Below are 144179 nucleotides of genomic sequence, written 5' to 3'. Positions count from 1 at the left end.
CATGCTGCAACTGTACAGGGTACTGGTGAGGCTGCACCTAGAGTACTGTGTACAATTTTGGTCCCCTTATTTAAGAAAGGATATATTGGCTTTGGAGAGGAAACTGCTTGACTTAGGGACTTTGCATTTACTAAATAAATGAATGGGCTTAATACATAACATCATGTCAAAGTGGTAATTGTTGATATGAGCTTAAGATACGCTTCCTAAAAGGCATAAGCCCAGCATATTAAAACATCCAAAACCATCTCTTCCACAATATTAGACGCCAGTTTTGCCTTAAAAACTAACAGCAAAAAGAAATGTGGAAAGATGGGTTTGCAGATTGTTGGATGTAGATTGACTTGAAGACTGCTCAGTGAGATGGAAGTTCTTAATAAGAAAAAAATTCAGCTTTGTAGTTACAGAACATCGACCTGGCAGGGAAAAGCCTAAAGGAAGAGGTGTATAATAGCAATGGCATCAGGTTAATGCAGCATGGCAGAGCTGTGTGCTCACTCAGTGCCCTCCTCGCGTATTTTGCAGTATGCCTAACAAATTATTACATTCTTATGTGTCTCTATACAGCCTCTGCCAGTATTTTATAGTTATAACTATATCTTATCTTATCAGAACTTCCATATTTTCTGAGTTTTTGGCACACTCCGCACTGAATGTACCACCATTGATATATTGGAGGAATATCCTTAAAAAATGAAACCAACTTTGTTACATATTGTAAACCAGCGCATCATCTCTGTGTAGTGTGTCACATGATTACATGGTGACAGCATCGGAGGCATTTGGGAGATTTCCCTCACTTCTAACCTGGACTGTAAGCTAGCAACACCTATCTAATAAAGCTCCACTAAATAGTTAAGTAACCCACTGTGTGGCAACCTTTTCATTTCTTTTGTTTTTACTGTTAAAATGAACTGACCACTTGAGTATAGAACATTAAAATACAAAACTGGCGACGAAGGTGGTTTTCCAGTACAAATAATCAGAAGAAACAATTCAGATCTGGACCTTGAGTCAAAAATTGATTTTCAGACGACCACTCCACCATTGATTGAAGTGCGGTAAATCTGGCTGTTGGAAATGGGCCTTTAGCCGTGTATTAATTTTAAAATTGATAATAAGCACTCTAGACCATTTCATAATGTTTTTACTTGACCGTGACCTCAGGAGTGCCAGCAGGCCTGGAGAATTCAGTCCCGGGCATGCTAATGAAATGTAAATGTCTGAAAGGTCAACATCTGACACTCAATGTTTGGAAATTCCTGAACCTATGATCATGGTTGAATCTACACCAGTTGAACCAGCAGCATCTGTAGAAGCTGAAGACGAACCAACTTTATCAGATGATATGCCTCAAAATAAGGTGGAGCAGATTTAGGATTGAGTTGAGGAGGAACTTCTTCGCACAAAGGGTTGTGAATCTGTGGAATTCCTTGCCCAGTATAGCAGTTGAGGCTACCTCATTGAATGTTTTTAAGGGATAGATAAATTTTTGAACAGTAAAGGAATTAAGGGTTATGGTGAGTGGGCGGGTAAGTGGAGTTGAGTCCACGAAAAGATCAGCCATGATCTTATTGAATGGTGGAGCAGGCTCGAGGAGCCAGATGGCCTACTCCTGCTCCTAGTTCTTATGTTCTTATGTTCTGAACAAAGTGGTGAACAGTCTACCAAGAGCATGATGCAAAGACTTCCAAATGACGGGTTCTGCCTAAATGGAACCAATGTCCTCCTAAAAGGATCTCGCACTGATTGTGCATAATATAAAACTGCACATAATGATATTTGGTGAGATAATTATTTTTCAAAGTGAGTAAGAGTTGAAGTTAATGTGAGTTGTCATACGACTGGAGTAAAGGGGGAGGGATGTTATGTATTGTAAACCAAGCATCTCTGTGTAATGTGTCACATGATTATGTGGTGACATTGTCAGAGGCATTTGGGAGATTTTCCATCCTGGACTGTAAGCAAGCAGCAAGTAGCCAATAAAACTCCACTAAATGGTTAAGTAACCCATTGCATGGCAACCCTTTAATTCTTTTATGTTTGCTGTGGAAGTAAGCTGAACATTTTAGTATGCAACAAACTTCATGGTAGATGCCATCAATATAGGTGGGGTCTCATCAGCAAAACTGTCTTCATAAATTTTCTGCTGAGCTTTTTCCTCAAATGACACATTTCACAGCTGGGCTGGTAATATTTCAACCAGAGAACCAGTTAAGTGGTTCATAGAATTCCTACAGTGCAGAAGCAGGCTGTTTGGCCCATCGAGTCTGCACCGACCACAATTCCATCTAGGCACTATCCCCGTAACCCCACATATTTACCCTATTAATTCCCGCTGACACCAAGGGGCAATTTACCATAGTCAATCCACCTAACCTGCACATCTTTCGGACTGTAGGAGGAAACCGGAGCATCTGGAGGAAACCCACGCAGACACAGGAAGAACGTGCAAACTCCACACAGACTGTGACCCGAGGCTGGAATCGAACCTGGAGCCCTGGCGCTGTGAGGCAGCAGTGCTAACCACTGTGCCACCGATCCTTTGCTGCTGAAGAAAAAATTAATTACGGTTATTATGGTTATAATTGGTTACCATTCTTTCCATAAATGTTAACAAAATCAAACTGCATGTTGCCAGATTTTAACTGGCAGGCCTAACATTTTTAGATAAGAGAGAATGTTCTAGCCCCCTTGTGTGGTTTCATAGGAATCCTCAGAAAGGATATTTTATGAAATCAACGGAAAGCTCAGTAAGTAGATAGCAGGCGGAGATTTTTTTAAAATATATGACAGAAAGCTATTTTGCCCTTTTCCATTCACCCTCCCAAATTTATAGTCAACTCAACACAAAAGGACATCTGTTTACTACAGGCGGATTGAAATGACTTTGAAGGAAATGGGTGGAATAAAAATAACAGAATTTTACTCTTATAGATGGCTAGAAAAATGGGGTGGGGGTGGATCTGGCTAAGGCTTCTATTATGTAACTCAACAGCAACCCTCTGATCCCTCGTACATTGCATGTAAAATCGTCCCCTTGCTATTCCATACAATTCACCTCGGCATTTCTAACCAGCCACAGGGTGAAGAATGATTTGTCTCGCCGTTTATTGTTTCAAGAAAAGTGGATTTGAAATATTAAAGCTTTTCCATTCCCCAAAATATTTAAGTGACTCTTTCCCCCATTGTGAATGGGGAACTGTGCTAACGCACATTACGCAGTAAGGTCCTTGCCTATTTAACGGAGTTCTGGCAGGAGATTCTATAGATTCCCCGCTGACTCTGAACAGTTGTTACTTCAGAATCGGTGTCAATATTGGCACGTTGTTTCAAGGACCAGACAAGGTGACAGCTTTACAAAGAGCAGGGTGAAGAGGTTCTTTCATGTCCTGAAATAGAGGAGGGGCATTGATGTAAAAACAGCAATTCGTCTAAACTGAGAGTTGTCCTTTCACAGATCCTGCTCAACTTCTCTGTCTTAGCACAGCCTGAAAAGGCGGATTTCCAGAAAAATTATCGAGACTTGTTTTGCTCTATTTAAAATCCTCACTCTAATTATTCAGTGATGCAGTTGAACAGTTTGCAGTGGTGAAAAGGTGGGTGATAAGTGGCTATTTGATATATTTCTGAGTGTAGTACAGAACTTGAGTATTGCTGAAAATAGACATTTTGTCCAAGCTTTTGTCCTATACTCATCTCAGAAAAATCTCAAGAATACCAATCACAGGGGAAACAACTTACGTGAGAAGGTGGTGCTGATTGGTTGGCAGTGGACTCAGATTGGTAGAGGTGTTGCCATGGACAATGCATCAGCTGATGGTGACTGACAGTTGACTGCCAAGCATTGTTTGAAATTTCAACCAGCCAGCTTTACTCAGATTGGTCAAGGCATTGCCCTGTGGAATGAACCAGCGAATGACTATCCCTTGTGCTGTTTAGCTAAAACAGGTGCAATTTATATATCTGCTCTTTCTGTCTGCAAATAACAGGGCCTTGTGCATTTGACATAGAAACATAGAAAATAGAAGCAGGAGTAGGCCATTCATCCATTCGAGCCCGCTCCACCATTCATCATGATCATGGCTGATCATCAAATTCAATATCCTGATCCTGCCTTCCCCATATATCCCTTCATCCCTTTAGCCCCAAAAGCTATATTCAGTTTCTTCTTGAAATCACACAACATTTTGGCCTCAAACACTTTCTGTGGTAGTAAATTCCACAGATTCACCACGCTTTGGCTGAAGAAATTTTTCCTCTCCTCAGTCCTAAAAGGTTTACCCCTTATCCTTAAACTATGACCCCTAGTTCTGGACACCCCCACCATTAGGAACATTCTTTCTGAATCTACCCTGTCTAATCCTGTTAGAATTTTATAAGTGTCTATGAGATGCCCTCTCTAAACTCCAATGAATACAATCCTCACTGATTTAGTCACTCCTCATATGACAGATCTGCCATCCAGGAATTAGCATGGTAAACCTGCGCTGCACTCCCTCTATAGCAAGGTCATCCTTCCTCAGATATAGACACCAAAACTGCACACAATTCTCCAGGTATGACTTCACCAATGCCCTACACAATTGCAGTAAAACATCTCTATTCCTATACTCAAATCCTATCACTATGAAGACCAGCATACCATTTGCCTTCTTTATAGCCTGTTTATTCTGCGTGCTTACTTTCAGCAACTGATGCACGAGGACACCAAGGTGTCGCTGAGTATCCACTTCTCTCAATTTACACCTATTCAAATTATAACTGCCTTCCTATTATTGCTACCAAAGTGGATTACCTCACATTTATTTACATTATACTGCATCTGCCTTGCTCACTCACTCAGCCTGTCCAAATCACACTGAAGCATCTTCTGCATCCTCCTCGCAACTCACCCTCCCACCCAGCTTTGTATCATCTGAAAATTTGGACAAAATACATTTAGTTCCCTCTTCCAAATCATTCATGTATAATGTGAACAGCTGTGAACCTAACACATATCCCTGCGGTATCCCACTAGTCATTGCCTGCCAATTGGAAAAAGACTCATTTATGCCAAATCTTTGCTTCTTATCTGTTAACCAGCTTTATATATGTAGCTTCCAGTACACACAAATGTGCCACACTGTGAGCCTGACAATCTTAAATTGGTTGTCAGCATTGTTTTTCTGAATTTTTTTTAGTGTTCGGACTGACTTAGCTTTCAAGCAGCAAGACTAATTCTCCAAGTATTTTTGATATAATGTTGATGTTTGCATTTGCTCATCGATCTTGCATTTAAATATTTTAATTTTCAATATACTTTTAGTTAGGTTAATATTTAAATTGGATCTAATTTCTATTATTGAAATGTATTTTAAATGGAAATTAGTGCTGTCAAATAATATAATAGGGAAAATGCCTTTAATGAGTATAACACAACGATAATTATAAAAATGTGTGACTTTAATACTGCAAGGAAATAAATATGAGTTTTAATTAATTAACATTATAACATCATAGTTCTTGTTGGGAATGAATGAGGATATTAACACGTTACTAGGAATGAGGATTTACAACAGAAACCTCAAATTAATACAAATTTGAGATACCTTATATAATGGTCATTACAAATTGGAAGGTTAACTACACCAACCAATGGAAACAAAGGAAGGCTGGAATGTTTCACCCCCTCACCTCATGTTGCCACTTCAATATCTCTCTAAACTCTGGTTAGTAGTCTGATGGAATATTGACCACTCATCTGAATGGTTTCAGTCACAGCAACACTGAAGACTCTTGACACCATCCCAGATGTTGTTTAATCAGCAGCCCTGCTAATGAGCACGGGAACCACCTACTCCACCACTCTGCACTCCAGCTACAGGATGCCCTATCACAACTCCACAATCTTATTTAGTCAGTATTTCTTAGCCTGGGACCTCTATCACTGAGAACATCAGCAATTTCAAGTCATGTACCATTGCCCCTTGAATATATTCCTTCAGTGTCACTGAGTTAAGATCCTGAAATTCCATAGCTAACATTGTTTTGAGACCTCTATTGGTACAAGGGCCACAGTAGTTCATGGAAAAGCCCCACTACCCTCTTCTCAGGGCAACAAGCGTTGGGCAATCAATGAAATCCAGTCAGTGTAATCCATGTTCTGAGAATAAAAACACAAAAGTGGGTTGAGTGTCAATTTTTAGAAGCTGACCTCTCCTCTCTCCCAAAAACATCAGTGATCAAAATACTGCTTTTGAATTGTGACTACTGCAGAATGCAATGGTTAACACAATTTTGCTAATGATATTAATGGGATAATATCACTCATTTCCCACCATCAGCCCTGTGCTCACTGAATTACATTAGCTCCTAGTTATTGTCAAGACTAAACTCACATCATTAGTTTTAAGTCCCTCCATGGCCTTGCCTCGCCTTTTCTCTGTATTGTTCCTCAGCCTTACAACCCTCCAAGATCTCTGCTTTCCCCCAAATATGGTCTCTTGTGCATTCCTGATTTTCATTAATCCAACATTGGTAACTGTTCCTCCTGAAAGAAAGAAAAACCTGCATTCATAGGGCAGCATGGTAGCACAGTGGTTAGCACTGCTGCTTCACAGCTCCAGGGTCCCGGGTTCGATTCCCGGCTTGGGTCACTGTCTGTGTGGAGTTTGCACATTCTCCTCGTGTCTGCGTGGGTTTCCTCCGGGTGCTCCGGTTTCCTCCCACAGTCCAAAGATGTGCGGGTTAGGTTGATTGGCCAGGTTAAAAATTGCCCCTTAGAGTCCTGAGATGCATAGGTTAGAGGGATTAGCAAGTAAATATGTGGGGGTAGGGCCTGGGTGGGATTGTGGTCGGTGCAGACTCGATGGGCCGAATGGCCTCCTTCCGCACTGTAGGGTTTCTATGATTCTATGTAGCATTTGTGCAACCACTGGATATTTCAACACAACTTGTAGCAATTTTTCTTTTGAAGTGTAGTTACTATTGCGATGTAGGAAACATGGCAGCCAATTTGCACAGCTGCTTCGGTCCTATCCTTTACAGTTCCTTCCCTTAACATCTCTACCACTCTCTCTTCCTTTACAGCATCCATTAAAACCTAACTTTTGATGAAACTTTGGCCCATCTGTCCTGATATTACCTATGTAGCTCCGTGTCAGGTTTTATTTGATAACACTCCTGTCTCACAGTGCCAAGGACCCAGGTTCGAATCCACTCTTGGGTCACTGTCTGGGTGGAGTTAGCACATTCTCCCTGTGTCTGCATGGGTTTCCTCTGGTTTCCTCCCACAGTCCAATAATGTGCAGGTTAGGTTGATTGGCCATGCTAAATTGTCCCTTAGTGTCCCAAGATGTGTAGATAAAGGGGGATTAACGGGGTAAATACGTGGGGTGATGGGGATAAGGGCTGAGTAAGATGTTCTGTCAAAGTGCCTTCTTCTGCACTGAAGGGATTCTAAGGTTTGTAGAATAAAATCAAAATCTTGTTAACTAGTTTACCATGAAATTATGCTAAAACATAGATATATAATAGTGTGTTTTATGACCTTTGCTTCTGTAAGACCATATAAGAAAATATTGGGAAAGTGAGATATTTTATTTGGGATAAAGGGAACAAGAACCATTGCCCAATAACACTTGATGCATTAAAGCGTTGTTGATATGGAATTAGGTGGAGATCAATTACAATAACTATTTTGATTCACCCAAAGGCTTTGGTCTGCATTAACTTATAGCTTCCATTTTATCTTTAATGATTAAGGCCTCATTGGTTTCTCTTGTAAACAAATGTCAATTTTGCTCCAGTCGTTTGGAAAGAAAGTGACAAAATTGACACACTGTTAAAACTAATTGCTGTCTGGGTCAATATGAAAGTTTCAAATCCTGGTCATAAAGAATAGAACCCCTAATGAGTCCTTCCCTCAGAGAAAACTTTTGCTGATGTTCTTTCAACATTTTAAATTAGTTGTCATAATTATCTATTAAAAAGTCAATCTCCTGTGGCATTACACAGAAGGCTAACGGGCAGGGGATAATTGGATCAGGACTAGCAGGCATAATTCAATCCCCACCTTAAAGTCATACATATTATATTTCCTTTATATATCCCTGTATTGATAATTGTCATCTTGACACACTGTAATTTCACCTTTCTGACATTGACAGGGCTGTAGCACTTGGCATGGAAAAGCTAACAAAAATGTGTGCAAATGTTAAATTTTTAATGTATTATTTTATGCATTTCATTTTCTAAAATGTGCAGGTAAGAGGAATATTAGGAAATATTATTTCATGCAGATTATGGACATTCTGCTGTAGGGTGGATTCCATAGTAGATGTTTTGCAAAATTTCTCCTGGCCCCAGGGGTAAATCCATTAAAACTCCAGAATATCCATCCAGTAGTATTATTTGTTTTTGTTTGCCTTGCATGCAATACAACTAAAGGTTCCACTACAATAAAGGCCAAAAACTAAAACAGACCATAAGGCTGTGTAAAGCTCACTTACTACACATTTTGTGTTGGTGCAAAGTGATTTTTAGCTTGACATTCAGGGAAATGTGACAAGTAACATTCATGCCACACAAGTGCCAAGCAAAGACTATCTCCAACAAGAGAGAGTCCAACCACCTTCCCTTGAAATTCTATGACAATTCCGTCGCTAGACAAGGGACAATTTAGCATGGCCAATCAACCTAATATTTCCTAATATTCCTATTACCTGCACATTTTAGAAAATGAAATGCATAAAATAATACATTAAAAATTTAACATTTGCACACATTTTTGTTAGCTTTTCCATGCCAAGTGCTACAGCCCCGTCAATGACAGAAAGGTGAAATTACAGTGTGTCAACATGACAATTATCAATACAGGGATATATAAAGGAAATATAATATGTATGGTTTTAAGGTGGGGATTGAATTATGCCTGCTAGTCCTGATCCAATTATCCCCTGCCCGTTAGCCTTGTGTGTAATGCCACGGGAGATTGACTTTTTAATAGATAATTATGACAAATAATTTAACTTCTTGGGGGATTACCATTTACCAGAACTGAACTGAACCAGTCATATAAATATTGTGGCTATTAGATCAGGTCAGAGGCTAGGCATTCTGTGGACAGTAACTCACCTCCTGACTTCCCAAAGCCTGTCCACCATCTACAAATCGTATCAAGAGTGTGATGGAATGGTCACCACTTTCTCAGATGAGTGCATGTTCCAACAGCACTCAAGAAGGTTGACATCATCGAGGACAAAGCAAACTGCTTGTTTGGCATCCCATCCACCACCTACAACATCCACTCCCTTCACCACCAACGTAGAGTAGTAGCAGTATGTTTCATCCACAAGATGCACTGAGGCAACTCACCAACGCTTCTTTGACAAAACGTTCCCAACATGTGACTTTGCAGGACAACTGTACAGGTACCTACATCACATGGACTGTAGCAGTTCAAGAAAGCGATTCATTTCTCAAGGCTAACTAGGGATGGGCAATAAAAATGTTGACCTAGCCAGCAAAACTTTCATCCTGTGAAATAATTTTTACAATGTGTAGTATACTTTAATCATTAAGTCCCAGATTCAAACTTAGCAATGTCGAAGACCAACTCAGGGAAGGTACTTTGACTTCACATGCTGCAGTATCATTCTCACGAGATGGGGAGATTTTATACTTTATGTTTAATAATTTCAATGTCAGCAGTGAGTTCACTATCCTGTGGACTATTTATTAATGTTCAACCAATGCCAATTTGAATGCCAATGAGAAGAACTCTTGTTTTTCCTGGTTGGAGAATAATTAAGATATCACAGTATAATTCAGGTCTGCATGAATTAAATCTAGCAGCTGCCAATCTCATATGTGTATCTGTAGTATAACTCTATCATGAATATATACTTTGAATCATGTGATAAAGTTCAAAGTATAACAAAATACATACAATTTTAAGATTAAAAATGGCAATGTGGAACAGAAATGCATTGAATGGAAGCTTTGCATTCTAACCTACTAAACCAACTCCTCTCCATGAGGGTATAATGATACTTAATCTACCAATTTCAGTCAATTATTTCATAGAATCCCTTCAGTGCAAAAGGAGGCCATTTGGCCCATTGAGCCTGCACCTGCAATCCCACCCAGGCCCTCGCCCTGTAACCCCACATAATAACCCTACTAGCCCCCCACCCCCCGGACTCTAAGGGACAATTTAACATGGCCAATCAACTGAACCCGCACATCTTTGGAATGTGGGTGGAAACCAGAGCATCTGAAGGAAACCTATGCGGACACGAGAAGAATGTCCGAACTCCACACCCAAGGCTGGAATTGAACCCGCTCCCTGGCAATGTGAGGCAGCAGCACTAACCACTGTGCTGACCAATGAGAAAGTTTTTTTAGTAATGTTTCCACCCGGAAGTGTGACGTGCAGGCATGTCGACCAGAGAGGTGGTGCCAATTGCAAATGACATAAAGGGCAGTTAAAAAAGAGATCTGGGAACGTATAATCTTAGTGCTTTATTCCATAGCAGTTGAAAGAGAGCAGGCATGGCTGTTCATTTACTCTGAACATAAAAACATTCAAAAAGAAATTCACAAATTAACCAAGTAATTCAGAAAGTTTTCTGAACAATTTTAAATGCAGTTTTGCTCAAATTGTTATTGAAACCAATGAGTAACAACCTCATGTAAAGAAATCTTCTGTTTCTTGATATTAGGAACTCAGCAAGCTGAAATCTGATATCAGTTGGAGAGTTGTGAGGTTGGAGGAGATTACATAAATGGGAAGGGTGAGGACATGGGAGGAATTTGAAATCAAGGATGAGAATTTTAAAACAAAGACATTGCTTGACTGGAACTAATGTAGGTTAGCGAGGTCAGGGATGAGAGGGGCATGGAACTTGCTGCAATTTAAGGCAGGGGCAGCAGGATTCTGGATGACCTTAAGTTTACAGAGTGTGGCAGACAAAGCAGCAATGTACTGGAATAATTAAAGTCTAGTGGTAATGAGGGTCAGGGCAGCAGATGAGACAGTGGCCAAGTCAGGTAATGTTACAGAGGTGGAAGTAAGTGATCTTCACGATGGCATGGACATGAGGTGTGCAACTCATCTTGGGATCAAACATGACACCAAGGTTGCAAACACAAACAGACTGGCATAATCTCAGACTTATGCCAGAGACAGGATGGAGTTGATTGCTAGGGAATTAACAATGGTGTTAGTCTTCCCAATACTTCATTGGGAGGAAATTTTTGCTAATCTAATACTCAATGTCAGGTAAGCAATCTGACTCTTCAGCAACAACGGAAGAGCTAAGTGAGGTGATCATGTCAATGCACATCCAAAACTTCTGCACAGAGGTGAAAGTAGCAATACTAGAGTATCCAGAAATACTGTGCACATCCATATGGATACTTTCTTATTCCCCGTGTCACCTAAATTATAGTTAATTTAACAAAAGGTTATTACAAATTACTAACAGCAGTGCTTATAGTAGTCCTATTATTTCACAATTTGGGCTCTGGTTTCTTTTAGATAGAGTGTTTGGTTTCTGAATAAGCTATTTGAGAAGTGCTAGTAAATCTTTCAGAACATAGCTATTTGATTATAATCATAGCTAGATTCTGTTTTATTTTGCATGTTTAGCAAATACCATTAGACTTGAACCCTTGTTGGAAAAATGTCTATTATAGTAAACAGGTGCAGACATATACATTTGGCACCTTACAGTAGTTTTAATTTGGTGCTTAGCTTGAGAACCATGGCAAATGCAAGCCTGTTTTCTAATAACAGATCTTGTACACTGTCAAGACTACATAATTACAGTGGTATAGAAACAAAGTGTATATTTATAGGTTAGCAATTAGTCATTCTTAAACAAGTGGTAAAAGTTTATTAAAATGACAAAACATAACAAAATTCCACTGTGTGACACACAAATAAAGAAACACTCAGGTTAATGTGCTAGCATAACATTTCAAATGTAACTGTGCTTGCAAACACAGGATCAGGTACACATGTTTCCTAAAGGCATTCCCCTAGAATTAATAAGAACATTTACATCTAACCTTTTTTCCCCCTTGCACAATTCTAATTCAGTCTGTCTTCCTTCACTGAAGGATGAAACTGTGGACCCTGTTACCAATATTCTAGCTCCAAATCAATCCCTTTAAGGGAATATTAAACTAGAAGTAGAATGTTTACATGTTCATTCATGTGTGCACGAGTATATTTCCACTCAAATGTAAAAAAAGGTTACATGTCGTGCTTTATCAAAGCGCTTTGCTTCACTTTGTTACTAAAGAAACCCGAATACCTCTTTACCTGGAGTCGCTAATGCCATTAGAAATGCATGCCAGTTTCTAAAATAGCTAAGCTTTAATATAGGATATCGGCCCATTGTTTTGTTATTCCCAGTGCTATTTTCGTTCAGTTTCTTTAACCGTATCTCCCCATTAAACATTACTGCATTTGTTATACACTCAATATTGTTCATTGAAGGTAGTGATGACTTGCTACTGGCTCTTAAAAATACGGAAGAACCAATGTCCGATTCAAACTAGGTAGCTTTGTAATTTCTCTTGGGTTCCAGTGAGTTACCACGGCCTCCAGACTGATTTTGAATACATTACAGGGGATGTACTCTCTGTCCTACAGTTATCAACTTTTTCTTGCAAGAGGGGACTCTGTCCCGCGGTCGGAGAATCCGCTTCCTCTAGGTCGGAGCACAGGTCATCGCTGGAAGCAGTGGACACAGGAGACAGTGCTGAGGGGCTGGCCTGGCTGCCACCTCCAGGGGACAACAATAAGTGGCACACATCGTCAGGCCCACGCCACATACCGGGGCCACTTTCAGCCATTAACTCTCCCAGTAAATCCTGAAAGTGGTCTTCGCTTAGGGGCATAGACTCCAAGAGGTGGTTGAGCAACTCGGCGGCCACTGCAGAGTCGATTCCCGGGCAGTTGGAGACGAAAGTGTGGACCTCATGCATGCACTGGATGTAGCCAGCTGCAAACCTCTCATTCGCTTCCTGGTTCAACCTGTCCGTTTCTGCCAAGAAGGAGAAAGGAGGAGGAAAGAGAGAGAAGAAAAGTCACTTTCCATCGCCACTTGCAGTATAATGGTCGCCTGGATAAGGCTGAGCAGCAGCATTGGCAGCGAGCAGGGGGATTTCACACTGTACTCACCCACATTTCTGCTGCGGAGTATGTTTTGAACACGTTTCACGGTCATCTCTAGCACCTCCGCATTCTCCATTTTCGACTGCAGCTGGGAATATTTAGCACATTTTTAGATTTTTCTCTACATCAGAGACTGAAATCTGAAGGACTTCTTTCCCCCCCACCCCATCAGTACAAGTTAAAAACTCACTTCCGTATCCGCCAGGATCAGCCTCAGTTCTTGCAAGCTTTCGTTGATTCGGGCTCGTCTCTTTTTCTCAATCAGTGGCTTGCGAGTCTGAAATGAAAGATGGGGAGGGAAGGGAGGGGTAGGCAGGAGGTTAGAAGGCTGCAAACTGTAACACCAAATGCAATGACAAGAGCCGGCGATTGAATGATGCCTCTCTCTCTCTCTCTCGCACCGAATTACCTTCCGATCTTCTTTGACTGTGTAATAGTCCCCTTCATCCCTGGCAGAACCGTGCTTGCTGGGTTTGCACGATGGAGCCATGTTGTTTAAGGCACCAACAAGCTTTTCTCCCCCCACCCCCTCAGGAAAAAAACCCACATACACACAGAAAATACCTCCCACCCGAAGCGCGTTTCGATAGCAGCTGTTGGGCGTACAGTTCCTCCTTTTTATTCACTCCAGCCTGCCGTTGGCAATCTCTCTATTTATACCCTGTCGTTTGCATTTGAATGAGTGGGGAGCGGAGACGCCTCCACGACCATTAGCTTACCCAATAGCACGGTGCTGCTTTGTGTGGAGCTCAACAAGGCTGCGCTCTGCCTGCTGTCAGCCTCTAGTTGGCCACGTGAGCAATGGGACTTTTAAAACTTATTTGTTATGCAATTGCACCCAAACAGAACTGTACATTTTAAAAATTGTACACACAAAAAAACTATAAATAACGCTGCGGTACCCTCACACCCCCAAACCGTTAACTATCAATGTCAGGCCAGTTCCACACAAGAAACAAAGGCTGAATTATTTACTGGATTAAAAAAGTAGCTCAACTTCAGACAGGAATTGCTTCTTATCTTTCTACACTTCAACACAGGAGTGTCGGGTGGAGAAAGCACCCCCATATATTAAACAGGTATAAGCACGCTTGTTACCAGAAGAAAGGACCATGACCAAATAGTAGGTGATGCCATAACTTAATCATTAATGTTGATATCTGAGGGCAAACGTTAACCACCAACTTTTTTTGAAATATAAGGGCTCAATATGAAATGCTAAAAGAGATTTATTTTTGTCCTGCCCTACACGGGGATAAAATTCTGGGTATTTAGGTGAAATGTAATATGATGCTGACAGTTAGCAGCTGCAGCCTTCTCGCCAGAATGAATCAAGAACATTAGTCCATCCCTAAAGAGCAAGCGACAGGTGTTAGCCCTTGCTTCATTTGTTTTCGTCTTTTACTGCTGGTAGCGTGTATCTGTTATATTTATTATATCCAAAGTACATCCATCCAACCCTTCCCCTGCACTGGGTTTCTGCAAAAAGTGAGGTTGCTAGATACACAATCAGCATAAGTCATTTATCCTCTATTTTGAAAATTACACTCTTGTCAGAACAATTATGTAAATCGCTCCCTTTTAACTAGCAGTTATCCCGTTTTATTAGAATAGTAAACACACACAATATTGTCCAGCATTCCCACTCTAAAGAAAACGCCTGAAAAGGAGAAAAACGTGTTTTGCATGCTTTAGAAATAGCCTCAAAGGTGACTGTTTGCCGTTTGTATGGGAATGTTTTACTGGAATACAATAGGAATGTCTTTGCATTCGCCTAGAGTCTGCTGCTCGTTCATTTTGTGCTTCCACCATACAGCCTCTTTAATATTGTAGTGAAATCCTCTGGTTAGTGAGAACCAGGGGGGGGGGGGAGCATATCAACTGGGAATGATTTAGCTCTATTTTAATGTATATACTATGTATATATGTATATATACACACACACACTGAGCTGAATGCTCTCAGCCATGTGACCTCTTGCCGATTTGAGTTCATGTTCACTTTACATGTGTAGTGTTGCGGTGAAAGACCTTGCATTGTTGGTGATATGTGTGCGCTTCTTAAACATTTCTGGTGTCCATAGAGAGGAAGGGGTAGCACAAAAAGGTGGTGCACAGACAATCATGGTATCTGCTTTGAAACGCTTAAAGATTCGATAAATTAATATTAGTACACCACCCATCCCCAGATAGGCCGATGTGACTAAAACCTTGGGGATAGTTTCCATTGAGTCCCTCTTTCTGAGATCTAACAAGTTGTGTACTGTTCAAAACAAAAGCATCTCTTCGATAGGTTGTAAAACGCCTCGAGTGGTAATTAGTTTTATGGACTTTTCAGTTGATGATTCGAGAAGTTGGTGATGAGATGAAATAAATTCCGCAACGGGCATGAAGGTTACAATTCAGAGTTTTAATTTTGGGGGAAAAAAAGCTTTGGCTGCTCGCCATGAACGTAATTGGGCTCAATCATTATGCAACCTGGTCAGCGAATCTTGCAGCTGTCGTTGCGAGTCTTTTGTTTCGGTCTAACAGGCGTCCCCGATTCTGGCTTTCAATATATTTCATCAGTATTCAAGAATGGTTGGCTCGAGAAATAATTCTGATAATAGAGGGGACTGTGTGCCTCCCACCAAATAAGTTACGGGGGCTGCCTGCGAAGCTGCATCTGCGAGGCTGCGCTTCTTTTCTGCTTTCAGACACTGGTTGGTAGAGATGGCAGTGGAATCATAACGGGACGATTCGCTAAGATCGGCCCATTTATATGTCTCATCTATGTTAGTGTCAGTTCCTTCCGGGAATGATCTGAATGTTTAAATTATGGTGATACAGTATTTGGGGAAGAGTTGTAATGTGACACTTACTGTGGACTGGGATTAGAATTTAATGATTGAGAAGAAAGCGGCGCACACACAAGTGCAGGAATATTTCAACAACCTATCAGTTAAAAGCGAAATCCCCGAAACATTAGGATAGAGAAGGAACCTTTTTCCCCGTTGTGTCGTTGACTGTTGGACGGATTCTAGTATTTTAGTAGAAGTAGTCACAGTGACGAGAGAGATCACGGTTTTTGGGTTGAGGGAAACTTTTCTGTCCTTCCCGACAAGGTACAATGTATAAGGAAAGCCAGCCGACATAACGGGAAGGGCGGGCCAAGGCCACTAATTCCACCCCCAACTTTCTATCACTCAACACAGGTCTTGTATGGAATCATTAGAGTGAAAAAAAAGCTCTGAGAGATTTAGCTCACCTCTGTAGAATTTTTTCTCATTCTCGTCATATCAGGGGATATTATATAACTCTTCACGAAAATAAACGCAGGACATTTGAAGGGAAATTCGGTGGAGATGGCAATGGGATTAATACGGGACGATTCGCTTCGATTATGTGCTGGAACCACCGAAGTGTTTCTTAAAGTGCTAAATGTACTCTCTATGAGATTAACCACGTTCAGTGAAAGGGTCTGACTTGTATGTACGCTACGTGATTTCAAACTTCCATTCAGGAGAACAATATCATCACAGAATACATGTCAGCCAATACAGTTTACACTTTGGTTTCATGGACTATATAACCAGGTCTTCCTTTGCTGCAATATTATTAAAAATCCGAAATGAACACCATTATCTCGCCAAGTGCCTGGTTCTCTTAATAATGTCGGTCATTTAATTTTTTACTCTGCCTTCAGGAATAAACTTGTTGCATGTCCTTTTATTTCAGAGATTGGAATCACAATCAACTTTCTAAAACAAACTTTAACTAAAAGTTACTCTCATTTCTTGGAATTGCAAACATATAATACGTTTCAGCATTTTCATTTTAAAGGGCAGGTCTGAAAAGCGATTTTAAAAGTCTTTCCAGACATCAAACGTGATTACAATTTGTAGGGGAATATTTCACTAGAGTAGATAAGAATGGGCGGTACGGTGGCACAGTGGTTAGCACTGCTGCCTCACAGCGCCAGGGACCCGGGTTCGATTCCCCTGTCACTGGCATTGGGTCACTGCCTGTGTGGAGTGTGCACGTTCTCCCCGTGTCTGCGTGGGTTTCCTCTGGGTGCTTCGGTTTCCTCCCACAGTCTGAAAGACGTGCTGGTTAGGTGCATTGACCCAAACAGGCGCCGGAGTGTGGCGACTAGGGGAATTTCACAGTAACTTCATTGCAAGTAAGCCTTACTTGTGACTAATAAATAAACTTTAACTTTACTTTTTTAAAGTGGGACATTACTTGCTTTTATGGCTCAACAAATGTGACTAATAAATCAACTTTATGTTTTGACATTCACTTATACTTTGCTATCCGTTCACTCCATGTTTCCTTTTAATATTGTATTGCAAATGTGATTATATTCCTGGAGTATTGGAGTTGGTATGTAGTATTAACAAAAGCATTTATTATTGTGCCTGATTTGGTATTTTTAATCAGCTAAATGTGATCAATTCTTCGATGTGGAGGTTTAATGCATCGATGTAGAAATCTCATAGGATCCAAACAAATGTTAGACAAATCTCCTTTTGATCCTGGCGTGTAGGGAGGATATGGGGAAGCCTCTTTTTTATTGCTAATTCACAATTTGGCTGTAGTGGTACACAAGACTTCTATTCCAGAAATACTCAGCAGGTCCGGCAGCATGGCTGGAGAGGGAAACATCGCCTATAGTTCAGGTCGTCCATAGATTGAGAAGTTCCAGCATTTTCTGTTTTTATTCCAGACTTCCAACATCCACTCGATTTTGCTTGTTCCATCTCTTGTTCTATTCTGTACGGCCAGGTGATAGATAGCATGTTAATAAGATTTCTAAATTAGTTCTCAGTATAATTTCTTTGAATTTGTTCATTTTGGTGTTTAGTTGCGCGCTGCACTCTTAGTGAAAACAAAGATAAGAAGTAAATAATAAGTAAAACCCAGAGTTTGAAAAATGCATTTAGGTTTTTAAGCTCCATTTTGTTTTCAAATAAAAGACCAGGCGTTTATGCATCTAAGTTCCATTCCTACATATTTCTCATTATTGTGCAATCTGAATGCTTAAAGATCCTCACCGAATCACGTTTGTAGTTGCATTTCTACCAGAAAACACGGTACCACTTTAATCAAACTTGCCATTCCCACATTAGCCCGCTGTTCCCATTGCTTTTTCTGCTTGAATGTGTTTAGATTTTGTAAGAAAGATTGTAGAAGGCTACACGGTGCCAAGCGGTTTCTGCCACTGGCCGCTATTGATGCACTTGGCACGGGGCAGGATGGGCACTCTGAAAATTAGGGGGGAAATGTTTTGTTTTAGCCAATGATGAGAGGGGTGGGGGGGTGGGGTGTTATACTTCCGAGCCTGATACACAAAGGAGGGTTACTGAAATGGTAGGCAAAACGGGACTTGCAATCTTAACTACATTCACAAATAAGTTGTTTTATGTCCTGCTTGTTTGCCATCTGAAGGCCGTGGGAAACTTCCCTCCCAAGTTTCCATGTTAAAAGCGACAGCTTTCACCCTCCAAAGATCACAGGAAAACAAAGCATTCACACGACGATTGGAGAATCGTCTGAAGTCTCTATTAGCACTTGTGTGATGTTTGTTTATGAGCAGCACCGCTGTTGTCTTTTTCCGCATTTTACCATTCACTAAACGCCTCGCTGCTTGAATTCAGTTGTTTTGGCGCCTCTCTCGTTTTTATGAACGGAATGAGGCCACATGTGTTAAGATAGTCCTCGCTATTATTGTTAAACTTTTTTAAACACGGCGCCTTTGAAGTCTCGCTTGATTGGGTTTACAGTTAGATTCAAATAGCCAATTAGAACCGTCTTGTTCCTTTCTGTCCTGAGATATTTGTAAACTCAGCTATTTTGAAACTTCTGTAAATATTTCTAAGTGCTATAAAATTAGATTACATTTTCTAACTTGTATATTGTTATTCTTAAATGTTCAGCCGCAATGAGGATATAGAGGAAACGTTGTTGTAAAACTACAGGGTGCGTTTCCGGCAATTTATAAGATTCCGTTATTATTCACCTAGGCATCAGGAGAGGGCAAAGTGTTTTCTAAAGGCAGGTAAAGGGTTAGTTAGCTCTGGATTTCGAACTGATGGAAACGAGGGACGGATAAAGTTTTAACACCTGTTACAGAATGAGACACAAACTCTTTTCAAAATTTATTAATAAGTCGTTAATTGCAATATAAACACAACATAGGGAAAAGTAAAAAGCCCACAAGCAACTCACTATCAAATAAATTAGATGTATTTCATTGAATACAACATTGTAAACGCCTTCTACAATACAGGCTACGGATAAGCACCCTTCAGCGTGAAGTACCCTGATTTTAGCACACATAAAGGGCACGATTTGCCCGGAAGTGTTTCGAGAAGCATATCTATGAGATACATAAGGAGAGTCTAAATATTTAGAGAGGTCATACAGTCCCTTCACCAGGGTCTCCACACGTCTGAGGATGCAACCGATGGATGGTGCATTAAGGACAAGTCTTCTTGGAGCTGTTGGGTGGGAGAGCTGGAAGGTTGCTGAAGGTTTGCGGTAGGAATTGGAAATTGTTCCATGCTTTTCCCGCACGCTTTAAATCCAGGACTGGAGATCTGGTCTGGAGAGGAGCGAGCGAATGAATCCACGGCTGCCGAGGAAGCGGCGTTGGCTGAAGGCTGAAGATTCCCCTGGGTCAGCGCCGAGAGTTGTGCCTGAGCAGGTTGGAGGTTAACTGTCGGTGTCTTCAGTCTGACCTGGCGGGAATCTTCGCTGGATCGAGGCAATGACTTGAGTAAGTGGTTCAACAAACGTGCCCCGACGGTTTTGTCCATCCAGTCGCAGGTTAAGAGCAGGTTGTGAACTTCGTGCATACACTGGATGTAGCCGGCGCTGTATCTCTGCTGAGCCTCCAGTCCAATTTTCGTATCGGCTAAAATAAGACAAGGAATAGTGATAAGCAATAGATCAACGAACTCAACTCTTTCCACTTCCCACGTGCACGGCTGCTCCAAACTCAACAGCATGAGCTAATGAAAAATCCCCCTCCTCCACTTTGTATTTATTGTATTTATATATTATATTTATTTATATCTAACACTTCCTACCCATCTTCGTTAAACTTTGGGTTGTGATACTTACTCCCAAATATTAGCTAAAGTAACAGATATTTAAGTAAAACTCACCAATCATCCTGCTGTTTTGAACATTCTGAAGGTGTTTTACTGTCATCTCCAGGATGTCTGCTTTTTCGAGTTTTGATTGCTGTAATGTAATGAAGAGGATGTTGTTATATTCCCTCTCCTCTCAGCTTAAATACATGTCAGCACGTATAGTTAAGGCAGAGCAAGTAAGAGGAGAGCAAATCCTGCACTTACATCCAAGCGAAAGGCACCGACTACTGTTTCTTTCAGCTGATCGAGGCAGTTGTTGATCCGTTCTCGTCTTTTTCTCTCGATGAGAGGTTTTCTTAACTGCGGAACAGAAGGAAACGGGATAAGCAAATGCCAAAGGCCAGATCTCAGTAAATCCCATTTTCCAGCTCCCCAGAAGCAAACTCAGTCGACAGCGCGACTTTTCTTACCTTCCGTTCCTCTTTGGCGTTGGAAAGTTTTTCCACGTTGTTGGTAAAGGTTGTGGCAGTCATTTTTTTTAATGTTCCACCGACCTGCAAGTCTGGGAGGAAGATTTGCCGCAAGATGCTAAGCGAGTTTCAGACTGTCTGAAGCTGTGATGTCTTCTCGCTCTCTGTTGAACTCCTATTTATATCCGCGAATTAGCATGTGAATGCGTGAGTTCCTGCGCTCAGCCACTTTCCCACACTTGGGGTCGCGGCCAGAGGCGAGTGTCCATCAATCAACAGTGACAGCTCACTGCTCACACTCAATGGCCAGCCTGCCCGCCCAAAGAGCGACAGATGGTTAAGGCCAGGAATCTCTTCCAGCCCAATCTTATCTCTCCTTCAGCACTCGGAGCAGTTCGCATGACTCTTCAAATCACCTCTCCCCACATTCCCATGGATTTGGCTTGCAGTGAGAAACGAGACGGTGTTACTCCTGTTACACCTGGGAATCCCGGCCCCTTTCACTCCAATGAATGGTGTCAATTTTGTAGCTGCAAAAACATGAAATGTATCCGCCCTTTCCATTGACAGCTGTTGGTTTGAGTTCTTATTTATGCTTGTATCGCTTTCCTGGTTGCATTGTCAGGGCTTTCTCTCTGTTCATTATGGAAGGGAGTACAGTGACCTGGTATCCTCTGCATTTTCTTGAACGTTACTGTATCATGCTTTTGAAACAGCTTATGTACTTTTAACAATGCTCCGGATAGAGCCATGCAGAAAACCAACCACCTCCATTTTTATAAATGTGAATGCATTTCCTATTGTCAGAGCGGCCCTTTAGAGTCAGCGCTTCAGTGGAGTTGATAATCACTCATTTGGTTCTAAAATGCGATCTATTCCATAGATGTCATTAAAAAAAACACACTTCGATATTTAGAATTTTCTACAAATTGCATTAACCCGATGAAATTTTGTCAGTAGCTTATTGGAGGACCGTTTGTAATGGACTCACATACCATGCCAACTGCGTGCTCAGAACTGGATATTAATGCTGTTTTAGAATGCAGTATTTTGCTGGTGCATACTTGTAGGTGGTCAGCGCTCCGGTTAAAGGACAGGCTGCATTGTGCATCGGTTAGTTTGCGTGGCTGCTTCTTGTGTGCAACGGCCTGTACCGAAAGGTCGCGCTCTCCCCATTACTCCCCCCCCCCCCCCCCCCGCCCCCACTCCCGCCTTTGCAAACCTTTCATCCCTGGATCTGCGATTCTCACAACAAGTTAGTTAAACCAAGGCAGGGGGTGAGACGTAAGGCAAGACGCCATGTAAATCCCAATTGGAGAACCATTTCGCTGACAAAACACCCACGTCTAATTCTGATCTGGTTTTGAATTGCCAGTTGGGTTGTTCTTATAATTTGTAACTTTGATGAGCACTGGAAAATATTTTCAGTTTGTGTGTCCGAGTGGAGGAATGACGCACAAACTGAAATGTTCTGTGTTTTGTAAGTTTTACTTTGACCCTGCATTTTAATTTACATTCCGTCGTTACAACGATTGGCTGTAGTATTCCTGTGGAGGCATTCTAATTTGCGTTCATTAATAAAGAATCGCCCCTGTCCCTTGCCGTCTCATCCATCTGTTGTATCTTGTTAAGAAGATTGAGTGAAACTGCACTATTTTTGCAAAAAAAAACATTAATATGCAGACATCCTAAATGATACAATTCTGCTCTAATTGGAAAGTACAATTTTAAGGGAGGGGGAGGGTAGAACTGAATAGGTCATACTGCAAAAACTGCATCTTAAAAACTTGACATTATTTTCACATTACACCTGTCAAATGCAGCACTTGGATTTTAAACTCTTAAGTGTATTAACATATTCAAAGTACTGTTTCTTTCCAGATTCTCGGTTTCATTTAACAGGCGCAGTTGCACAGGACAGAGGGTTTAATCTGACCATTATAAGGAGTGGCGAATCTCTCCCTGTCTGTAAGCATGCGCTTTAAAGAAAAACAAAACAGAACTTTTAAAAATGTCCATCAGACTGTCTGAAGCGGCTGGAAGTGTTTTGTGGAGGAGCCCGGGCTGTGAACCAGATACTGGGGCAGATGCCCATTCATTCCGTGCAATGTTTTTTTTTCTCTCCCTTTTTGAAATACTCCGCAGCGGTCCTGTTTGCCTTAAGACACGCGACTGCCAGGCGCATGAACGAACGTGGGAAATTCTTCAGAACAATAACCTCCTTTCACAATATTTCCTAACAACCGTCCAGATTAACTGCGGAGACAGTGCTGTTCAGCGTGTGGATGTGGTCCATAAGGTGCATCATTCCAGATGGCGTGACCCCAGTTTAAACACTATGGCAACCGGTGCACGCTTGCATCACTCTGGTGGCTTTCGACAATTACATGCTCCTATTTACTCAATCCACTCTACCTTTCTTTAAAAAAATGATATGTTTTAACTTTTAATAGGTTTTTAGCGCCTTTTGACTCCAGCGAGATCAGTAATATTACCCTTATATCACATGCTATGGACTATAGATACATTTCACCATTTACCTGGACGATGCCAAATTATACAAAACGACTTATTTCTTCCTGCCTTAACTGGAGTGGCCTTTCAGCCCATCGAGCACGCTCTGCCATTGAACAGCCCACTGAGCAACCAAAAGCAGCCAGTGTTAAAGGTATCCAGCTGTTCCAGTGATCTTAGCCTTGTGCAGCAAGGGTTCCAGATTTCCACTACCTGTGCTCTCTGTGTGGGGGAATAAAAGCTTCCTGCTTTCCCTCTTAAATGGCCTGGTTCCTCATTTTGAAACGCCGCCCTCCAACACACGTTAGTGTTGTTATTCATCAAATCTAATGTATGTGATACATCTGCAATAAAAATCATCCGTGAGACCCTTCTGAATCCTATTGCCCCCTCCCCAACACACACACACACCTCCTCCCATCCTCCAGTAGGTCGGTGCACCTTGGCCTCGTTTACTGGCGATGCATTCAAGCAATCCGCCCCTTTCCCATCTGTCGCATCAGATTCCCACGTCGGGCGCATAAAAGTGCTTTTAAAAGGCAGCGCAGAGAACATCCCGCAACATCCCATTTAGACGGTGGGATTGTGTGATCCGACACCTCCTGACCCGGCATTGTTCGAGCTCCTTCCCACGCCCAGAAGCTGAAGGTTACACTGCAGAGGTCTTTTCTAAACGCGTTAACGCTCGTTTTCCATGAATTGAACCTCATTTGGTTTTACCATAACGCCCCGCACAAGACTGAACACCGCGATTACAGACAAAAAGAACCCTGTCGCTTTTATGATGAATTCATCCATTCCATCTGATCAGATCAACACGTGCCCGGAGCCTTCATTCTCTCCCTTATGTGTAAAAACAACGTTTTCTTTTAGAAAATGACAGTGGATCATATTAACATGTGTAAATGAGCAAGACGAAAAGAAAACCAGGGGGTTTCTGTGTAATAATTACATGGGTTAAAAATGTTAATTGAATCTAACACTTTTAAATCAACCCAGTTGTTATGTTTTAGTCTATTGGCCCAGAACTGGGAAGAGTTGTTCTGGTCTATGTGTGGTCCAATGATAATCACTCTCTTTTTGGGAATCTTTAACTAGCGTCCTAGTTGCTGGGGAATAAAACACAGAATTCTGCAAATACACAGCAGGCTAGTCAGCATTTTTTAATGATCCTGGTATGCAATCCTTTCTGGTTCTTCCAAACCAGGTCTTGCTTCCCTCTTCTGAAGGCAGTTCCACCACCCACCCACTCCAGAAAAAACAAATAAATGTTATAATGATGGAGGTCAGGAGGGGTTTTTTTTTATTCATTCGTGGGACATGGGCGTCGCTGGCTGGCCAGCATTTATTGCCCATCCCTGGTTGCCCCTGATAAGGTGGTGGTGAGATGCCTGCTGTGGGTTGACCCATAATGCCTTTAGGGAGGGAATTCCAGGATTTTGACCCAGCGACTGCAAAGGAATGGCGATAGGTTTCCAAGTCAGGATGGTGAGTGGCTTGGAGGGGAACTTGAAGGTGGTGGCATTTCCATGTATCTGCTGCCCTTTACAACCACCCAGATATCACTTTCACACTGCAGTCCAAGCCCTGCTTAAGCGGAGCTGATTGGAAGAAGTGGCCGCATCTACTTTGTTTGCAATATGTACAATTCTTCAATAATTTTGCAGCTTGTTTTCATAAAACAGTAAATTGGCATGCCAGTGTTCTGTATTTTTTTTATTCATTCGTGGGGTATGAACATTGCTGGCTGGCCAACATTTAGTTACTCTTGAACTGAATGTCTCGCTCGGCCATTTCAGAGGGCAGTTGAGAGTCAACCTCATTGCTATAGATCTGGAGTTCCATGTAGGCCAGACCAGGCAAGGATGGTATATTTCCTTCCCTGACATTAGTGAACCAGATGGGGTTTTCCAACAATCGATGATTTCACGGTCATCAGTAGATTCTTAATTCCAGATTTCTTTTACTGAATTCAAATTCCACATCTGCCATGGAGGGTTTCCAACTGGGTCTCCAGAGCATTCGCTGAGTTTCTGGATTAAAAGCCAGGCGATAATATCACTAGATCATCGCAAATATTTAAAGACATCTGAGATTCACATATACCTCAGAATAAAGCTGAATTATGGACCTACAAAGCTGAATTATGGACCAATAACAACTTAAGTTTATACAGCACCTTTTACATAATGAAATGCCCTAAGCTGCTTCACAAGAACAAATAAACCTGTTGGACTTTAACCTGGTGTTGTTAAACTTCTTACTGTGTTCACAAGAACAAAACAAAGTATGACACTGAACAACATAAAGAGATAGTAGGGCAGTTGACAAACTCTTGTTCACAGAGATAAGTTTTAAGGAGTGTCTTAACAGAGAAAAGTGAGGTAGAGAGACGGAAAAGTATAGGAAGAGTATTCCAAAGTTCTGGGCCGAGGCAACTGAAGGTGTGTCCATTAATGGTGGAGCACAAGAAGTCTGAATTACAAGAGAATACATATCTCTGAAGGTTGTGGGGCTGAAGGAGATTACAGAGATAGAGAAGGGATAGGCCATACAAGGAGTTGAAAACCAGTTTTCCACCCATTACAAAAACTGTCCAATATCCACAGAATTGAAAACTGACAATTTTCTATAATGGGCTAGTCACAGTGTTAGCTCTACGGGTTACTATTGCTCCTATCAGGAGATTTGTTGTCATGGTATGTCACACTTATCTGCCTTGCACCAGCCTCACACATCCACTTCTATTTATCTGCAACCGCTCTGTGACATCCACCATCCACCGTGCTTTCTGCTGCCCTCCACTTTATCCTCTAGAAGAGATCTCTGTTACTTTTCAACCCTGATCAAATGGTCAAAGTACTAATATTTTCTTTCCAGATGTCACCTTTCAGAATTCAGTTTGCTCTTGCAATTCGAGCACCTCCTCATTGGCCTTATGGTGTTGATTATTTTTAAATTAGCAAATAACTTAGCATCCACATTTCAAAAACCTCCAGTTTATTCCACAGGTATTTATTTATGGTCCAGATTTCTGAGGTATACAGGAAAGTGGATAGAATGTGGCATCTTATGATTTTTTCTTGTTTATAAACTTGTGTTTGCTACTTCAGCAACAAGCAGAAAATCTACCTCCGCATCAGTTACCCAATTACTAAAAGAAGAAATCCATTCTATTGTTGCAGCAAATGTGTTTTATCAGTGGGGAAAAAACAAGTATATTGCACGATTAAGGCAACAAATACAGATTTCTAATGATAATTGAATTTAATTTTTTTATTACGAAATTATAAACATCTTTCATCCTTATTTTTTTGTCAGCTTTATACAGAAACCTAGATGCAAATTAAAAAATGAACAATAGCCACTTTCACCAGCTGAAGATGAACATTACCTCAGATTATTAGTGGCGGCACGTGGAACAGTGGTTGTTAGCACTGCTGCCTCACGGCGCTAGGGACCTGGCTTGAGTCACTGTCTGTGTGGAGTTTTCACATTCTCTCCATGTCTGCGTGGGTTCCCTCCCACAGTCTGAACGACATGCTAGTTAGGTGCATTGACCTAAACAGGCGCCGGGGTGGGGCGACTAGGGGAATTTCACAGTAACTTCACTGCAGTGTTAATGTAAGCCTTACTTGTGACTAATAAATAAACTTTAACTTTTTTACTTTAAAGATATATTGTCGATTTATCATTATAATTGATATCGACAGTGTGGGAGAGCTATAAATGAATGTTCATTGTGTCCTCAATTAAAAATAAGTCTTCCAAATTTCAAAATATGAACAAAGGTACACAAAGATTATAATAATAATGGGTGACAGAGAATTATTTCAAACCTGAAATCTAACTTTGGTAAGGTGTTCACAAACTTCCTAAACTTTCATCTTCTAATGTAACTGAAACTTATCATTTGCTGCTGATTATTTTATGTGCCCTGTTATTTTTAAACAGTCAAAATGAGAGCGTACCTATTTAACTAATTTGATTTTAACAAAGCTAGTTATTCCTTTTACAAAGCTAGCTGTTCAGAGTAAGTTGATGTAACAACTTATATATTAGAATACAATGACAGGCCAGCTCCATGAATTCTTCATTAAGAATGGAAATTATGATCAAAAGATATTATGTTATTCCTTCTGAAGTTATTTCTTATGGGGGCTTTCTAGTCTCCAATTGTAACATCAGAGGAAATCCTGAAGGAAAGGCATTGGTGGCCATTTTTAGCCATTACACATCTCTCTGCAGGGGAGGAAGGGGTGAGGGGTGGGGGCATGGGGAGAGTTGGGTTGGGTTCTGTCGATATAACAATGGAGAACCCCTGTGGGAACTCCAAGTGAATTTGTTTAAAATATGCAGCTTTTATCAATGTGAAGCAGTTTCAGCTTGTCATTGATGCAGATTGTGTAGTATAGTTTGGGTGTGAAATTACTAGAGGTGTACTTAGCTAAATGGTGCAAAACCACCTCCAGGAGGTAATCTCATACCGCAGTGGTTCACACCCAAAGCAGTTTAACTGCAGTCTGTGTGAAGCCAAGTTTAGAAGGTTCCCAGGCAGTGAATTGGACAGTCTGGGAACCTTCCTAGTGTTTTAAATGTTTTAAAATGTTAGCAGACAAGTCTCCTTGAAGTCTCCAATGCAAACAACATTGAGATGCTGGAAAATGTAGCTTTGAGTAGTTTGGTTAGCTGTGGGAAGAGGAGAAAACAATGCAAGAGCTAATATTATAACTGGAGTGTATGGTTCTATGTTGCTCCGAGCAGATATCAATAGGACACCTGTAATTGCAATATAACATCGCTTTAAAATATCCAGAAATATCCTGAATTTTTCAAATCAATAATTACAATAATTAAAACCATACAATCTAAAATATGTCTCATTTGCAATATTGGCATTACACCTATTGGCATTATATCCCACTCATGACATTGACTTTTGGGGTGGCACAGTGGTTAGCATTGCTGCCTCACAGTGCCAGGGACCCGGGTTCGAATCCCGGCTTGGATCACTGTCTGTGCGGAGTCTGCATGTTCTCCCCGTGTCTGTGTGGGTTTCCTCCAGGTGCTTTGGTTTCCTCCCACAGTCTGAAAGACGTGCTAGTTAGGTGCATTGACCCGAAAAGGCGACTAGGGGAATTTCACAGTAACTTCATTGAAGTGTTAATGTAAGCCTTACTTGTGACTAATAAATAAACTTGTTTTTAAACAAACATTATTATATGGTAAACTTGTTAGTAGTTTTATTTTATATTTGATGAGTATTAATGAACAATGTCAACCTTTTTCAATTCTGTTCACATTGTGGTATTTTTGGTTGCACCATTGCTTGTGATAAAAGGACAATAAATTAATTACAAAACTCAGAAGATGTTATAAACTTCAACAACTGTCCTTTGAAACCCCAATATTGGATTAATGCCATGAACTCACTCGAGTTGTCTGATTTATAAGATGCAACATAAGCATTATTATCATCAACTTGCCGTGTCATGATTACTATGGTGACTTTAATGAAGATTTCTCTTCTTTCCCATTGGGAGCCATCTAATTTCCACTTGGCATTTTCTCGCAGTTACATAACTGAGATTGTGATTCAGCTTTGTGTAATCTGATTCCTTCACTTATTAGCTATATTGCAACTCCATCGTGTTGTGCCATTTCTTTATTTTTATTTTGTGTTAGTTTAGTCTAAATAATAACCTTACACCATGATTAATTTCCATTGCCAAATACACCATCCAATGTGCCTGTGCGCTTCCTCAACCAAAAGAATCTCAGGTCTTCTGATCATTAATTTCCTACACAGCAATCTGAACATTACAATCTGATTTTTACAACAATTCTTTGTCGTAATGCTATCGGGCCAACTTTGCAATATTGGCATTACACCTATTACACTGTGACAGCTCTCTTCTGCTGCCTCACCTCCTGAAATCTTTGGTTCATCCATTTCTCTCTACTTATGGTCCATCTCAGCCTAGCCAGCGCCTATTCAGTTGTACCACCTGCCTCCCCTCCCCCTTACAGTAGAACAGTAGAAGAGACAGACAAACTTTCTAAGCATTCTTCTCACTGAGGATGGGCCACATCACCACAATGCCCAAGTGTAAAAGATCAGTTTCCATAGTTTCTTGACTGATTAATGATAAACGAGTCACATATACATGTGCCATTCTAAAATTTCCGTGTCAATTCAAAACTAGCACCGTCTCGCTTTACATATAATTTCCTCCATGGTTGACTAGCCTTCTGACTGTCAAGAAAAATACGAAAGTATGTTAGAAATATTCAACTGTAAAACAGCAAACATCTTGTCACCGGCATGGGATTTAAAAAATCTCATTTCTGAAAGAATTCGGATTGAAATGGCATATTTTACATTCTTAGCACATCCCAAAATGCTTCACTTAATGGGCATCCCCAAGCAACCAAGCCGGCGCAGAGGAATGGAAGACAGGGGCTGCTGAAATGTTGGAAGCAGACCTCCAAGAGGAGATATAATTGACAATGGGTGCGGGAAGGTAGTGGTTGGGAGAGGGATATCAGTTGACCTGGATCAGAAGCAGGGTGATGGGGGCTACCAAGATTGGAGAGGGCAGAGGTGCGGATGGGTTGAGGCGGTGGGGGTAACATTGTCCCACAATGGCCCAAGTACTTTGGACATGGAGTCAGGAAGGACACTCCCACTTCTCCCAGTTCCACATTCAATTTAGTATATATATATATCACCCTGCAGTAGTCCATTTAATGGCCACCTGTAGATCTGGTTTTACTGAGTAGAAGTGACATTAACAGTTTCCTGAGAGCTTGAAACCTGCATTAGGATACTTAATTGTAGGTAGGTAGGTTTAATGCCTGTTTCAGACATGGGCCCTAAACGTCACTCTGCTTGCGGTTTGTTAATATGGTGGGGAATAACTTTCGGTTCATAATGAGCGAATGCTTCCTGCCTGTCGTATTGAAAGCTTTACCTGAGAAATGGGCCAAATCTCCAGTTTTATGACAGATCATTTCGTGCTCCATAAATGTCACGGAAGAACTGTCCCCAAATATTGAGGGTTGAGTGCAAAGATTATTAAGTATTTTGAAAATCCTAGTCGCAGTCTAGTCTATCATGTAGTTTCTTTTTCTCTCTCTCTCCAGCTAACCAGTTTTACAATTTATCAAAGAAAGCTCTTTAGCACGAACAGATACAAATGTGTTTGTACTCAGCATCATTGCCCATTAAGGAGGATGCCGCCGATGGACACAGTAACAGAAACTGGTTGAAATTCACATAATTAAATATTACACCAGGCTGCTTGGTTGGACAAACTGTGTCTGGTGGAGGTATTTGATGTTTTTTGAGTACCGTTGAACCATCTGGACACGCGACTCAATTGCATCAACTGCAGCGTGGGAAACCTCCACAGACAATGGGCCTTTGATAAACAACCCATTCAACCCCTTTCTGCTCGCCAACCCTACTTCTAATTGAGGTGAATTTAGATTGGAATCTTAAACTCACTTTATCTCACCATCTGGGGTTTGTAAACAAAAGTTTCTACATTTTGACTATAATTCAATGTTATCCACGCCTATTTTAAACTCTGAAAGCATTTACAATCGGAGTGAAGTTTACACGGAAAAATAAATTGACATATTTTTGCTATCAATCTATACATTCCCATGCTATTACAGGATCGCTATCATCACAATTGATTATTCAGAACAGTACCAGTGCAATAGTAAAAGGGCATGTGGCACCAGACCTGTGGAAATAAAAATACTTTATTTTGGTGATCTAACGCCTTGACAGCATCCGACCATTTCTTCACCTTTTAAAAAGTTAGCGAGGGTTCACATCAACCATGGTTCCCGCTCCTTGTTACCCAATGCAATTGCATTTACGGAGCAATGGCCGAGGGAGGGATTGAAGTTGACGATAATGTCTTCTGTGCGAACAGTCACTGTATGTGGAAGCTATCACTAAGGATATGCATTTTTGACCATGGAGAGCTATTGCTCCTCATGTAACCATACCCCATCAAAAGTTCCCTCGTCAGAAATGAGCAGAGGAAAATTGGGGGAAGGGAGGTGAAGTGACGGTTGGAATGATAAAAAAAAGACATGGCAAAATATTTCCGTGTGGCTTAATGCATCAGGATCAATGATTTGATCTCTGCCGCTGTCATACATGTCATTACAGCAGACTGTCTCTGCACTCGGGAAATAGTGCTGTTCACTGCTGGGAGTGTGAGGGGGGAGATAGAGACAGCCACATTTGTCACTAATATATTTTGCAGTCAGCCTTATTCATAGAAATGTCATTTTTTTCTGTAAATGACCCGTGGGCTCAAAGGAGGTTTGGCAGAGAAAGCTGTTGCACATGAAGAGGGTGAATTGCTGGCTTTGTATAGCTGCCTTGGTGCCTTTGAATGATTATCGTTCTACACCCATGTACTGTTAATGCTCTGTTCCCATGTTGGTTCTTTGTTCCTAACTGGAGCAACCAGAAAACAGATAGGAGTTCCTCATTCATACAGACAAATGTGTCTTTGAGGTAGACAAACATAGTCACAGAATTTCTTGGGGGGCAGTAAGGATACTTGCTCTCACTTTCTCACTTTAAACGTCTAGCCGTAGGATCTTTAGGGTCAGAAATGGTACAGATATGGTTCTACTCTGTCCAAACATAAGAACATAAGAACATAAGAAATAGGAGCAGGAGTAGGCCATCTAGCCCCTCGAGCCTGCCCCACCATTCAATAAGATCATGGCTGATCTGAAGTGGATCAGTTCCACATACCCGCCTGATCCCTATAACCCCTAATTCCCTTACCGATCAGGAATCCATCTATCCGTGATTTAAACATATTCAACGAGGTAGCCTCCACCACTTCAGTGGGCAGAGAATTCCAGAGATTCACCACCCTCTGAGAGAAGAAGTTCCTCCTCAACTCTGTCCTAAACTGACCCCCCTTTATTTTGAGGCTGTGCCCTCTAGTTCTAGTTTCCTTTCCAAGTGGAAAAGAATCTCTCCATCTCTACCCTATCCAGCCCCTTCATTATCTTATAGGTCTCTATAAGATCCCCCCTCAGCCTTCTAAATTCCAACGAATACAAACCCAATCTACTCAGTCTCTCCTCATAATCAACACCCCTCATCTCTGGTATCAACCTGGTGAACCTTCTCTGCACTCCCTCCAAGGCCAATATATCCTTCCGTAAATAAGGGGACCAATACTGCACACAGTATTCCAGCTGCGGCCTCACCAATGCCCTGTACAGATGCAGCAAGACATCTCTGCTTTTATATTCTATCCCCCTTGCGATATAGGCCAACATCCCATTTGCCTTCTTGATCACCTGTTGCACCTGCAGACTGGGTTTTTGTGTCTCATGCACAAGGACCCCCAGGTCCCTTTGCACAGTAGCATGTTGTAATTTTTTTCCATTTAGATAATAATCCAATTTGCTATTATTTCTTCCAAAGTGAATAACCTCGCATTTGTTAACATTATACTCCATCTGCCAGATCCTCACCCACTCACTCAGCCTGTCCAAGTCTCTCTGCAGACCTTCTATGCCCTCCACACGATTCACTTTTCCACTTATCTTTGTGTCATCTGCAAACTTTGTTACCCTACACTCAGTCCCCTCCTCCAGATCGTTTATATAAATGGTAAATAGTTGAGGCCCCAGTACCGATCCCTGCGGCACGCCACTAGTTACCATCCGCCAACCAGAAAAGCACCCATTTATTCCGACTCTCTGCTTCCTATCGGATAGCCAATCCCCAATCCACGCTAACACCCTACCCCCAACTCCGTGTGACCCAATCTTCTTCAGCAACCTTTTGTGAGGCACCTTATCAAACAACGATGCTTAGACTTCAACGTAAATAAAACACCCTCAACTGTGTAAGTGTGACATTATTCTATTTCACACAAAGGCTATTCTATGACTTTTTTAACTGAAGCATGTGCGTTGACTGAAGGAAATAGTTTTTTTTCTGAAATCGTCCCAGGGTATAGAATTGGTTAGGAGATGGAAAGTAAGCATAAATGGGCCTGTACTTCGGTTGGCCTCTTTTTAGGTCAAACCAAATAAACAAACTCAGATTAAGTCAGGACAAAGTAAAACAGGACGTGTCCCGCAGGGCATGGTCCTCAAATTTTCACTATACTTATAAATGATTTAGACGAAGGAACAGAGAGCTAAGTATCCAAGGTTGATGATGGCACCAAGTTGGATCACAGTACAAAGAGTGGGGGGAGAAACATTAAAGGGCAGCATTATCGCATATTTTGTTCAATGTGGGGAAATATGGACCAGCCATTTGGTTTCTTTTTGTTTATTACAAATACGTTAATGCAAAACAGTTACAAATACACAAAGAACAAATGTGAAAAAATACATTACCAATGGCTAACGCCATCCATTTATCAGTTACTACCTTCCATTTCGGAAGGGTTCATCGTCAATTACAGTTTTCCAGGGCATTGCCCTCAAAATACACCTCCATTTACAAATCATAATCTACAAATCTACAAACATTAACACAACACAACTGTACACAACAAAAAAATAAACACTGAAGCATAAGGGCACCGTCCCCTGGGTTTTTCCCCTGCCGGGGGATGCAACCCTCCAGAGGTACTCAGGTCCGGGGGTTCCACCTGACGGATGTTCGACTGGAGGCGGGGGGACAGGAAAACCACCCCGAACCTACTCAATCCGGACTGCCTTCCGGATTTTCGGCTGGGGCGGTGGGAAAAGCTCTCCGGGATACTCAATTCGGCCTGCCTTCCCAATTTTTCTCCCGGAGAACAAAACCCCCCCGGTGTTACCCCTCTGGGTGCCCCGGACACTTTCCCCAACTGGATGTCACACCCCCCGGGGGTCACTCTATCCAGGGGGGGGGGGGGGGGGGGATACCCCCCAGGCCACAAACAATGCAAAGATTTTCCGTTGGTTAGTACAAACACGATATTACAAAACAATTACAAATGAACAAAGAACAAATCTGAAAAATACATTACCGATGGCTAACACCATCCATTTATCAATTACTACCTTCCATTTCGGAAGGGTTCATCATCAATTACAGTTTTCCAGGGCATTGCCCTCAAAATACACCTCCATTTACAAATCATAATCTACAAATCTACAAACATTAACACAACACTACAACTGTACACAACAAAAAATAAACACTGAAGCATAAGGGCACCGTCCCCTGGGTTTGTCCACCTGCCGGGGGATGCAACCCTCCAGTGGTACTCATATCCGGGGGTTACACCTTACGGATGTTCAGCCGGAGGGGGGAAATGGGGGAAACCACCCCGCCTACTCAATCCGGAATCCCTTCCGGAATTTCAGCCGGGGCGGTGGGAGAGTCTCTCCAGGGTACTCAGTTCGGGCCTGCCTTCCCAATTTTTCTCCCGGAGAATAAAAATCCCTCTGGTGTTACTATGTCCGGGGCTTCACCACCCAGAACTTTTCCCAAGTGGATGTCACACCCCCCGGGGGTGACTTTATCCAGGGGGGGGATGCCCCCCAGGCCACAAATAACGCAAGAAAATAGACGGGGGCCGGAACAAACCACCAACTACCATAACAGGAAAACCACATATTACAATTACAAACAATCCATGAACAACCATACAATTGTGAAACATTTCGGAGGCATCGCCTTCCAGAGCTTCGCCCATCAACATTCCACCGTCCGAAGTCGACAACGCTCAACTACAGTCCTCCAAAGTTCACCACTCCGGGCCAGAACTTCCAAAATCACACCCACTGGGGCTGCACCGTCTGGGGTCACACCCTCCGCGGCTGGGACCAGCCATTTGGAACAGGGTGGAAATGTAGATGAGTGTATTGTAACGAGAGGCTGGGAACTGTGGATAAGCAGACATTTAGAGGTTCAAATACATACATCATTAAAAGCCTGTGGAAGGTCCAAACTAATTTTTAAATTGTGGAATGTTGGCTTTTAACTCAAGCGAACTGGAATACAAAGAGTGGAAGGCTGTTAGTTGCATAGACTATGGTAACAAGCACTGCGTTCAATTCTGACACCGCCTATTAGGACAGGCACCTGGAACCCGGCACTCTTGATGAATTCTCACTTCTGACTCTGAACTGTGAGACCGTCAGGATGCTACTTTCAAATTCAAGTGGTCCAATTGGTCAGGAGGCGAGCTCAGCGCCCAATTAAAAGCGCCGACGACAACATCTTCTTGGATTTGAGCTGACAGCGCCCCAGGAGGTCCCCACAGCAATCTCCAGTGCTGTGTATTAACCTGCACAACAAACTCCTTAATACGCTTAAGGTGCTGTTAATCAACGGCAAGCGCGTTTCCCGTTTCTCATGGAAGTTGAAATTGTCTAGGAGGGTTTCTGACACCAGCCCCCGGGACACTGATTTTCACACACAGCCCTCACTGGTCCCGAAACTGTGACCCTTTGAAATTCCAGGTTACAGAATTTGGAGCAAAGTGGGGCACTGATTGCAAAGAATGGGGCGAAAAGGATTACATCATGAAGACAAGTTGCATAGATGATCTCGCATTCCCTCAAGTAGAGCAGATTAAAATGGATCTATTTAAGGTGTCTAAGGCGATTATATTAATTGAGAGGGTTAAATAGAGAGAAATTAATTCTTCTGGTAAAGGAGTCGACAATAACACTGACATACGCTGTAAATTAGTGCTAGACCAGTCAAGGGTGCCTCTTTTAGGGCAAACCAAATAAATCAACTCAAATGAACTCAGGGACAAAGTAAAAGGGGCAGCTCCCCAAAAGTAGGGGGAACAGCCTGAACAGAACAGAAGTACAAAGGAAACTTAAAACATCAAATCATAATGTGATTATCGGGGTCTATAATGCACCCCAGCCCCTGCAGTGCCCACTGGGCGTGGAAGGCGTCAACTGCGCCCGTGGACACCTGACCGCGAACGTAGCTGCGGTAGAGGGGCAGACAGTCAGAATGGACGAACTCATCAATCGCCCGCTGCCTGGACCTGTTAATGGCGCGTCACGCCAGGCCCAGGAGCAGGTTCACGAGGAGGTCGCCATCCCGACCCACCCCTCTCTGCACCAGGTGTCCGTAGATCAGGAGCGTGGGATTGAAGTGCAACACTTCTCCACGCAGAGTAGTGACATCTTGTAAATGTCTCCCTTAAAAAACTACTGAGGCTCAGTCAATTGAAATGAGATTGATAAATATGGTTAAAGTGTTAATGGGTATGGAACCGAGGCAGGTCAATGAAGTTGAGACAGAAATCAGCCATAATTTCACTGAATAGAGGAACAGCTTGAGGGGCTGAATGGTCTTTCCTGCTTCTATGGATGAAACTCTCCCATTTGGGACTTAGTCCCTGGTAGGGGTGGGGACGGGGCATGTTTCCTGCTGTGGAGGCCGACAGGACACCACGCCACATCTTCATTAATTGCGCATCCAGAGGTTTAGTGTGGTGGGGCGGGCTTGTTTGCACATGTCCCACCGATGTTTACCCTACCCAAACTGAATGTAATGCTGACCAGCATAAAGACCCTCTGGATGGTGATATTTACAGGAGTCTCACAGGTCATCTGTTGGTTTACTACCTCTGACAGCTGACTGAGTTCTAGTATATTTTCCTGAGTGATAGCACTGTCCAAGGTTAACTTGTCCACACAGAGAGAGGGCTGGCTGCTCTTGCATTTCTGCTGGTGTTTCCTTCGCAAATGATCTGGTTCCAAATATGGATATAGTTGCCTCTGGGAAGTGGAGCTCAACTGAAAGCATGAAGAAAACTGCGGAGTAGTGCAAGCTGCCAAAAGAGAGAGGAGGACACACAGCAGGAGGACATTCCCACATAATATCTTCAGGGAGCACTTCACTGAGGAATAATGTAAAAGGCACCTTTGCTTTAGCAGGTATGGTTGCTACAGAGCTACGTCAGCTGCTGGAGCCACAACTGCAACTTCAAGTCAGGACATGGAGAACCTGGGAACGTGAGTTGCTCTGAACTGAACATGATGTCAGCTTTTAATAAAAGCAAAATACTATGGATGCTGGAAATCTGAAATAAAAAGTTTATGCAATTGGAAAAGAGGTGGAGGGGCAGGTACAACAAAATAGGTCAAGGACAGGTTAGAAGGCAGGAGAGATTAAATGACAAAGATATCATGGACACAAGACAAAGGGAACTGCAATGATAACGTTGAAGAATTTTATCCTCTTTCACTCCATCATAATGCCACCACAAAACAAATCTTCCCCTCCCCTCCCAGCATTCCACAGGGATTGTTCCCTCAGTGACACCCTTATTCCACTCTATAACCCCCAACATGACATCCCCGTCCCACAGCTCCTTCTCATACAATCACAGGAGCAGTAACACCTGCCCCATTATGAATTCCCTCTTTACCATCCAAGACCCCATACACTCCTTCCAGTGAAGAAGCGTTTCACTTACACTTCTATCAAATGCAGCCTGCTCAACACTGGGGAGGCCAAACACAGGCTGGGTGACCCCTTTGCAGAACACATTTGTGCAGTCTGCAAACATGACCCTGGCCTTCTGGCCACTTGCCATTTCAATTTGAAATCTTGCTTTCATGCCCACGATTCAGTCCTCAGCCTTGTGCAATGTTCCACTGAAGCCCAACACAAGCTAGAGAAACAGCAACTCATCTTCCAATTGTACATTTTACAGCCTTCTGAACTCACAATTGAGTTCCACAACTTCACACCATGAACCTTTTCCTCCATTTTGATTCCCCCAAGTGCTGGTTTGTATCTTGTTCTCATGTTTTTGATTCCAGGTGCTGCTGACTCTTTCTCTGCTATTAACCTATTCTGCTATTTTGCTTTCAGACAGTGCTGACCTTTATTTTGCTATTAACACCTAACCTGGATTAAAGCTAAAATCTTTAATACTATCATTACCACTACCATTGCCTTGTGTTCCATTACATCTTTGTCATTTAATCTCCACTGACCTCTAACCTATACCTGGTCTTCTATTTTGCTCCACCTGCCCCTCCCCTCCCCTTATTGCAACAGCACAAAACCCATGACCCATTTAGAATTCTGAAGAAGTGTTATATTAGACTCAAAACATTAATTCTGCTTCTCTCACCACACTTGCTGCCAGATCTGCTGAGATTTTCCAACATTTTCAGTTTTTATTGCAATGTTTTAATGTTAAGAGCGGAGGAGGTGAAAGGGAAATGCTACATTGTTTGATGCCTGCTAGTCTCTCTGTTATATGGAGCACACTGCTGCATTGCTGGTTGTGAAGTGGATGGCATTGGGGCCATGAGAAATGGTCTGGAAACTCTGTGTGCCCTGAATGAAGGAGGGAGGGAGGAACACAAACTTGGGAGAGGGAGCGAGAAGGAGGGAGAGTGTGAGAGAAAGGAACAAAATTTGAAGGAGGAAACAAGGAAGAGAAACAGGAACTGATGGGGGGAGTGATGGAGAAGGACAGAACTCAGTGAAGGATGAGTGCAAGGAGCACAAACTGGAGGAGAGGAAGTGAGAGAGAAACAGAGAGCAACAGAAATTGAACTCAATTGTGAGAGAGGAAAGCAAACTAGGGAGAGAAGAATACAAACTGGGACAGGAAGGGTGAGCACAACAAAAATTGAAATGAGGGTGAGTTCGTCAGCCTGAGATGTGTGTTTTTGTATAATATGTTTGATTATAGGTGTCTGACAGCTTTGGCTATCTCTCTGAGGACTGAACATCACCAGCCTGAAGCTGGTACAGGAAGTCAGTGAATTGAATTAGGTTTGGTTTTATTATTTTTATAACTTGCTGTGTACTGTAAAGAGCCATAAAAATGTTTAGAGACTTTAGTTAGAAGTTACTTATATTGGTCATTTTGTTGAATTGGTAGTTTTTAAAATTCATTCATGGAATGTGGGAATCACCGGGTGGACCAGCATTTATTACCCATCTGTAATTGTCCTTCAACTGAACAGCTTGCTGGGCCATTTCAGAGTCAACCACATTTCTGCAGATCTGGACTCACATGTAGGCCAGACGAGGTGAAGACGGCTTAATTCCCTAAAGGCCATTAATGAACCAGATGGGTTTTTACAACACTCAACAGTGATTTCATGGTCATCATTGGATGTTTAATTCCAGATTTTTGTTAATTTCAAATGTCACTATGTGCCATGGTTGAGATTTGAACCCGGGTCTTCAGAGTATTGCTTTGGGGTCTGGATTACTAGTCACATGACAATTCACTATGCTACCGCCTCCCCCAATGCAGTTGATACTGTAGAAAGATTATGGTAGTTGTTTTTATTTAAACATTACTTAGCCTTAAATCTTTCTATTCTTTCCTTTCATTAAAACATCATTTTATTTGTCTCATCCTGAAACAAAAAAGTTGAATATTTATCAGGGCATTATTGAGAAAAGATCTTGGTTCAGAAAACCAAGAAAGAGTATCATGTAGAACAGTAGTACCATTAGACAGAACATTAAAGAAGAAATTGTTGGAACTTTAAATAAAGGCAATGTAACAGTTGTGTGTTCTTTTATCTTAATACAGACTGGATCAATAAAATTGGCAAAGATAATTTGTAAAATGAGTTTCCTGGAACAACGTGTTGTGAAATCAGCTCGGGATAAAACTCTTTTAGATCTAGTATTGTGCAACAAGTAGGGTTAATTAGCAATGGCATAGTAAAAGATCTGCATGGAAATAGTGATCATAATACAATTGAATCACATATTAAGTTTGAAAATATATTTTAATCACAAACAAGCATCTTAAACTTCAACAAAGCTAATTACATAGGTATAATGAGAGAACCAGTAAGGTTGATTCAGTAAAGAAACTAAAATGTATAGTGATTAAAAAACAGTCAACAACATTTGAGCTCACAGCTCCAGGGACCTGGGTTCGATTCCCGGCTTGGGTCACTGTTTCTGTGGCGTTTGCACATTCTCCTCGTGTCTGCGTGGGTTTCCTCTGGGTGCTCTGGTTTCCTCCCACAGTCCAAAGATGTGCAGGTTAGGTTAATTGGCCATGCTGAAATTGCCCCTTAGTGTCCTGAGATACGTAGGTTAGAGGGGTTAGCGGATAAATATGTAGGGATATGGGGATAGGGCCTGGGTGATTTGTGGTCAGTGCAGACTTGATGGGCCAAATGGCCTCTTTCTGCACTGTAAGGTTTCTATGATTCTATGATTTAAAGAAACAATTCAAACTGTTCAACAAAATTCATTCCATTGAAAAACAAGAACTCACCGAGGAAAATCCATCCATGATTTATGGAGTAGGTTTAGGATAGCATTAGATTAAAAGAGGTGCCTTATAATTTTGCAAAGAATAATTGTAAGTTTGAGGGTGGGAAGTGTTTTTGAAACCAGCAAAGGGCCATGAAAAAGTTGATATAAGGGGAAAAGAGAGTAAATTAGCAAGGAATATAAAAGCAGACTGTAAGATATTTTACTAACATATAAAAGGAAATGAATGGCTAAAGTAAACATTGATTCTTTAGAACCAAAGGCAGGAGAAATTACCATGGAGAATGAAGAAATGGCAAATGGCAGAGCCATTCAGCAAATAATTTAGGGGTGATCTTACCGGCTTGTCACGCCAGTCGATCGGCATGGCGAGCCGGTAAAGTTGCAAGATAGACGGCGGGTTAGTGACCTTACCGGCCCTGGATTTCCAGTGTGATAAGCCTCACGCCCGGGAAGGTCACAAGGCTGATTTAAATATTTAAATTTTAATATGATTAGTGAGCCTGGGATGAAGTCGTCTGGCTCGGTTTCCTTAACGGCCTCACCAGTGAAGGTCCTCACTTGCAAAGATCACATGTGGTCCCCAGTAACGGAGACCTGACATGATGGCCACCCCATTCAGGCCCCCTGGGTGGTTGGGGGCAGGGGTAGGCAGTGCCCCTTGGGAAGTGTCAGCCTTGCACTACTAGCCTGGCACCCTGGCACTGTCAGCCTGGCACTGCCCCTACTGACGTGAATCACATTTTGCCTCTTTTTTTGCATTATGTGGCATAAGATCATGTCTGAAAGCTTTCTGAATAAAAATGGGCACGATTCTCTCCCATTTTCACATTCATTCGGCACATAGAACTCTTTTGGTAAGATTGCCCTAATGTGTCTGTCTTCGTAGTAGAAGACACAAGTTACATACCAAAAATAGAGGGTAACCTAGGGGCTAATAAAAGTGAAGAAAATAAGGTAATTAATATTAGCAGAGAAAAAGTATTGGAGTAATAGAAGGGGCTAAAATCTGATGATTCTCCACCACTTGGTGGCCTCCACCCTAGGGCTCTAAAATGGATAGTGTTGATTGTATCTTACCGGCAATGATTATCAACTCAGTACGAAGAGGAGAAGAGGCAGGTCTGTCTCAATTAGCAATCCACTTTATTATCATTATTAGACAGTGCACATATAAATCATACATGGTCTGGCTAGAACATAAGCATACAGTTTGTATCAAAACTATGCAGTCTAAATGCACTTCCATAATAACCCCTGTGTAATCATAGAGTATGAGAGATATTACCCGATCAGGAGAGCCGACGCTGGCCAGGCATTCGTGGTCCCTCTGAATGCCATCTCCACATCTTCAGTGCAGGGTCTTCTTCTTCTTCTTCATTGGTAATTGCTAGAGTTTCACTGCTGCTTGTTAGGAATCTCCATTCTTATCCTGTTCCTTTTCTTTTCCGAGAAATGCTGCCTCTTCCCTGTTGCTTTCCCTTATTGGCCCCAGCTCAAATCCTAGGTAGGATTACCTCATTGCTCTTTGGCTAAATAAGGGTTTACGCCTTAAAACATTTCCTTTGCATTTTTTTACAGAACTAAGTAAGTTTAACCAATTCAAACCAGTTGCAAGTTTCAGGTTATTGCAGTTCAAGTAGGCTTTAGCTGCCCCTTTCAGCCCCTGGCCAACAACAGCTGCAGAGACAATGGATGCACAGACTATAATTTTCCAAAATTCCCTAGATTCTGGAACAGTTCGAGCAGATTAGAAGTTAGCCAATATAATACTGCTTTTCAAGAAAGGAAGGAGAGACAACAAACAATGTCAGCCAACAACTACAGGCCAGCTATGTAATTGGGAAAGTTCTGTGGTCTATCATTAAGGATGTCTTAATAATGCACTTAGAGAAGCATAGTTTGATTAGAACAAGTTAACATGATTTTATGACAGGTAAGTCCTGTTTAACAAATTTATTTGAGTTTATTGTAGATGTAACTAGTAGGGTAGATAAAGGGGAACTGGTAAGTGTAGTATATTTGGATTTTCAAAAGGCATGCAACAAGATGTGATACAAAAGGTTACTATAGAAGATAAGGGCTCATGGAGCTGGGGGTGATATATTAGCATAGCATTAGGATAGAGGATTGGTTAATGGACAGGAAGCAAACAACAGATATAAATGGGACATTTTCAAGTTAGCCGGAGCTGGGGACTTGTGGATTAGTGCTGGGGCCTCAGCTATATACAATATATACTGATCACTTAGACAAAGAAGCGGGGAGTAATGTATCTATTTTGGCTAACAATACAAAGCTAGGCAGGAATGCAGGCTGTAAGGAGGACACAAAGAAACTGCAAAGAAGCATATACAGGCCAATGAGTGAACAAAAAGGTGGCAGAGAGATTATAATGTGGAGAAGTGTGAAGTTATTCACTTTAGTTGTAAGGATAAAAAATCAAAGGTTTTTTTTAAAGCATTAAACTTGTAAATCTTGATGTCTGGAGAGATTTGTCTGTACTTGTACAAGGAACAATAAAACTTAGCATGTAGATCATCAAGCAATTTGGAAAGCAAATGGAATGTTGGTTTATAGTACAAGGGGTTTGGAGTACAAGGTTAAAGCCTTGCTATAATTATATGAGGCTTTGGTAAGGCCACACCTAGAATACAATGCGCAACTTGGGTCTCCACATTTAAGCAGTGATATACTTGCAGTGGAGGCAGTACAAGGGAGGTTCATTAGAATGGTTCCTGGAATGAGCGGGTTGTCTGATGTTGGAAAGCTGCATAAATTGAGTCTGGAGTTCAGAAGAATGAGAGGTGATCTCATTGAAACATTCAAGATCATGAAGGGTTTTGACAGGGTGGTTACTCAGATGTTATTTTTCCTAGCTGGCATGTCTAGAACCAAGGAATACAACTTCAAGTTCAGAACCCGATCATTTCTTTGTTTTCCCCACAAGACTGAGAATAGGAGAAATTTCTTCACTCAAAGTATTGTGAATCTTTGGAATTCTCTACCCCAGAAGTTTGTGCATGTGCTATCATTAAATATACATAAGGCTGTGATAGACAGATACTTGGGCCAGAATGTTATGGCCATTCATGCAGGTGGGATTTTTCCATCCCACTGCAGTGAACGGAGATTTAGCTGGGCGCCAAATTCCCCAACTTTGCTGCAGTGGGAGCGTGGCGTGAACAGCCAGTAAGGTCTCTCGGGGAATCAAGGGATCTGGGGAATGGATGGGAATGTGGAGTTGAAGCCCAAGATTTTTTTTATTCATTCATGGGACATGGGCATTGCTGGCTTCCAGCATTTATTGCCCATCCCGAGTTGCCCTTGAGAAGGTGGTCATGAGCTGGCTTCTTGAATCGCTGCAGTCCATGTTCTGTGGGTTGATGCACAATGCTGTTAGGGAGGGAATTTCAGGATTTTGACCCAGTGACTGCGAAGGAACTGTCGTGATCCTATTGAATGGTGGAGCAGGCTCGACAGGCCTTATGCTTTACTCCTATTCCTATTTCTTACGCTCTTATTTTATCAAGGGCTTAGTGCTACCAAGGTACATTTGAAAACAGTGGGCGAATGTCATCACATGAATAGTGTCAAGCAATTAAATACCATATGATCAAATCTCACATGATTAAGTCTCCAGGAATATGTCAAACTAGAGTTGGTAACATTATGTCCGCAATTGTCACCCATCAATTTTCCCATTAATATTTAAGCTGACTGAATCGCAACTTAACTGCTCACAGTGCTTACATAGCTTTCCTGGCTATTATGTACTTCTAAGAGAAAAAAAGGTGCATCTTAATTGTTTTCGATTTAAGCAGTCACCTTGGCTTTTTCCGATCATGCACAATCCTTTTAACTTTAGAAAGATACGTGGCTTCAATACATTTTAATTCTTCTTTAAAATTTCTATTCATTTTTGGCACCAGCTGCATCTCCAAGTCTGAAGACTAACCAATTAACCTGTTTCAAATCTTTTGCCATTTTACGAAAGTTGGTCCTTCTAAAATCTGGAATTAATTTTCATTACTATTGGTCTGATAATCAACTGAATCCATTTCCCAGGTATCCTTCCATAAGGAGGTCTGATACCAAATTAGATTCACAACTGAACATACATTTAGTATATGAGTTCTCTGCTCAAAAGCAGGTCTTTGGCAGTTATTCACTGAGTCATGGTAAAGTGATGTGGAGATGCCGGTGTTAGACTGGTAAAGTGCCATGGATTTTTAGTATGAGTTGGGTGAGGAGGTAGACTTTGCGTCTGCCTCAGCCAGAATGGGGATCAAACCCCTTGCTTTTGACATTAGTCTGATCCACATGCTAGCTGCCTAGCTAAGTGAGCGAATCGGCCTTCTCAAAATAGGAAATCTCAGCTTACTGTTTGAGGTTTTGAGATAGGAAACCGTCTTAACTGTGGATAATGTCTTTAGTGTTGTATGTCCTACAATGTCCTCTACAGGCTGAATAATGTCAGTGCACATTTTTAGATTTTACTTCCATCAACTTTTCCCTTTGTCTCTGTTGATTCAGATATAATTCTGCAATCATGTCATGCTCAAGAGCTTTCTCATAGATTTTTCTCTATCAATTTTCTCCTGTCCAGTTATCACTTGAAGATAGAAATTCATAAGCACTCTTTGTCTTTTCAAGTCTCTCTCAAGGGCCCATTCTTCAATTAAGGATCTTAACAATGTGGTGACTTCAGTTAACCCATCCCTGGCCTGATCTGCAATCCCACACACTGCACTTCCAGTATCGGTCACAGGATAATGAGATAGGAGTGAGAATGCTGCCAATTTTCATCTCTCTAATCTAAGTCATTTATCCTAAGTGCCATGCCTAATCTTTGTTAAAACTGAAAGCAACTACTCAGGGAGGGGGTGGTGAGGGGCAATTCTGGGGTCTTTGTGATCTATATGACACAATTATTTATTGAATTAACCGTCCCATCAGAGCAGCATGATTGTAAGATGCATTTAGTTTCCAAATGAACAGTTTTCATTCAATCAATATGCACTGAACCTGGGTCAGTTCAATGCAATCACAGAAGAAGGCCAGTTGGCCCATCGAGTTCATGACAGCTCGCTTTAGAGCAATCCAGTCAGTGTCATTCTCCTACTCTACCTCTGCACATTTGTTTCCCCTCAGCTGTCCTAGTTGTAAAGTTTCCGTATCAAACTGGAAAAAATAGCTGTTTCCATTCGTATGGGACTGGAAAGTCCAATGTTCCTAATTTTATTTTAAGAGCAAATCTGAGTGCAATTATGTGTGTTGCTCATCTGTCCTTCAGCCAAGTTACCACTATCCAGTTGTGCACAGTCGGTGACAAAATGGTCAAGTAAAACTTAAAGGGACACAGACATCAGAAATAATGGCCTGGATCTTGTCGTCTCAATAGTAGCGAACACTGAGAATTTCTAAGCCACTATTGAGTACCGCAGGGGCACTGCAATCCCTGAGAAGTCCACATACGGTCAAATCCACAAGTTGCAGTATGCTAGAATGGACAGAGGGGGAGCTGACACTGATGGGGCTTGTCAGCATGAAAACTTGGGCTGGTTGACCTGTACTTACCCCAATAAGTATGATGGATACTGACGCACATAAAAATATCACAATAAAAACAGTATAGTGGAAGTTTTATCCAATCCCCTTGAGGTCTGTCTTCAGCTCAAGTCATTTTTAATGATTTTCAATTTGATCTAATTGATCTGGAAAGCCTGGTGACACTTGCTGCTCTTTCTTTCCTGCGGTAAGAAGTTTAACAACACCAGGTTAAAGTCCAACAGGTTTATTTGGTAGCAAAAGCCACAAGCTTTCGGAGCCTTAAGCCCCTTCTTCAGGTGAGTGGGAATTCTGTTCACAAACAGGACATATAAAGACACAAACTCAATTTACAGGATAATGGTTGGAATGCGAATACTTACAGCTCAAGTCTTTAAGATACAAACAATGTGAGTGGAGAGAGCATTAAGACAGGTTAAAGAGATGTGTATTGTCTCCAGACAGGACAGCCAGTGAGACTCTGCAGGTCCAGGCAAGCTGTGGGGATTACAGATAGTGTGACATGAACCCACTATATCAGTTGAGGCCGTCCTCATGTGTGCGGAACTTGGCTATCAGTTTCTGCTCAGTGACTCTGTGCTGTCATGTGTCGTGAAGGCCGCCTTGGAGAACGCTTACCCGAATATCAGAGGCCGAATGCCCGTGACTGTTGAAGTGCTTCCCAACAGGAAGAGAACAGTCTTGCCTGGTGATTGTTGAGCGGTGTTCATTCATCCGTTGTCGCAGCGTCTGCATGGTTTCCCCAATGTACCATGCCTCGGGACATCCTTTCCTGCAGCGAATCAGGTAGACAACGTTGGCCGAGTTGCAAGAGTATGTACCGTGTACCTGGTGGATGGTGTTCTCACGTGAGATGATGACATCTGTGTCGATGATCTGGCACGTCTTGCAGAGGTTGCTGTGGCCTTCACGACACACGACGGCGCAGAGTCGCTGAGCAGAAACTGATAGCCAAGTTCCGCACACATGAGGACGGCCTCAACCGGGATATTGGGTTCATGTCACACTATCTGTAATCCCCACAGCTTGCCTGGACCTGCACAGTCTCACTGGCTGTCCTGTCTGGAGACAACACACATCTCTTTAACCTGTCTTAATGCTCTCTCCACTCACATTGTTTGTACCTTAAAGACTTGATTAGCTGTAAGTATTCGCATTCCAACCATTATTCTGTAAATTGAGTTTGTGTCTTTATATGCCCTGTTTGTGAACAGAATTCCCACTCACCTGAAGAAGGGGCTTAAGGCTCCAAATGCTTGCGGCTTTTGCTACCAAATAAACCTGTTGGACTTTAACCTGGTGTTGTTAAACTTCTTACTGTGTTTACCCCAGTCCAACGCCGGCATCTCCACTTCATCTTATGATGTCAGTGGCATGGCTCCTCACTCACCCCTCGGCCTTTTCAGTCACCTCACTGAGCAAGTTCCCACTGCAAACAATGAAAAAGACAAGTATGCAGTTTTCACTGCAGTCCCAGATGGAACAGGCTGCTGGGGCATAGTGTTCCATGTTCCATCTTCTTCTTAGGCAGTTTTGTGGGATTGAGGATGATCAATGCATTCTGGGATAAATTCAATGTGCAATCTGCAGACTCTGCCACATGTGGGATTGAATGGTCAGGTACATGGGTTTTTTTGGCGGTTTGTGAGCTTTCTCAGACACCTCACCTTTGCATGTTCCTGACGAAGCCTCTCACTGTGCTCACTGCCTTTCAAAATGAACCCTCTCCATTTTGATTCGTCGAGAGCCGGGGGTGGGGTTGCTCCCATAAGTCAGCAGGGTGGTCATCGCCATCTAGTGGCCTAGACAAGAACTTGCAAAATTCATTCCTGCTTCATTTAAATGGTTAAGAATCCCAAACAGAAAAATTCACCCTACTTTGTCCATCAGGAACCAGCAGAACCCAGAGTTTGGATTGAAGACCATTTTACAACTTCCCCAGATATGTTAAATTAAAATGGGACTTTCTTTTTACTGTAGGCAGTTGCCTGCAGATATATTTGAAAAAAGTAAAAAGTTTATTTACTCGTCACAAGTAGACCGACATTAACACCGCAATGAAGTTACTGTGAAAATTCCCAAGTTGTCACACTCCAGCACCTGTTTGGGTACACTGAGGGAGAATTTAGCTTGGCCAATGCACCTAACCAGCACGTATTTTGGATTGTGGGAGGAAACCGGAGCACCCAGAGGAAAGCCATGCAGACACAGGGAGAACATGCAGACTCTGCACAGATAGTGACCCAAGCCGGGAATTGAACCCAGGTCCCTGGCACTGTGAGGCAGCAGTGCTAACCACTGTGCCACCACTATGCCCATTGGTTGCAGTGATGGAATTGAAAATTTATGCCAAAGGAGGGGAATGGGGCTTCTAAAGCACACACTTTCTGTTTTGATGTTTTGTGTAGTTGGTTAGGCTGCATATTAATAACTTATAATAACATTACAAAGGTATTTGATGTTTAATAATGCTGTATGAAATCTCTTCTAATTAAAATAAATATGTTACTTATGAGTCAATTATTTCAAGCAGGGAGAAGGAATGAGACAGAAGATGAACATACTTGGAAGGCATAAGATTAGCAATAAAGAGAAACATTCCATATGTTACAGCATAAATGACCCTAAAACTGCATTTATCTTACATCTTTTTCTTGTGGTTAAATCTCTAAATAGGAGTGTAATAAAACAACATTTGATACCGAATGATAAACAGAAATAATAGCTTGGTCAATTAAGTTGATTTTATGGAGTGTCTTGAAGGCAAAGGGAGAGATAGAGAGGCAGAGAGATTTAAGATGGAATTTCAGAGCTTAGGGTCTGGACCAATGAAGTCACAGCTGCCAAGTGCAAGTGAACGCAGAGAAGGTCAGATTTGGAGGAGCACTGAGATCTGAGAGGGTTGTAGAGCTGGAGGGGCTTATGGAGATAGGAAAGGACAACCTTCAAAATTTTCCTAAGGTCTGCAATTATGGCAGCTCTCTCCAGGCCCATGCTCCCTGCAGCAGCACCTATACTCAACGTGATCTAAACCCCCAGTGAAATATGGGGTTGATCATGCAGCATTACCCATTTTCAGGGCTGGTTGATTTGGCATGAGTTGTTATACACACTTCTTAGCGGGTTCTGATTTTCATGTCCACCATCCTGCTGCATATATTAACCAAATTTTTTAATGAGATCTGCTAAATGTTTGCATTGGACGCCTTAATCCAGTGTTTTGTTCACACCACCTCCCTAGTTCTGTTTATAAAAAGTGGCCCACTTGGCACTCTAATTCTGTGGCTCCGAGTTGGGCTGCTTACACATTTAAAGTTTGGCAAGAGGTTGAATTTGTTTCCTCCACCAGATAAAACGGTGAGAGGGTGAGCACTAGCTTCTGAGGGAGACTTCAAAGGGAACTAGTGCCTAGATTGTCCAATTAATCTTTTGCCTCTGTAATCAGGTCAGAAGACAACTTGTTTGAACATCAGCCCCAGGCCCTACTCAACAGGAAATAATGGAAATAATGTCAATAATTTCACATTTTTATTTTTATCTTCACCATTGCATTATTTTTCTTCCCATTTGGTGTATGGCCTTCAGACTGCTTCGCAGGATTACCAGGAAGATGAGAAAATAAACTCTGGTTATCCCACCCTCAGAGGAAGTCTCTCAACTCTGTCTAATTCAAAGGCAACCCAGGAAGAAGTGAGTGTGCAGCAGTTATCATCAGTGCTTACTCATATTATTCTTTTTTAATGTTCGTTTTGAACAAAATCCTTTCTTTAACAAAATTTTCCAGCATCACAATGGTTTATTATTCAAATGACTGGAATGTAATGATCAGACTAATAAACTCTAAGAACGTAACCTGGTTATTTACTATATGGAAATCATTAGTGTCACATCGGTTTTAACTAGTAGATATTAAATGGCTCTGCTGCATTCACTGACACATTATTATTTTGGGATCTCACTTGCTGCCATCTTTCCTAATGTTTTCTGTTGCCATGTGTTTGCTTGGAAATTCAGCTGGGCCAGCCATATCAACGTTGTAGCAGATAAGTTGCTGGAATTCCTGATGCACATCAATATTGCTTCTGCCGCATGCTCCGGATTCAACGGGAGTAAAGTAAAGTTTATTTATTAGTCATAAGTAAGGCTTACATTAACACTGCAATGAAGCTATTGTGAAATTCCCCTAGTCGCCACACTCTGATGCCTGTTCAGGTCATTGCACCTAACCAGCATGTCTTTCAGACTGTGGGAGGAAACCAGAGCACCCGGAGGAAACGCATGCAGACATGGGGAGAATGTGCAAACTCCACACAGACAGTGACCCAAGCCGGGAATCAAACCCGGGTCCCTGGCACTGAGGTAACAGTGCTAACCACTGTGCCACCGTGCCGACCACAATGATCAAACAAAGCTAAATCCACAAGCATTCTTGAAGCTAAATCCACAAGCATTCAGGCAAAGTTCCGGCAAAACCACCTCCAATGGACTAGACACTTCTGATGGGTGAAAAAGCATCTCCCTACCAGGTCCACTCAAATGGCACAATTTCTGGAATCTCATTCTAAACGTCTTCAGGCTAAAGATATTTTTCTGAATTCTTTGTTGGATTTTAGTGGCTATCTTATACTTATAGACCCCGGTGGAAACATTTCTCTGTTCTCTGTAGAGCCCTTTCATAATCATTAAGACTTCCATCAGGTCACTCCCCCCCCCCCCTCCTCCCACCCCCTTCCCTCCTCCCCGCCCTCCTCCTCGTTCAGAGAGAAAAGAGCCCCAATCAGACTTTTCTGATAGATATTAATTCTCAATTCTGGTCTCATCTTTGTAGATCTTTCTTTCAACTTCTCCTCTAGTAACTTGATGTATTTTGATAATGTGGAGATTAGAATGGTGCACAATATATTAATGTAATCGAACCAAGGTTCTATGTGAGTTTATCTCTGCTCTTCAGTTCTATCCCACAAGGAATGAACCTCAGTGCATTTTTTTTTAATGGTCTTATTAGCTCATGATAGTTAATTAGCAAAGGACAAACTTTGGACTGCAGCCAGGAAGCTTATCATACAAAGCATGATTAACACATGCAATGCATGTTCAGGTTCAGGGGTCATTTAAAAAACAATTTGCTGTGATGTGACTATTGTAGATTCCTTCTGGATTGAAAATGATTAGATGATACGTGACAGGGAGAAGATTTTCAGCCCATTGGGCCTGCTCTAATTCTTTAGTAACACTACCTAATTAATCCCATTCCTTTTCTCTTTCCCCATAATCCCCAGAGAGATTGTTAAAAGGATTTTGTTCCTGATTCAAGGCATTTAAAAAAAGTATAAATCCTTATTTATTACTTTTCCCATTTTTACTTAGCATTTCTAAACTACACGTTAACTGTAGCTAAGAGTGCGTGAGCAGGTAACCTGCCCCTAGGCCTACATTAGGCTCCTCTGAACTCAGGCTGGGTGAGAGATCAGGGTGGTGATGGGGTAACTGACTTGATTTGACTTGATTTATTATTGTCACATGTATTAGTGTACAGTGAAAAGTAGTTTCTTGCACTATACGGACAAAGCATACCATTCATAGTGAAGAAAAGGAGAGAGTGCAGAATGTAGTGTTACAGTCCTAGCTAGGGTGTAGAGAAAGATCAACTTTCTCTACACCCTTAAGGTTATAAGGTTGGCCCATTCAAAAATCTGATGGCAGCAGGGAAGAAGTTGTTCTTGAGTCGGTTGGCACATGACCTCAGACTTTTGTATCTTTTTCCCGACGGAAGAAGGTGGAAGAGAGTATGTCCAGGGTGCATGGGGTCCTTGATTATGCTGGCTGCTTTTCTGAGGCAGCGGGAAGTGTAGACAGCGTCAATAGATGGGAGGCTGGTTTGATTGATGGACTGGGCTACATTCACGACCTTTGTAGTTTCCTCTGGTCTTGGGCAGAGCAGGAGCCATACCAAGCTGTGATACAACCAGAAAGGATGCCTTTTATGGTGCATCTGTAAAGGTTGGTGAGAGTCGTAGTGGGCATATTGAATTTCCTTCGCCTCCTTTCATGTTGCAGCTGTACAAAACTCTGGTGCGGCTGCACTTGGAGTATTGCAAACAGTTCTGGTCGCCGCATTATAGGAAAGATGTGGAAGCATTGGAAAGGGTGCAGAGGAGATTTACCAGGATGTTGCCTGGTATAGTGGGAAAGTCATATGAGGAAAGGCTGAGGGACTTGAGGTTGTTTTCGTTAGAGAGAAGAAGGTTAAGAGGTGACTTAATAGAGGCATACAAGATGATCAGAGGATTAGGTAGGGTGGATAGTGAAAGCCTTTTTCCTTAGATGGTGATAGCTAGCACGAGGGGACATAGCTTTAAATTGAGGGGTGATAGATATAGGACAGATGTCAGAGGTAGGTTCTTTACTCAGAGAGTAGTAAGGGCATGGAATGCCCTGCCTGCAGCAGTAGTGGACTCGCCAACATTAAGGGCTTTAAATGGTCATTGGATAAACATATGGATGATATTGGAATAGTGTAGGTTAGATGGGCTTTAGATTGGTTTCACTGGTCGGCGCAACTTCGAGGGCTGAAGGGCCTGTACTGCGCTGTAATGTTCTATGTTCCTGAGAAAGTTGGTAGGCTTTCTTAACTATAGTGTCGGCATGGAGGGACCAGGATAGGTTGTGTGGTAACATAATTGTGGTATGCTGGTTTGTTAATGAGTAGAGGCTCTACCAGGGATTTTTTTTTCTTGTCTGACCACCCAATTGATGCAATACGTTTTAGCAGTGGTGTTCTAAGACCCAAAAGCTCTCTGTTTCTCTTTTCTCCTCTTTGACCAAGTGTTTTTTCTTCAGCCCTAATATCACCGTAACATGTCTCAGCATCAAAGTTTGATAAAGTTTATTTATTAGTCACAAGTAGGCTTTCATTCACACTGAAATGAAGTTACTGTAAAAATCCCCTAGTCGCCACACTCTGGCGTCTGTTCGGGTACACTGAGGGAGAATTTAGTATGGCCAATTCACCTAACCACCTAATCTTTGGACTGTGGGAGGAAACCGGAGCACCCGGAGGAAACCCACACAGACACGGGGAGAATATGCAAACTCCACACAGTGACTGACCCAAGCCAGGAATCAACCTGGGTCCCTAGTGCTGTGAGGCAGCAGTGCTAACCACTGTGCCACCGTGCTGCCCCAATGCTTTTGTGAAATTTCTTGAGGAGTTTACTAACTGAAAGACACTACAAAAAGGCAAGTAGTTGTTGTTTGTTGGAATTGTATTTTTGTGTTTTGGTTGCTTGTGATTTATGACACAATATTGTGACTGATTGCAGGTGCAAGTTTTAATTCCACCACTATGTGGCAGCCTGAACTTCCACTGTTACTAAGTGTATGAATACGACAAGTACTGGCATTTAAATAAATTAATCTTTACACCATTCCTACATTCAGTAAGGAATATCAATTAGTATTTCTCCTTACACCCCCATTCACTGCCAGATCTCTTTTAAAAAAGTGAATGAGTGGAGGGAGTACACTGGGAGCAAGGCCTTTGCAGATCGAGAAATCTTTCACAGGCTAGTTTAGATTGGAATTCTGCTGAAAGGGGGCCCCAGCATAAATTATTTTTGGTTCTAGGCATTGAAGAAGTGCTGCAATGGCATGCATGCGCATATTTTGGAATTAGGATGGGATGATGTCACCCTGCCTAAGTTCCTGGATTTCTGCCTATTCAACCTTGCTAATTTATGCCACAGTTTAAAGAGCGCATTTTTCTAGAACCGCTTCATCAAGCCAGATGTATTTATTTTTAAAAGAGACACATTATCGTTGTAAATTTCTTTATTAACCTTTGCTCATATCTTCGGATTCACTGCAGATATTGTCAAGATTTTTTTTTCATTCTTGTATTCACAGAGCTTTCTCCGACATACTGCATTACCTTTGGGGTAGCACAGTGGTACAGTGATTAGCACTGCTGCCTCACAGCGCCACGGATCAGGGTTCAATTCCAGCCTTGGGTGACTGTCTGTGTGGAGTTTGCCCGTTCTCCCCGTGTCTGCATGGGTTTCTTCCGGATGCTCCGGTTTCCTCCCACAGTCCAAAGATGTGCAGGTTAGGTTGATTGGCCTTGTTAAATTGCCCCGCAGTGCAGGGTAAATACATGGGGTTACGGTGGTGGAGCCTGGGTGGGATTGTTGTCAGTGCAGGCTCGATGGGCTGAATGGCCTCCTTCTGCACTGTAGGGATTCTATGATTCTTCAGAAAGTATTTGATTTCAACACTATTACTGAGCTAAGGTTAGAGGCCCTGCACAATGGGTTATCCAATCTGAATCCCAAGAAGAGTAACAGCAGGTTCTAGGGGAAGGCAGAGTAACAAAGCAGCACTAAAGAAAAGCTGGATGAGCCTAGCATCAACTATCCAGCAAGACATGTGGACCCAGAAGCCCTTTCCAAGACATGCCTGGAAGCTCTGACTCAGGGGCTGCACTTCAGTCATCAAATGTTGTGATATCTGCTGCAGCCAGATATGCCACCAGGATCCACAGTACGTACGATTCACTGCGGCCAGAGCTCTCAACCTGTACTCTGCAGCACTACTTCCAAGCTATTTTCCATGTCCCTATTTTAGTGCTTGGAAATGAACATGGCTCCAGATACCAACAAAGCAGCATTGTAACATCCATTAAAATTTGTGAATTATGGATCAACTTCTAATACACCATCTAAATAGGAAAACCAATGCTTTTTAAAGTACTTGAGAAAAAGATTACTATTTTATGTACTCCAGTAGGATTCAGCCAAGCTGTCCATTTTCCTGGGTGACAGAAGACTGAGTGAATCCCCTATTCTGACTCCACCTACACACAAACTGGAATCAGCTCACTCTGTGTTATTCATAACACAGGTCATACCAGTTAGTGACAACCAGTGGGGAGGCCAGGCAGCTCGAGCCAGTGCGCAGTTGACTCACCTGTCCAATATTCCTGTTGTGCCTAATAAGAATTTATGGCATATTTTTAATTAAAACTGTCTATTCATGAATAGTTCACTCTTTCACACTCTGCTGCAGGAAGCTGGTGCTATGAGAAGACTAAAAGTGATACCGTCCCCTTTCAGATTCGATCATGTACTAATTAGGGAGATTTGTTGTTGTCGACTGTCCCGCAATTCGAGGATGATGTCTCCTCAGTGTCGGGTGTTTTTCCCCATGGGTTTTCATGTGGCTGACAGGCTGATTCTCGACCAGCACATCTTTGGGCAGATGGCAGTATGTCTCGCGAGGGAGTGGGATACGGAATCTTCTTTCTTTTTCTGCTGTTGCTTTGCCTCATCATTAAGACATTGCGACTCAAAGTGTGATGCATCTTTGTGGACAGGTTGTTGCCATTTTGAATGATAGGTAGCAAGCTCCTCCCAGTCATTATTGCCAAAGTTGCCATGTCTCTCTAGGAGAGCTTCAGAGTATCTTTGAAGCATTTTCTTTGGCCCCACCTGGAACATTGGCCATTTGAGTTGATCTGGCAGGGAGATCATCCATCAGAACTGTCTAGTCTGTTGGAGCTGGTTTTGGGAATTTTGGCTGAATGCTTGTGGATTTAGTTTCAAGAAGCACTTGGTTGACGATCCTCTCATTGAATCCAGAGGATGTGGCTGAAGCATTACTGATGGAATTTCTTAGCACCCTTATGTGTGACTGATACACTGTCCAGGTCTTACCGCAGTATAAGAGTATGGTGATGACAACTGTTCTGTACACTAGGACTTTTGTTGACATGTGAATCTCTTTATTGTCAAACACTCACTGCCATAGCTTGTACTATCGGAATGGTTAGTCCCAATTTAAATAATTTGTAGCAGCAAGCTTTTTATGAACTTAAAAACAAATATGATCTATTAACACGTGGGGCAGTACAGTGGCGTAGTGGTTAGAGCTGCTGCGCACAGCCCCAGGGACTCGGATTCGATTCCAGTCTCGGGGTCTGTCTGTGTGGAGTTTGCACATTCTCCCTGTGTCCGTGTGGGTTTTCGCCAAATGCTCCAGTTTCCTCCCACAGTCCAAAGATGCACAGGTTGGGTGGATTGTCCAAGGTCAATTGCCCCATGGTTTGTCTGTGAGTGTGAGTGTGTGCCCTGTGATGGACTGGCATCACTTCCTGGGTGTGCCCCACCTAATGTCCATTGGCTGTCAGGATAGGCTCCAACTCCCTGGAATTTTTAATTGAAGTGGTAAAGTGAAACATTAACACACACTTGGCCTGGAGATTTAACAGTGACATCTCACACATACTACCATGCACACAAATACTAGATACAGATCGAGAAAAAAAGCAATATGTTTATGTCATAATTATTTTTGACTCTTTTGTAGCAGACCTGTAGTTTCTTAGATGAATGAATGCTTTGATTGGAATGGATGCCTTGTAAAGCAGAGGGTTCTCAGTAATCTGTAAGGCTGCTTGTAGTTGAATTCAGTAAGACTTTTAACAACACCAGGTTAAAGTCCAACAGGTTTATTTGGTAGCAAATGCCATTAGCTTTTGGAGCGCTGCTCCTTCGTCAGATGGAGTGGAAATCTACTCAATCAGGGCACAGAGTCACAAAATCAAGTTACAGAATACTGATTAGAATGCGTCAGATCCCCCTCCAGACCCGACCCAAGGCCAATCGTGCCTTTACCAACGGCTGATCCGGGCGCCGATCCGGCGCATGCCTGAATCGGCCAGTGGGCCGATTTAAATGCATTTGCATGCATTTAAATCGGCATAATGAAGCCCGCGCCCAACTTACCCAAGGATTCCCACTTTACGAGGCTCCGATCCGATCGGCGCCCGCGCATTTACCGTGTTGCTGAATTCAAGTCTGATAGGGCTTCAACTCAGCAACTGAACCGCCGAATCGCCCCCGACCACCCTTCGCGGACCGCCCCCGCGAACCATCCTGGCAGCCCACCCCCCCTCCCCCCGATCGGACTACCCTGGGACGCAGGCCCCGCCAGCAGCCCCCCCCCCCCTCCACCGGGATCAGACCCCCCGGGCCCCCAACCTACCTTTTCGCTGGTGTCAGTCGAAAGCATCTTGTGATCCTGGATCCTGGCCTTGCTCCGGGGGTCCTGATCGTAGGATGACGTCTCTTCACTGGGGGAGGGGGATGTGACGTCTCTTCCCTGAGGGGGGGGGAGGGGGGGATGTGACGTCTCTTCCCTGAGGGGGGGGGGGTAGGGGGGATGTGACATCTCTTCCCTGAGTGGGGGGGGGGGAGGGGTGGGGGGGGATGTGACATCTCTTCCCTGAGGGGGGGGTTGTGACATCTCTTCCCTGAGGGGGGTGTAGGGGGGGATGTGACATCTCTGCACCTGGGGGGGGGCGGAGACGTCACATCCCCCCCCACCCCCCCTCAGGGAAGAGACGTCACATCCCCCCCCCCCCCCCCCCAGGGAAGAGACATCACATCCCCCCCCCACCCCCCTCAGGGAAGAGATGTCAGATCCACCCCCCATACCCCTCCCCCCCCCCTCAGGGAAGAGATGTCACATCCCCCCCTACCTCCTCCCGTCCTCAGGGAAGAGACGTCACATCCCTATCCCTACCTGTCCCCCTCATGGAAGAGACATCAGATCCCCCCCTATCGCCCCCCCCCCCCCAGGGAGGAGACGTCACATCCCACCCCCCCACCCCCAAACCAGGGAAAGTCAAAGGCAGACAGCAGTGCTGTCAGCGCTGCCTTTGACTTTCGCGCTCGGGCGCACTGAGTGCTGTCGGCTTCAAACTGCGCATGTGCAGTTCGGTGCTCCGACAGATGCAAATGCACTCGGCCCCGCCCACTGGACCCGCGCCGAAAAAAGGCGTATAGGCGGCGCTGGAGCACGGCTGCCGGGCGCAGGTCTGATTTACGACCGCACCCGGCACTTAGAGCCGATTTGGTAAAATCGGCCCCATTGTTTTACCTTGGCTGCTTGGTTGTCTTGTAGCTGATTCGATGGGTTGTCTGGTGGTGTTTCAGATTCTGCCATGGTGTACTTTGACCTAACAACTTTTGCAGTTATTCTTTTAAAAGAATTGGTTTAACCACATGACCTGTGATACGTCCAAAGTCGTCCTCCCAAAAAAGGTGGTGGGTTGGGCTGATACACATCCTATGTTGCAGCCTTTCGTACCCGAGTGTTTGAGACATCCAAATTCTTTGTTTGGATGTGGAACCATCACAAAACAGTAAAAGGTTGATGGGATTGATTTCCTATTTGTCTACCACCTGTGGAGTTTTGATGTGTCTGTTGTTCCTGAAAAAAGATGAGTTTTATTTGTTTGTTCATAGGATGTGGGCATTGTTGACTAGTGTAGCATTTATTGCCCATCCCTACTTGTCCTTGGGAAGGTGGTGTGCTGTCTTCTGTGCAAAGTTCTCTGTAAACCCCAATATCTGTACATTTTGGTCCATTCTTAAACAATAAGATACATGAATCTCTCCAGTGAGTGTGAGACTCCTTCAGTCAAGTCATTATTTAATCAGGTATTGGCCATAGAATCTATTGTCTTACAATTCAAATGCCAAAGAAGTTACATGGTATGCTATAGAACTTAAAAGAGTTTTTGGTGTCCATTTTAAAACAAAATAGTTTTAAATGTGTAATATCTTTATGTCTGTACAGGCATGATATGTATCTATGATAGTCAGTTTAGTTTTGACATAAAGGTGACTGAGGTTGAAGATTTTCCATCTAGGCAGTATTGAATACTGACACCAGAGGGCAGTTAACCTTTGAAAAGGTGAATAACTACTGTCAGGTAGATTGTAAATTGTTATGGGGGCTATCACACAGCTTTGTTTCACCCCAGTCCAGATTGTGAAGGCATCTGTTTCAGATCTCCCACTTAAAACAGTAGCAGTCAAGTCATCATGACGCAATTTTTAAAAATTCAGTCACGTGATGTGAGTGTCACTGGCGGGGCTAGCATTTGCTTCCGATCCCTAATTGCCCTTGTTCCGAATGGCTTCCTCAGCCATTTCAGACAGAAGTTGAGAGTCAACCACATTGCAGTGGCTCTGGAGTCACACGTAGCCCAGACTGAGTAAGGATGGCAGATTTCCTTCCCTGAAGGACATTAGTGAACCAGGTGGGTTTTTACAACAATTGACAATGGTTTCATGGTCATCATTAGACTTTTGATTCCAGATGTTAATCTGGAGTATGGAAGACAGGGATATACGGAAAGGTGTGATTTAGTTTTCAAACTTCACTGAAATGAACTATGAAATGAATGCCACTGATCCAGTTTGCTGTTGTCCAGCAGTTTCTGTATTGACATTGGTGTTCAAGATGAGGGCATCCATAGCTGGGTTACTATGGTGCTGGGTTACTATTAGCGGTGGATGCTATGGTTGGAGGGATTGTTGCTTCTATAGTGGTAAGCAGAACTGTTTATTTATTATTTTCTGCTATAGAGCTCTGGCAGCTCACAGTATCACTGTCTCTTGCTCTTCCTTTTCATTGTCATCTTCCTCAATGTTGTCTTCATCTTGCTGCTTGACCTCACCCTTCCAGCAACCGCCCTTAAATAGCAGGGTGACATTTTGGACATAGAAATTCAGAGTCACAATGGTCATTATAGTGACAGGCAATGCTCTGTGTGGCTGGGCACTGGGCCGTACTTGTTAGTGCACCCCATATCTCTCAGTCACTGCCTCCTGGTGAAACCAAGCTTCTGGGAATCCTCCTCACTGATACTGAGATCAGTCATTGTGTTGCAGAGAATCTGGAAGCTGCAAGCCCTCTGTGGCCTCTTGTGTCAGCAGCTTCGGGTCACTGCAGAGAGAGGCAAAGCATATCCCATACTGGGATTTAGGAAAGCTGCATATCTCAGCAATTTAACATTGTCACTCTTGTGGGTCTGTCCTTTGCTCATCTTGTTGGATGCAAACTGTACCAGTAAACAAAGTAACAAAGATGGTGGGTACTGTTGAGCTGGGACGAAAGCATGGCTCACTCATTCACAGCACAGCTCTCAGTGAATCACTCTCTCTCTCACTCAGGCACTGCACACATTCCGAGCACCAGCTCTCTCACTCTCAGTTCTGCCTCACAACTCTGTCACTCACAGCTTACTCTCTCTGTCACTCACTCACTCAGCTCACACAGCTGCCTCCCCGTCTGACAACTGTCCATCTGTCCCACCCACAGTCCCACTTCATTTCTCAGTCACAGCTCTCTCTCTCATGCACATAGCTCACACACACACTTCACAGCTCTCACACACACACAGGCCTCACACACTCACCACTCTCACTCACTCCCCACTCACAGCTCTCACTCACTCACAGCTCTCACATTCTCACAAACACACTCACCAAATCTCACATTTTAACACACTCACACACACTCATAGCTCTCTCTCTTTCACACAAATGGCACGTGTTTTTCGGCAAGAAAATGTTGTAAAATCGGGAGTGAGCCGACTAACAGGAATGGTGCCCGTTTTCGTACCCATTCCCATCATACCAAAAAAATGGGCGCAATTGGGAGTTTGCCCAAAACAGGTGAAACATCGGGGCTGATTTTACCAAATCGGGACTAAGTGCCGGGTCCGGTCGTCAAACGGATCCGCGCCCGGCAGCCGCGCTCCAGCGCGCCCATACGCCTTTTTTCGGCGCCAGTCTATTGGGCGGGGCTTAGCGCTGTTGGAGCGGCCGGAGCTCCAGCTGCACATGCGCAGTTCGGAACAGACCGCAGGCAGCGCGCCCGGGCGCGAAAGGCAAAGCAGCACAGACAGCAGAGAGGATGAAAGGAATTCCCTTTGGAGGATAATGTCCACATTATAATCACAGGAACTAAAAACCTGACAGTCCAAAATCTGGGATAATATTACAGGACAGGGATGGGGGATATACATTTTGAAATATTATCCCAGATTTTGGACTGTCAGGTTTTTAGTTCCTGTGATTTGGACATTATCCTCCAAAGGGAATTCCTTTCATCCTCTCTGCTGTCTGAGCTGCTTTGCCTTTCCCTGGAGGGGCGGGGGGGGGGGGGGGAATGGAGAAGGAGAGTGACGTGTCTCCCCTGGGGGGGAGGGTGGGGGGGTGGAGAAGGGGAGTGACGTGTCTGCCCCTGAGAGGGGGGCGGGGGGGATCCCTCCTTCGATCCCTCCTCCGGTGGGGAGGAGGGATTGGCCGCAGACTGGCAGCGCCCCCCCAGGGGCTGACACGTCACTCCCCTTCTCCACCCCCCCCCCCTCTCCCAGGGAAAGGCAGAGCAAGGCCAGGAACGTGCAGGAGGCTGTCGACGGACTGTACATCGGAAGGATGGTGGAGGGAGACCAGTGATCAAGCTAGGTCGGGGGTGTGCCTCCCAGGGGGGTCTGGTCCCGGGGTGGCGGGGTCTGTCGGCGGGGCCTGCCTCCCAGGGGGGTCCAATCGGGGGGGGGGAGTGGGCTGCCAGGGTGGTTCGCGGGGGGGGGTCCACGAAGGATGGTCGGGGGGGATTGGCTTCGGCGGTTCCCCTGCTGAATTGGAGTCCCATTCGGACTTTTATTTAGCAGGTTGTTTAATGCGCGGACGCGAAATGGGCTGCAACCTGGTAAAGTCGGATTCGTCGGTAAAGTTGGGCGCGAGCTTCATTAAGTCGATTTAAATGCATGCAAATGCATTTAAATCATCGCGCCGGCCGATTCCGGCACGCGCCAGACCCGCGCCTGGATTGGGGCTCAGTAAAGACGCGATCTGCCATGAGTCGGGTGCAGATCGCGTTTTAGGCCCGATGCCCAACTTTACCGCGATTTCACGCCCGTTTAAATTTTGGTAAAATCGGGCCCATCAATTTGCATCTCTTTGCATTCATCTCAATGTCATTAGCGAGCTTCACTGGCAATCATCTCACCGCACTGGCCTTAATTACCTTGTTTGCTGCAGTTGCAACTGGCGAGTAAAATACCTCCTCGATAAAGGTCTGCTGCAGGAGCTGGAGCAGTGAGGCTGAGTGAGGAGGTAGGTCTCTGGTTCTAAGCTGCGCTCTGCTGCAGGGAGGGGAGAAAAGTGAAGTTTATTTATTAGTCACAAGTAGGCTTACATTAACACTGCAATGAAGTTACAGTGAAAATCCCCTAGGATTCATGGTGGTCATGTTGCATTTTGGGAGGCGGCCTGCGTGTGTGTTGGGGGGGATGGGGGGCTGTTGTTGCTCACTGGTCTGACTTCGGCCTCTCAGTGCTGACCCGGGTCTGAGCGCTGATCTTGGGTCTTAGCGCTGACTCTGGGTCCTAGTGCTAGCAGCAACAAGAAATGTTGGAGGTGGGGGAATGGGCTGGAAAGTCTCAGAATTGGCAGCGTTGCAGCCTCGAGACTTGTAAAGCAGTGCTGCTGTTGCTGCATGGGTTCTGAGTGGGTGTGTGTGGGGGGGCCTGTGTTGCCTTTCCAGGGGACTGGAGGGGGTGGGGAATTTGGAGTGTGTGTTGCTTGTCTGGGGATGGTGAGGGGGAGGAATTGGGGAGTGTATGTGGCTTGTCTGGGGGCTAATCAGAGACAAGTTAGTCACAGCTGTGGGGTGCAGTAACATTTATTGCTGGCAATAAAACTGCCATCAAACTAAGTGCTTATATATAACAAGTACAAGTGAAACTTAACAGTGCCTGATTACTCTAACTGGTGCGCTCCCTCACCCCATGCCATTCTAGTGCTGCTACAATTTCTTAGCTTTACGTCACCTACTACTGCGTCTAGTGTCTCCCCAGGATGTACATCGGAGGTGGAGGTGGCCAGCTACCTACTGCGCCCTGTGGTCTGTGATGCCCTTGGTGATCATCCTCTGGAGGACCTGGACCTTGAAGGCCCCCAGCCGACTTCCATGTGTCACGGATGTTTCCACGCCACCCTGTTCATCCCACTGCCCCTGAAATGCTCCGATGTCAGGAAGGGGGGATTCAGAAGGTGTAACCACTGCTGCAGTCTCCTGGGTGGAAAGCCCCAGTACGGTCTCCAGCCCTTCCTCCTTCCTCAGATTTCCTGTGGGACCCTGGGTCACTTCATGGGACGGTGGTGCTCCTACAGTGAGCTCCAGAAGCTCCAGCGTCACCTGGAGACCATCTACCTCCTATCCATGATGGTTGAGCCTCTGCGATGGCCAGCTGAGTCTGGGGCCATCTGTTAATTGCAGCAGCAAGTGCCCTTTGAGACTGGGCCATGTTGTACAGCCCCTGAGCCATGACTCTCTGTGAGTAGGTCATGTTCTCAAGTGCTGCTGCCATAGACCGCTATGTCTCAGCACTGTCCCGCTGGGTCTCGTTCAAACTCTCGAGCCTCTCAGCCATGGGCTGCAGAATCTCGATAAGCCTGTTGAGGCCCTGAGCTGTGGCCTGCTGTGACTCAGCCATGGCCCTGTGGGAGTAGGCCTTGGCTTTCTGTGACTTGGCCATTGCTTGGATCCTGACACTCATGATGAAGATTTCCTGCCCCAGACTTTCCATTGCAGACACCACTCTTGCAGTGTTGGCCTGGGAACCACACAAGACAGGCAATAGCTGGTCTGTCTCAAAGCTTTGGGACTCCTCCCAACAGCCTCGCTGGTCCAGTGTGGCAGTCAGCCCCTCCTGCATTCCCTGGCTCTGTTGCTGCATCTCCACTAGCTGAGGGAGAAGTGATCTCAGAGGTCCAGAATGTAGCCTGGGGCCAGCTGCGTCCTCACCTTTGGCAGGCTGCTGCATGCCAGAGGCCTCGGACATTCCCTCCTCCACCCGATGTACATCAGCAGATGTGTGGTGCACCTCAGAGGGTGAGCCAGATGCCTTATCACTAACTTGACCCACTGATGTAAAAGTCTCTGGGATGGTGAACTGCGAGTTGGAAATGAAGCAAAATTGGTGGTGACCTTGGAGGTCCCATCATCGGCTTCCTCTGAGGAATCTTCCGAGCTGGGCCCATCGTGTTTGGGTCCCTTTCTACAACACAGGACACAAGGTTAAGTAAAAGGGAGGGACAGGAATCTGGGTTGCATGTGAATTACTTCGGATATCTCTAACAAGTAGAGGATTGGTGCATGCTCACTTCTGTGCTCCAGCCTGACCTGGCTGTCACTGATCATATGGACCCTCTCCCCTCCTGCATGCTCCAGTGCCCGCTCCCCAAAATGGGTGAGGATATGGATATTGAGTACACCACCCTCTTTGCCCTCTCCTGTATGTTATGGGCATTCCTCTCCTGTGGGGGCAGTAGGGACCATGAAAAATCTGATCACACGAGTCCAGGAGGGATCAAGGGGTGGCCCTCAGAGGGCAAGGGTTGTAAGACTTTTGGGTGGGGGGGGTTGGAGGTCAGGGGCTGGAAGCATACAGGGTGCTGGGGGTGGGGGGGATCTGGGCATCACTTAGTGGAAAGATGCTAGGTCAGGTATAACACTCACCCTTGTTGCTCGGATTAGGTCATTCAGTTTCTTCCGGCACTGTTTTCCGGTTCTCCTTGTCAGTGCTGTAGCACTGATACATGCTGCCACTGCCTCCTCGGCTGCATTGTTACTCCTTCCCCAGGGGCAACATCCCACTAGGAGGAAAAGAGTGTCCAGCCTTGCCTCCACCGCCTCCAGCAATCGACTGAAATCTCCATCGGAAAAACGGGAGACCATCTTTCTGCACAGCCTGCCTGTCTGTCCATCCTCAGTGCTTTAATGGAGCTTTCCCCTTGTTAAGACAGATTAGCTGCAGATAGTTTGGGTGAGTCACGCACCCTTTAGAGCATTCCAGTGAGTTTAATGCAGTTTTCCTTGTTGTCATAAAGAGGAAGCCAAGTCAGCACTTACAGGTGTACTGATTTGGGGTTGAGGGGGCGGGGGTGGGGGAGAGGGGGGGGGGGGGGGGAGAGGGGGGGGGGGGGGAGGGGGGGTGGAATGTGCCTCTGATGATCGGCGCAGGGGAGAGAGAGGGTCATGTCACTCAGCAATCCGGGGGGGGGGGGCGGGGGGGAGATGATGAGGGGGGCCATGTGCAAGGGAGTCCCAGGGGGTGGGGGAATGGGTAAGAGGGTGGTTAGGGGAGTCCCCAATACCCGTGGGGAGGGGAGGGCAGGCTGTACCTGCCCCGGGGTGGTTCTGCCAGGAGAGCTGGTGTTTTGGTGTTTTTTTCTGTGCATGCGGAGTTTGTCGCTCTGATCTGAACTGTCGGCTTGCTGGTGAGTTAAGCCCCGCATACTGCCTCTAGCAGCTAGAAATGGTCTATCCCATTTTTTTCAATCTCGAAATCCATAAAATTGGGAGTAAAAACTCCCCCCAAAAATTGATGAGCAACTCCTCCCAATCTTTTTCACTCGCTATCTCTCTCTCACTCCCTCTATAGCGCACACATTCACTCACTATATGGACAAAGTTCTCCCCAAAAATTTCTAAGTGTCATAATCCACCGACAGTGCACTGAAAGAGCTATCATGTGAAAGACACCATTATAGAGTCTCCAGGCGTGTGACTCATAGAATCCCTACAGTGCAGAAGGAGGCTATTTGACCCATTGAGTCTGCACCAACCACAATCCCACCCAGGCCCTACACCCGTAAACCCACATATTTACCGTGCTAATCCCCCTGACTAATCCCCCTAACTAGGGTTAATTTCGCACGGCCAATTAACCTAACCCGCACATCTTTGGACTGTGGGAGGAAACCGGAGCACCCGGAGGAAACCCACGCAGATACGGGGAGAATGTGCAAACTCCACATGAACAGTGACCCGAGGCCGGAATTGAACCCAGGTCCCTGGCACTGTGAGGCAGCAGTGCTAACCACTGTGCCACCGTGCCACCCAACTCGCCTGAAATGGCTACCTCTGTGTGCCGTTAATAAGGGGAAGCTGCATTAAAATGCTCCCCCTACACTCGCAGCCAGTCACGTCGATAACATTGCTCAAAGGAGGGAGACCTCTGAACTCCTTGGATGAGAGGCGCACCGTACTATACCCCCGGAAGAGGAGACAACCCCAGAGCAGGGACACCAATGCAGCTTGGGGAGTGGTGGCCACGGTGGTTTGGGCCTGTGGTCTGACGCTGGGACCAGCACCCAGTACCGCAAGAGAATGAATGACCTTTATCAGGCCACAAAGGGTGAGTGTCCATCCATTTCATCTTGGCAGCAGTCCTGTCCATCACACTGGAATGTCCACTTCGACATACTCCCTGACACCCCACAGATGTCCAGCATCCTCCTTAAATCCCTCTGACACCCCCCCATCACAACTGTCTGTCGAGGCACGGCACAGAGCTACGCCACCAATCCCATCCCCCACAATCTTCCTGGGCTCGCCAGCCATCATAAGCACTCATGTCTTCGCAGGATAAGATGGCCCATAACCTCAGAGAGCAGGAGAAGACGGGTGGTGCTGCTCCCAAACTGTGCATCCTAACCCCCTTTGAAGAACTTGCCAATGGGTTCACAGGGAAGCCGCCTGAGAGGGCTGTGATGTTGGGGTGCGCCACAGATCTGAGGATCCACAAAACCTTGATCCATTTAAACCTTTCTCAAGTAAGTTAAAAACTGCCCAAATTGTCCGTATCTTGCATTTACCCATGTATCTTCTTTGGCAGGAACAAAGCCAGATGAGGCTGGGCCCTTAGGAGTCAGCACCCTCCCCTGCAGGCCCCCACCCCCACCCCACGGCCCCTGCCAACACCTCGGAGGAGAGCTCCAAGGAAAGCACCAACTGGGGGTTAGAGGCATCACCTGCACCATCCACCAGTGCAGAGACACACATCTGGGTGGGTAGAATTAGCAGAGAGACTTCAGGCTTACTTTCTGGTGAGCACCAGACAGTTGCTGGTGCACATCAGGTGGAGGCGGGAATGTGTGAGGGATTGGGCAGGTAGGGGGCTGCCAGATCCAAGGATACAGCTGGCCCCCAGCCAGATGTTGGGCCGCTGCATAAAGTGCCCAAGAAGCTGCTGGAGATGCAGAAGCAGAGACGGGGATTCTAGGAGGTGGTGTCGGAGACCTTCTAGCAACTGCAAGGCTACTTGGAGGAGTCCCACAGCTTTCAGGTGAAGAATATGGTGCCGGCATTGTGTGGCATCCAGACCAACACTGCAAGAGTGGCCTGGGGCAGGAAATAGTAGCCATGGGTGGCAGTGTTCAAAGCATGGCTGAGTCACTGAGAACCATAGCTGAGGGTCTCGGGAGCTTGCCCGAGACCCAATGGGTGATTGCAGAGGGGTTCCAGAGCTTGGCCCAGTCTCAGAGGGCAATTGCTGAGGGGCTCTAGAGCTTGGCTCAGTCTCCGAGGGCAATTAAAGTTAACGTTTGTTTATAGCGTCACAAGTAAGGCTTATATTAACACTGCAATGAAGTTACTGTGAAATTCCCTTAGTCGCCACAGTCCGGTGCCTGTTCGGGTCAATGCATCTAACCAGCACGTCTTTCAGAATGTGGGAAGAAACTGGAGTACCCAGAGGAAACCCAGGCAGACACGGAGAGAACATGCAAACTCCACACAGACAGTGACCCAAGCTGGGAGTTGAACCCAGGTCCATGGCACTGTGAGGCAGCAGTGCTAACCACTGTGCTACCATGCCACCCCAAACTGCTGATGGCCTCCATAGCTTGGTCCAGACTCTGAGGGCCATCACTGAGGGCTCACACAATATGGTGTAGAAGTATTTGGGCCTCCAGGACTGGCAGCACCAGGTGATGCATTGTGCGGACACTGGAGCTCACTCCAGCTGCCCCTCCATCTTATGGTGTGTCCCAGGGGCCCACGGGCACCCTGAGAGAGGAGAAATCGCTGGAGCCCGTGCCGACCCAAACCTTCCCAATCCCTGCTTTCTGACACTGCGCATCTCTCAGGCAGCAGGCTGAACTAAGTGCCATGGCTGCTGATTTTTGGGTAAATGACTCGGGTCACTTGTCGGGCTCCTCTTCTAGTTTTGTTTAAGGAATTAAACTAACTGTTGTGGGGTTTTTGTTTTGCACATTTTGTCCCGACAGCTTCACTCTGCATCACACTTGTAAATAACCCTTCCTATTGCACCTGTAACATTCATAATTTCTGCATCAGCGAGCTTCTTGACAGTGTTCTCCCCCATATTGAAAACAAGCTTCTGACCTCATAGATATATCCCCTCTTTCAGGCTCTGCTGCACCCACATTTGGGCTATTCTCCAAAACAGCCATTTCCTGCCACAAATGGTTTATCTTTGCTTGGCACTTCTTGCAACTTGCTCTGCCCTGTTCAGTGCAATGAGTCCCTTGGGCCAACTTTTTCTCAAGAGATTTTGGTTTCAGCCACTAAATTCTTCTGTATGGTGAGGTTGTTTATGCCACAGACCAAATGATCTCTCAACATTTTTCTTAAAGCTGGGCTGAATTTGCCTTTACCTTTTCAATCTGGCCACAAAACCTGAGTCTGTTTTCCTGGCTCCCAGACTGCTGAATGAAATTTGTATCTCAACATAATGATTGAGGGTTAGAGGTTGAAATGATGTTTTTTACCAATTTAACCATCTGCTCAAAAACCAGTGGGCGGAACTTCACCAAAGAAAATGGCAAAGTGTCAGAATCTGACTGAAAACTGGTGTGTTTCTCTCCAGGTAAACTGGCAGGTTTTCTCTCCAGATCTTGTGACACTTTGTCAAAAATAAGCAGGGGCGCGTGTTTCACGCCGTCATTTTGAGCGGCTGGGTCTAAAAGCTTGTGCTCCGAAAAAGTGCTCCAAAAGCTTGTGGCTTTGCTACCAAATAAACTTGTTGGAATTTAACCTGGTGTTGTGAGACTTCTTACTCTAAAAACATCAGCAAAGCCGACTGCACTGAGGTCAGGGTGATTTTTCTTAAAGGGTGCTCTGATTAGAATAAAAAATACCCTTCCCCCACCCCAGCACGGATGTATCAGGGGCTCCCCCCTCACCCCTTACCCCCCCCCCCCCCCACTCACCCATCCAAACAGTGATCGCTGTCGTCTCTTTCTCCCTCCTCCCCCGATCATCACCGGCATCTCCCTCTCAACCATCATTGCCGACATCTCCCTCTCTCTCCCCCGTCCTCGATCATTGCTGCCATCTGCCTTTTCCTACCCCAGAGCATCACTTGCATCTCCCTCTTACCCACCCTTGAACTTTGCCAGCATTTCCCTCTCTTTGCACTGCCCTTTCCCCGCCCTCACCCCCCCCTCATCATCACCAGCATCTCCATCTCCCCCCCCCCCCCCACACCCCTGATCATTGCTGGTATTTCCTACCCCCACTGAGTGCATACTCTCTTGCTCTCCCCAACACACATACATGATCCTACCCCCAATAAGGCTGCAACTATGGGCTGTCCCTGGCACTGCCACCCCAGTTGGCACCGCCAGATTGGCCCTGACATGTCTCTCCCAACGTCCCCCCCTGCGGGCTATACTCTCCTTTGCACCCTGGAGGGATCGTATAAGACGCGAAACTGTTGTAAACCTTGCCAATGTTACATCATGTCAGCGAGGTTTGAAAATACAGCGAGAGGGGATAATATGGCAGGGGACCTGATAATTACATTTTATGCAAATACATTAAAATGAGGTTCTTGCCCTTTGTGGATGTGAACCTTGCGGCGTCAGTGGCGATGGGCGGGAAAGATTGCGGAACGTGATATCTCTAGAGAGAATTGCATTTCCTGATTTTCTCTGGATTTTCATCCCATGTCACTGTTCTCTCTGATGGCGAATGCAGGATGAAAATTGCCCCAGTGTGTCTGGAGCGTCAGACGACATTAAACTCCTTACTGAGCTGTAAATCTGTGGACCACAGACTGTGAGCAGAATAACCTTTTGCTTTCCCTCAGTTGTTCTTTGATTTGCTACCAAGAAGTAACGCCGCATTTCAATATACTGTCCGTTGTTTTCCACTTCTGGTCAAATGGTTCAATCTTTCCTTGTAATGTGTGTATGTACCTTGCTTCTTCATAGTTTTGATGTACAACTCTTCCCCGCCCCCCCGCCCCCCCCACACTGCGATCATATCCTCATCACCAGTGTAATAAATCGAGGACGACTCAATGTGGCTCAAAGTAACAAAGGCTTTATTGCCAATGATAAATAGTTATTTACAAATAAGAGTCTGACTAACAATAAGGCGAAGGATCCTCCCCAACCCGGAACACACCCCCTTGCACTCCATTGGCTCAGTCTCCCTCCTCAACACTTCATAGGCTGCTGCCCAATCACGTGGCCCCCTGGACACTCCCCCCACCCCCGGAAAGGGACCACGTGACTCCACGCCGGTTCATTCACAAACTCCGGCCCTGGGCGGGGCCACCGCAGTGACGACATCACGCAGCGCACGCTAGCTGACGCACGGGCTCACCCCGCCCGCCCCGTGTCTGGAGAAGGAAGCGGCGGAAAAGCAAGCAGCAGCAGCGGAGGAGGAGGCGGCGGCGGCGAGGGCCGGAGCGGGGGGTGGGGGAAGAGAGAGCGCTGAGCAGGCCGCACGGAGAGAGGCGCAGGCCCAAGGAGAGGAGCCAGAAAGGGTGAGTCACCGGCTGTGGACGGCGCTGCGGCCAGGGAGGAGGCCCACACCCCCTCCCCCCTCGACCCCACTGGGGGCCCAGGCTCAGCCCTGCGGCCTAGTCACCGGCCGCCGGGGTGCGGGGGGGTGAAGGGAGACCCCCTCCCCCGGCCGGTTGAAGGCGCCGTGCCGTTGGTTTGATTGTTGATGTGCCGCTCTGGCCGGGCTTGGAAGGCGGGAGAGGGGAGGAGGGGTGTCTGACTCTGGGCCGCCTGCCTGCCACTGGGACTGTTGCTGCTCTCCGGCTGACTTTGCACCTGTCTCATTTCGGCTGCTTCATCGTCGCGCAAACTGCAGCACGGTCTGACATTCCTACACGAGGGAGGGGAGGGGGTGTTACAACACAACACAACCACATAATAAACAGGGCACCGAGCTGATTTAAAGTCACCTCTACAGTCAGCGATATCCCTCTTCCCTTTAAAGCCATTCATTTCAAATCATGTTGCCTGCACTCTTGCAGGTAGTTCCACAGGGCAGTGGATGTACCCTTTCGTGCTCAGACTGCAGTGCTGCTTCTTCCTCTCGGGTTACGACTGACCTCAAGAGTTACTCCGTTTATGCTGTTTCATTTGCAGATGGAAAATTCGATGGTGTCAAATTCAGAAACGCCTGTGCAAAAAGTTGCAAAGTTTTGGTTAACAAGGAACTAAAATTTGATGCTCAGATTTTGTCAATTTTGGTCACTTCATATTTAGTTTTTTTTTAGCATCACAAGATTTATGAGATAATTGATGAACTCTAAAGAATATTTGCAAGCACCCCATAATATCCTCAGAATTATTTCACCCTTGTACTCTTGCTGTATTTTGTATTCCAAACATTGTATTCAACATTGAGTTGATTTTTTTCCTTTAAATGCTTTGATGTTAATAGAGGATCATTGATTTTAGGGTGGCACGGTAGCACAGTGGTTAGCACTGCTGCTTGATAGCGCCAGGGTTCGATTCCCAGCTTGGGTCACAGTGGAGTTTGCACATTCTCCCCGTGTTTGTGTGGGTTTCCTCCGGATCCTCTGGTTTCCTCCCACATTCTGAAAGACGTGCTGTTAGGTGCATTGACCCGAATGGGCGCTGGTCTGTGGCGATTAGGGGAATTTCACAGTAACTTCAATGCAGTGTTAATGTAAGCCTTATTTGTGACTAATTAAACTTTACTTTTACTTTAATATTTAGTGAAGGGATGGCTTGTAACTGCTGAATACAATTTGCTGAAATTCCTTCAGATTTTGCTAGAATTATGGAGATTAATATGCATGTCAGTGCTTTGTAGCTGGAAGTCATCTTTGTCAATTCAATTAAGTAAAAAGGATTCATTTAGATTTGTTTTTAAGTGTAACCTGTCTATTACTGCACTCTGATTGCATTTTTTTCAGTATGCAGGTGATTGAGTACTGGCAGAGATTAGAGATGCCCACAATCTGCAGGAAGGTTTTAAAGTTTAGTTTGAGCTGGAGTCTAGAATATTGCATTTCAATCCACTTAGTTACAGCAGGCATGGTGGCACAGTGGATAACACTGCTGCCTCACAGTGCCAGGGACCTGGATTTTATTCTTGCCTTGGATGACTGTCTGTGGGAGATTGAATGTTCTCCCCATGTCTGTGTGGATTTCCTTCCACAGTTCAAAGGTGTGCAGGTTAGGTGAATTAGCCGTGGTAAATGCACAAGGTTAAGGGAATAGGGCAGGGGGTGAGCCTGAGTAAGATGTTGTTTGAGAATTGGTGCAGACTCAATGGGCCCAATAGCCTCTTTCTGCACTGAATGGATTCTATGGTTCATGTGTCTATTGACTTGGAGGTGGTGAAACTTTGTAGTTTGAGTTGCATAATCTGCTAATATCATGTGCCAGCTGATACATGTAGTGTATGGGGGTAAATAGTATTTTAAAGTTGTAATGTTTGTATTGTAGATCTAAGATTTGTTAAGGAACATTTGATTAGTGCTGTACCTTTCTTTGATTTTGTGTTGACAGGTGATTATCACAGAGTCAAACGCAATGCCATTGTCTAGATTTGTCACTCTACTGCCTGTGTGCGCGCAAGGGCTTATTTTGCTTTTGTGGGTTGATGCAGGATATGAGGGCTGCTATGTCCAGTACCACATTACCATCCTCCCCTTACCAGTACAATGCAACATGGTGCACATGGAACCTGTTTAAGCCTTGTACAATTTTGTGATTTTAGTGTATTGCAAATCAGCCCGTCTCCATTTTTGGGAAATTTCTGAATAGCCCATTTGAGGGAAAATTCTGGTATAGTGTGAAAATGTTGTGTAGCTTATTAATATAGACACAAGTTAGTTTGATAAGCTTTGGTTCACGCTATTGACTTCAGTTTAATTGTAGCAGCAAGAAATGTTAATGGAACTGCTGACATGGATTAATTTAGCTTCAAGTACAACCTGAGAAACAAGATCTATTCATCTGAACTGCCCTTATAGATTGCAAAAAGTGTTTCTGGGCCACTGGCTTGATGGGTAAATATTTAGGCTGCTGGGATATTGAGGACAAAAATGTTATCTTTGATTTCTGATCTTTATTTGGTTAATTGATCTGATTCAGTACAATTGTGCAGATGCTACACTTATTATTATGTGATTCTGGAATGTTTGGAAATCTGTCATTTCTCCAATTCCTGTACATTCCAAATGAGAAGCATAAGAGAGGCCATTGCAGGTAGTATCCTATGTAGTTGGATAGCCTGTCAAGGCTCACTGCTGCTTCCTGTGGCATTGTGCCTGGGCACAAGTCTGTCTCAAGGCAAATACGGAATGGGGAAGGAAAAATAAAGTACCCATGTTTGCATTTTATTCCAATATGATACTGGAAGGGATTCTGACATTTTGTCACTCTGCCAGGAAAAGTGTGTATTGTAATTGAAGAATTTGGGTAAATATGCCACTAACTTAAAAAACTTGTGGACTTTTAAAATATGTTGATGGAACAGCAAAGTATAAAACTGGCAATGGCTCTTGGCTGAACCATGCAAAATGTAGGCACCTTAAACTACTACATTATTTGGATCCTGGGTTCTCCTTTGAGCTCATTACCTCCTGACTCTACTGTAAAGTATTCATTTTTTACATGCTGCAGAAGCTAAATCATCAAAAATGAAAATCCAAGCTTGGTGATGGAGAGAGATAATTACAAGCTGGCTTGTTGTTCGCTTTTCAGCTTATGAAAGCTGTTAAGTAACTCATGGTTGAGTGGAACTTTCCAGAATTTAGGGGAGAAGAAATGCATTCTTCAGTTTCCAGAAGTTACACAGCTAATAAATGCGAGCAAATCCCACATTGAAAATAGTCAAATATAGAATGTAATTTACTCATCTATAGGTACATCTAGTTTAAATTTTAACAGGAGGATAATAGAGTTGAAAGTTTTGATTTGATGCTAGGACCCTCAAATCCTCTAAATTAAAGACCAATAAACATTACTTAGAAACTCAGCTTTCTGGTCCATTTAGCAAAGTTCTCATCGCCATTCCCTCTGGCAATTTAATTCCTCTAAAGGAAACATGTACAAAATAGCTGTTGCAAATAAAAATTGTGTAAATATTTTGAATCCAAGTTGGGTAAAGCTTGGAAGTAATTGAGTTGCTTACACTGAATTCAAAGTCTGTCAGCATTTAGAGTATTTTAGCTTTGCTAATTTTACCAAGCATTATGATTTAGAATTGTCAAACTGGTAAAGCCCCAGTAATATTCACCTCCAGCTAAGATGCATTTCATGGGTCTCCCTCCCGTACTATATTCAATGTTATTGCATAGGTTTACACTTGTCATCTCTGATTACTTAGCTGAAATACACATTTAGGAGAGAAACAATGTTCTTCAAAAACGTGCTCTCTCCTGTCCTCATTGAACATCCACTTTATGCACAGTGGTGGAAGGCTTAGTTAGCTCAGTGTCAATTGAGAATCAGACCTGAAAACTTCTGAGTACAACTTGGTGCTACTGTGCAGATAAACCCACAGAGTATTCACAGAGCACTATTTGAATTCTAATGATACCAATGAAAAGTTCCTTATGCTGTTTATTTTGAAGACTGTTGAGTGTTTTGTATAGGATCAGTGTAGTTACTTTGACTGTGTACAATAGCAAAGTTGTTCTATTAGTGGGCTAATGATCTGGAGGGTTGGGCTAATGATTTTGGGACAGGTGTTCAAGTCCACCATTGCAGCTGGAGCATATAAATTCAATAAAATAAAATCTGGAATAAAAAACAAAGCTAGCGCTATATCAGTAATGGTGACCGTGAAACTACCAAATTGTCAAAGTTCAACTGGCTCATTGTCGTTGTCTGATTTGACCTATAGTTGACTTGGCCCACAGAAATATGGCTGACTCCATACTGCCACTCTGGAATGTGAGAGCAAGCCGCTCAATACTATTCAAAAAGTTGATGGTCAAAGACAATTGGGGACGGGCATGACCTTGTTGGCAATGGATAAATATTGTGAATGAATTTTAAAAATGTCACCTGAAATTGATTCAATTTTTGGAGATATCACTAAAAATGCATTGTGCAGAAGCAGCTGAAAATGGTTGTTTTCTCCATGGCAGTGACATGGAGTTATGATGTTTGGTCTGGACAAGCAGAGTTTTCTTTTTGGGTTTCAAAATGACTAACCTCTGGTGGACTTCCCACTGACCCTTCTGATCCAGGTATTGCTCAGGATCTTTAATGCTGTGTGGATGTTGAATGCACTTATTCTTCCCTTGCATTTCACATTTGAGTGCATGTTTACATCAAAGCTTTGAGGATTGGAGCTAGTGGCTGTGCAGAATCTAAACTGAACTCATTGAGCAGGTTATTGATAAGTTGTCATTATTTGGCACAGGTAAGAGCTTCATTCATTACTTTGGTAGGTGTCTTGTCGGATGGCAATTGTCTTAGCTTGATTGTGTTTTGCTTTTTTGAATAGGTATTGACATTAAACTGACATTTTAAAATTGAAATGTCATAGTTGCATTGGTATAGCCAGAGGAGGGAATCAGCTAATTCTAGACTTCAGCATTACATCTGATGCTCTATCAGGACATGTAACCTTTGCTGTGTTAACTATACTTAGCCACATTTAATATCACATGAAGTGAACTGAATTGGTTGAACATTAATAATGGATAATGAGAGGAGGCAGAGCAGAATTGCCCACTTATCACTTTTGGCTGAAAATGTTTCCAGAAGTTACAGTCTTGTATCTTGCATTTGTGTTGGCCTCTGCTATTGTTGAAGATGGTGATTCTCAAGGGTCCTTTTTGTTAATTGTTCTCTGCTATTTTTGACTGGATGTGTACAGCTATAGGTTTTGTGCTGATCTATTGGTTCTGGGCCTGCTACTTTGTAAACATACTGGTGGTAGTCCTGTGTGTTAAGTCAATGCATCATTGTAAAGCATGTTTGGTGCTGCTATTAGAATGGTGTTCTACATTTTCCATTGAATAAGGGGTGACATCACAGCTTGATGGGGAGGATGGATATTTCAATTGTAGAGTCCAGTGGTATACAATTCTGTTACTTGAGTCTCAGCACTTATGGATGACTAGTTTTGGATTGTTTGATCTGTACCAATTAGCATGGTGGTTGTACTGTATTACATGATGGAGGATACCTTTAATATGAAGACTTTATTTTCATGTGGACTATGCGATGGTCACTTGTACACTGATGTGAACACATGTCTATGGCAGGTTGTTGAAGGTGAGATTAAATAGATAATGGCCTCTTGTTGGTACTGTGGTAACCTGGCATTGGCAGCTATGTACTTCAGGTCTCAGCTGGCTTGGTTGGTGGTGGTACCAACCTTGAAGTTCCAACCCTGAGTACAATCTGTACCCTTACCTCAGTGTTTGATCCAAATAATTGATATTTGGAGAGAGATTCTTTGTTCGATCAGAAATACAGAACTCTGAAGCCTGGATTCAATGTTGAGGACTCCGAGCAATGCCCCTTCACTGGGCCTGGCAGTGGGAGAGGCCATACAGTTGAAATTCAGGGTGTTGATTGATGTTATGCCTCCTAAATGCAAGTTTTCCTAACTTGGAGCAGCAGTCCTAACTGCTGACGAAAAGCTGCAGTTGGGCTGTGATTACCTGAGTTTGTTCTGACGTGATGCTAGGCTAATTCGCAATAAACGTGTCCAATATTTCTCAGTGGTTGTTTTGTAATTAAATGATCCCACTAAACAAGGGGAATAAAATCATGCAGGTAAGGGAAGGATGACTAATTCCCTTTCCTGCAGCAAATTAGTGAAGCACTCCAACAACAACAATCTGAAAGCTTTTCATAGTTTGTGGGCCAGGAAACAATTAGATTTAGTGAATTCATCACTGTTTACAATGACAGTCTTGAAAGGCACTGACCAGAAAACAATAGTAATTGCCATTTGTCAGGGATGCACAACAACTCTTTGAATAATTGGCTTGTAAGCACTTAACACAATCTAACTGGTGGAAAAGAGAATTTAATCAGCTAAAGGATATGTCTGGAAAATGTGTGATTACTCATTCTACAATATTAGCACAAAAAATTGATTTGACATTGCCCCAGCATTTATGATTTAACCCTTAAATTTCCTGTTTTTGACATTTGCTTTTGTGCCCCCTTCCTGCTGATCCAAAGTTGCATTTTTTGTCATTTTGATTAGTACAGTAAATGTAAACATTTTTTGTAATATATAATTGCACAAAAGTTAGCATCTGTAACAGGTTTGTATTGTAGATAGTAAGAGCCGATTTAAAATGACCAGAATAAGATTGAATTACCGCTGATGCCAGAGCAGTGAAGCAAACGAATTACTGAATAATCAGATTTGCATAAAACATAGATCCCTTCCTGGGAACCTGTGGATTTTCCCAGCTTCCCACCTGATTTATTTATTTTGGTGTCTGTGGGTGTTGCTATCAAGGTGTCCTTGCAAAGGTGGTGATAAACTGTTATCATTTATGGGCGGCACGGTAGCACAGTGGTTAGCACTGCTGCTTCACAGCTCCAGGGTCCCGGGTTCGATTCCCAGCTCGGGTCACTGTCTGTGTGGAGTTTGCACATTCTCCTCGTGTCTGCGTGGGTTTCCTCCGGGTGCTCCGGTTTCCTCCCACAGTCCAAAGATGTGCGGGTTAGGTTGATTGGCCAGGTTAAAAATTGCCCCTTAGAGTCCTGGGATGCGTAGGTTAGAGGGATTAGCGGGTAAATATGTGGGGTGGGATTGTGGTCGGTGCAGACTCGATGGGCCGAATGGCCTCCTTCTGCACTGTAGGGTTTCTATGATTTCTATGATTTTGAATCACTGCAGTCTGTGTGGTGCATGTACTCCCACAATGCGATTGAGTAGGTTCTTCCAGGATTTTGACCCATCAATGATGGAATGGCAGGATTATGACTCATCAGTAAACAAGGAATGGCACTATATCCAAGTCAGGATTTGAGACATTGAGCTAAATCTTGGAGGTGGTGGTGTTGTTACCATGCATCTGTTGCCTTTGTCCCTCTCGGTGATGGTGGTTGTGTGAGGCAAGTGTTGTCTGCTTCCTCCCTGTCAGGCAGGGAGGAAGCAGACGTGTGAGGGAACTGTGGTTTACTGAGGAGGTTGAATCTCTTGTGAAGAGGAAGGAAGAGACTTATGTTAAGATGAGACGTGAAGGCTCAGGGCACTTGAGAGTTACATGTTAGCCAGGAAGGACCTAAAGAAAGAGTTAAGAAGAGCCAGGAGGGGACATGAGAAGTCTTTGGCAGGTAGGATCAAGGAAAACACTAAAGCTTTCTATAGGTATGTCAGGAGTAGAAGAATGACTAGGGTAAGATTAGGGCCAGTCAAGGACAGTAGTGGGAAGTTGTGCGTGGAGTCTGAAGAGATAGGAGAGGCACTAAATGAATATTTTTCATCGGTATTCATACTGGAGAGGGACAGTGTTGTCGAGGGGAGTACTGAGATGCAGGCTGTTGGACTGGATGGGATTGATGTTCATAAGAACAAAGAACAGTACAGCACCGGAAACAGGCCCTTCGGCCCTCCAAGCCTGTGCCGCTCCTTGGTCCAACTAGACCAATCGTTTGTATCCCTCCATTCCCAGGCTGCTCATGTGACTATCCAGGTAAGTCTTAAACGATGTCAACGTGCCTGCCTCCACCACCCTACTTGGCAGCGCATTCCAGGCCCCCACCACCCTCTGTGTAAAAAAACGTCCCTCTGATATCTGAGTTATACTTCGCCCCTCTCACCTTGAGCCCGTGACCCCTCGTGATCGTCACCTCCGACCTGGGAAAAAGCTTCCCACTATTCACCCTATCTATACCCTTCATAATCTTGTACACCTCTATTAGATTGCCCCTCATTCTCCGTCTTTCCAGGGAGAACAACCCCAGTTTACCTAATCTCTCCTCATAGCTAAGACCCTCCATACCAGGCAACATCCTGGTAAACCTTCTCTGCACTCTCTCTAATGCCTCCACGTCCTTCTGGTAGTGCGGCGACCAGAACTGGACGCAGTACTCCAAATGTGGCCTAACCAGCGTTCTATACAGCTGCATCATCAGACTCCAGCTTTTATACTCTATACCCCGTCCTATAAAGGCAAGCATACCATATGCCGCCTTCACCACCTTCTCCACCTGTGTTGCCACCTTCAAGGATTTGTGGACTTGCACACCTAGGTCCCTCTGTGTTTCTATACTTCTGATGACTCTGCCATTTATTGTATAACTTCTCCCTACATTATTTCTTCCAAAATGCATCACTTCGCATTTGTCCGGATTAAACTCCATCTGCCACCTCTCCGCCCAATTTTCCAGCCTATCTATATCCTGCTGTATTGCCCGACAATGCTCTTCGCTATCCGCAAGTCCAGCCATCTTCGTGTCATCCGCAAACTTGCTAATTACACCAGTTGCACCTTCTTCCAAATCATTTATATATATCACAAATAGCAGAGGCCCCAGTACAGAGCCCTGCGGAACACCACTGGTCACAGACCTCCAGCCGGAAAAAGACCCTTCGACCACTACCCTCTGTCTCCTATGGCCAAGCCAGTTCTCCACCCATCTAGCCACTTCTCCTTGTATCCCATGAGCCTTAACCTTCTTAACCAACCTGCCATGTGGGACTTTGTCAAATGCCTTACTGAAATCCATATAGACGACATCCACGGCCCTTCCTTCATCAACCGTTTTTGTCACTTCCTCAAAAAACTCCACCAAATTTGTAAGGCACGACCTCCCTCTTACAAAACCATGCTGTCTGTCACTAATGAGATTGTTCCGTTCTAAATGCACATACATCCTGTCTCTAAGAATCCTCTCTAACAACTTCCCTACCATGGACGTCAAGCTCACCGGCCTATCATTTCCTGGGTTATCCCTGCTACCCTTCTTAAACAACGGGACCACATTCGCTATCCTCCAATCCTCAGGGACCTCACCCGTGTCCAAAGAAGCGACAAAGATTTCCGTCAGAGGCCCAGCAATTTCATCTCTCGTCTCCCTGAGCAGTCGAGGATAGGTGCCATCAGGCCCTGGGGCTTTGTCAGTTTTAATGTTCCCTAAAAAACCTAAAACTTCCTCTCTTGTAATGGAGATTTTCTCTAACGGGTCAACACCTCCCTCCGAGACACTCCCGGTTAACACGCCCCCCTCCTTCGTGAATACCGATGCAAAGTATTCATTTAGGATCTCCCCTATTCCCTTGGGTTCTAAGCATAATTCCCCTCCATAAGGAGGAGGTGTTAGCAATTCTGGAAAGGATAAAAATAGATAAGTCCCCTGGGCCGGATGGGATTTATCCTAGGATTCTCTGGGAGGCTAGAGAGGAGATTGCAGAGCCTTTGGCTTTGATCTTTGTGTCGTCATTGTCTACAGGAACAGTGCCAGAAGACTGGAGGATAGCAAATGTTGTCCCCTTGTTCAAGAAGGGGAGTAGGGACAACCCTGGTAATTATAGACCGGTGAGCCATACTTCTGTTGTGGGCAAAGTATTGGAAAGGATTATAAGAGATAGGATTTGTAATCACCTGGAAAGGAATAATTTGATTAGGGATAGTCAGCACGGTTTTGTGAAGGGTAGGTCGTGCCTCACAACCCTTATTGAGTTCTTTGAGAAGGTGACCAAAGAGGTGGATGAGGGTAAAGCGGTTGATGTGGTGTATATGGATTTCAGCAAAGTGTTTGATAAGGTTCCCCATGGTAAGCTTTTGCAAAAAATACGGACACATGGGATTGAGGGTGATTTAGTGGTTTGGATCAGGAATTGGCTAGCTGTAAGAAAACAGAGGGTGGTGGTTGATGGGAAATATTCATCCTGGAGTTCAGTTACTATTGGTGTACCGCAAGGATCTGTTTTGGGGCCACTGCTGTTTGTCATTTTTATTAATGACCTGGATGAGGGCGTGGAGGGATGGATTAGTAAATTTGCGGATGACACTAAAGTCGGTGGAGTTGTAGACAGTGCGGAGGGAAGTGGTAGGTTACAGAGGGACATAGATAAGCTGCAGAGCTGGGCTGAGAGGTGGCAAATGGAGTTTAATGCGGAAAAGTGTGAGGAGATTCACTTTGGAAGGAGTAACAGGAATACAGAGTACTGGGCTAATGGTAAGATACTTGGTAGTGTGGATGAACAGAGGGATCTGGGTGTCCATGTGCATAGATCCCTGAAAGCTCGCACCCAGGTTGATAGGGTTGTTAAGAAGGCGTACGGTGTGTTAGCTTTTATTGGTAGAGGGATTGAGTTTCGGAGCCAGGAGGTCATGCTGCAACTGTACAAAACTCTGGTGCGGCCGCATTTGGAGTATTGCGTACAGTTCTGGTCGCCATATTATAGGAAAGATGTGGAAGTGTTGGAAAGGGTGCAGAGGAGATTTACCAAAATGTTGCCTGGTATGGTGGGAAAATCGTATGAGGAAAGGCTAAGGGGCTTGAGGTTGTTTTCGTTAGAGAGAAGAAGGTTAAGAGGTGACTTAATAGAGGCATACAAGATGATCAGAGGATTAGGTAGGGTGGATAGTGAAAGCCTTTTTCCTCGGATGGTGATGGCTAGCACGAGGGGACATAGCTTTAAATTGAGGGGTGAGAGATAGGACAGATGTTAGAGGTAGGTTCTTTACTCGGAGAGTAGTAAGGGCGTGGAATGCCCTGCCTGCAGCAGTAGTGGACTCGTCAACATTAAGAGCATTCAAATGATTATTGGATAAGCATATGGATGATATTGGAATAGTGTAGATTAGAGGGGCTTTAGATTGGTTCCACTGGCCAGCGCAACATCGAGGGCTGAAGGGCCTGTACTGCGCTGTAATGTTCTATGTTCTAAACCTTGGTGAGTTGTGACAGTGCATCTTATAAATGATACCCACCCCGCAGCCACACCATTGGCGATAAGAGACTTTGGCTCCAAAGCATTTTAGGAAATCCCAATCAACTACGTTTGCAGCATAGTTACTGTTGTGATGTAGAAAACACGCCAATATTTTTTTAGGGAGGGCAATGAAGGGAACTAATGTTTCAGATGAGATGCAGATCAAGCAGGTTGCTTTGTTTCAAGCTTCTTATTGGTGTTGTACTCTTCCACGCAAGTGCCCATCATACTGACTTGTGACGAGTAGATGGTGAAGTGACTTTGGGGTTTAGACAATGAGTCACTTAGCATTGAATACCCAGCATCTGATCTGCTCTTTTAGCCATAGTATTGATATGGCTGGTCTAGTTATGTTGATGTTCACTGGTGACCACTGCTCCCCTCAAGGATGTTTTAACAATGCTAATACCCATTGAATGTCAAGGGGACATGGTGATTGTCTGGCACTTGTATGGACTGTCATTTGCCACTCATCAAACCAAGCCTGGATGTTTTGTTGGTTTTTGACTGCTTCATTGACTGAGGAATTGCATATTGTACTTAATACTATACAATCATCAGCAAAGATATCTACTTTTGACCTTGTAATGGAGGGAAGATCTTTGATTGAAGTAGCTGTAGATAGTTTGGCCTAGGACACTATCCTGAGGACCTCTTGGAGTTAAGTTGATTAATCTTGAACTGTAACAGTTTGTGTAAGGTGTGTATCCAGCCAGCAGCGTTTCCCTCAAGTCCTCATTAACCTTGTCTGTACGAGGGCTGCTTAGTGCCACTCTGCCTTTGATATGAAGGCAGCATTTGACTGTCACTTTTGCTTGCATCTGGAATTCAGTTTTTTGTCCATGACCAAGGCTGTACTGAAGAATAGAGCAAAGTGGTCCTAGTAGAACAAAAAAACTGGGAAGTGCTGGTTGATAGTTGACAACACCTACCGCCACTTTTCTGATAGTGTGCCAATGCATTGGTAATTGGCTAGACTAGATTTGTCCCTTTTTTGTGGAGTGAGCATATTTGGGCAACTTTCCGCATTGTTGGGTAGGTGGTAGAGTTGTTGGAAATGTACTCAGAGCTTGGGTAGAGGTGTGGCTAATTCTGGAGTGCAGGACTGTTGGGGCCCACACTGTGTTCATTGTACTCAGCTATTTTTTGTATTAAATTGAGTGAATCAAATTGGGCTGAAGGCTCAGTTTTATTGTTGGGGACACCAGGAAGCAGCCAAGATGAATCATCCGCTCACCACTTTTGGATGTAAACTCCATGACAGTGGTCAGTTTTTTTTTTGCTATTCCTCATTGTGTATTATGTACAATCTGAACATTGCCAATTTTGCAATCAACCACTGTACTGAAAAACTGTGTGCTTGCCCCATCAGTTTCTTGTAACCAGGAGAGTGGTACTGCCACTCTTGAGGTGTTTGAATACAAAACTGAACGAAAGCTGTCACAGTTTAAATCTTGAGTAGGTTTATAAGCATTTTTTTCTGTGGATGTACTTGTCGCTCCACATATTGCATTTTATATTCACATGGGGAAAATGACTGGGGGGAGGGGGGGCGGCGGAGGAGGGAGAGGAAGTTTTGAAGGAAGTATTTTCAACCAGTAGTTCCCTTTTCTGCTTTGTCCTTCATCTTGTATTGAAAATATATTCCTAATATTCAAGAGTAATTTTATACAGAATCTGCTTAGTGCAGCTATGAAGATGAAGCTGTTCTAGTAAAACTAAAGCTGTTTCTTTCTGAATGGGTCGGCAGCTGAGGAGCAATTTTTTTTTCTTTCTCTTGCTGTCTGACCTGTGATGGGATTGCAGTTCTGATCCACCTCTTTCTTTCAGGCTTTACCTCGGTGCTATCATTACTATCCAAGTAATGATAGTTCACTGTGTGGGTATAACACTTGCGGCCATCCTTTATTTATGCACATGCGTGTTTCTCACTACAACACTGGACATTTTTATCCTTTGGTTCCATAGGCGTATTCTGCTGATGAATGAGTGTTTAGGATGTTTTGAAGACTCGGTGAGTATTTTCTGTTTGTTGCTATGCGTCACCTAATAGAAGATTGCATTGTGATCCAGGACCAGATCATTTGCTCTCTTGACCAGAGTGCATTGTTTGGGGGCACTAATGGGCAGAGGTTGGAACAAAATACCATGAGACATTTAATTTTTAACTGATTTTATGAAGGTTGATATTGAAGTCATGGATAAATATGTTACCAGGTGTTTTTTGGGAAAAACTGTTTATTGACTCAAAGCGAGGAAGTAGACTGAGCAACAGAACTTGAAGGATTAATGTGATAAACAGGAAATGGAGGAAAAATTCTGAACAGTTTGGAATACTTTTCTTGTGCTGTTTTGCCGCAGAAGTAAATGTTTTTCATAAAATCACAGAGTCTGCATTATTTCTGCAAGGGCGCAGTTTGTGTTCTAATTCTCTAGGCTGACGTCAGAAGTTTAGAGTTACATGTTTTTAACAGTATCCATGAATAGTGGAATATCCATCGTGGAGCCCAAAGATTGATGTAGGTCTCTGGCAATGTCTATTCCAAGCTTTTAGCTTGAAAATATAGTAAAGTCACAATGTAGTTGTCAGTAATTAAAGCCTAAACTTGGACTGAGTGAGCATTCATACTTCTGGTTCTGTTTGATTTCTGCGAAACCAAGCTTGTTTTAAAGTGATTACACAGCTCCCCATATGCAACTATATTGTCAAACTACAGCTGCATTTTTTGCACTGTGAAACTGATTACATTCAAGGTAAAGGTGAATGGGACACAGTCTCACTGCTGTTGATTTTCCCCAACCATATGTTCATCACTGGAAAACTAACATGTAAATGTGGTTTGGTGTTTGAACATTAATTTCCCCCCCACTCCCCTACTTTTCAAGCTAATTTGTTTCCTGTTTGTTATATACTTAAAGGATAATCTTTTGGGACTCTGCAGAAAGAGTGCAGGAGGGGGACTAATTGGATAGCTCTTTCAAACAGCTAGATGGGGACACGGATGAATGACCACCACCACCTCATGTGCTGTAAGAATCTATTCGATGTTATTCCTTTAGTTTTTGCTCTATATAAACCAAACTTGGACTTCATATGCATATTCTCTGGAAATTGGTTGTCCGAGGTTCAGTACATAACCCTTGTGACTTTAATTTGCTCCTGAGGATGAAATTAATACTTTCATACCATCCTACTGTTAAACAAAGAATAATTGCTGTTGTACCACATGTCTTAGAATATAATCTATGAATTAGATTTTGTAAAGGAGAAATAGTAGCAAAAAAACTCATCAGTTTCTGCTAGTTCATTAACTTGCAATTTCTATATTCACAAAATAGTAATCTCTCTGAAGAATGATCTCATCCTATAGGACTTCTTATTCATCGTTAATACAAGAACTTTTCAATTATCCAAACACTGCAGTGGCATAGAATAGTTAATCAGCTCCTTCTGTGAGAGATATTCCAGGGCATGCTGTCAAGTGAGAACCAGTTTTTTAAGTTGAGGTCTTACAGATTCAAGATTGCCACTTAATCAAAATCAACTGGCTGATTTTCTTGTAGAACAAAAGTGCCTGTCATGTAGTCTTATGCAGTTTCTTGATTTGTCACACTGCTTACGTGACATTTGATACTGAAGGAGCAGAAATTTCTTTCAACTAAATATTGGAAAGGCCAAAGTCATTATTTTTGGTCCTTGCCATAAACTCCATTCGCTGGCCACCAAATCCATCTCACCCCCTGACAACTATTTGAGACTGAAACAGACTTGCTTGTAAGCTTGGTGTTGCATTTTTAACCAGGTATCCACTCCATCACCACAACTGCTTATTCACACTTCTCAATGTCACCTCTTGCCACCCAAACCTCTGTTCATCTGCTACTCCAATCTTTATCAATTACTCCTGGCTGACTTTTGTCCCACATAAACTTGAGTTCATCCCAAACTCTGCTGGCCATACCCCTGACAACAAGTCCTGTTTGTTCATCACCCCTATGCTTACTGATGTACAGTGGCTCCAGCAAGAGTTCAATTTTAAAATTCTCCTGCGTACTTTCAAATCCCTGCATGGCTTTGCCCCTCTCCCCATCTCATTTAATGTCAACCAGCTCTTGGCACTCTTGCAATTCTGGTTTCTTGAACATCCTTGATTTTAATTGCTCCACTATTGATGCTCATGCCTTCAGTTACTAAGATCCTAAACTCGAATTCCTTCCTTAGCTGTTTTCACCTCTATACCTCACTTCCCCCTCTTAAAATCTATCTTTTTGATCAAGCTATTGGTTGTATGCCTAATACCCCTTACATAGCTCAGTGTCAAGTTTTACTTGGTGACACTTCTATGAAGCATCTTGGGACATTTTAGCACTTTAAAGTTACAGTTGGAAGTCCAGAACTTGGAACTGGATGCTACCCAAGAGGTATTTGGATTGTAACAGCCACCCTTCCACTGTGTGACCTTGATCTGGAGTTTCCTGATGGAAATTGTCCAATCCTGCAAGCCATCAGTAAGATACTAGAAGCCACCATTCATTGTACCCTTTTAATTTGTCATCCAAAGCCTGCGAGATCTGAGCTTCATCAAAGTAGAATTCCCATCTGTGTCGGAGAAATAGTCATCCTCCTTTGCTACGAAATGTTACATTTTACACAAGTCACAAACTGATTGGAATAGCAGTCTCTACCACTGGAAATTATATTGTGAATCAACTTGCACTGGTGCGACGGAGTTAGGCTGTTCTCCGCTTGATTCCTGTTGAGCATATGTTTGCAGTTCACCCCTTGATAGAGTAGACATTGGGAGATAGGGTAAGTGAGTAGGCAAACTATCTATATATTTTGTCACCTCCTTATGCCCTCTTCACACTTGCTGTCAAATTTGGCAGCCATACCTTCAATCCCTTCACCCAAGTAATTTATATAAATTGTAAACTGTTGAGGTCCCAGCACTGATTCCCATGGCACACCACTCATTACATCTTGCCAACCTGAAAAAACCCTATTCTGTTGGCCAGCCTGTCTTCTACCCATGCCAATATGTTACCCCCTAAAACATTGAACATTTATTTTCTGCAATAACCATTGATGTGCCACCATTCACTGTACCCTTTTAATTTGTCATCCAAAGCCTTAGAGAATTGAGTCCACCAAAGTGGAATCCCCATCTGTGTTGGAGCAATAGTCATCCTTCTCTGCTACAAAATTTTACATTTCACAGTTTTTATCAAATGCTTTCATACTTGTGCCTAGATATCTTAAATAAATATCTTGTGATTTATTCAGTTTTCTCTCCTGCTGCTCATCAAGGCTCCTTTTTATTCATTAGCTACTGGAAATGCTGTTTGATTGGGATTTTAGTTACATCATGAGCTACAAACGTGTTGGGTGTGTATTTGCTGAATTATGTCAGTTTGCTAGATGAGGAGTTTCTCCTGTTGGCTGCATTATCAGATGGAATTACAAAGCTGTTTGGGTACTGCTGTTCAGATAATAGCAGAACAATTCGGAGACATAGTCACACACCTGATGACTAAATTCCTCACTCTGCCCAGGTGTGTGACCATGTTGATATAGGACCCCTGTGACAATCAAACATTGGAAGAAAATTATGGGGAAAAGTCTGATCAGCCGGCATATTTGGTACTGAATGTGTAAATTTTGTACACGGCGTGGGTGAAGGCAGTTTGTATGAAGTATGTATTGACTCATAGATACTAATGTTAAGAGATTAGATATAGGCATGCAGTAGCTTGAATGTATTTGGTGCCTTTTAATGCAGGCAGATGTTCAAAAAGGTGTCTGGATAGTCAGGCAAAAATGATCACTGATAAATGAGATATTAGAAGGGGTGGCCCAAAATCATGGTTTTAAAAGGGGGGTGTAGAAACTCTTATAGAGAGAACTACAGAACCTAGGATCTAGTAGGTATAATTGTCAATGGTGGGGCAGAGGGAAACCCAATGCACAAGTACTCGGTTTTATAGGGTTGGAGATTTTAAAGATGAACCACAAACAGATCTAAATATGGGATGAGAATTTTATTTTGGGGGATGAAACTAATATAGATCAGCAAGGACAGGGTGAAGAGTGAGATCCAAGAGGTTTGGATGAGCAGAAGTTTACAGAAAATGGGGAATGAGTAGGAAATCATTGTGAACTCCAGAAACACAGATGAAGATCTCAACATGTGAACATGGGTGGTACTATGAAAGTGGAATTAGGCAGTCTTTGCAATGCAAAGAATGTGGAATTGATAGCTCAATTCTGGATCAGTTGGACACCGAAAACAGTCTTGTTTGGTTAAAAACAGTGGCCAGGGAAGTGGGTGGAATCTGTGGCAACAGCATAATAATTGGAGTCTTCATAATGTTTAGTTGGAGGATGATGTGATGCACCCACAACTGGATATCAGATGAGCACGGACAATGGAGTGGTGAAGAGAATTGGAGTAGTGGAGCTGAATATTGAAAATGCAAAATTTGATGCTTTTTCAATGGTATCACCAAGGGGCCACTGTAGATGAGGAGGGTAAGGATAGATACTTTGAGGGCATCAGAGGTAATGTTTGCAGGCTGACTAGAGACGCTATTACTGGAGATACTGTGGGTATTAGGCAAGAGTGGAAGCAAGCTACGTTTTGGAATGCAGCAACACAATTTAAGGATGGTCAATAAATTGTCTGAAGTTATGGATATTTGTCTAGAGTTACACTTGCTGCTGATGGCTTCATTGGGTGGCATGGTGGCACAATGGTTAGCACTGCTGCTTCACAGGACCTGGGTTCAATTCTGGCCTTGGGTGATTGTGTGGAGTTAGCATGTTCTCCACGCGTCTGCGTCTGTTTCCTCTGGGTGCTCTGATTTCCTCCTCCAGTGCAAAGATGTACTGGTTAGGTGGATTGGCCATACTAAGTTGCCCCTTAGTGTCCAAAGATGTGTAGGTTGGGGGATTAATGGGGTAAGTACATGCGGTTATGGGAGTAGGGCGAGAGTGGGCCTGGGTAACATGTTCTGTCAGAGAGTCGTTGCAGACTCGGGCTGAATGGCCTCCTCATGCGCTGTAGGGATTCTGTGATTCATAACACTGGCTGGGTATTCAATTTATATGAACATCATGTTGGCTGCTGCTTAATTTGGACAAAAAATAATTAGGTCTTTAAATATTTGCATTCTTAACTACATAGAAGTTGTGTGATGTTAAACTGAAGTTCTATAAATCATTGTATTGATTGGTGGGATTTTATAAACTTGAACCCATTTTTTCACAATTGTAATATTGAACCTTTCTCATTCTCAATTTAATTAAAGTAGCAGATTGATGTAGTAGAGATCGGAAGTATAGCTATTCAAAGGCCAATGTAGTCTGATATGCATACATAATTATAACTTGTTGACAGCAAATCTTTTCATTAGACTTGCTGGATTCAGTTAGCTCCTTAACTACAGCTTCCATCGTGGTCAAAACTATCTTTGTTCACATTTGAGTTGGACATCTTGTGTATGTGAAGATTTTGCACAGAAAAGCTCAGATTGTGTATTGTGTATTATGGAGATCTCTGTACAGTTTTAAATTGGGCAAAGGAAGAAAATAACCAATGTCAAAATGGCAGGCCAAAGTGAACTGGCAAATATGCTTAACGGATAGATCAACAAAGGTTCAGTGGCAGACATTTAAAGAGAGATTTCAGAATATGCAGTATATACACATTCCAATGAGAGACAGATTCCAAGCAGCGGGCCCATCATCTGTGTTTAATGAAAAAGTTAGACAGTATTGAACTGAAAAAAACATATATTTGTACAAGGACGAGTGGTATCAGAAGATTGGAAAGAATAGCAAAGAATGACAAAATGATAAGGAGGGAAAAACTAGAATACGAGGGAGAACTAGCCAGTGACATAAAGATGGACAGTAAAATTTTCAATAAATATTTAAAGAGTTTACAGAGGGAGTATTTGTCTTACAGAATGTGTCTAGGCAATTAATGGAAAGTAGGGCTATGGTGGATGAATTAAATATTGCATTTGTCTTCACTATAGAGGACATAAGTAACATCGCAGAAATAGCTGTAAATCAGGAAACGGCAGAGGGAGGAACTTGGGGGCAGCGGGAATTACAATAATCAGGGGAAAGATATTAAACAAATTGTTGGATGGACTTCACACTAAGGTCTTGAAAGATGGGGCTAATAAGACAGTTGATGCATTGGTTTTAATTTTCCAAAATTTCCTAGATTTGGGGAAGGCTCTGATAGATTGGAAGATAAGCTTATGTACCTCCTTTATTCAAAAAGGAAGACAGGAAACTATAGGCCAGTTAGCCTAACATTTGTCGTAGTGGAAATGTTAGCCTTTGTGAAAGATGTTATAGTAGGGCACTTGGGAACATTCGAGCCAATCAGACGGAGTCAACATGGTTTTGTGAAAAGGAAATCATGTTTAATTTATTGGAGTTCTTTGAAGGAGTCTCATGTGCTGTGGATAAAGGGGAACTGGTGAATATACTGTACTTATCGCCAGGTTGCCACCATCTTGACTTGGAAATATATCGCTGTTTCTTCACTATTGCTGAGTCAATACCATGGAGCTCCCTCCCTAATAGCACTATGGGTGTACTGAAGACAACTCACCACCATCTTTTTAAAGGGCAATTAGGGATGGGCAATAAATGCTGGATAAGCCAGCGACACCCACATCCTGTATTTGAATAAAATAACTTGGCAACATCCTGCATAAGATTCTCTGAGAAATTGAAATGTGCTGTGTTTTTATTTTCTGCAGATACAACAGAGGGGATCCCTTGCAAACTAAATAAGCAATTAATCCAGCCAAATTTCATCTAACCTTTTGGAGATGATCTGGTTGAGTGCCTCAGGATTATAGCAACAGTTCACTAATACTGGGCTACAGTGCTCTCTTGGAAGCCCACATCTTAAATCTATACATGATATGACTTGCTTTGTCCCCTAAAAATGGGCACAGAAGGCTGAATGGCCTCTGTCGTAAAGTTTCTACGATTTATAATCTTTGTCATTTGAGTTCATAATTTGCTGCTTGGTTGCACTGCACATTTTTAATTAACCATAGCTTGCATTTATTATTGCACTTTTAGCATAAAACAATGCCCAAGGTTCATCACAGAAAAAGCAAATTTTAAAGCTTGTTAGTTTTAAGCTAACTGTAGTTGACGAATGAGTGACAGAAATGGAATTTGTTCATTAAGTTCTGGAGACTGTGGCTGCAGTATTGAAGATGGAGCAGAGGGAAGTTGGGAGGGAGTTACCAGCCAGAATTGGAAGCAGCCAGAAGGGATGCAAGATGAGATGAGAATTTTAAATTTGATTTGTTCAGAGTCTCAAAATAGGTCAAAATCGAGGGTGGTTGATAAATAGGGCTTAGTACCAGACAGGATGTGGATGGTGGAGCTCTGAATGCTTTGCTGGTTTGGAAACTTCTGCTGAGAGGCTAAGATTCACTTAGATTTTGCTATTGTGCCACTTTTAATCGTAGATTTTGGTTAAATTCTGTAAGTATAATGTCTTTCAATGATGGAATAACTTCCTATAACAATCATTGGTGTCATACCTTTATCCCTCTTTCTCCTTCCTCCCAAATTTGATTGAAGCTATTTATCGTCAATGCTATGAATGTATTAGCCATAATTCAGTTATCAATCTGAATGTAAACTAGAAATGTGCAAATTGAGACATTTTTTCCTAAATAACTACCCTTCTCCCTTCGAAGTGCTGGATTTCTGGTAATCATGGATAACATTCCCAGTTTACCCCAGTCTTTATATTGGAACATGACCAATGAACTATTTGTCTGTTTGGACACAGCCAATTGGATCCTGCCCTCATCCGATGACAAAAGAGAGACGAGCAGAAAACTAGAGGCCCGTTAGCTTAACAGCTGTCATGGGGAAAATGTTATGTTTTTTAAGAGGTTATAACAGTGCACTTAAATTCAAGTTAATCAGGCATAGTCCACGTGGTTTTGTGAAAGGAAAATCCTGTTTAATCAATTTATTGGAATTCTTTGAAGAAGTACAACATTTAAAAGACATTTGGACCGGTACAAGGATGGGAAAGGTTTAGAGGGATATGGTCCAAATGCAGGCAAATAGGACTAGTCCATGCCGGTTTCCTAAACTGGACAAGTTGGACCAAAGGGCCAGTTTCCAGTGCTGTATATCTCTGATTCTAAGTAGCAGGTGCGGTGGATAAAGGGAAACCGGTGGATGTACAGTATTTGGGTTTTCAGAGGGTATTTGATAAAGTGCTTCATCAAAAGTTATTGTTAAAAATGAAAACCCATCATGTAGGGGGTAACATATTGACATGGATAGAATATTGGCTAGCTAACAGGAAACAGGCATAATTGGGTCATTTTCTGATTGGCAGCTTGTGACAAGTGGTGTGCCTCAATTATTTATATAAATAATTTGGCTGAAGAGACTGATATGATTACTAAATTTGGCACAAAGATAAGTGGAAAAAGTAAGTTCGTAAGAAGACATCAAAAGGATATAGATAGGTTCAGTGAGTGGGCAAAGATCTAGCAAATGGATTATGTAGGAAAATGTAAGGTTGCCCATTTTTGCAGGACAAAGCATATTATCTAAATGGTGAGAGATTGCAGAGCTCCGAGAGGCAGAGAGATCTGGGTGTCCTACTGCATGAATCGCAAGATGCAGCATGTAATTAGCAAAGCTAATAAGTGTTATATTTTCTTAAGGGGAATTGAATACAAGAGTTGGGTGGTTATATTTTAGTTATACAAGGCATTGGTGAGATCACATCTGGAGTACATATCAAACGTATGGAATAGGAACAGAAGTAAACCATTTGGCTCCTTGAGTCTGCTCCACCATTCAATAAGATCATGGCTGAGCTGTTTGTTTCGAATTCCACATTTCCCCCATCTTCTAATTAACCTTAGATTCTTCTTGGGCAAGGGAATCAATCCACCTCTGCTTTAAAAATATTTAATGTTGTCTCCATGGTCTTAGGTAGAGTTGCAAAGTCACACAACTCTTGAGAGAAAATACTTCTCTATCTGAAAAGGATGAGTCCTAATTTTAAAACAGTGCCCTCTAGTCTGGACTCATCCACAAGAGGAAACATCCTTTCCACATCTACCTTGTCAAGACTGTTGAGGATCTTACATACTTCAATTAAGTCACCCCTTGCTCTTCTAAACTCCTTCCCTCGTAAAAATAACCTGCCAATTCCAACTATCAATCTAGTAAACCTCCTCTGAACCATTTACATTCTTCCTTTTAAAAAGACCAAAACTGCATACACTATTTAAGATGCGATCTCACCAATATTCTGTGACTAAAGCAACACCGCAACATCCTTTTTTGTTTGATTCCCCTTGTAATAAAGGACAGCTTTCCGTTAGCTGCCTTAATTAATTTATGATGTGGAGATGCCGGCGTTGGACTGGGGTAAACACAGTAAGAAGTTTAACAACACCAGGTTAAAGTCCAACAGGTTTATTTGGTAGCAAAAGCCACACAAGCTTTCGAGGCTCTGAGCCCCTTCTTCAGGTGAGTGGGAATTCTGTTCACAAACAGAACTTATAAGACACAGACTCAATTTACATGAATAATGGTTGGAATGCGAATACTTACAACTAATCCAGTCTTTAAGAAACAAAACAATGGGAGTGGAGAGAGCATCAAGACAGGCTAAAAAGATGTGTATTGTCTCCAGACAAGACAGCCAGTGAAACTCTGCAGGTCCACGCAACTGTGGGAGTTACAAATAGTGTGACATAAATTCTGATTCTAGGATCGCATGATAAAGACTCAGGAGGAAAAAAGCAGAAATATTTATGTGAAATAGTGTGACATAAACCCAATATCCCGGTTGAGGCCGTCCTTGTGTGTGCGGAACCTGGCTATCAGTTTCTGCTCCGCGACTCTGCGCTGTCGTGTGTCGCGAAGGCCGCCTTGGAGAACGCTTACCCGAATATCAGAGGCCGAATGCCCGTGACCGCTGAAGTGCTCCCCAACAGGAAGAGAACAGTCTTGCCTGGTGATTGTCGAGCGGTGTTCATTCATCCGTTGTCGCAGCGTCTGCATAGTTTCCCCAATGTACCATGCCTCGGGACACGGTCACGGGCATTCGGCCTCTGATATTCGGGTAAGCGTTCTCCAAGGCGGCCTTCGCGACACACGACAGCGCAGAGTCGCGGAGCAGAAACTGATAGCCAGGTTCCGCACACACAAGGACGGCCTCAACCGGGATATTGGGTTTATGTCACACTATTTCACATAAATATTTCTGCTTTTTTCCTCCTGAGTCTTTATCATGCGATCCTAGAATCAGAATTTATGTCACACTATTTGTAACCCCCACAGTTGCGTGGACCTGCAGAGTTTCACTGGCTGTCTTGTCTGGAGACAATACACATCTTTTTAGCCTGTCTTGATGCTCTCTCCACTCCCATTGTTTTGTTTCTTAAAGACTGGATTAGTTGTAAGTATTCGCATTCCAACCATTATTCATGTAAATTGAGTCTGTGTCTTATAAGTTCTGTTTGTGAACAGAATTCCCACTCACCTGAAGAAGGGGCTCAGAGCCTCGAAAGCTTGTGTGGCTTTTGCTACCAAATAAACCTGTTGGACTTTAACCTGGTGTTGTTAAACTTCTTACTTAATTAATTTAACCTGCCTTAATTAACTCTCAGTCCACAATCAGTAAGAATAGGCAACACCACCTCCACGATCATCCTCAACACCAGTGCTCCACAAGGCTGTGTTCTCAGCCCCCTGCTATACTCCTTATACACCTATGACCGTGTGGCCAAATTCCCCTCCAATTCGATTTTCATGTTTGCTGACGACGCCACTGTAGTGGGTCAGATCTCAAACAATGACGAGATAGAGTACAGGGATGAGATAGAGAATCTGGTGAACTGGTGCGGCAACAATAATCTCTCCCTCAATGTCAACAAAACGTAGGAGATTGTCATCGATTTCAGGAAGCGTAAAGGAGAACATGCCCTGGTCTACATCAATGGGGACAAAGTAGAAAGGATCGAGAGCTTCAACTTTTTAGGTGTCCAGATCACCACCAACCTGTCCTGGTCCCCCCCATGCTGACACTATAGTTAAGAAAGCCCACCAACGCCTCTACTTTCTCAGAAGACTAAGGAAATTTGGCATGTCAGCTACGACTCTCTCCAACTTTTACAGGTGCACCATAGAAAGCATTCTTTCTGGTTGTATCACAGTTTGGTATGGCTCCTGCTCTGCCCAAGACCACAAGGAACTACAAAAGGTTGTAAATGTAACCCAATCCACCACGCAAACCAGCCTCCCGTCCATTGACTCTGTCTACACTTCCCGCTGCCTTGGCAAAGCAGCCAGCATAATTAAGGACCCCATGCACCTCGGACATTCACTGTTCCACCTTCTTCCTTCGGGAAAATGATACAAAAGTCTGAGGTCATGTACCAATCGACTCAAGAACAGCTTCTTTCCTGCTGCTGTCAGACTTTTGAATGGACTTACCTTGCATTAAGTTGATCTTTCTCTACATCCTAGCTATGACTGTAACACTACATTCTGCACTCTCTCATTTCCTTCTCTATGAATGGTATGTTTTGTCTGTATAGCGTGCAAGAAACAATACTTTTCACTGTTAATACATGTGACAATAATAAATCAAATTAATTACTTGCTGTACCCGCATTCTAACTTAAGTTTTAAGTTTATTTATTGTCACAAGTAGGCTTACATTAACATTGCAATGAAGTTACTGTGAAAATTCCCTAGTCGCCACACTCTGGTGCCTGTTCGGGTACACCTGAGGGAGAATTTAGCATGGCCAATGCACCTAACCTGTGCAGACTCGACCTAAACAGTGACCTAAGCTGGGAATCGAGCCTGGGTCCCTGGTGCTGAGGCAGCAGTGCTAACCACTCTGCCACCGTGCACGCAGACACCTAAATCCCTCTGCATCTCGGAATTTTGCAGCCATTCTCCGTTTAAGCAATATCTGCCTTTTTATTCTTCCTGTCAAAATGAACAACTTCACATTTTCCCACATTATACTCCATTTGTCAGACCCTATGCTCACTCACTTAACTGATTGATATACATCTGCAACCTCCTTATGTTTTCGTCACTTATGTTCCTATCTTTGTCATGTGCAAACTTATCGACCACACTTTCACTCCCCTCGTTGAAGTAATCAATGTAACTTGTAAAAAGTGAGGCCACAGCACAGATCCCTATGGATTCTGCTCATCATATCCTGCCAATCAGAAAAGACCCATTTATGCACACTGTTTTCTACCAGCCAGCAAATTTTCTCCATGTTAATGTGATCCCGACACCATGAGCTCTTGCTTTCTGCAGTAACATTTGATGTGGCACCTTGTCAAATGCCTTTTGGAAATCTTAAGTACAGTATGTTTACAGTGCCCATTTTTTCACAGTGCATGATGCTCATCAAAGAACCCTCAAGAAGTTGGTTAAACCTGATTTTCCTTTCATAAAACCATGCTGACTCTTCCCAAATACCATGAGTTTTTTGCCCAACTAAACCTCAAAGATTGATTCTCGTATCTGCCCCATGACAGATTGACCGATATTGAACTAACTGGCCTAACCGTTTTCAGCTTCCCTCCCTCCTTGAATAGAGGCGTCATGTTTGCTACTTTCCAGTGTGATGGAACCTTTCCAGAATCTTGCAAATTTTGGAAAATTAAGACTTTCACATCTACCTCTTCAGCTATCTCTTTTAAGACCCAGAAATTTGTCAGCCTGCAGGCTTCCGTAATGATCATAATTTCACCAAGTTCCCCTCTCTCATCTGCCTTCATATTTACAGCTGTTACTGGAATGCTTCTTGTATCTTCTATAGTGAAGGCAGCAGCCAAATATTTGTTCATTTCATCTGCTATTTTCTTATTATCTACTATTAATTCCCCATTGCCACTCTCTGGAGGTCCAACACTTCCTTTTTAAATACCTGTATTAACTCTTGCTATCCATTTTTACATTTCCAGCTAGCTTCCCCTCACACTTTCCTCTGATTAACCTTTCAGTCATTCTCTGCCGTTCTTTATATTCTGACCTACCACTCAGCTTTGCATAGTTGTATGACCATAAGACCATAAGACCATAAGACATAGGAGCGGAAGTAAGGCCATTCGGCCCATCGAGTCCACTCCACCATTCAATCATGGTTGATTTCAACTCCATTTACCCGCTCTCTCCCCATAGCCCTTAATTCCTCGAGAAATCAAGAATTTATCAATTTCTGTCTTGAAGACGCTCAACGTCTCGGCCTCCACAGCCCTCTGTGGCAATGAATTCCACAGACCCACCACTCTCTGGCTGAAGAAATTTCTCCTCATCTCTGTTCTAAAGTGACTCCCTTTTATTCTAAGGCTGTGCCCCCGCGTCCTAGTCTCCCCTGTTAATGGAAACAACTTCCCTACGTCCATCCTATCTAAGCCGTTCATTATCTTGTAAGTTTCTATCAGATCTCCCCTCAACCTCCTAAACTCCAATGAATATAATCCCACGATCCTCAGACGTTCATCGTATGTCAGGCCTACCATTCCTGGGATCATCCGTGTGAATCTCCGCTGGACCCGCTCCAGTGCCAGTATGTCCTTCCTGAGGTGTGGGGCCCAAAATTGCTCACAGTACTCCAAATGGGGCCTAACCAGTGCTTTATAAAGCCTCAGAAGTACATCCCTGCTTTTGTATTCCAAGCCTCTTGAGATAAATGACAACATTACATTTGCTTTCCTAATTACGGACTCAACCTGCAAGTTTACCTTTAGAGAATCCTGGACTAGGACTCCCAAGTCCCTTTGCACTTTAGCATTATGAATTTTGTCACCGTTTAGAAAATAGTCCATGCCTCTATTCTTTTTTCCAAAGTGTACGACCTCGCACTTGCCCACGTTGAATTTCATCAGCCACTTCTTGGACCACTCTCCTAAACTGTCTAAATCTTTCTGCAGCCTCCCCACCTCCTCAATACTACCTGCCCCTCCACCTATCTTTGTATCATCGGCAAACTTTTCTTTTAAGTTTGATAGTTTAGTTAACCACAGATGGGGGGTCAGCCCCTTCGAATTTTTCTATCGTAGGAATATGCTGATTGAGTATTCTGAAATATTCCCTTAAAAATCTGCTCCCATTGCTTCTCTGTTGATCTGTCCTCTAGCCTCTTCCCAGTTCACTTAAGCTAGCTCAACTTTCATGCCCACATAGTTGCCCTTGTTTAAGTTTAAAATACTTGTATTAAACCTACTCTCCCTTTTAAACTAGATGTAAAATGTAATCATACTGTGGCTGCTGCTACTTTGGGGTGTCTTTACCTGGGTCATGAATTGCACATTACCCAATATGAAATCTAATATAACCTGCTCTCTGGCTTCTTAAAACAGCACAATCTTGAAAGCATTCTGAACTCCTCATCCAGGCTACTACTGCAAATCTTATTTTTCAAGTTTATATGTAAAATCACTACTATAATATCTTATTGAAATCGCCAATGATTCATAGTAACTTCATTGCAATATTAATGCAAGCCTACTTGTGACAATAATAAATAAACTTCAAAACTTTGATTATTGCTGAACCTTTGTCACAAGTCCCCAATATTCTTGTTTATTTTGTCTTGCATTGTAGTTACTGTTATTGGTTACTGTGTGCAGTACTAGTCTCCTTATTTGAGGAAAGATGTAACTGCATTGGAAGCAGTTCAGAGTCTGTTACTAATACCTGGAATGGGTGGGTTGTCTTAGGAGGAAAGGTTGGACAGGCTCGACTTGTGTGCTGGAGTTTGGAAGAGTACGAGGCAACCTGATTGAAATCTGTAAGATCCTTGGGGGACTTGACAGGGTTGTTGTGGAAAGAATGTTTACTTTAGTCAGAGAATCTAGAACTAGGGGCCGCTGTTTGAAAATAAGGGGTCACCCATTTAAGGCAGAGATGGGGGAGAATAGTTTTGAGGATTGAGAGACTTTGGAATTCACCACTTCAAAAGTGGTTGAGGTAGAGTCTTTGAACATCCTTAAGGCAGCAGTAGATATGTTTTTGATCATCAAGGCGGTGAAGGGTTATCGGGGTAGACAGATATGTGGAGTTGAGGTTAAAATGAGATCAGCCATGAATTTGAGGTGCCAAGTGGCTTACTCTTTGCTCCTAATTTGTATGTTCATATGTAACGTAAAGCACTAACTAGCCCTAGATATGCCTGTGGTGACAGTCAGATTGACTCATTTTAATTGAAAATGTCTTAGATGCATTCAGACAATACTGATAAGACAATACAGATAAGGAACCTAAGGTATGTATTTAACAAACATTGACCATCATTCAGAACCAGGAAAGTATAATACACAACAATGAAAAAGTACTTGTGTGCACTGCTTTTTGTCTGAACCATTTTACCAAGAAATGCACAAATGTGAATGTGAGAATTAAGGTTATATGGCCAATGAATCTTTATTTTTTATTCACTAATCAAAAGTACAATTGACCACATCTTTATTCCCAATTAACCATATGGTTATTATACTAGCATAATTCTACTTGTTTCCACAGTGTCTCCAAGACATTTGAAAACTTCCATTCTACATTAATTTGCATGTTACAATGGTGCAATTAATTGAGTGCTTTTCAAGGCTTTATCTCTAGTAAAAGTTTTAATTCTCTGCCACACTTCACATGTCAATTTTTGCAAAATACTAACCAATTACCACCAATCTGAAAAAACTTGTGGGCTAGGAGAATGATGATTTTCTTTTCATGGCCGAGTCAGTTTAAGGTGAGGAGCAAGACCATGCAGTTCCCATCTCAAACTTTCAAAAGCCACAAGGCCGACTTTAGACCATGTCTGAGTTTTGTCCTTTAAAGAGAGGGAGGCAGATTAACAGCTGAACATATGGTGTAGGGACATGGCTCTGGGATCTCTGGGAAGTGATTGAGGGCTATTAAATATTTGTGGCTAAGCTACTAAGGAGTACGTTAATTACAACAAATTGGTTCAAATCAGTTTGTTCATGTACCTTGCTGACCTGGAACCTGTAGGTATTCAAAATTTACTTTACTTTCCACTCTTTCAAATAATTGCCTATGCATGAATTGAATTAATTGGTTGAATAATACTTTAAAAGTAAAGAAAGTTGTTAAAATTCTTGGAAAAAAATCTACATGTTGTGTTTCTATGGTATAGAAATGTATTCTTAAAATTTTCTAAAATGAATTTTGTTTTGACATTTGCAGGTGAAATAGTTCTGTCACTTGGCAACAATGCCATTTCCATTTGGCAAGTCCCATAAGTCTCCAGCAGACATTGTGAAAAATCTGAAGGAGAGCATGGCAGTATTAGAAAAACAAGATATCTCTGACAAAAAGGCAGAAAAGGTACAGTGCCATAGCATGTGACATCACTTAATCTCTCTTTCCCTTCTTGATCAAGTGCAGAATGAGAATTTTGATAACTTTTGTCTGTTTAATTCAATCATAGCATTTTCTCCAGCACCTGCAAATGTAATTAACTTGCTGTTGAATTTCGAACAGTTTTTACAACTTTATTTAACGAAATAAAACAGTTTCTTGATTTAATCTTTTTTTTTAACCACACTGTTCACTTTGTTGAATGTTCAGTTATTTGTACTTGTTTCTCTCATTCTCATAAAATAGACCCGGGGTATCTGGAGTTCTGGCATGCTGAGCTGGAGCAAAATATAGAAGTTATCTGAACATGTTGTACGATTAAAGAACTTGCAATTTTCTAATAACTGCAATAGTTATACATAGGATTCTAGTGTAATGAAGTGATCTGGATTAATTAATTAATTCAGGCCAATTAATTAATGGTTAAAAACTCAACCAGTTCACTAATGCTCTTTACAGAAATAAACTTATTACCCTGTCTGGTCTAAATGTGACTCCAGAACTAGTAAGCAGTCTCACAACACCAGGTTAAAGTCCAGCAGGTTTATTTGGTAGCACGAGCTTTTGGAGTGCTGCTCCTTCCATCACGTGAGTCTCGCTCATCTGATGAAGGAGCAGCACTCCGAAAGCTTATGATTCCAAATAAACCTGTTGGACTTTAACCTGGTGTTGTGAGACTTCTTACTGTGCCCACCCCAGTCCAACGCCAGCATCTCCACATCATGAGTCCAGAACTAGAACAATCCGGTTGATCTTCGACTTGCAAGCCACTCTGTTACACCAAACCACTACAAAAAAAAAGTGCTCAAAGAATAAAAGTGGACGTGCAGTCTGACTCGTGTCAGATTTGAACATGGGAATACAATTCTTATCAGTTTGTTTCTGCGCAGTCCTCTGAATTAGTGCAAAAATTGGACAATCTATCCCATGAACTAGTCAAGCAGCAACCTGACTTGGGTATGATTCTATAAGGTCATGTCCAGCCAGAATCATACAGTGGCGCACAGTTAGGAAGGAGTGGCCCTGAAGTCCTCAAAACTGACTCCGGAACCCATGTCTCATCGCATCAAGATAAACATCCTGCATTTTACCACCAACTCAGCTGATGAATCAGTCCTCCTCCATTTTGAATGCACTTTGAAGATACATTGAGGGTAGCAAGGGTACAGAATGCTCTTGGTGGGATACCTCATTGTGTTACCAAGTGGCTTGGTAACATCATTACTGCCCAAACTGGCTGAGTCCTGAAGGATAGAGCAGCCAGCCTGGACTTGGCTTGCAAGCTTATAAACCAGCTTAACATCTTCACTAGTTTGTCTGTTGCAGTTTCATTTGTCTATAGCAGAATTGGTCTCAGTGACCACTGCACAGTTCTTGTGGGGACAAAGGCACGTTGTCACACTCAGGGCTAACTCTAACCCTCCATGTTACCATGCAACCACCTTGCTAAATATAATAGATTCAGAACAGTAAATCAAAACTGAGCATCCATAAGACCCTGTGAGCCAACCAGCAGCACCATTGCATTTCACTATTCACTTAATCTCATAATGTGGCTTATCCCTCACTCTGGAATTACCTTCAGATTAGGAGACCAATCCTGGTTCAACGAGGAACGTAGAATAACATGCTGGAAAAAGGACTATGCATACCTGCAAATGAAGTTTCTGCCTTGTGAAGCTACAAGACAGGACTAAATGCATGATAAATAGTGAAAGCAATATGCTATTGACAGAGCCTGGAAATCTCTTAACTAGCAGCTCCAAACAGAACTCCATTGCATCCAATTGTGACGGGTATCAGATAATTTAAAAAAGCTAACAGGAGAAGGTGACTCCATGAAAATAGAGCACGAGTGCCAATCTCGCGGCTGATTTCTTTGCAACCGTCCTCAGCCAGACATGCTAAATAGATCTATATCCATCTGCTCCTGAGGCTCTGTATCATGGAAACTAATCTTCAGCCAATTTGATTCACTCCCAAGTAACCTAAAGAAATAACATCTCACTGTGGGCTCTGACAACCTTGCTGTAGCACTAAAAACTTGTGCTCTAGATCTAGTTGCATCCCTAGCCAAGCTGTTCAAATGCATACATAAATACTGACCTTGACTTGACACTGGAAAGTTCCCCTCCACAAAAAGCAGCTCAGATTCAATCCAATCAGTTACCTCCACGTCGGCCTTTCCCAATCATTAGCAAAGTCATGGAAGGTGTTGTGCCAATGCTATCGCTAGCTCTTATTCACTAATAACATATCCACTGATGCTTAGTTTGGGTTATGATAGGGCCATAATAGGAGCTAGAGTTGGCCACAATGACCTGTTGAGTCGGTTCCATCCATTGAATAAGACCATGAATGAGCTTCAAACTCAACTCCACTTCCACACCCAGTCTCTATTTCTGATTCCCTCAAGAATCTTATCAGTCTCAGTCTTGAATACACTGAACATCTACAATCTGCCTTGGAGAAGTTTAAATGTTCACAAGCTTCTGGGTGAAGAAATTTCTCCTCATCTCGGTCATAAATGGGCAACTCAACTTGAAACTCTAGACTCTCTTTCAATACTCTCCAGTCAGGGCAAAGATCCTCTCGTACTGTCAGTTGTGGTTCAGTTGGCTGCATTCCTGCCTCTAAGTCTGAAGATTCTGGGTTCAAATCCCAGCTCTGGCTTCAGCACAAAAATCTCAGCAAATAGTGTTGCATGGTTGGAGGTTCTATCTTTTGGATGAGATGTTAAACTGAGGCCTGATCCGCACCCCTCAGGTGTATGTAAAACATCCAATGGCATTTTTTCAAAAGAACAGCAGGGGAGTGAAAACCAGTTATTTGGTCAATATTTATTCCTCAACTGATGTTTCAATAGAATATGAAAATGGCTTTAAGTCACTCAGGTTTATCAGATCTTTGGTTCCTCACTATTTCTAATACGTTTCTTATGTCTGCTACTCTAAAGACAGATGCTAAATATTTGTTTAATATCCACACCATTTCCTTATTTCTCTTGCCTTGACCTTTAAGGCAACATGTTCACTTTTGTTAATCTCTTCAAAGTCCTTAGAATTTGTTTTATTATTCCTAGTATATTCATTTTGTTTCCTTGATCTCAATTTTTTGGCCATCCTTTGGTTTCTGAGGCACTTGATCCTCAATCTTATTGCACTTGGCAACGTTATAAATCCCTTTATATCTGCACTCCTAATCTCTAGTTAGCCACATAATGATCGCTTTCCCCATTGAGTTTTATGGAATCATTATCATTAAGAATTATGAAATAATTAAAGGTTGACCATTGCTTATCTCCATATCTTGTCAATATGACTTTCCAACCTAGTCTGTGACCCTCATGCCTATTTAATTGCCATTTAAGTTTAAAACTCTGATACTTCAAGATGTCACATGCAAGCTCTTAATTAAATTTATCGTATTATGATCACTTTTTCCCAGATATCCTATGAGATTATTAATTGACCACTTGACTCCAAACTTAATTACTGGTTTGGTCTAAACATGTTCAGAAGAGGTGAGGTGAGAGTGACTGTCTTTGACATCAAGGCATTGTTAGACTGAAGGAGTCAAAAGGAGTAACAGGAATACAGAGTACTGGGCTAATGGTAAGATACTTGGTAGTGTGGATGAACAGAGGGATCTGGGTGTCCACGTGCATAGATTCCTGAAAGTTGGCACCCAGGTTGATAGGGTTGTTAAGAAGGCGTACGGTGTGTTAGCTTTTATTGGTAGAGGGATTGAGTTTCAGAGCCAGGAGGTCATGCTGCAACTGTACAAAACTCTGATGCGGCCGCATTTGGAGTATTGCGTACAGTTCTGGTCGCCGTATTCTAGGAAAGATGTGGAAGTGTTGGAAAGGGTGCAGAGGAGATTTACCAGGATGTTGCCTGGTATGGTGGGAAAATCGTATGAGGAAAGGCTGAGGGGCTTGAGGTTGTTTTTGTTAGAGAGAAGAAGGTTAAGAGGTGACTTAATAGAGGCATACAAGATGATCAGAGGATTAGATAGGGTGGATAGTGAGAGCCTTTTTCCTCGGATGGTGTTGGCTAGCACGAGGGGACATAGCTTTAAATTGAGGGGTGAGAGATATAGGACAGATGTTAGAGGTAGGTTCTTTACTCGGAGAGTAGTAAGGGCGTGGAATGCCCTGCCTGCAGCAGTGGTGGACTCGTCAACGTTGAGAGCGTTCAAGTGGTTATTGGATAAACATATGGATGATATTGGAATAGTGTAGATTAGAGGGGCTTTAGATTGGTACCACTGGTCGGCGCAACATCGAGGGCCGAAGGGCCTGTACTGCGCTGTTATGTTCTATGTTCTATGAATGTGGCAGCAACGAACCAGAGTACAATTTGAAGTCAATGGGGATCAGAGACATATCTTTACACTGCCTAGAGTCATTACTAGCTCAAGAGATGCTGATTGTATGGAAGTTGGCGGGTCAGTCATAGAGATGCATAGCATGAAAACAAGCCCTTCAGCCCAATCTGTCCATGCTGCCCTGTTTTTACCACTAAGCTAGTCCAATTGCCTGCATTTGGCCCATATCCCTCTATACCAGGGGTCTCCAAACTACGGCCCGCGGGCCACATCTGGCCCGCAGCCAGTGGGGTGGGACTGGATTCCCGCTACCGAAAACACTCCTGCGCCCGGAACCCCGCCGCTGACTCAGGATCCGGACGCGGGGATGGAAGCCACAGGCCGGACATTTGCTGCCACTCCGCGCGGTGTCTGATGGACCCATGGGAATCCTCGCCCTCTTTACCGGCCTATTGTCCAATCAGAGCTGCTGTCCTGTGACTGACAGTTCATTAAACGAATCAGCAATTGAGACATCTGTTATCCAATTGCTGCTCTGCATTGACTAAGTGACAGCTGCTTTATCCAATCCGTAAGCTCCATCTGTCTGAAATGAGCGAGAACAATGACAATGATGGCAATTCAGACCAATTCAGTTATGGAAGGAAAAGTGGACAGTGAGTGCCGCCTGTTTAATGAAGAATGGGGTGTAAAGTCCTTCTTTGTACAAGCAGGTGATGAGGCCTTGTGTGTCATATGCAACGAAACTGTTGCAGTTTTGAAGGAGTACAATGTACGTCGGCACTGAGACCAAACATGAACCAAGTTATTCCCAATTCACAGGAACACAGCGTTCAGAAAAATTTGAATCAATGCAACGCAGGTTGCTTTCCCAACGAGCTTTTTTTACGCAGAAGATAACTGAAAATGAAGCTTTAACCAGGGCCAGTTACAAACTAGCTTATGTGTTGGCTAAAAGAGGAAAACCATTCACCGATGGAGATCTCATAGTGTATAATGGAAGCAGTGGAAGAGTTAAGCCCAGAAAAAGCAAATCTGTTCAAAATCATCAGTCTTGCGCCGAATGCTATTGCTCGTAGAATTGAGGATATAGGAAGCAATATATTTAATCAAATTGCAGAGAAAGCAAGGAATTTTCAGTTGTATTCTCTCGCACTTGATGAATCGACTGATGTGTGTGACACATCACAACTCCTAGTATTCATCCGAGGTGTCGACAGTGAATTTAATGTGACACAAGAATTAGTATCAGTGCATAGCATGCACAGAACAGTAACTGCAGAAGATATCTTCAAAGAATTGCAAAAAACTGTTAGAATATAACCTGGAGTGGAATAAACTGCAATGCGTGACAATTGATGGAGGAAAGAGCATGTCTGGGGTGAAGAAAGGTTTGATTGGACAAATCACTAAAGCTTGTGAGGTTGGTGGATTCTCAAAGCCCATGTTTCTGCATTGCATTATCCATCAACAAACATTGTGCGGAAAATATGTGGATATGTCTTGCGTTCTGAAACCTGTTGTTTCAACAGTGAATTTCATTTGATCTTTCGGGCTTGATCATCAGTTCATTTATAAAACTTATTTTTTTTTTGGCCGCTGAAAATGTGTAAAATATACGATGTGGTCCTTGTACTGAAAAGTTTGGAGACCCCGGCTCTATACCAATCTTACCCAAGTAATTGTCTAAATGCTTTTTAAAAAACAAAATTGTACCCGCCTCGACTACTGCATCTGGCAGCCCGGTACAGACACTCGCTGCCCTCAGTGAAAAAATTGCCCTTCTGGACCTTTTTGTATCCCCCCTCTCCCCTCATCTTAAACCTATGCCCTATAGTTTTAGACTCCCCCTACTTTTGGGAAAAGGTGCTGACTCTCTACTTTATCTATGCTCCTCATTATTTTATAGACCTCAATAAGATCATCCCTAAGCCTCCAACGCTCCAGGGAAAAAAAAGTCCCAGTCTATTCATGTCTTGTAGAACTTCAACAAGACATCCCAAGTCCTGTATTGAATGTTCTGACCAATGAAACCAGGCATGCTGAATGTCTTCACCACCCTGTCCACCTATGACTCCACTTTCAAGGAGCTATGAACCTGTACTCCTAGATCTCTAATTCTATAACTCTCCTAACTGAGTAGGTCCTGCTCTGATTCGATCTACCAAAATGCATGTGGAGTTTGCACATTCTCCCCGTGTCTGTGTGGGTTTCCTCTGGCTGCTCCAGTTTCCTCCCACAGTGCAAAGATGGGTGGATTAGGTGGATTGGCTGTGCTAAATTGCCCCTAAGTTGTTAGGGGGACTAGCTAGGGTAAATGCATGGAGTTATGGGGATGGGGCCTGGGTGGAATTGTAGTCAGTGCAGACTTGATGGGACAAATGGCTGCCTTCTGCACTGTAGGATTCTATGATCACCTCACATTTATCTAAATTAAACTCCCATCTAACATTCATCAGCCCACTGGCCCAATTGATCAAGCTCCCTTTGCAATCCTAGATGGCATCTTGGCATTAGGACCTGTCTGCAGGAATTCCTCAAGACTGGCTTTAGTCCAGTCTTCAAGTGATTCATCAGTAAAGTTTACTTATTAGTCACAAGTAGGCTTACATTCACACTAATGAAGTTACTGTGAAAATTCCCTAGTCGCCACACTCCAATGCCTGTTTGGGTACACTGAGGGAGAATTTAGCATAGCCAATTCACCTAACCAGCACATCTTTGGACTGTGGGAGGAAACCCACGCAGACACAAGGAGAATGTGCAAACTCCACAGACAGTGACCCAAGCCGGGAATCTAACCCGGGTCCCTGGGGTTGTGAGGCAGCAGTGCTAACCACTGTGCCACCGTGCCGCCCCAGTGAACTCTCCATGTTCGAAGAGGAATGCTTGATGACTGGACATTGTTCAGTTCCATTCATTGTTGCTAGTACTAAAGTGAGCATTGCTGCATGTAGTAAGATCTGGATAATATACAGGCTAGGGTTTTCACATTTCTGCCACATGTGGCAAGCAGTGACCTGTCCAATAAGAGCGTTTAACCACTTTTCCATTGCTGTCATTAAATCACTCATCCGTACAAATATTGTAGTTACAACAGCAGGTCAGAGGTTTGGTATTGGTGAATGTCTTGTCTACAGACTACCCAAAGCCTTTATCATTGATAAGACCCAAATCAGGAGCGTGATAGAATAATTTACATTTGCCTGGATGAGCATAGTTTCAACAACAATCTAAAATATCAACGCCATCCAGGACAGAGCAACCCACTTGGCATTCCATGTAGCGCCTTACACATTCACTCCGTCTACCATAGTGCAATGTATACCATCTGCAAAATGCATTGCAGCATTTGCCAAAGTTTATTTGACAGCAGCTCCCAAACTTGTAGCCTCTATCACTTAGAAAGGACAGAAGATGCATGGGCATGCTATCACCTGTAATTACCTCTCCAAGTCACATGCTGCTGTGACATTGCAATGTTTTGTTGTTCCTTCATTGCTGATAGGTTAAATTCCTGTAACTCCATACCTAAACACATTGTAGGAGTACCTTCACCATACAGACTGCAATGGCACCTTCTTGGGGGCAATTAAGAAAGAATAATAAATGCTGGCCTTGCCAGTGAAACAAACATCCCATGAATTAATTAAAAAGAGAGAAACTGATAGAAAGTGGTTTGATCTCTCGTCAATTGTCATTTACCTCTACTTAAGGGGACTCAAAATGCAGCAATGTTTCCATTTGTGGGGCAGGTAAGGGTAGGTGTACCATAGTAATTGGATTCTCATTCCGGAAGCCACAGCATGATTTTTACTCGTTCAGTTACTCATCATCTCTGAAGCTGTAGATCTCGAAGACACAGACATCATTTGTTCTTGGGTGGTTTTCTTGACATAACTTAACTGCTTGATGTCACCAATGGGTGCCGATAATCAAAGCCACCAGATTTCCTGACACTAAAATCCTTCACCTCGCTGAATACACGTTAAAGGAAAAAAATAGTCACATCTGGATCAACGGGTTTAAAATCAACTTTGGGTAATCTAGTTAGAGTTCATGCAAATAGGAAGAGGCAGCGTAAGTTTTTATGTTCTGAATGTCTCTTACAACAACCAGTAGCAGGAGACTCCACAATGTTGGTGAAATGGGCAAAGGGAAGAGATAGTCCTCTTGAACTCTGTATTACTGCAGGGAAATTAAGTTTACGCCTGATTACAGTTGGACCATTCTGGTATCTGATTCCTTTCCAAAATCTAAATCTCTCAAAAATGTTGTCACTGAACTGAGAACAATCACAGGCAAAATGTGAAGCTGGTCAAATGGCAACTTTCTCCGCACCCTTGACTATGAATTCAATTTTTCTAAAGGGATTTTCTTTTTCCAGTTATGCCTGTGTCGTGTTTCTGTTATGGTCTGTGATATGTAACAGGAAGTGGGATATTTCTGTCTCAGTAATGGCATCAGTATGTGGAGAATGAAGAATATTCAAGAGTTATCATTAGGCAGTCAAATTGCATTCTTTTCCACCACCCTATCCTCTTCCCCCAATTGCCTTTTAGCAGTGTGTGTATTTTATATACGTGATGTGGAGATGCCGGCGTTGGACTGGGGTAAACACAGTAAGAAGTTTCACAACACCAGGTTAAAGTCCAACAGGTTTATTTGGTAGCAAAAGCCACACAAGCTTTCGAGGCTCTAAGCCCCTTCTTCAGGTGAGTGGGAATTCTGTTCACAAACAGAACTTATAAAGACACAGACTCAATTTACATGAATAATGGTTGGAATGCGAATACTTACAACTAATCCAGTCTTTAAGAAACAAAACAATGGGAGTGGAGAGAGCATCAAGACAGGCTAAAAAGATGTGTATTGTCTCCAGACAAGACAGCCAGTGAAACTCTGCAGGTCCACGCAACTGTGGGAGTTACAAATAGTGTGACATAAACCCAATATCCCGGTTGAGGCCGTCCTTGTGTGTGCAGAACTTGGCTAAGTGATAGAGGAACAAGACTTCTTCACCGCACGGGACCTTCAACCGATGCTATACACTAGATACATCGATGACATTTTCTTCCTTTGGACTCATGGTGAACAATCACTGAAACAACTCTATGATGACATCAACAAGTTCCATCCCACCATCAGGCTCACCATAGACTACTCTCCGGAATCGGTTGCATTCTTGGACACGCGCATCTCCATTAAGGACGGTCACCTCAGCACCTCACTGTACCGCAAGCCCACGGATAACCTCACGATGCTCCACTTCTCCAGCTTCCACCCTAAACACGTTAAAGAAGCCATCCCCTACGGACAAGCCCTCCGTATACACAGGATCTGCTCGGATGAGGAGGATCGCAACAGACACCTCCAGACGCTGAAAGATGCCCTCATAAGAACAGGATATGGCGCTAGACTCATTGATCAACAGTTCCAACGTGCCACAGCGAAAAACCGCACCGACCTCCTCAGAAGACAAACACGGGACACAGTGGACAGAGTACCCTTCGTCGTCCAGTACTTCCCCGGAGCGGAGAAGCTACGGCATCTCCTCCGGAGCCTTCAACATGTCATTGATGAAGACGAACATCTCGCCAAGGCCATCCCCACACCCCCACTTCTTGCCTTCAAACAACCGCACAACCTCAAACAGACCATTGTCCGCAGCAAACTACCCAGCCTTCAGGAGAACAGTGACCAAGACACCACACAACCCTGCCACAGCAACCTCTGCAAGACGTGCCGGATCATCGACACAGATGCCATCATCTCACGTGAGAACACCATCCACCAGGTACACGGTACATACTCTTGCAACTCGGCCAACGTTGTCTACCTGATACGCTGCAAGAAAGGATGTCCCGAGGCATGGTACATTGGGGAAACTATGCAGACGCTGTGACAACGGATGAATGAACACCGCTCGACAATCACCAGGCAAGACTGTTCTCTTCCTGTTGGGGAGCACTTCAGCGGTCACGGGCATTCGGCCTCTGATATTCGGGTAAGCGTTCTCCAAGGCGGCCTTCGCGACACACGACAGCGCAGAGTCGCTGAGCAGAAACTGATAGCCAAGTTCCGCACACACAAGGACGGCCTCAACCGGGATATTGGGTTTATGTCACACTATTTGTAACTCCCACAATTGCGTGGACCTGCAGAGTTTCACTGGCTGTCTTGTCTGGAGACAATACACATCTTTTTAGCCTGTCTTGATGCTCTCTACACTCCCATTGTTTTGTTTCTTAAAGACTGGATTAGTTGTAAGTATTCGCATTCCAACCATTATTCATGTAAATTGAGTCTGTGTCTTTATAAGTTCTGTTTGTGAACAGAATTCCCACTCACCTGAAGAAGGGGCTTAGAGCCTCGAAAGCTTGTGTGGCTTTTGCTACCAAATAAACCTGTTGGACTTTAACCTGGTGTTGTTAAACTTACTGTATTTTATATACACCATGATATCCTTGCTAAAGGATTAATTATTTTGTCATTAATTTTCCCTTTGAGAACAAAGGGACTTGCATCTTATGTATCGCTTTATGCAATCTTTTGTGCATCCCAAAGCACATGACATAAAATGAATGCTCATTCAAGTGTGCGCACGTTTTCAAGCAAGACAATCTGTGTTTGATTATTAGACAATACTGGTACATGTATATTTTAAAGGATTGGAAGTGTTTATGAAGAGTGCCTGGGACTTGTGAATGCTTGAATATTGCTAAATCAACATGAGAATAGTTGTTTGTTGATCTTTGAAATGCCAATTCCTTGGATGCTGTCATAGCCATGTGTTCCTAACTCCCTTAGTTCCTAAGTTTTCAACTTGCTTATTAGGATAGGCAAAACACTATTATGATGATGCAGCGCGTTTTGAGGAAAAACGCGCATTTTTAATCCAACCTGAGTATACTTCAAAACATTTTGCATCCAATTAATTTGTCAGCTGTGGCTCTGTTGGTAGCTGTGTTGCCTCTGAATCAGAAGCTCCTCTGGTGTTTTAGCGATCTCAGAATTTCTGATATTGACTTATTGTTTCTCGAGAACTATGTAATTTTCTTCAAAAAGATATTGTTGCTGTTTCCAAAACTTGTCCACTTGTTGTTTTTTCTGAGATTCCAGGGTTGAACAGGTTCATCAATTCTTTTTGTTTTTGATTTTTCATTATTTCTAAAGTTTAATCATAGGCTTTCATGTGAGTAAAGGACTTTTGCCCATTTCAGTCCCTAGTTAGTGATTCTTGAGTCTGCTTTCCCAGTTGGACTGCGGCATTATGTGGAAGTATATAAATTATCTAAGCAAAGTGGTCAATATGCAGAGAAACTAGTAAGGTAATTTATTCCCTGTTTTTCTTCCCCACCATTCATCTCCATCTCCCTTTTCCTTCACCCCCAACTCATGGAGTCTTGGAATGTATTTGGGTTTATAAGCATGTTTAAGATATCAAACTACATAACTTAACTCCAGCATTCAGGCAGGGGATTTTTTTTTAAAGAAAGGACTGGCACCTCTATCAGATTCACTAGTAAAGCAGAAAAAATGTTTTTGTACTGGGGAAAGGGAGAGAGGAATTTCTATTTTAAAGTTTTTGTTATCAGGACTAACGTTTTGGCAGTTTATGCCAGGTTTAGCTAGCATGCCCATGTAAATGTTGAAAGTTATTTGTCCCTGATGCCAACATGGCTAAAACAGAAGAACAGTGGCAGCTGTGTACAATTTACAAGATGTGTGCAGTGACTTGCCGAGCCACCTTTGACAGTACCTTCCAAACGATGACCTCTACCACCTAGAGAGACGAGGACAACAGACATATAGGAGCAGCACCACCTGCAAATATCACTTCCTTAACTGCCACTGGGTCAAAATTTGAACTATCGCCCTTGCATCAATGTGGCCATACTTAATGGCAGCTCAGCATCATCTTCTGAAAGGCAACAAATGCTGGTTTTGCCAGAGACGTCCACATCCCATGAAATATTTAAAATAGGCACAAGATGTGCAGTAGACCAGTAATCTTTGGGGACTACTTTCTTACAAATACTGGCCCTGAAAATAGACTTTGACTTCTACATTGGTTTAGAGTTGTTCTCCTTTCTTGTTTATTTTTGGTCCCAAGATAAGTTTGCTTCAGAAATGCTGTGAATGGAGGTGAGCAATGTAGAATGACCAAGTGACAGCCCCGCTTTTGATGTTGCGACGTGGGGGGGCTTCAGTGTGTGGAGTTTTTGAGAATAAGATATTTCCTTTAGTCACTAACTTCAGCTGTGCTGGGTCTCCTTGGTGCTTTGGTTAGTTGAGGGCATTATTTCATCTGAATTGTTTGCTCCATGAAATTTTGTTTTCATATTTCTTATGCCTTGCAACATAAATCCCTACTGCCCTTGTATGCGATGACATACTCTGGTTTGGAATATCCTGTAAAAATAACATTTTAAAACATGAAACGCAGAAGCCTGGAACTTCAAATTTAGGCAGTTAGGGAACAGTTCTTTGATTTGAGATTTGCATTGGACACCATGCCCAAAAATAGGTATTGAAGAATCCTTAAGTTCTGCAAAATATTTTGAAAAAATGTTATGCTGCTCATGAGTGATATGTAGAATCTGTTTGCCAAGTTTTTAATCTACAGTATCTTGATTACTCAAATATTTCCTGTCTTAATGCACAACAAGCTTATTTCATTCCACTGCCTATTTTCATTCAGTGCGTTGAACTGATCTGAGTTCACATGTAGTGAGTTATTGAAAAAGGCAACAAAGCTTAAGTTGTGAATTCTCAGAAAAGTAGTAAGCTAGGTACCAAAAGATCATAGATTAATTTTCTACTTGACAACTTTCTATGTGAAGCAGCAGGTGTTTGTGGTTGGTAGTCGTCTCTGAATGGAAAGATGCTGAAGTAATCAGCCCTTAAGAGGTTTCCTCTTCTTTGACCTGCTTTCCTGACAATGCAACTTGCAGTTTAGCAATTGTACTTTTAGTGACAACGTTGTTTAATGCAACATAAAATATCACCAGCGTGAGCTGTTTTTTCATAGTGTTACATTTTGTTATGGAAAACAGTTACCTGTTTATGTTAAAACAAACAGTTTATCCATAAATTTATTATGTCAAGGGACTATCAAGGAGAGAGGATCTTAGATCGGAAGACAAGATGTAGAATTAATTTGGGTGGGGCTAAGAAACAGCAAAGGCAGCAAACGTTGGTAGGGTTTTTTATAGGCCACCAAACAGTAGTGTTAATGTAGGGCATGGTATAAATCAGGAAATTAAAGCTGCATGTATCTCAAAAATTGTGGGGACTTCAATTTACACAGACTGGGTAAACCTAATTAACACATGCTGTGGAGGAAAGATTCTTGGCATGTATACAAGGTGATTTTTTAGAACAGTATGTTGAGTAGTGGTATGAAGGATAAATTGGCTGCAGTAGCTTGGGAAATTACAGTAACAGGTATGATGGTAGATGGGCAATGTTTAGCATTTAAAGAAGTAATGCATGGTGTACAAAGTTGCATTCCTTTTGAGGCACTAAAGCCCACTTGGGAAGGTGATCCAACCATGGCTGAAGAGAGAAGTGGAAGATTCTATTAGATCAACGGAAGAGGTTTTGAGTTGTCCAAAAAACTAAGCCTGAGGATTGGGAAAATCTTGGCATTCAGCCAACGACGCTGAAAAAACTAAGAAGGTGAAAATTGAATATGAAAGTAAACTAGTGAGAAACATGAAAATGGGCTATAAAAACTTCCATTGATATGTAAAAAGGAAAAGATTAGCAAAGGCAAATATGGGCCCACTACAGAGGCAGGAGAATTTATAATGGGGAAGAAGGAAATGGTGGAGAAACTAAACACACATTGATTCTGTCTTCAGAGGAAGATTTTTTTTTTAAAAAAACCCTTGGGAATACTAGAGAACCAAGGGACTCATAAGAAGGAGTAGCTGAACGAAATTAGTGATAGTAAAAAAAATAGTACTGGAGAAATTGAGATTGAAAGTTGAAAGTGATGGCTGTAGATTTGCATCAGTTCCTGCAGATTGGAAGGTAGCAAATGTAACCCCATTATTTAAACAGAGAAAATGGAGAACTGTGGCCTGACGAGAATTGTAGGGGATGTGATAAGTGGATTCATAGAAAATAATGGTAGGATTGACCAGAGTCAACATCAATTTATGAAAGGGAAATCATGTTTGACAACCCAGTTGAAAGCTTTTTGAGGATGTACGTAACAGAATAGATAAGAGCAAACTGGTGGATGGTGGTGTATTTGGATTTTCGGAAGGTTTTCGATAAGGTCCCATACATAGGATCATAGAATCCCTAAAGTACAGAAGGAAGCCATTTGGCCCATCGAGCTTGCACTGACGACAATCCCACGCAGGCCCTATTCCCGTAACTCCACGTATTTACCCTGTTTGACACTAAGGGGCAATTTAACGTGGCCAATCCACCTAACCCGCACATCTTTGGACTGTGGAAGGAAACCCAAGTAGACATGGGGAGAACATGCAAACTCAACACACAAGGTCACCCAAGGCAGGAATTGAACCTGGGTCCTGGGCGTTGAGGCAGCAGTGCTAACCACTGTGCCACCATGCAGGAGGTTAGTAGGCAAAATTAGAGCACCTGGGATTGGGGGTACTGCAAGGATTATTGTTGGGGCCCCAGCTGTTCGCAATCTATATCAGTGATTTGGATGTGGGGACCAAATGTATTATTTTCATACTTTGTTGCAAAACTAGATGGGAATGTCAGTTGTGAGGAGGATGCAAAGAGACTTCAAGGGGATTTAAACAGGGTAAATAAAAGAGCAAGAACATGGCAGATGGAATATTCTGTGGAAATTTTTTAAGTTATCCAATTCCATAGGAAATAAGTATTTATCAAATAGAAATAAATTATGAACAAATGTTATTCTAGTTAAAAATATTGGGAAGTGTTCATGTCCAAAAGGGTCTGGGTGTCCTTGTTCATGAGTCACTGAAAGCTAACATGCAGCAAGCAATTAGGAAGGCAAATAATATGTTGACCTTGCAAGAGGATTAGAATGCAAGAGGAAAAATGTATTGCTGCAATTGTTTAGAGCAATGGTGAGATGACATCTGGAGTTGTGTCCAGTTTTGGTCTCCTTGCCCAAGGAAAGATATACTTGGCATAGAGGGAGTGCAATAAGGGTTCACCAGATTGATGGGGTTGTGCTATGAGGAGAGATTGACAAGACTGGCCCTATATTCTGTAGCATTTAGAAGAATGAGATGATCTCATTGAAGCATACAAAATTGTTTTGGAATTCAACAGGGTAGATGCAGGAAAGATGTTTCCCCTGGCTTGAAGGGGATGGGGGTGGTGGTTGGGTGTCTAGGACCAGGGTGCTCAGTCTCAAAATAAAAGGTTATGACAGACATGAGGAGGCATTTCTTCAGGGGTGGTGAATTTTGGGGAATTTCTTACCTCGGCACTGGAGGTTCAGTCATTGAGTTCTTCAAGACCAGAGAACAATATATTTCTGGATATTTAAGGTATATGGGGATAGTGCAGGAAAATGGTGTTGAGGTGGATCAGCAGTGATTAGTTGAATGGTGGAGCAGGTTCAAGGGGCTGAATGGCCTACTAGTATTTCTTATGTTCCTAATACAAATGCAGGGCTTGACAGACTAGCAGAATCCAACTTGGGTATGATGTGGAGATGCTGGCATTGGACTGGGGTGGGCACAGTAAGAAGTTTCACAACACCAGGTTAAAGTCCAACAGGTTTATTTGGTAGCATGAGCTTTCGGAGTGCTGCTGCTCCATCAGGTGAGTGGGCCACTCACCTGATGAAGGAGCAGCGCTCCGAAAGCTTGTACTACCAGATAAACCTGTTGGACTTTAACCTGGTGTTGTGAGACTTCTTACTGCCAACTTGGGTATATAAGATTTGCATGTCAATAGGGTTATTTAGTTTGTTCCCGAAGAAAATCACCTTTCAGTCAAAATACTTGCCCCAATCTGTGATGATCGTGATCATTTTTAATTGCTTCATTTACTATTTTCTTTGTTGCACAGCACTATATTAAATGCAAGTTTGAAAGGAAGGACAGATTATGTAATTACTGTTGGCTGTTATCACAGTTCAAATCATTGATCTTTACTAAAATTCCAGATACAGCACCAAAAATGATGCTGAAGCTAATGAACACTTTGTCATAGGAAAACTTCTTCACAATATGATGCAAGAATAGTTATGTTCCTCGCTGGGGTTGCGACTGGACAGGTCAGATGCTGGGGTGGAACTAGGCTGGAGAGATCTTTGTTTTTGTTTAGAAATGTGGAGAGCAGTTACTGAACAAAATCCAACTCCATTGATAAATTTTAACCAAAGAAATCATTTCAACAAGAAAAGATGAACTTTATTACACTACTCCTTTACTCACAACTGTTACTTTTACAGATTTGTAAAGAGAACACAAGTTACAAAATCTGCCTTGTACTCTAATGTTCATATTAAGTACACAATCTAGTAAACCATCAGATGACCTATTGTCAAATACACCATGCTCTGACAGCATTATTCACTCTCATAACTTCACTTAACAGGACCGCTTCCAGATTCCTTTTCTCCTTTTGACGTAAAGGTCTTTTTGGGTCCTTTCTCTTTATTCCTTTTCGGATCTGTTTCCTTTCCCAGTAGGCTGTTGACAAAATTGGTATCTCCCTTGAGATCCAGAGCTTGACATTCACTGTCGCCTTAACTTTAGAGCAACTTAGCTAAGATTCCTTGACTTATTTTCCTCAGCAATCTGCTAGTATGCCCAGCTAGAACAAAGAAAAATGCAGCACAGGAATAGGCCCTTCAGCCCTCCAAGCCTGCACCGATCATGATGCCTGCCTAAACTAAAACTGTATGCACTTACGGAGTCTGTATCCTTCCTTTCCCATCCTACTCGTGTAGAAATTTAAACTGTTCCCTTCATCTTAAGAGCATAATCACAAACTGAACTAAACACTGCTGTTCCATCTCTGTGGGTCCCTCTCTCTAGACCTCTGTTGTTTTTCTTCTCGACTTGTTTTTATAAGGGATGTAAAACCTCATTAAAATGCAGGTTATACAAATGGCTCTGACCTGCTGGCTCCACTTGAAAATGAAACTAGATCCAGGTTTCACTTTTTTAGATTTAAATTAAACTTAAAGCCATATCTTATTTCTGATGCCCACAAATATAACTTAAATCTATCTTTTCTAACAATTGCATCTGAAAAAAATATCACCATTAATGTCATTAACTGCTCAGTACATAAAGTGCAGCAGGAGAACCAACTCTCATGTGGTTTATTGTATTAGACATGAGGCAAACTAAATTATTCATGAGCGAGCAGACATCTTTTTGAAACTTCAACATAAGATTGTGATTTTCTGCAGAGTTTGAAAGCTTCAAACCTGCTGAAAAGTACTCGGTGTGATTTAGCTCTTGAAATTTTCAATCCTAGCTAAATATATTGCTGATTTTTTTTCTCTTGCACAAGTCCAAACTGATTGTCTTCAAATATTTGAACTCGTCTTCACATTGCTCTGAAATATATATTTCCCATCTCGTCCTCTATACATGGAATCTATTACCAGATGTTGGTGTAGGTTGATATAGCAGGTGTTTTGTGTTGAGTGGATGTTTGTTTCTTGAGCAGGTGTTGTTTTCAGAATGGAGCAGTCTGTGCAATATTGTTTGATGGGTGGAACAACAGATGTAGTACTCGTGAGAGGAAAGTAAACCGCAGAGCGTTATAACCCTGGAGAAGAACTAATTTAAGCCCTGTGCAGTATACCTTTTTTCAAATAAATTTGTGCAAGTGAAGGACACCGTGGAAGAGGAAGCACAACCTCTGATAATTAAAATTTTAAGGGCCTATCCCATTAGCAGATTGGAAAATGTTGTTGTGTCTTATTCCTAATTTTTAATTTTGAGTAAAGTCAGTTGCAGACAAGAATGTGCATCATAAAATTGTGTTTTTTTTTGTTTGGACAAGATGTGAAATTAGGGGTAGAATTGATTAACCACCGGTCTGTATGATTCCCATATATTAAAGAGCACAGTAGTATTATTGATGGAAATGTCTTGCAAAGGATTTTGAAAAACATCTTCCTGAATTCGGCAGGTATTGAACAGCAAATTGAATAAAATTGCTTATGGTAAGTGGCCTAAAAGTAACATAGTACCCAGATTTATCTCGCCCCCATGAGTACTCTTACTGATCTTGACAATTGCTTGTGTTAAATTAAACTTGTGTGCTTGCATTGCTGTCTTTATAGTATTGGATTAGAAGGCAGCTCTCCATCACCTAAACGGCAATTAGGGATGATCAATAACTAACAAGTCAGCGACACCCATATCCCATGAATGAATAAATGCTCCTGGAGGGCAAGCATGGTGTTAATTTGCAGAATTTGTACACAGCTCAAAACTGCAAATTGTAACATGGCATTTAGTCCAACTGTACATTCACTTTAAGTTTATATTTAAAAAGTTAGACTAGAATTATTCATTTGTTGTAAAGATTTTTCCCCACAATTGAAGAAAACAAATAAAAATGTATAATTAAAATGGATTTGTGTTGATTTAATTTGTAACAATCAATCATGGCTAGATATGTCAGCACATACCAGCAAACAATTGTTGCTCTTGCTGGAATGATAATACCTTCTGGCATTCACATGGCCACTATATGTTGGACTTAAAATCTAGAGTTATTTTAGTGCACTGACCTGTTACTGCTTGAGGGAAGGTCTTCACAAGTCAAGGCATCCAATTAAAACTTGCCCACTCTACTCCACCCCTGGGAATCATATTGCAATTGGAATCAAGTGACTCTTAAAGAATGTCTTGTGGCCTCAGGAGTATGTAGTGCTAAGAAGTTTCCAAACACCTGAAATCAATGTGCAAGTACAGAACAGAAGGACTGATTGGCTTTGTAAATGGTAGCATCCTTGAATAGAAAACTAGATTCACTCAGCGGTTTTATTTTTTTTAAAAACTTGTATAATCAAAGAATTTCCCAAGATGGCTTTTCATTGTGGCGATTTTGACCTTTTCCAAACCTAACCCACTGGTTCTGATAAACTTTTTCATGGCATATAGATTATTGACAATCGGAGCTGCTTTTATCGAGTTGCTCCTGTCTTGCAACTGGCAGTCTGTAATGCTGGCATCTTTATTTCTTGCACTTCCTGGGTTACGTGCAATGGCTGTTTCTAACACTGCAGGCTGATGATCACAGTTAATATATGGTCAGGTCTGAAAGTGCAAGTGTGTCCTTGATGACTGCAGCACACCATATATAGCTATACTGCTGCCACTGACCAAACATTAAACAAAGGCAATTTGAATACCTCAGTTTATAATGGTGCATAGTGGATTATATTTAAGATCTTTGGCTCTACTGTTTAAACGGCCATGTTAAAGGTATCTGAAATTGTTAATGGTTGCTTGCAAGGTTTATGGAATAAATGTTGAGGATTCCTGCCTCTACCACCCTTTCAGGCAGTTGGTTCCACATTCCCACCATCCTCTGAAAACATTTTCCTCAAATCCCCTCTAAATCTCCTGCCCTTACTGTATCCCTGGTTATTGACCCCTCTACTAATGGAAAAAGTTTATTCCCATTTATGTCCCTCATAATTTTGTACACAAATCAGGTTTTCCCCCCTCCAGCCTTCTGTGCTCTCAGGAAAACAATCCCAGTCTAAACAGCCTCTCTTCATAGCTGAAATGCCTCAGTCCAGGCAACATCTTGGTAAATCTGCTCTGCACCCTTTCTAGTTGCTATGAACAATTTCGCTATCACATTTCCTATATTACAGCATGGACTACACTTCAAGTACTTAATTGGCTATAAAGTACATGGCATGACTTGAACTTGTAAAAGGTGCCATCTAATCTTGGTTAATTTTAGGAATTTAAACAATGTATATTTCTTGACTTTGTGAAATTGTTAATCCTGTGGTGTAACCGATCATGCTTTATGTCGGAACACTGATACTCTTTAGGCCCCGCATTTAAAGTTCTAAAGTTTGTTTATTAGCATCACAAATAAGATTTTACTGCATGAAGTGTGATGGTACACAGTCAGCACTTATAGTTGCCAGCACCTACATATTAAAAATGTAGAAATTTATAGTCTAATGCTCTGAATTTCAAATCTTTTGAATTTTGCATTCTCAGTTTGATGTATTTTGATTCCAAATTGGGGTGGGGATGAAAAAAATCAAGGTGGAAAGAGAAAATGGGTCAGACAAAAAGGTAGCAGGAAGGGAAATCCTTCTCTAAGATCTCCAGGACACAAGGATTTTTTTTATTGCAGTTTTTTTAGACAGTAATTTGGGTAAAATGGGTTACCCTGTTAATCTCCTTCACCTTCACATTGAGAACCAATCACGCCACGTACACTTTGACCACCAGCATAAGGGTGATATTTCTTTTCCATTCTTCAAATGAACATTTTGCCACATCTGGAGGCTGGAGTAAGTGGTAGCACTTGCACTTCAATGCCAATGAGATGAGCTTTGAAATCTTAAAACTGCAACTCATGGTCAAATTGACCACCTGTGGTTGCATTTTTCTTGTCTATTGATTTGTTTTTTGGATAATCACTTATCTTTCTGACGTACTGCTTTATAGACTCTTGCTCCCACAGCAGGGTTGCATCGTATTGAGTGCTCCATCCTAAATAGGTGTCTCGAGTCAACAATCTGCAAGGCACAATCTATTGTTCAGCTATTATGCAGACGAATCACAGTTTGGTGACAAATCCAAGGATGCCAAGAAAATACCCTGGCTAAAATGTGACACATTTGCACTGGGGCTGGAGAAGCCAGACAAGACTGGTGTTTGATCAGTTCATTTTTTTTTGCCCCAGTTCAGCCTTTCTCTGGTGGTTGAATGATTTGCACAGTTCTTAAACTAATCAGTTGGTAACTAACATGAAAAAGTTTTAATAATAACTACATTTATCAATGAGACAAATAACTCTCAGTAACCTATTACTTTGTGAATTTGCACATGTTTGTGTTTAATTGGAAGGTTTGTTTTAAGAGCTATTGGCTTGTGCAATGGAAGAAGGGAACTGAATTGAAAAATCACTTGGGCTGTGCTTTGCATAGCTTGCTAAAGGACTTTGCTTTGAATTCAATTCATTGCTTTGCTTACTAGCTACAAAAAGTACTTTTTTAGATGGTCAATTGACATTGTGACAGGTAAAAACTTTTTTCCCTGCGATGGTTTCTCCTCCCATTCTCCTGTCAGTGCCTCCACGTACCCCCAAGATTTAAACCTTGGCTTCCTCCTGTTGCATATTTGCATACTGTTCTGCAGTGACAACTAAAAACATCAGTTTTCATACGTACAGCGACAACACCCAGCTCTACCTTGCTCAACACCTTCACTGTCTCTAATATTGTCTCACTGCTTCTCTGACACCCTGTACTGGATGAGCAGAAATTTCCTCTGAAATATTGTGAAGACTAAAGTCATTTTCTTGGTCCCCGCCACAAATTCCACCATCAGCTTCCTGTCAGCAGACTGAAACTGAAACTGACTGTTCGCAATCTGGAGATTATACCTGAGTTCGAGATGAAGCTTCTGACCACATCTTCACCACCATGATTACTGTCCATTTCCACCTCTGTAACTTTGTCTGATTCTGCCACTGCCTTAGCTCAACTTCTGAAACTTTCAACTTATTTTGTCACCAAAGACTTGATTATTGCAACACAGTTATGGTTGATCTCTCCATCTTCCTTCTGTAAACTCAAGGTTATCCAAAGGTCTACTGCCTTTGTCCTAACTTAGTTCAAGTCCCATTCACCCATCATCGCCATGCTAAATGATCTTCATTGGTTCCTTGTTAGGTAACATATCAGTTTCCTTTTTTTTCAAATCCCTCCATAGGCACTCCCTATCTTTATAATTTCAGCCCCATACCCTCCGGCATCTGCGGATCTCTAATTTTGGCTCGAGTGTCCCTGATTTTAATTGCTCTAGCATTGGTGATCATTGAAATGCATCAACATTTCAAAAGGCTTTCAGGTGTATCTCTCAAATAGATGCCAATGAAAGGGATGTTTCTTGAAAAATCATTGTTAGAAAATAAACATACATATTCAATATCACACCTTGCCAATTGCCAGATTTCACCACAATACAAAATATGCCATATTCTTCACAAAATTTGTTCTTCACCTGTTTCAAGTTATATTTTGTGCAGCCTTCACACCATCATCTAATCAATGAAGTCTTTCCAACCTTCTCGTGTACTGAAGTTTTACATTTCAGTGAACTTATTAAATTTGTTGTTTGTAAAGAAGCACCTGCCTTCTAAACCTTTGTTTTCTGTCTAGGCCACAGAAGAGGTATCCAAGAATCTGGTAGCAATGAAGGAAATCTTGTACGGTACAAATGAGAAAGAACCTCAGACTGAAGCAGTGGCACAATTGGCTCAGGAACTGTACAACAGTGGTCTCCTTGGCACTTTGATAGCAGACTTACAGCTCATTGACTTTGAGGTGAGAAGAAAAGTGTGCAAAGTAATTTTATATTTGAAACGTATGTATATTTTGAGTTTTATTATGCCAATGTTGACAAAACCATGATGTATTAAACATTCATTTGAGTTTGAGAAGATGATTTCCAAGTGTTAAAATGAGATGCATCTTCTGAGTAATTAATTCGGCAAGGAGCAGAGAATGTAGCCTCTGACATTCCTACTGATGGCCAGTAGCCCTTATGCACTGGAAAGGAATTCAAAATTGGTAACGGCTGCCTTGGTTGGCATCTGAACGATGTACCTAGAACTGATGACTGAATAAAATCTGCTCATTGTCTTCACTCAGGAACTGAGTTTTTCTGTTAACCTGCCTTAAAGGGGAAGTAAGAAAAAAGAAGCACTTTCAAGATAAAATATTAAGTATTCTGTCTTTTGGGAGTATTTAATGGAAACCAACCATTTCAGGCTTTTCATGAGCAGTGAGCTGGTCATTGGAAACTGACTCTGAGACTTGTATTTCAAAAAGTCGCAGTATTGTATTGAACATTAACTTGATTGTGCAATTGGAATGTAAGTTAACTATTCATTTTCCTTGGAGCAACAGTGGGTGCTTCACTACTTGAAACTTGGCAGGTGGTGCCAAAGTAAGTTGATACCGTAAAGGGGTTAATTCACCATTAGACTGTCTGCTTTACTGCCAGTTCCACTCCAATTACTGGATTGCCTGGGTGCTTGATTTTGCTCTCTGCCTATACGGTTGTGGCTATGAATCAGAACCCAAAGGAAAGGAACCAGAATAGGAAAACCACAGACAAAAACCTGTAAGATGTCCCTCAAAAGCACTTTTAAAAGGATATTATTGAACTAGAAAGACTGCAGAAAAGCTTTACTAGGATGCCAGCAGGACTTGATGGTTTGAGGTGTAAGGAGAGGCTGGATAGACTGGGACTTTTTTCCCTGGAGAGTAGAAGGCTTAGGGGTGATCTTAGAGTTCTATAAAATAATGAGGGGGCACAGATAAGGTAGATAGTCAACATCTTTTCCCAAAGGTAGGGGGGTCTAAAACCAGAGGGCATAGGTTTAAGTGAGAGGGGAGAGATACAAAAGGATCCAGAGGGCTTTTTTTTTCCACTGAGGGTGGTGTGTCTGGAATGAGCTGCCAGAGGCAGTAGTAGAGGCGGGTACAATTGTCTTTTAAAAAGCATTTAGATAGTTACATGGGTAAGTGGGTATAGAGGGATATAGGCCAAATGTGGGCAATTGGGACTAGCTTCATGGTTGAAAACTGGGCAGCATGGACAAGTTGCACCAAAGGGCCTGTTTCTATGCTGTAAACCTCTGACTCTAAAGTTTTACTCTTTTGTTTTTGAACTTTTGCTTCATGTGGGATGTTTGAAGGGTGGGGCAAAAATTCCACTTTTGACAAAATCCTGTTGCCTCTGGTACTGTGCAGCTAAAACAGTTTGTCTGCAATAAATTGTGGTTGGCATTTCAATGTGTTTGTGGTTAATTTTTACTTGAACCACTTGTGCATTTAATCATTTGAATAATTAATAGATCAATGGGAATATGTGGAAAATAACTTGATACTTAAATAGCTTTACTTTGATTTTAATTATGGATTATTACAATCAATTGGATTAAATAACAATAGTTTTTACATAAGCATTTTAAACCATTTAAATTCAGATATTATCTGTATTCAAAATAAATATCTGTAATTAGCATTCTTTACTTATGCTCCACCTATACTTTAAGTAGCTTCAGCTTGTTCTAGTTCATCTTTTTAAATGCTTGGAATAGCGCTAGAATTGTTTTGCTTCAGTAGATGATTTGAAGGATCAACTTGCATAGCTATCCAAACCTACTTTGGATTCTTAAAAGGTTTCATTCAGCCAGAGCATGTGCCTTCATCTTCCTTTCAACCCCCCTGGCTCTAATATATGGAGTATATCTCTGTTCTGTTTGATCAGGGAGAGCTCAACATGTGCATTAATTATGTAACAAGTGGAAAGGAAGTGGAGGGAGAAATAGGCAGTAACACATGTAATGTTGACAAAATGGCAGAAATATTAATTAGTTCACCTTTGTAGTTAGCAGAGAGATTAACATAGTGGCAGTGTCATTAAAAGGAAAGGAAAATATATGAAGATATTTAAAATAGTAGTAATAGTAATAAAATAGTAATAATAAATAATTGGTAAACTAATTGAAGTTGGAGAGGATAAAACTCCTGGTTTGGATGGATTACATCTGTGTCTATTAAAATAAGTTAAAGAGTTAGCAGTGGCACTATGATAATTTGTTAGAAAAGGGAATAGTGCCAGAAACCTGGCAGACAGATAAAATGACTTTTTAAAAAAAAAAGATGGAACAATTCCAGGGAACATTAGATCTATAGATAGCTTATTAGTAGTAGGAAAGATAATAGAATGCTTCCTCGGGTTTAACACAAGTGATTAGAAACTGTAGCATAGATTTCAATAGGGAAGATTATACTTGATGAACCTTATTCATTTCTGAGCGGGGGGTAACAGCAGTAATGCAATAATAGATTTGAATTTCCAAATGTCTTCAATAAGGATAGTAGATTTAAAACAAACCTTCAATACTCTTGAGTACTATGAACGGTTCTGGTAGAGGCACTGGAGAAATTGCAAAAACAATTCACAAGAATTATACCAGAGCTGAGAAATGATAGCTATTGGGAAAGATGGGATGGACTGAGGCCCCTTTTTTCTAAAAAGATTGAAGGATGATTTGATAGTCTTTAAGATTGTGAAAGGGTCTAATAGATAAATGTAGCTAAGATGGCAGGCAAGAGCAGAATGTGGAACCATAGATATGTTACTAATAAATAGGAATTTTGGGAGAAACCTCCTTGCCTAAAGAGTAGGTAGAAAGTGGATTTTGCTACCACATGGATCTAATTGCATGGATGTAAATTCTTTCTGATTCATCTGCAGGATGTGTGTGTTGCTGTCTAGGCTAGCATTTATTGTCCATCCCCAAGTCATAGCCCAAAGAGTTGTACAGTGCAGAAAAAGCCCTTTGGCCCATCGAGTCTGCACCAGCAATAACTACCACTGAAGTCCCATTTTCCAACATTTGTCCCATATCCCTGAATGTTATGATATTTCAAGTGCTCATCCAAATATTTTTTTAAAGGTCGTAAGGTTTCCAGCCTCCACTACTTTACTAGGCAATGCATTCCAGATTCTTGCCAGCCTTTGAGCGAAAATCCTTTTTCTTAAATCTCTTCTGAATCTCCTGTCTCTCATGCTAAAACTATGCCCCTCATGATTGATCCTTCAGCCAAGGGAAACAGCTGCTTCCTATTCACTCGGTCCATACTCCTCATAATCTTATACATCTCAATCATGTCCCCCTCAGCTTTCTCTACTCTGAAGAAATCAATCCAAGCCTATCCAGCCTCTCCTTGTATCTCAAATGCTCCATCCCAGACAACATACTGGTGAATCTCCTCTATCCCCTCAAACGCAACCACATCCTTGCTATAGTGAGCTGACCAGAACTGCGCACACTACTCCAACTGTGGCTTAACCAATGTTCTGTACAGCTCCAACATAACCTCCTTTCTCTTGTGCTCTGTCACGACTGATTAAAAACAAGTGTCCCATATATTTTCGTAACTCTCCATTCACCTGCTCTGTCGCCTACAGGGATCTGTGAATGAGTATCCCAAAATTCCTCTGAGCTTCCCTGTGTGCTGCCATTCATTAAATATTTCCTCATCTTGTTACTTCTTCCAAAGTGCATCACCTTACACTTAGCAGGATTAAATACCATCTGCCACTGCTCTACCCATATGACCAGCCCATTTATATCTTCCTGTAACCTTCAATCTTCACTATTAACCACCATCCAATCTTGGGGTCATCTGAAAACTTGCTCATCATTCCCTCCAAATTCCATGTGCTTCAACCGTCTCAATCTCAATGTGGGGTCTTGTCAAAAGCCCTTGAGAAGATTGTGAGCTACCACTGAACCGTGGCTGTACATGTGATGTAGGTGCACCCAACAGTGCTGTTAGGAAAGGGGTTCCAGGATTTTGACAACATGTCAGGATGGCATGTGGCTTGGAGGAGAACTTGCAGGTGATGGTGTTCGCATGCATCTGCTGCTGCCCTTGTCCTTCTGGGTGGTAGAGGTTGAAGGTTCAGAAGGTGCTGTCGAGGGAGCATTGGTGAGTTGCTGCAGTGCATCTTAGAGATGGTGTGCACATTGCTACCACTGAGCCGAGAGTAAATGGTGAAGGTGATGGATCGGGTGCCAGTCAAGTGGGTTGCTTTATCCTGGAACGTGTCGAACCTTGAGTGTTGTTGGAGCTGAATTCATCCAGGCAAGTGGAAAATATTCCATCGCACTTCTGACTTTGTTGTAGATGGTAGGAAGGTTTTGTGAAGACAGGAGGCGAGTTACTCGCCACAGGTTTCCCAGCCTCTCGTAGTCATTGTATTTATAAGGCTAGGCCAGTCCAGTTCGATGATAATGCTGTTGAATGCCAAGTGGAGGTGATTAGATTTTCTTGTTGGAGATGATCATTGCCTGGCATGTGTGTGACATGAACATTATTTGCCACTTATCAGCCCAAGCCTAAATGCTGTCTAGGTCTTGCTGCATATAGACACAGATTGCTTCAGCATCTGAAGTGTTGAATTGTGATGGATATTGCAATCATGAGTGAATATCTCTATTTCTGAGGGAAGGTCATTGATGAAGCCGCTGAAGAAAGTCTGTTTCTGTGCTGTAAATACTTTATAACTTGTAGGATTGCTGATGCCTTAATGCAAGCCCAGCTTTAGATGTCAGCCTTTGATATTACATTAGATTTTCACCCCTCCTTGCCCCACAACCTCTCAGAATTCTCAATTGACATGATGGGTTCTGTACAGAATCATTGATCAGAGTGGCTGAATGAGCTCGAGTCCCTTTATGGTCAAATCAAGATTTAAGAATTTGATTCTGTTTTGAAGATGACTTAAATGCTAAATTATACTGAGGTCTTGACATTTCATATTTATCTGGCTATATAGATGATGAAGCACCTCTTACTACTGAAGGTGTCTTTTCTCTCTACTTTCCTTCAAGGCAGGTTTTGTGGGGAAACAACTCTGCTACGCATCAAGTTGATCAGTTACTCTGCACAGATGTCACCAAGTCAGCTATTCCAGGTTATTTTGTACTTCATGATGTTGAGAAACTCTGGGTGGTACTGGTGAATATTGATGTAAATGAGTGAAAGGATATTGGACCTAGGAAGCTAATAATGGAGTTTCTGTCATTGCAATGCAGTTTCATGGTTTCCCAATAAATCTGTGTGGAGGACATGTGTTGCTTTTTCAGTGGGAAGCGAGCAAAAAAGTGGAACAACTAGATTAGCACAATATAATTAACAATAGTAAATTAGCGAGCTTACAGCCTTTGGCTATTTGCCATGAGATAAAACTGTTGAGTAGGAACAAGTGGACACGTATCATTGCAAAGCTATGGCATGTCTACTGTCTTGATTCCTCCAGCTACAATTCAGGACTCACTTTTCTTCTGCTGTTCACAGGGCAAGAAAGACGTGGCTCAGATTTTCAACAATATTCTGAGAAGGCAGATTGGCACACGGACCCCAACAGTGGAATACATCTGTACTCAACAAAATATATTGTTCATGTTACTGAAAGGGTGTGTAAAATCGCCTTTTTCACATGTGTAACACTTATTTGTTGCAGATACTTCTGAATTTTTATGTTGTATATTACCCTTTTATTTCAGCTAGGAGGAGAATTGGCAAGCTTTAATTTGCAAACACTTCTTCAAAAAATAGATTAAAATGAATTAGGCTTTATCTTTTGGAGCAAGCGTCACCTGCATTGATATAAAAGCAAAATACTGCAAATGCTGGAGTCTGAAACAGAAAATGCTGGCAAAACTCAACAGGTCTGGCAGCATCTGTGGAGAGGGAAAATAACGTTAACGTTTTGAGTCCATATGACTCTTCAAAGAGAGAAATGTGATTGATTTTATACTACATTTGTACAAGAGGGAGGTGAGGCAGCTGGGACTGAGTAGAAGGACAGTTATCGATGGGAGTGACAAGAGATTGCAACAAAATGTGTATGTTAGAAGACAGGAAAGAGAAGATGCTCATTGTTCCATAAAGATAAGATGCCAATTTGTTAATGGAGAATAAAGGTCAATACTCAGTGAAAGCAAAACTAACGAACAAGTGACATGGCCTGGTGCAGAGGTGAGTTTGTATTGGGACGAAAAAATGTTTTGGATATAAAAAAAACAAAAGGGTCAAGATGGTTTTAAGCAAGTAGGCAGAAATGTCAGAAGCGCTGTTTTCAAAGGTGGCATGCTTGGAACAGATACAACAAAAGTGGAGAAGTTGGGAGAATGGGATGGGGTCCTTAGAAGAAAGTAGGGTGTGAGGCGCTGTAGTCGAGGTAGCTGTGGGAGTCGGTGGCCTTGTAGTGAATATAGGATGTTGCTGCACCCCCCTCTTGTACACTATATAATTGATCACGCATCACCTATGTTGATATATGCATGGGTTTTGTAACAGTATAACCCAAGGCTTGGCAGGCACAAGAGGAATGGTAAAGTCAAAGCTGTAGGATAGATTGGTTAAATTCTGCTCCAATTTAAATTACGACAGAGGGTATGATTTGAGAGGGTAACATTCTAGTTTAGCCAAAAAAGCTGAGTTTCTTGGATATACTAATTTGCAGTTGATGTATAACCTGTTCAGTTTACAGTTAACTTTAAACTGTTGGACACGTGCTAGTTTGTAAATGTCTGTTTTCCAGAATGTTCATAACGAGACTCAATAGTTAAATTACCTGTCCTTGTAGAATGTAGCATTCATTTACAATCACTTTTCAGAGTGTAACCTTTATCATGTTAGTCATAAAATATATATTCAGCATGACTTTTCTCTCTCTCTCTCCCCCACCCCCCCCCAAAATTAAAGTAATTCTGGTTTGTTTTTTCAACTGTAAACATACAAATGAATGTTCTAGAAGCAGACAGGTAAGCATTTCAACAAAAGGAAAGGTTTATTTGTCTCTAATGTTCCAGTTTAGAAAAATTAGTTTGAAAATACTGAATACAGGCAAAAGCAATCATGTTTTTTACATTTCTCGTGATTTAGAAAAAGTGTGGTGGTGGAGGTGAAGGGTGGTATTTAGCTATTGCATTACACTTTCTGGAATGTAAAGTTTAATTTCTTTGAACTGGATTTTGAGTATTAGCCATTACAGAGATGCCTAGAAGAGTAATTTAATGCACGAGAATCTTGTACTGTGACAACTAGCCAAGGTTGATTTTATTACATTTAAGTAATTTTGCTAATACATAATTAAAATGAATTAATTTAAAGCATTGTACATTTTCTTTTACCCAGGTAGAATGTTTAACCTTAATTAAATTAAACTGTCCATATTTGGATGTGTTGAAATTTAGTAGAGGAAGCATTTCAGCAATGATTCTCAATCTTTATGGTACAGAAGGAGGCAATTTGACCCATCGTGTCTGTACTGACTCTCCAAATGAGCATTTTTGACTTGGTACAATTCCCTTGCCTTTTCCCTGTGCCTTTGCACATTGTTTTTATTCAAAACATCGTCTAATCAAATGATCATCTCATGCTTTCTTGAATGCTGTAGACTTTGGTCGCAATTTTAAATCCGTGTGTTTTGTAATGTGCACAAATGAAATGGTAGTGTTAGAACTTGTATTTCAAGTTGTTTATTTAATATCAAATTATACTGTGGACTCCTGAGAGTTGAAAGAAAATTAGATGCTCCATTCATTTGCTTTGTAGTCCTGGGATTAGTTGCCAAAGTTACACACAAGTTAATCAGTAATCAAAAGAACATTTAAGTGGAACTTGCGAGAAGCATTATTTGCAAAATTCTCATTGCACTAAATTAGAGCAAACCTTACCATGGGAGCACTCTGGAAACATTTGGGCATCTGTTCTAAAATAGTATCTAATACAGTATTGCAAGGTATAGATAAAGTTGACCTCTTGTGCATTGTAAAGATTCTCTCTCTCTCTCTCTTTAGGTATGAATCGCCAGAAATCGCTCTTAATTGCGGTATTATGCTGCGTGAATGTATCCGGCATGAACCATTGGCAAAAGTTATTCTGTGGGCTGAGCAATTTTATGATTTCTTCAGATATGTTGAAATGTCAACTTTTGACATCGCTTCGGATGCATTTGCCACATTCAAGGTAATTCACACATCATATTTTTAAGTTTCTTTTCCCATTGTCACTTTAAGGTGCAAATATCTTTTGTTCTGGAGAAGGCACATATGTTAAGCACCTAATCTAAAGCACTAAATATTTTGAATAGCTACAACTAATGTTTGCATTATGGAACAGTAGCTACATATTTCACAGAAGTTTGCCATTCCCTGAGTGTGCTGAGGTAGCCCTGTTTTTGCCTAACTAGCCCTTTATTTATAAAGTGATTCAATTTTGTACCATTGCACTTACTCTTGCTCTGATATTGACTTACAGATGTGATTTATTTCCAGGATTTACTTACACGGCACAAACTACTGAGTGCAGAATTTTTGGAACAGTATTACGATCGAGTAAGTAAGAGTATGTTGCTTTAGGGCGTAGGGAGGGGACACATTTGAATGACATTTTTAACTTTGGTCTTTTTAGCATGGCATTGCCCTGTTTTAAAACATGGCATGGCCCTGTTTTAAAGAAAAACAACTTCTCTCGTATTTATTTTGAAGAAGTGGGTTGAGAGAAGACAAAAGAGAGATTGAGGGCTCCACTATCAGCACTAAATTTGTATGGAGAGTGGGCATTTTGAAATATGTTAATTTTAATTTAAAAAGTGATATTAAAGATCTGCAGGTTAGGAGTTCATGTTTTGTTTTTCTAAAGGTCCACCCCTAGATGCTTTAGCCTTAATCTGAACTCCAGTTGAAACACTTGGACATATTTTGGGTCTGTGATCCTTGTTTTTGCAACATGCACCTGAGCTCTCTGCAGCCAGGTCAATATAGCCTGTCTGTCAGGGATTGAGTTTGAATCCATATTTGAATGCTATAATTTGTTCCCTGACACTGATTTATCTTTGCCACTCCCCCATTCTGCTCTGACACTTAAGATCCAGTTCTAATTAAGGCTATTGGTCTCTTTAATTGTCACAGTTTTTTTGGCAGATGTCTTGAAACTGAGTCTCAGATCTCTGGTTGGCAGCCACTGATCTACAATGTTGTTCTTAGATTCTTGCAGTTTTCATTTGTCTTGTGGTTTGTGTTCCTGAGTCACGATGTATACAAGCTTAAATTTGATTTAATTGCCAAGCACCTAACATCTGATTGTATGTAAATTTTGGGCAGCTTGCAATTATGGCCTTTTGGCATCAGGAACTTGCAATGGTGCTGGTGGTTTATTTGACTAAATGCTTTCCGGTATGTTGCAAGAAGATCTGTGAACTCTGGAAAATGATTGTAGGAATTAGAAAGGTAATTTAGCCCCCTTGAACCAGTAAGGCAATTCAATGGCATCGTTGATCTGTGACCTAACTTAATATACCCATCTTTGCCCCATAATCTCTTACTCTTAAATCTGAGATATGTTAAATCACATCTGAGATTTAAGAGTAGACATGGCATCAATTGCCATTTGCGGGAGAGTTCTAAACTTCTTCATTTTGTTTGGCAGAAATGCTTCCTAATTTCATCTTTGAAAGATCCGGTTACATTGCAATGTTCAGATTATGCCCCATAGTCCTCAACTCCCCAACCAGCGGAATAGTTTTTCTATCTGTTCTATTTATTCCCATTGTTATCTTTAAAACTTTGATCAAAGTGCCTTTTAACCTTCTGAATTCCAGGGAATACAAACTTAGTTTGTGTAATTGCAATTTAACTCTCTGACTCCAATTATCATTCTGGTAAAGATCCTTTACAGTGAGAAACAGGAATTTATAATGGGGGACAAAGAAATAGCTGACCAACTAAATATATACTTTGGATCTGCCTTCAAAAAGGAAGACACCCATAGCATACCAGAAATGTTAGTAGAACATAGGGTTTAGCAGAGATTTGGTATTAGGAGAGAAATTGTGCTGGGGAAATTGATGGAATCGAAGGCTGATAAACCCCCAGGGCCTGATGATCTACATCCCAGAATACTTAAAGAAGTGGCCTTAGAAATAGTGGATGCATTGGTGGTCATCTTCCAAGATTCTGTTGACTCTGGAACAGTTCTTATGGATTCGGCGGTCGCCAATGTAGCCCCACTATTTAAAAAGGGAGGAATGTAACCCCACCATTTAAAAAGGGAGGTAGAGAGAAAATAGGCAATTAGTTATAACCAGTCAGCCTGACGTCAGTAATGGGGAAAATTCTGGAGTCCATTATCAGAGTACTTGGAAAAGAGTGGTTGAATCAGATAGTCATCATGGATTTAGAGAGTAATTCATGCTGGACAGATCTACTGGAATTCTTCAAGGATGTCATGAGTAGAGTTGATGAGGGAGATTCATTCATTCATGGGACATGGGGTGTTGCTGGCTGGCCAGCATTTATTTAGTTGCCTTTGGAGGGCAGTTGAGAGTCAACCACATTGCTGTGGCTCTGGCGGCACACATAGGTCAGACCAGGTAAGGATGGCAGATTTCCTTCCCTAAAGGACATTAGTGAACCAGATGGGTTTTTCTGACAATCGACAATGGTTTCATGGTCATCAGTAGATTTTTATTCCAGATATTTTTATTGAATTCAAATTTCACCAGCTGCCGTGGCAGGATTCGAACCTGGGCTCCCCAGAACATTAGCTGAGTTTCTGGATTAATAGTCTAGCGATAATACCACTAGGCCATCGCCTACCCAGTGCCAGTGGATGAGATTTATTTGGGCTTTCAGAAGGCTTTTGACAAAATACCACAAGAGATTAGTGTGTAAAATTAAAGTGCATGGGATTGTTGGTAGTCTGAGATGGATAGAAGACTGGTTGGCGATTAGATACGAAGAGTAGGAATAAACGCGTCTTTTTCCAAATGGCAGGCAGTGATTATTGGGATACTGTGGGGATTGGTGCTAGGACTCTAGTTAATCACAACATATATTAATGATTTAGATGAGGGAACTAAATGTAATATCTCCAAATTTGCAGATGACACAAAGCTGGGTGGAAGGATGAGCTGTAAGGAGAATGCAGAGATGTTTCTGTGTGACTTAAACAAGCTGAGTGGGCAAATGCATGGTAGATGCATCTAATGTGGATAAATGAGGTTATCCACTTTGGTAGCAATAACAGGAAGGCAGATTATTATCTGAATGGATCTAAAGTGAGAGGGGAATGTGCAACAAGACTTGGGTGTCCTCGTACACCAGTCGCTGAAGGTAAGCATGCTGGTGCAGCAGATAGTGAGAAGGCAAATGGTATGTTGACCTTCATGGCAAGATGATTCGCAAATAGGAGCAGGGATGCTTGCTGCAATTATACGGGACCTTGGTGAGGCCACACCTGGAATATTGCGCAGTTTTTGGTTTCTTTTTCTGAGGAAGGATATTCTTGTTACAGAGGGAGTGCAATGAAGGTTTGCAAGACTGATTCCTGGGGCGGCGGAATTAACATATGAGGCGGTATTGAGTCGGTTAGGATTATATTTGTTGGAGTACAGAAAAATGAGAGGAAATCTCATAGAAACCCTATAAAATTCAAACAAGACTAGACTGGGTAGATGCAGAAAGGATGTTCCTAAAGTGTGGGTGTCCAATACCAGGGGTCATAATCTAAGGATACGGGTAAACATTTTGGGGCTGAGATGAGAAGAAATTTCTTCAGAGTGTGGTGAACCTGTGGAATTCACTGCCACAAAATAGTTGAGCCCAAGGCATTGTTTGTTTTCAAGAAGGAGTTGGATAAAGCTCTTGGGGCAAATGAGATCAAAGGATATGGGGGGGGTGGAGGGGTGGAGATCAGCCATGATCATATTGAATGGCAAAGCAGGCTCCAATGGCCGCCTCCTGCTCTCATTTTCTATGTTTCCCCTGCTCTCCCCTTCAATAGGCTGGATTTTCTAGTACACAGTGAAGCAATGAATGTTACTTGCCACTGACCATGAAGTAGGCAGCTTACAAAGATTGAACCATCGCTGTGGTGGGTACTTCCACTTTGCTGACTTTTTTTGAATCTGGCACAAAGTCAAGGGTTTGAGGACTAGTTAGGTGGTTAGGATAGGCCTGTTATTGGAGGGGGAAGATCCACTACCACCTAGAAGGACAAGGACAGCAGGTACATGGGACCATCACTACCTGGAGGTTAAACTCCCAAATCTCTCTCTACCCTGACTTAGAAATATATCTCCGTTCCTTCAGTTGTCACTGAGTTAAAATCCTGGAACTTTCTCCCTAACAGCACTGTGGGTGTACCTACATCCCAGTTCAAGAAGGCTGCTCAACACCACCTTCTCAAGGGCAAAGGGAAGGACAATAAATGTTGGCCTAGCCAGCAATGCCTTGCCCCATAAGTGAGTGAAAGAAAAGTGCCTGTGATTAGAGGGTGTGGAGTGGTTTCTATAACCTATTGTTGCCTGGTTATACACAAGCTGTTAAGTTTGATTCTTAAAGCTGAATTTATTTATTCCCCATATAAGTTAACCCATATGTTGCTATTGGAGCTGTAATGTGTATTGACTATGGGCTGTTTCCACATATGTTTCTGAGCAGTATCTGTACTTAACAAATATCAATATACTGGAGTCATGTCACCTCATGATTTCAATTATTTCTGTATTAGTTTTGTGAAGGATTGTAATATCCTAAATAGCATAACATAGCAAATTGAGAATACTGCAGAGTTAATATTCCAAGACAAGTGGATGATTATTTTTAAGTTGTTGCATCTCCTTGTCCTTGAGAATGTACCAGTATTTTCTGATTGTGTATGTTCTGCATACTGCATGTTGCTGGAGTTTTAAAGTTAAGTAGAAGCAAGGACATGGATCAGCTGAAAGCATTTTTGATCAAAATCTGCAATACTGAATAGTATCCTGAAGAGTGCAAAGTAGCAGAACAATGTGGGATTTAACTCTGCTTTGAGGAGAAAATTCTTGAAAATTGACATCAATAAATGTTTAATTCCTCATGTTCAGCATTAATTTATATAATGTCTTGTACCAAAACTGACAGTGTTAAAGAGGACTGCAAACTCAACCTGGAAGACAGAATAATTGTTGTGCCTTATATAAATTCAAATGCTAAATATATCCACCCATCTGTAGGCTGACTATTACAATGGAAAACTATCTTGAATTTGAAGGAAAGATTGCTTCAAACAGTTCCCAGAATTATTACACTGGAGTGCCCTCTAGTGACACTTCTTTGTATCTGTTCCGTGTACCTTGTAATGGAGCTTTGTGATAAAAAAATATATTATCTGTTACTTCTATTCCAAAATAGTATTGCATGATTATAATGTTGAGGAATTGGAAAATGTTGAAATTCACAGATGCCCTATTTATATTTCTTTCTTGAAACAATGTCCTATTTTTACTGGTTTATTGCTGGTTCCCATTATGTACAGCTTTTTGACTTGCACTTCTATCGTAGGTTCAAATTTGACCGTAAACTAAATTAATTGAATTAATTGTCATTCCAAACACAATATGCAATGGCTGTATTTGACTTCCTAATGTATACATAATTCAGTTTGGTGATGAGAAGCAAGTGTTAAGGGTAAGAAAATAGTGTTATATAATACTCATTTATTTTGACATCTGTTAATATGCAATTGATCCAGAATTTGAAAGATGATTATATTTTCATAAGCTGTGCATAAAATAAGCTAATTCTTAGATGCACCAGAGTTTGGCAGTAATGTTAGTTAAAACTGTACAGAAGAATATGTATGTAACTTTAAAAAAAAAAATTAAATTGCAGTTGAGTTGAGGTACAATTTTCTGCATATTTTTCAATTGAAGAATGACTGTGTACCTGTATACAAGTGTATGCATGCAAATCTCTCCAAGTCGTGTACTACATGTATGCTACTTTGGGAGATTATGTACAGCTAACAGTTATTTGTATTAGTTTAATTTTGAAAATTTGAAAGCTGATCTGGAAGAGTAATTGTCTATAACTTTCTTATTGTAGTTCTTCAGCGAATATGAGAAGCTACTCCATTCAGAAAATTATGTCACAAAAAGACAGTCACTGAAGGTAATTCAAATATGTAGTTTTAAGCAGAGCATTTTAAGATGCGCAAAATGAAAACTTTATCAAATGTCATAGCCATCTTGCGCTTTACACTAATGTCGCTAGTGTAAGAGTTCAGATATTGAAAATATTTGTTAAATGCCTTGTTTGCAGATTTATATTAGCTATTGCATATTTCATTCAGTCTCTGAAATTACCACAGTTACTCCCAGGGCCAGTATTTTGATTTGATTTCAAGGTTGGTTTGAATTCTGTGCCCCAAGACTCATGCCTCCATTTCTCAAAGTTGGCAGGTGATGCAAAGAGCTGAAATGGTGTAATACTTTTAATACCATTTCATTCTCACAAACACAAGTTGCCTAACCTAATTAAATTGTGATATTTGAAGTTGCACCTGCAGAAGTTATTGATTTTAATCAGTAATGATAATTGTAAGGTGACCTCAAAAATCAAAAGTTGCATGTTTGTGATGTTGGATTATCTCGATAGTTAATCTTTCCAGTTCTGTTTATCAATACCCTGACCATAACAGCATCACATCAAGCTAGTACTCATTAATTTATACAGTTCAGATGTTCCTTTGACCTCTTTAGACAATTCCTAATTTGCAGGGACAGAAATTATATATGGTAGTGTTAGGTGCTTTTTGCAAGACGTAATACAAGTTTCACTCACCCACCGCAACAGATTACAGCAATCCGATAGACATGGAGGAGGGGAGTAGGATGTCCACCTAATTAATCATCAAAAGTCCCTGACCTCATAAGTAAGATGCATCTTTTCAGGGTATTCCTGATAGTTGCTGATTTAGTAACATTGAGAGCAGTTCTGCTTTCTCGTTGCTAGGGAGTGGAGAACAAAATGGCGATAAAATTGATTTTGAATTTGGGAAAATGGAAGGAAGGCACTGAAAGATTGCATTTCACAAAGTTAGAAAGGGTTGGCACAATGCATTAGTGGTTCCTTGGGGATAGTAAGTGGAAGTATTACCAAGTTTCTACCCATCACTCTGGGGCAGATGAGCTCAGTTGACTAGATGGCTAGATAGTGGTGCAGAATGATGCCAACGGCACTGATTCAAACCCAGTACCAGCTGTAGTTCTTGAAAGCTGACATTCTTGCCTTGTCCCAAACTTGAAGACATGTGCCCCTGAAACAATATTCTAACTAACTGTCTTTTAATGGAGCGAAATGCCTATGCCTATGTCCTTCATGGACTATGGTTAGTTACCTTATTACCTACCCAGCACTTCATATTTAAATTGCTAGCAATGGGAGGCTGAGGAATTTGGAGGAAGCAATCGCCAAGATATAATCCTGAGGGCATGTTTTCCATCTGCAACAATGGCAAACGATGGTGTTATCTGAAGGGAAGATGGCATGGAAAAAACAATCTCAATTGTCCAGAACAGTAAAAATGATTGCCCTTCAGATTGCCTGTTGTTAATTGAACGTATCCTTGAATCCATTTTTGCCTCAGTGGTGAATTTTAAATTCATTTTTTAATGTGCAATTGGATTTGGTTAAGCTCAGCTGAAGATTGTTGCCTTGCAGACTTGCAGCAAAATAGAAATTTATTTCTTTGCGATAATGCTGTTTTTTTTGCTGCAGCTTTAAAAGTTCAGATTTCAGAAATGATTGTGTAATGAGGAGTTTTAACTGTTATACTTTGAAGCCTTTTTAATGCTTTTCTGCATTTACAATGTAATTTCTTCTCTTAAGTTATCATGTAAAATGACAACTTGAATATTCTGTTATTTAGTTACTTGGAGAGCTTCTCCTCGATAGACACAATTTCACCATAATGACGAAGTATATCAGCAAACCAGAGAACTTGAAGTTGATGATGAATCTGCTACGAGACAAAAGCCGCAACATTCAGTTTGAGGCCTTCCATGTATTTAAGGTATTAGGACCTGTAACGCATCTGCAGGAATTTGGGCGTATAAGTAGTTGTAAGGTGAAAGACTTAATAGTGCCTTGGTTAAGTGTCAGATTTGCTCAGTGCTAATTTACCTGTGGCAGAAGGTCATAAATTGAAATCTCACTCCAGGAATTATGACACTTTTTGGGTCTAAATTAAACTATAAAATGTTTAGAATTTCCACCGGAATTGAATAACTCGGATGAAATTCTGTTGTTTGCTTGATTCCAAACATCTAACCTTGGTGAATCTCAGTGGGCTGAATGGCCTACTTCTGCACTGTATGGATTCTATAAATTGCCACACATTTGTGGCTTTTTTTTTCATTGACAGCTTTCTCAAAAACAGGCAAAATCCAATCTGTTGAATTGATCTAACGACCTAGATATGTTTGGAGATATACTTGTGGTTAGCAGTAGAAGGTGTTTTTTAAGTGGGCCATGAAAAAAGTAGAATTCTTCAGCATGTCAAAAACCTTGTTTCTAAAGATGGTAGACTGGTAGGAGGTTAATACTACTGTGGAGGCGAGGTCTATCCCACCTCTTGAGTCTTTGCTTTATGATTGTGGACTCATTTAATGTGCAACTGCACTCAATTCTCCCGGTACACGGGCTTTTCTAGCTTAATTCACTAAATGCAAATCCCATGGAATAGGGTGCAATACCCATCTCGGTGCTGCACTCCATGGAGTTGATTGGTAAGTGAAATTAAGTGATGTGTATAACCAATATTTTGGCCGATCACCGTTCCCATACGGGAAAGTTAGGCTGGAATTGCCCTCGTCGTCGTTGTATCCATTTCTTAATAAAATAATTCCATATTGACTGGATGTTGTACAGCAGTTAGTTTTTGCTTTAGCACTGAACTAGAGTTATTTAAACTGTTTACAAGCATGCCTAATATTGTTAGATGAGTACTTTGTACTTTGAGGTATGTCTACCTAATTCAACAGTGCTCTTTGGTTACCACCCAAAAATAAAATAGTCAGTGTTTACACTGATGTTGTGTTATAGCTCATTTGATTTTTTTTTAAGTCAGTATCCACATACTAATTGAAAAGATGGTCCTACAAAGGTGAAAGCTGTGTATTCTCTCTCTAGGTGTTTGTGGCCAATCCCAACAAGACTCAGCCAATTCTGGATATCTTGCTGAAAAACCAGACCAAACTGATAGAGTTTCTCAGCAAGTTCCAGAATGACAGGACCGAAGATGAACAGTTCAATGATGAGAAGACTTACTTGGTCAAACAAATCAGAGATCTAAAGAGACCGGCACCCCAAGAATCCTAAAGCTGTGTTATAAAACAGAACAGAATTTAAGCGACTGCTGTCTATTATTGAACATCAAGCACCCTTTTTCGATTCTTATGGATTACTGCTAATCTGCTGTCCAGTGAACGGTTTTTGTTTTTTTTGTTTTGAAGTCAAAGATGAAATTTAGCTGCTGCTTTCCTGCGTATTAGAGCACAACATGGACTTTGTCTGTTTCAATGACAAAAAAGTAACTTCAATGTAAACACCATCTTATGGTGAAGAGGGTACATGGTTTATGTAAGCAGGTTTTTAGAAATTAGAATGGGTTGATAAAGGAAGGAAAACAGTAAAACTGAGATTGCATGCCTGGTTTTTAATCCACTTACTTGCAAACTGCTGTAAGTTGGTCATGGCTTTGATCTGTGTTAACATTTTAAAAACATACACCATAATTATAAGGATTAAAGTGCTGGATATCCATGTCATTTTTTTCTCTTTATGGATGTGGTGCATTACTTGTGATTTAATTTAGCTGGGAACATTTTTCTATGGTGTATGTTTTCACAAGTCATTTACTAGCATTTGCTCACAAAATGGTTTAAAAGCAAACTCAAACCTTAATGTGGGTTGGGGAGAGAAATCAAATACTGGATAAAATTCTCTTTCTAAGCTACAAAGCTATGCACGACTGCTGTAGAGAAATCCAGCCTGCAGCATTGTGACAGATTTTTTTTTCCCCCTTGTGCTTTGCAGGCAGATTTCCCAGTGGATTGCGTGTTCCACCTGTGGCACCTTTTTTAAAAACCAGGAAATCTTTTGGTGATAAAATGGAAAGATGAAATGCTGTGTCTCCCCTTCCATAATTGCAGAATGTAGTGTTAAAAGCTAGATTTCTTTGCATAGTTGTACACAATTCCGAATGCTGGCAAAGAATTGTAGATGAAAAGTTTTTTTTCAAGGGATGTGATTGTTCCCCTTAATGTACTAAGTAACTTTCGGGAGAATTAATCTGTTGGGAAGGGGTTGTTCTTATTGGTGAAAAAGAATGTACATAGGCCTTTCATTGATTTATAGATTTTACAGGCAGTTTGATTTACAAGAATTGAAAGTATATACACATTCAGACATGTTTTAGTTATGTTAATTTTAATTCCTTTTTTTGTTTTGGAATTAGCATTGAAACTCTGCATTTCATTATAGAGGGATTTGCTGGTTCCTTGTACATAACTCTTAGGCCGCTCAGTTCTAAAAATGATTAATTTGTACAGCAGAAGAATGTTATTGTATTAGTCTAACTATTTACTTAATATTGAGTTTTGCATATGAATGCTGATGTTATTTGAATATTTCTGCTGATCACATGAAATTGCTGATGAATATTTGCAGTAGAACAGCATTCTGAAGCCAATTCTGTATTTATGCTATTTGCTAATGGGCTGCTGTGATCAGGATAGGCTAATGTATAAACTGGAACCCCCCAAGAGACTGGATTTATGTTCACTGATAGTGAGCCCTACACATTCAGTTAAGAGTTGGGACTTTTTTAAAAAATTGGCTTAAATAAGCCTGCAGCAAGGTTCTTTGCTTATGTGTCCTTAATATAAACTTACCAAACAAAATGGTAGCTACTAATAAATGTATTGCTGTTTCATTTCAATCCAGTTGATTTTCAGATCTTGCCTTGAAATGTACTTGAGCTTTTAGATTCCAGTGCGGCAGGGTTCCACATTTATTAAGTCAGAATACGTTTGAAGAAAATTAGTGTAATTTTCAAGAACATCTTTGCTTGTAGTGTTTTCTGATAGGGTGATACTTTTCAGTATATTGTGAATGCTGCACATTTAACAACCTAGATGTCAATATAAACTACCCCCACGTGCTTTTTCAAAGCTAGTTTAAAAAATATTTATAAAACAACCTGGACTCTTGTTTGCTTTCACCTGATGACAATTGCATGTTAAGTGGTGGAGTGACCTTTTTATACTAATTGTAGAAATATTTCATTGGGATTCACTAATGTGAACTTAGCCATATCAAACAAATATTAGTCAATATTTTAAATTCCTGTGGCGTAACTGTCAGAATTGCATTCATTGTCTATTAAACCATATCAAAATATTTTAACAACTTGACCACAGGCAAGTAATGTCACTGTTTCAATAGCTGAGGAGTTGACAAAACCTCGCGCTTAGCTGAACCTTCTCACATCTATACTCCTTCCATTTTACACCTGGTTACCTAGCTCTGCATTCACTGTCAGTATGATATATGTGCAGTTTTAACTGCCTCTGTTCATGCAAGTACAAACTTGTTAAGGATACGTGTACAATCCTCACTGTATCTAGAACCGGTTATTTTTGTTTCATTGAAAATGCCCTATGGGATTATTTTCCTGTAACTAATGCATCACTTGATAGCTACGTAACTCAGCAAAAAAGATTTTGGTTATTGCACTGGCTGTTTTGCAAGTATGTCATCGTATTGAGAATTGGAATCTATGTATTGCTGAGTAATATGCTGTGCAATCCTGACTATAATTGGGTTGGAAATTAAAGCATGAGGTCACTTTAGGAAGATGCCAAATATATGAACATTTCAACCATAGCATGAGTATGGTTAGAACATTTGTAAGCCATATATACCCGAATGATGCTGCAATCTTGGGTTGTATGGAGCTGCTGCACTGGAATCTTCAAGTACTATGAAACATTGCCCCCTCAGAGATTTCTGCAGGGTGTGAACACAGTTTTTGAATAATTAGGACTGCTTTAAGATAGCAGATCTTGCTAAACATGTCCTGTCTCCCTAGAAAATATCATTTAATGTCAGAAAATCTGACTGGCCCCAAGGATGCAAATAAATTTTGATTTAAATGTACAAATGTTTGTGGTTATTTCCAAGATTTAAAGATGTGTATTGTTTGGAGAAGAATGCAGTTCAGTCATCACTAAACTGCAATTTTGAATTCTGAAGAGCTGTCAGCAGCCTTGAATATCTTAACACGTACATTTGTCTCAATATTCGGGCCTCTTTCCAAGCAGTTTCCTTAAGTTGAAGAAAGGATTGCCTCCAGTCTAAGGTATGATGTGGAATAAGAATCAGATTGTTTCAATATCATGCAGTGACAAAGTAGCTGATTTGGACACTTGAGACTGAAATTCAACGAGGGCACTATTTTTGAGACCATTTTGGTATTGGCTATCAGGCTGCACTAAAATAAAATATTCTACACGCTTCCGTTAACAAACAGAAGGTTACTACGACCCAGGATTTGTCATAATGACAGTGAGACTGTCAAGCTTCACCATCTTTACTGTATGGAACTGACAGCTGCACAAGTGCAGTTCAATAGAAAGATCTAAGTCGCTGTGAATGATACCATGCTCTTATACAGGGTGTGCTGATGCAGTTTTTGCAGGTGTGCGACTTGTTATGGACAATACTTGCTATGAAAACTTTTTTTTAAAAAATCCTTGTTGAATTAGATTTTTTTTAACCATGCCCTAGATTACACTACTGAATGTGAATTACTACTGGTTTCAAATCTGGAGTGTCATTCCCACTATTTCATTATAAAATTCCACATTTTAAAACTATTTTACTTTTTATATTTGACACTTCAGTTAAAT

General features: G+C 42.2%; 3 protein-coding genes across 6 annotated transcripts; 1 reads left to right on the top strand and 2 right to left on the bottom strand.

The window, feature by feature from the left end:
- Positions 1–10493: 10493 nt before the first annotated feature.
- Positions 10494–13916, bottom strand: her13 (hairy-related 13). 2 transcript variants are annotated; one of them, XM_078208605.1, is made up of 4 exons: positions 13581–13916; positions 13362–13448; positions 13178–13259; positions 10494–13040 (listed from the first exon to the last, which is right to left on the bottom strand). In XM_078208605.1, exons 1-4 carry the CDS (start codon positions 13659–13661, stop codon positions 12586–12588), a joined length of 705 nt encoding a protein of 234 aa, XP_078064731.1. In that variant the 5' UTR covers positions 13662–13916; the 3' UTR covers positions 10494–12585. The 2 variants fall into 2 exon arrangements, with proteins under 2 accessions (XP_078064731.1, XP_078064737.1); XM_078208611.1 differs by having other exon boundaries at positions 13178–13253; positions 13581–13793.
- A 5388-nt stretch (positions 13917–19304) lies between these two features.
- her8.2 (hairy-related 8.2) lies at positions 19305–21143 on the bottom strand. The gene is made up of 4 exons (XM_078202337.1): positions 20720–21143; positions 20514–20609; positions 20322–20400; positions 19305–20068 (listed from the first exon to the last, which is right to left on the bottom strand). Exons 1-4 carry the CDS (start codon positions 20780–20782, stop codon positions 19584–19586), a joined length of 723 nt encoding a protein of 240 aa, XP_078058463.1. The 5' UTR covers positions 20783–21143; the 3' UTR covers positions 19305–19583.
- A 49195-nt stretch (positions 21144–70338) lies between these two features.
- LOC144490898 (calcium-binding protein 39) lies at positions 70339–143431 on the top strand. 3 transcript variants are annotated; one of them, XR_013497365.1, is made up of 10 exons: positions 70339–70494; positions 100141–100281; positions 123008–123172; positions 128732–128850; positions 131242–131410; positions 131719–131778; positions 137311–137376; positions 139136–139279; positions 140398–142238; positions 143226–143431. XR_013497365.1 is itself a non-coding variant. In XM_078208592.1 (10 exons), the coding sequence occupies exons 3-10, from the start codon at positions 100168–100170 to the stop codon at positions 140584–140586; spliced, it is 1026 nt and encodes a 341-aa protein (XP_078064718.1). In that variant the 5' UTR covers positions 70427–70494; positions 83841–83886; positions 100141–100167; the 3' UTR covers positions 140587–143431. The 3 variants fall into 3 exon arrangements, 2 of the variants coding, with proteins under 2 accessions (XP_078064712.1, XP_078064718.1); XM_078208592.1 differs by adding an exon at positions 83841–83886 and having other exon boundaries at positions 70427–70494; positions 140398–143431; XM_078208586.1 differs by having other exon boundaries at positions 140398–143431.
- Positions 143432–144179: the final 748 nt, after the last annotated feature.

Source organism: Mustelus asterias, chromosome 3, assembly GCF_964213995.1.
Source record: "Mustelus asterias chromosome 3, sMusAst1.hap1.1, whole genome shotgun sequence".
In the NCBI taxonomy this organism is placed as follows: domain Eukaryota; kingdom Metazoa; phylum Chordata; class Chondrichthyes; order Carcharhiniformes; family Triakidae; genus Mustelus; species Mustelus asterias.
The sequence above is the reverse complement of the archived record's forward strand: the minus strand, read 5'-3'. Positions and strand labels throughout refer to the sequence as shown.

What these genes read in the sequence shown, in the direction of transcription:
- her13 (XM_078208605.1), bottom strand. Translation starts at nt 13,661, where the DNA reads ATGGCTCCATCGTGCAAACCCAGCAAGCACGGTTCTGCCAGGGATGAA. An exon ending in CAGTCAAAGAAGATCGGAAG is followed by an intron (nt 13,449 to 13,580) that starts GTAATTCGGTGC and finishes CTTTCATTTCAG; the next exon opens with ACTCGCAAGCCACTGATTGA. An exon ending in ACTCCGCAGCAGAAATGTGG is followed by an intron (nt 13,041 to 13,177) that starts GTGAGTACAGTG and finishes CCTTCTTGGCAG; the next exon opens with AAACGGACAGGTTGAACCAG.
- her8.2 (XM_078202337.1), bottom strand. Translation starts at nt 20,782, where the DNA reads ATGACTGCCACAACCTTTACCAACAACGTGGAAAAACTTTCCAACGCC. An exon ending in TCGGTGCCTTTCGCTTGGAT is followed by an intron (nt 20,401 to 20,513) that starts GTAAGTGCAGGA and finishes ATTACATTACAG; the next exon opens with CAATCAAAACTCGAAAAAGC. An exon ending in TCAAAACAGCAGGATGATTG is followed by an intron (nt 20,069 to 20,321) that starts GTGAGTTTTACT and finishes GTCTTATTTTAG; the next exon opens with CCGATACGAAAATTGGACTG.
- LOC144490898 (XM_078208586.1), top strand. Translation starts at nt 100,168, where the DNA reads ATGCCATTTCCATTTGGCAAGTCCCATAAGTCTCCAGCAGACATTGTG. An exon ending in TTGTTCATGTTACTGAAAGG is followed by an intron (nt 128,851 to 131,241) that starts GTGTGTAAAATC and finishes CTCTCTCTTTAG; the next exon opens with GTATGAATCGCCAGAAATCG. An exon ending in AGGCCTTCCATGTATTTAAG is followed by an intron (nt 139,280 to 140,397) that starts GTATTAGGACCT and finishes TTCTCTCTCTAG; the next exon opens with GTGTTTGTGGCCAATCCCAA.